The sequence below is a fragment of the Eschrichtius robustus genome, chromosome 2, assembly GCF_028021215.1.
Source record: "Eschrichtius robustus isolate mEscRob2 chromosome 2, mEscRob2.pri, whole genome shotgun sequence".
NCBI lineage: Eukaryota > Metazoa > Chordata > Mammalia > Artiodactyla > Eschrichtiidae > Eschrichtius > Eschrichtius robustus.
The window spans coordinates 176,502,502-176,613,781 of NC_090825.1; the positions used below are offsets into that span (position 1 = coordinate 176,502,502).

General features: G+C 53.2%; 3 protein-coding genes across 4 annotated transcripts; 1 reads left to right on the forward strand and 2 right to left on the reverse strand.

Moving 5' to 3' along the window:
* Window positions 1-2,457: 2,457 nt before the first annotated feature.
* Window positions 2,458-7,218, reverse strand: NMRK2 (nicotinamide riboside kinase 2). Of its 2 annotated transcripts, XM_068535034.1 has the most exons (7): window positions 7,155-7,218; window positions 4,770-4,860; window positions 4,150-4,198; window positions 3,909-4,065; window positions 3,483-3,554; window positions 3,000-3,106; window positions 2,458-2,727 (listed from the first exon to the last, which is right to left on the reverse strand). In XM_068535034.1, the coding sequence occupies exons 2-7, from the start codon at window positions 4,857-4,859 to the stop codon at window positions 2,642-2,644; spliced, it is 561 nt and encodes a 186-aa protein (XP_068391135.1). In that variant the 5' UTR covers window position 4,860; window positions 7,155-7,218; the 3' UTR covers window positions 2,458-2,641. The 2 variants fall into 2 exon arrangements, with proteins under 2 accessions (XP_068391135.1, XP_068391136.1); XM_068535035.1 differs by lacking the exon at window positions 3,483-3,554.
* Window positions 7,219-15,941: 8,723 nt separating this feature from the next.
* ATCAY (ATCAY kinesin light chain interacting caytaxin) lies at window positions 15,942-47,492 on the reverse strand. The gene is made up of 12 exons (XM_068535000.1): window positions 47,416-47,492; window positions 34,437-34,495; window positions 31,021-31,242; window positions 29,485-29,670; window positions 28,958-29,060; window positions 27,154-27,285; window positions 26,403-26,489; window positions 22,747-22,845; window positions 21,966-22,001; window positions 19,487-19,558; window positions 18,445-18,477; window positions 15,942-16,119 (listed from the first exon to the last, which is right to left on the reverse strand). Exons 1-12 carry the CDS (start codon window positions 47,490-47,492, stop codon window positions 15,942-15,944), a joined length of 1,284 nt encoding a protein of 427 aa, XP_068391101.1.
* A 2,393-nt stretch (window positions 47,493-49,885) lies between these two features.
* ZFR2 (zinc finger RNA binding protein 2) lies at window positions 49,886-99,264 on the forward strand. The gene is made up of 20 exons (XM_068535001.1): window positions 49,886-50,086; window positions 56,255-56,331; window positions 75,590-75,821; window positions 76,777-76,897; window positions 77,367-77,570; window positions 77,699-77,973; window positions 80,637-80,819; window positions 82,625-82,835; window positions 83,988-84,148; window positions 84,937-85,056; window positions 86,401-86,540; window positions 86,695-86,830; window positions 87,313-87,503; window positions 90,423-90,594; window positions 93,712-93,850; window positions 95,335-95,432; window positions 95,847-95,942; window positions 97,362-97,473; window positions 98,223-98,320; window positions 99,052-99,264. Exons 1-20 carry the CDS (start codon window positions 49,886-49,888, stop codon window positions 99,262-99,264), a joined length of 3,180 nt encoding a protein of 1,059 aa, XP_068391102.1.
* Window positions 99,265-111,280: the final 12,016 nt, after the last annotated feature.

Below are 111,280 nucleotides of genomic sequence, written 5' to 3' on the forward strand. Positions count from 1 at the left end.
GTTTTGTTTGTTTGAAGCAAGGAGAGTCTTAACAGATTCAAATCCTGCTCAAACATACCAGGACATGGTGTTCTGAGCCATTAGGTACACAGCTTGTCAATGGCCTGGCAGGGACGGGAACCCAGCCCCTCCTGACTCTCGGCCTGTGGGCCCTTTCACCTCTGTTCTGCAGCCCCCAGCAGACTAGCAGATACGGTGACCAACCATCTCGGTTGGTTGGTTCTGAGGGATTTCTGGGGAAGCAGGACTTTCCATGCTAAAGTAAAGGGATGGGATTTCCCTGGCAGTCCAGTGGTTAGAACTCCGCGCTTTCCCTGCCGAGGGCGCAGGTTCAAATTCCTGGTCGGGGAACTAAGATACCGCAAGGCACGCAACATATTTTAAAAAAAAAAAAAGTAAAGGGAAAGTATTTGGAAAATAGGGACAGTTGGTCACCCTACTAGTGATCTGCACTGGGTCTTCAGGTTGGTGGGGAAAGGGCTGCATGAGGCCTTAGCTGAAGCTAGTGCCAGGGATGAGCCCCAGGCCCAGCGGGGCTTCCCGGCTCTGCTGCCGTCCATCTGTCCATCTGCTTACCACTCTCTCCTTTGTGTTTTGCACTGTGCTGGGTTGTGAGGCCACAGGGGCAAAGGGCAGTGGTGATTGCACCGCTAGGTGATTTCTGTTGGCAGGAAGGCTGTGTTTAGAAGGGGCAGCAGCCGAGTGGGAGGCTCCCCCCAGCTGGGGCACAGGAAGTGAGCGGTTTCCCAGGAGCCTGGGACCCTGAATCCAGGGCAGGACAGGACTTGTAGGGCCGACCTGCTGCCCAGCCCATTCTGTGGTGAAGGGCAGGGAGCCTTGGGGGACATGGAGACCCCACTCCATGGATGCCCCTGCAGGAAGCTCAGAGGACAGTGGGAGTGTTGTGTGGCAAGTGAGGGGCAGGGCTCTGGACACCCACACTCCTCGCCCCACAGCCTTCTTGCCACCGACTGCAAGTACAGCATGAAAGCACACGGAACCCTCACTGCCCCTGTGCCCTGATCCTCCCTCCCTGCATCCCTTCCTTTTCTTTTTATTGAGGTGAAATTTCCATAACATACAATTAATCGTTTTAAGTGAACAATTCAGTGACAGTTGGTGCATTCACAATGTTGTGCAACCATCCATCACCTCTAATTCCAGAACATTCCATCACCCCAAAAAGAAACCTTGTCCCTATCATCCGTCACTCCCGCACCCCCCCCTTCCCCCCCAAGCCCAGCCCCTGGCAACCATGAGTCTACTTTCTATCTCTGTGGATTTGCTGGTTCTGGACATTTCATATACGTGGAATCATACAGTGTTTGTCCTTCTGTGTCTGGCTTATTTCACTGAGCATCATGTCCTCAAGGTTCATCCATGTTGTACTGAGTGTCAGACTTTCCTTCTTCCTAAGGCTGTGTGTGGATGGACCATGTTTTGTTTATCCATCCATCATTTGATGGACTTTTTAGGTTGCTCTCACCTTTTGGCTACTGTGAATAGTGCTACTTTGAATCATTCATGTACAAGTTTTTGTTTGAACACCTGTTTTCAATCCTTTTGGTTAATCTTCTCTAGGAGTGGAATTGCTAGGTCATATGGTAATTGGTTTTTTTTTTTTCCCCATAATTTCCAAATGTTCAATGGCTTTGTCCAAAACTGTCTACACTTCAGGTTTTTCCTGCCCTTCTGGACTGAGTGGGGTGGGTTGCTACAGTTCCACGGCTGGCCCTGGGGTATCACCCTCAGGTCACGGGGTACCCTGTCCTCCTCCTGTCTACCCCTGCTCCGTCCACCCTCCCCCTCCCCACCCTGTCTTCAGTCTCCACGGGAGCCTTCCAACCTCCCTTGGGCAAAAAGAACAGGGTCTGAGGAGACCTGAGTTCAAATCTCAGCTCCCAAGCCACTGACCATCTCTGAGCCTCAGTCTTCCCATCTGTGAAATGGGTGTATACGATAAACTGCCTCACCAACATTCTAGGGAAGGTTCAGGGAGATGTGGTTCCTGGGACAGAGAGTGTGTCCTTACGAGCATCCTGGGTCATGAGAAGTAGGTGTCAGCTCCAGTCACGGAGGAGGCGCCGGGGTGCAGTGACAGCAGGGCTCAGCTAAGAGCCACGGGCACCCTCAGGTTTGGCTGACCTCCCAGCCCCTGCTCTGGGCCGTGCTGTGCTGTTTTTTGAAAGCTGGCAGGAAATTTCCCTTTTGAGGAAGCTAGGCCCAAAGACCCTCAAGCAGCCACCCAGGGTCACATTGCCATGGGTCCAACAGGTGGAGACTGTAACTGCCCAGAGCCCTTGGTGTCGCCCCCCCGATGCCACCAATGCACCAAGGAGACGGGGCAGGAGGGTCCCTCTCAGCACCTCGAACACAACAGGCTGGACCCCAACGATTAAAAAACAGGATCAGGTTTAATATGTAAGCCGCCATCGAGGTTACAGAAGCATCTCGGGACAGAATGCCCGGGCCCTGAGATGCTGGGCTGTGAGTGGGGCCTCCACTCTCATATGTACAGACTTCCCCAAAGGGAAATGGTCACGCAGTGTCTGGCTGGGATGCCGCCAGCCTGGCCGTACGGTGGCCAGAATTGTGTCTGGGTCCCTGCATTGGGGGCTGGGCCCCTCCTCTCCAGCCACACCTAGGAGCGGTTCAGAAGCGAGTTCTGAATGTCTTCCAGGACTTGGTGGAAGAGCTCCTCGCGGGACTTCGTGCCGTCCAGGTACACTGAAATCAGAAAGGCCACAGTCAGGGGCCCTGGGAGCCCAACCGCGGCCCGGGTTACTGGGGCTGCCGCCAGGAGGCGGGCGGCCAGTGCACAGAGGACTGGAGGACTGCTGGTCAGGAGGAAGCTGGCCTGCAGAGTCAGCCTGCGGGAACAGACCAGCCTCTGGGGCCCAAAGCGAGAGAGACTGGTGGTGAGACTCGAGGAGGGACTTTCAGGTTTCCCAAATGGTCCCAATGGGGAGGAGCTGGCCTCATCTTACTCAGGGACTTACCCACTTCCACGCCATTGGCCTCCATCTCCCGCTTATACTTCTGGTACATAGGCCACACGTGGCCGTCGAAGAGGCCGGGGGGGTCGGGGACCATGTAGTGTCGAGTACTAGGGAGGGAGATGGGCGAGAATGAGCAACACCCATGTCACCCAAGGGTGGTGCCATGAGCAGAGCCTGGGGTGCGGGAACTAGGTCGGGGCGGCACCACTGAGAACGGGGACCCCACTGATTCAGGGGCCCCATGGTGGGGCCTGGGTGCCCCAACTTCCAGCATTTTCCCCGGTGGGCCTGGAAGATGCCCAGGGTAGGGCATGGGTGGGCCACACTCTCCAGGCCCCAGGCTATGGGCCTCTGGAACCCAGCACTGGCCACCCAGGTGCCTGCTGCCCGTCAGCCTGCAGCTTCAGGGTGGCCGTGTGTCCAGCAGGCATTACCCAGTTTCCTGGTCCCACCTGGGAATGCAGACAGGGCCCCCAGGCTCACCTTCTCCTCCACTTGCACTCTTCGTACGGGACGGTCAGGAAGTACCGTCGGCTATACAAGTCCACCAGGGGCCTGGCAGGGGTAGGGGACCCGGTCAGCACCCGTGGGTCAAAGTACACAACCCCCCATGGCCTTGGCCTCCAGGGACATTCCTGGGTGATGAGGGCTGGTTGGGGGAGGTGTGGCGGTTTGTCTGGGCTGATTAGGTTAGGGATGAGTGAGGGGACCAGCATCGGCCAGCCTCCTACTATGCCCACATTAGCCCCCCACCCTGAGGATGGAATCCTCCCTCTCTCCCAATTTGGATGGGCCCAGAGAGGTATGATGTCCTGCCCAGGGTCACCCAGCAAGGTTGTCTGTCAAAATAGAGACTTGGTGACCTAGGAGGGCCCGGATTGTCCGGGGCCCAGACCTGGAGATGCTCACTTGTAGCTGTAGAGAAGGAAGCCTTCCAGGATGAGGATGTGGGTGTCTGAGGCGTCCAGCTGGACACTGACCCCGTGGGCACGGGCGAACTTCCGGGGGCTGCTCATCCAGGCCTGCACGGTGCTCAGCATGGCCTCCATGTCCAGGGACTCCAGCACTGGGGGCGGGAAAGCGAGTGTTGGTGGGGTGGGGGCCATGGGGCAGCGAGGGCGGGGGGCGCGGGGCTGCCGTCCGTCCTTACCGTCCCACTGTTTGAAGCCGTCCTCCCCAACTGCTATTTGGTCTTGGGGCTGAAACAGAGGAGCCCAAGCCGCGGGCTCAGTGCCCGCCTTCCCACCTTACCCCACCCTGGGGTGACAGCGCCTGGAGAGCCCCCAGTGAGGGTCTGGGTGCCCCTGCCTGCCTCGGCCCCCTGCAGCTGATAGTCATAGGCTCCGAGGTCCCAGGCGGGGGTGGGGGTGGGGCTCCAGGCTGGCATTCAGAACCCCTCCCCAACCTTGTGACTGTTGGGACCAGGAGCGGGGGGATTTTGCATCTATGATCTAGTTACTCCCTCACCCTCCACAAAGCATCAAGGGCGGGCTCAGAGCCCATTTTGCAGATGGGAAAGTGGAGTTGCAGAGGATAAAGGGTACCACCCAGGTGGCACGCCCCCTCTGGGAACCGCAGTTTCCCCATCTGTCCCATGGGGAACCGGTGTGCTGTGAGAACGTGCCAGGCACGCAGTAGGTGCTCAGTAACCGAGATCGCCGGTCCCTCGATCTCCCGACTCGGGTTAGCCCAGGGTGCCCCGGGAGGGGTCTGCTCCCCTGAGTCTCCTTCTCGGGGCTGCCACCCCCCGCCCCCGGCCAGGGCAGCCACCTTGAAGAAGTCATCCTGGTGGATCACACAGCAGTTGGGCAGTGACTTAAGGAGGCTGTTGGTCAGTGTGGTCTTGCCGCCGTTGGTCATGCTGTGGGGAGAGCATACACGTGAGGATGCCTGGGTCCCCTCTCTGGACCTGTCCGGGTCTGAGGGGCCCCCAGGATCAGACTCAAATCTAAAACACAGGCCTGTAGGGACTTTCCTTGTGGTCCAGTGGTTAGGACGCTGCGCTTCCACTGCAGGGGGCGCGATTCGATCCCTGGTTGGGAACTAAGATCCCGCAAGCCAAGCTGCGTGGCCAAAAACAAAACAAAGCAAAACAAACACAGGCCTGTAAAACAGTAGAGCTAAGAGGGTATTTCTATTCATGTTAGGTCAGAGGAGGCTTTCTAATCAGCCGATCTGGGCTGCCTGGCCCACTACTGCCCACTGCCCACTAGGGCCAGGCAAGGGCCTGTGCTCACCTGCCTGATGAAACAGAGAAAGGGGGCAGAGGGTATGAAAACAGACAAAAAAGCGAACACAGTCTTGGCTGGGGTCACGGAAGCACTGCTTTCTGTGTTCAGACTCGTCCAGTGTTACTGCAAACCCAGGAGGTGGTGCCCGGAGCTCGAGGAAACTGAGGCCCACGTGTGACTTAGCCTCAGCAGGGCTTTAAAAAAAGCCAAATTGTTAAAGCAAGTGCAAACTGGGGGAGAAAAAAATATTTGTGATAGGAAAACCAGCAATTCACTGCAAAACCGGGAAGAGATAATCACCTTATGACAAAGGGAAAGGATTATTAAAAAAAGGAATGGGCAAAGCCGGGTGACCACCTCATCCTGGTGTGCCCGGGACGTCTCTGGTTTTAGTGCTCAAAGTCCCAAATCCTGGGGACCCTTCAGTCCCAGGAAAAGCAGGACAGATGGTCACCCTAAGGACTCTGGACTGGGGCCGCTGAAGGACAGAGAAGGCTAACTGTCAGGCCTTTCTGGAAATAAGTGTCCCCTTGACCTGGTTGTCCCTCGCCTAGGAATCAGGGGTGGAAAGCTGGGTGTGGAAGGGGGGGGGACCTGCAGCCGTTTAAAAGGGCCAATGGGAAAGGTGACCCCCATACATTAAGGAGAGCAGGTTAGAACATACCTGATGTTAATTTGACTTGTTGCTGAAAGATACACCGTGCCCTCAGGGCCGGCTACAGAACGTGCAGAAATGGAGGGCCCTGGTCTCACTCTCTTAGGAATTTCAAGAGGGTGAGGGAGCATCAAACCAAGAGGGGGAGGACCCAGGGCGACCTCCTAGGTGGGAGCGCCAAGCCAGCCCTGCTTATGCGAAATGCTTCCAAGGCATCATCTTAAAAAGGCCTGGTTACTGGTAATAAATCTCCAGGAAGGCAAGGCCCCTGCCTGGAGTCAGCAGAAGTGGCTGCAAAGGCAGGTGCCACACAGTCAGGGGAGTGCCATTCTGGGGACCCCGCAGCACCTGCCCACGTGCCTCCCTGGGGTCGGAGTTTCACCCCCCTTCCCCGCCCACGCGCCTTAAGGAAGGTCGGCCTGGGCTTTATAAAGTCTTTTCTATTCCCCCCACCCCCTGAATCTAGTCAGGGGTGCGGCATGGGGAAGTGACTTCCATTTGGAAATTTTAAATTGGGCCCCGCGCCCGGCCCTGCGCCGAACAGAGGGCAGAGACACCTCCCCGCACTCCGACCTTGGGCATCGGGTCCCTGCGACACCAGTCGCCAGGCAGCCCTCCATTCATTCCCCGGCCTCCTGCCCAGGCCACCGCGGCCCGCACAGGAGAGCACCCGGCCGGCCTCTCCCGCGAGCTCCGCGCCTCTTCCCCCGCGGGGCGGTCCGCCTGGGGCCCTGGACGCTCACCCTCCGATGCCCACAATGTACTTCATCTCCGCGCGGAGGAGCGGCGGGGACCGCGGTTGGCAGGCCAACTCCCGACTCCCTGGTACCTGGCTGGGCCCGACTCCTTAGTGCGTCCCGGCTTCATTGAGAAAACCCTGCGCCTTTATAGGTTGGGGCAGCCCGGAGGCCGCCTCCAGGGAGGCGGCCCACGGCCTATGGGGAGCGCGGGCGGCGCGGTGAAGCGGGGTGGGGGTGGGGGGTAGAGCGCTGGGGGCGCCGCACCTGTTCCCACTGGATGGAAATAGCTCCACGCTGTCTTTTGCCTAAATTAGTCACGGGTCGGCCGGGCAGGGGGGTGAGGGTGGAAGTCACCCCGCTGCCTCTTCCCCCCTCCTCCTCCTCCCCGCCTGCCCCCTCCTAGCCAGACTGCCCACGGGGCAGATAACCAGCCACACCTCTTCCCTCCCTAAAAATATCCAGCCCGGTGTGTCCCCTCGCCTGACCCTGACATTAAGGCCGGTTCTGGGGGCTGAGAAAAGGAACTCACCCCCCTCCCCCGTCTCCAGCGACAGCAGCGGGCCAGCCCCAGAGGTTCCACACGGCAGGGGACTTCCTTTTCCAAGGGGGTTGATGCCAAGATGAGCTTAAGCTTCGTTCTGGTGACCCTGGCCGCCAGGAAATCTCAGCGTGACACCATGGGCTGTTCAGCGGGCGCCCATGTGAGGGCTGGCGTCACTGCGTTTGGCCTCAGGCCTCTCAGCAGCTAGGGGGTGGGGTAGGCAGGGCCCTGCTGATCCCCGCCCCCTTACTGACCAGATGGGACCACATGCCCCACCCCGCCTCCCCACCAGAGGAGACCTTTTGGTTTCACGACCCCTTTTCCACTCTTGAAAAGGACTGAGGCCCCGGGGAGCTTTTGTTTAAATGGATTATCATCATGGATAATATTTACTACGTTATACATTAAAACTGAGAAAAATTAAAGGTTTGTTAACTTTAAAAAATGGCAACCAGGGTCTTCCCTTGTGGTCCAGTGGGTAAGACTCCACATTCCCAATGCAGGGGGCCTGGGTTCGATCCCTGGTGGGGGAACTAGATCCCGCATGCCGCAACTAAGAGTCCACATGCTGCAACTAAAAAAAAAAAAAAAAGACAACTGATCACTACATGGTCACATAAACATAATACATATATTTTAAATTTATTTATTTATTTATGTTCGGCTGTGTTGGGTCTTCGTTGCTGCACGCGGGCTTTCTCTACTTGCGTGTAGCGGGAGCTACTCTTCGTTGCGGTGCGCGTGCTTCTTATTGCGGTGGCTTCTCTTGTTGCAGAGCATGGGCTGTAGGCGCGCAGACTTCAGTAGTTGTGGCATGAGGGCTCAGTAGTTGTGGCGCATGGGCTTAGTTGCTCCACGGCATGTGGGATCTTCCCGGACCAGGGACCGAACCTGTGTCCCCTGCATTGGCAGGCGGATTCTTAGCCACTGCGCCACCAGGGAAGTCCCAAATATAATATTTTTAATGAAAAATAATAACATTTTTTAAAAATAAAAAATTAAGGGAGTGGGTTTGATCAAATTAAAAATTTCTTGTGCATTGAACGACATTATTAAGAAAGTGAAAAGACAAAGCAGGGTGTGGGAGAAAATTTTTACAAGTCATATATTGATATATGGTAAGGGATTACTAGCCAGAATATATAAAGAACTCTTACAAGTCAACAACAAAAAGACAAAGGACCCAATTTAAAAATGGGCAAAGAATCTGAATCGACGTTTCTTCAAAGAAGATATACTCATGGCCAACAAACACGTGAAAAGATGCTCAGCATCGCTGATTATCAGGGAAATGCAAATCAAAGCCACAATGAGACACAACTCACGCCTACTAGGATGGCCATAGTCAAAGAGATGGACGATAAAGAGTGTTGGTGAGAATGGGGAGAAACGGCGACCCTGTGTGTTGCTGGTGGGGATGGAAAATGGGACAGTCGCTGTGGAAAACAGTTGGCGGTTTTATGACCCAATTTCACTTCAAAGTGTCTACCCAAGAGAAATGAAAACATATGTCCCCACAGAAGCTTCTACATGAATGTTTATAGCAGCATAATTCACAGGAGCCAAAAGGTGGAAACAACTCAAGTGTCCATCCACAGATGATGGATACACAAACTGTGTTCCATCCACACATGGAATATTATTCAGCCATGAAAAGGGGTGAAACACTGACACTCGCTACAACATGGATGGACCTTGAGAACACAGTGCTCAGAGAGAGAAGCCAGACACAGAAGGACACACAGTGTGTGGTTCCATTGACGGGAAACGTTCAGAACAGGCAGAGCCACAGACACAGAGAGTGGGTTCCTGGTTGTCAGGGGCTGGGAGAGGGAAAATAGGGAGTGATTACTTATATGGTGTTCTTCTGGGGTGATGAGAATGTTCTGGAATTAGAGGTGATGGTTGCACAGCATTGTGAACGCACTAAATGTCACTGAATCGTATACTTTACAATAATGGCTAGTTGTATATTATGTGAATTTCACCTCAATTAACAACAAAAAAAACTGAGAACCTTTCCAGCTACAATCACAGGGAAGGGACATGTAGCTACAGCAGAAGGTTCAGAAAGATACCCCGCTGCTGCCTGTGAGGATGGAGGACGGGGCTGTGAGCCAAGGATGCGGCACCTCTAGAAGCTAGAAAAGGCGGGAACTGATGCTCCCGTGCAGCCTCCGGAAGGAACCAGCCCCGCCCACATCTTGATCTTAGCCCCGTGAGACCCGTGTCAGTCTCCTCACCTCCAGAACTGTCAGAGAATAAATTCATCTTGTTGAAATTAAAAAAAATTTTTTTAGGTAAAAGAGTGATATTCTACATTTTTGCAAATCTCTTTAATATCTGGTTTAGGAGGATTCTCACATCTGCTTGTCGTTCAGCCCATTTCTGTAGTTGTCTCGGTTGATGTATAGGAAGAAAACCCAGCTTCACACAGAGAGAGGAGGATTTTTCGCCTTTTTAGGTCATCGTGGGTAGTCTTCTTTGTCCTACACCTGAACTGGGCAGGTAGAGGTTTATGAAGGTGGCCTGTTCTCTTTCATTCTCTGCTCCATTAAAGGCCATTGGTCTATCTTTGCACTTTGTTTTATTTTTCATTTTATTTTAATTTTTAATTTTTATTTTTGGCCACACTGTGCGGCATGTGGGATCTTAGGGGAGCACAGAGTCTTAACCACTGGTCCGCCAGGGAAGTCCCTGTCTTTGCACTTTGAATGGATCTTTTGCTCATGTGTGATTTTGACCTTGAAGACCCCCTGAAAGGGTCTCAGCAACCACCACCCTCACCCACACTGGACACACTTTTAAGAACCCCTGGTTAAGAATCCTGCATTTGAATCTTGGTTCTGCCACTTGCCACCTGGGGGAGCTCAGGCCCCACCCTTGCCTCTCTGTGCCTCACCTGTTCTCATCTTTATAAAGGGAGGCTGCTGGCCCCAACCAAGGGAGGGAGGCTCTCTTTGGCCTTGGGCTTCCACCTCCAGGAGGCTTTATGAAGGGAGGATGCCCTGCCCTACCCATCACTTACCTGTCCCTCAGCACTCAGAGCTGCTGCCACAGGGCCTTCGTACATGCTGTTCTCTCTTCCAGGAACCCCTCTCCTCTTACCCAATCCTCCTCCCCTGGGCTAACTTTGACTAAGCCATCCTGTGTCAGCTTGGACGTCCGTCCCCTCCTCCAGGAAGCCTTTCTGGATCCCCATTCCCTCCTGGGCAGGCAGGGCCAGATGTGTCTTGTTCTCTGATGTGTTCCGGGTGCCTAACAAGGGTGGGTCCACAAAAGGCAGAGGCTCCCTAAATGGTAGCAGAGGGAATGAATGAAACAGGGAGGGGCAGGAGATCTTTGAATCCAGCCACCGGCACGAGGGGATTTCAGCAAGAATCTGCTAAGTCAATGTAGCCAGAATCCCCCCCTTACCCCTCACGTCTCCTCCTAGTGATTCTCTGTCCACTGACCCCACCAGCTCCTTGGCTGTGAACCTTCTTGCCTGTGCTGCGTTAGGAGTGGAGCCATTGCAATGGCTCCTGAGTACAATCCGGTTTTACAGCTTGAACTGTCTGGCACTGGTTTTTCTTTAAACCAACTACCTCTGTATGACGGCCAGAGGGAGGAGCTTTGTAAAAACCCAGACCAGGGGCTGTCTTTCCTCTGTTTCAACTCTCCTTTGCCACAAGCCTCCCCATTCTTATTTGCATTTAAAAGAAGCACAGGGACTTCCCTGGTGGTCCAGTGGTTAAGACTCCACGCTCCCAATGCAGGGGGCCCGGGTTCAATCCCTGGTCAGGGAACTAGATCCTGCATGCCGCAACTAAAGACAAAGATCCTGCATGCCACAACTAAAAATAAATAAAGAAAAGAAAAGAAAAGAAGCCCACTGTCCTCACGCCCAGGCCCTGCCCTGTCTGGACCCCCATGACCTCCCTCACCCCCCCGATTCCACCGGCAGGACCCGCTGTGGCCAAGACAGCTGCTGAGGGCCAACCAGTGGTGGAGACAGAAAGTGATGGATCTTGTTGGTGACTGGTTAATGGACTCTCACCTAGTGGCCTCAGGCAGGACTCGCCTGGCACAGAGGTCAGGAGAGGTCACTGGGAGCAGTGACCTTCACTTCAAAGGTGGCCACCAGGGGCAGAGTGAGCAAATGGCCAAGACAGGGTTCTTGTCTACTGGCTCCCACCCCCTTCTCCCCCGTCCAGCCCCTTCTGGGTCTCAGTTGCCTCTCTTGGCAGCTCAGCGTGGCCGGACCTGTGACACTGAGCTCCATCAGCTGCCCCGTAGGCAGGGGGAAAGCCAGCTCTGGGTGTGACCTCTGGCTCAGTTTCAGTGGCAAGAATTTCCTGGGAGCCTCCTTGTGGGGCATGTGGCCCAAGCCACATGGTGACATGCCCAGATAGAGGCCCTGGCAGGGCACTGCTGGGAGGCCTCATGGTCGGCTCACCCTGGCACATGGGCTCCCAGGGCAGACCTGCCGATCCTCAAACAGCCCACTGGTCCAAGGTTATTAAAAGTGACCATCCTGTCCCATAGTGTGAAACGTCCAGAACAGGCAAATCCACAGAGACTGGATTCCTGGTTGTCAGGGGCTAGGGGAGGGGTGGTGGGGGGTGATTGCTAATGGGGACGGGGTCTCCTTTTGGGGGGATGGAAAAGCTCTGGACCGGAGGTAATGGCTGCACAACATTGTGAATGTGCTGAATGCCGCTAATAGTAAAAATCTCCCCCCAGCACCCCCCTGCACTCCAGCCGCCCTTCATTTTCCTGCTCCTGGTTCACCCAGCTCTGTCTGGCCTCCAGGACTTTGCCCTTGCTGAGCCCTCCGCCGGGGACACCTCTCCGCCCACCCATTGGCCTAGCTAACTGCTACTTCTCTCTCTGGTCTCCAGTCACCGAGGACCCTCCCTCTAGGGACCCTTCCTGGACTTTCCTCCTGGTCCCCAGTGAGGCTCTGGTTCCCTGTGTCAAGCTCCCCCACTGGGCTGGGAGCAACATAAGGGGTGCTTGGGCCCTGCGGGATCCCCAGTGCTCAGCAAATGGATGAACGAATGGATGAATGAGGTTCGCAAGAACCCCCTTAGGATAATCAGAGACTCGGTGGGGTGGGAAAAAGGGGCGGGTCCATCCCCTCCAAAGAGGGCACCCCCTGATCCCAGCACCAGCTCTGCCATCTTCAACACCTCTTCCTCGCCGCCTCCATGCCAGCTCGCCCCCTCTACTTGAGGCCCCCTCCCAGCCCCCGTGAAGCGACCTTCTCGCTGGGTGAAGGGCACCTCACTGGACATCAGAGGAGCAGGAGGGCAGAGGCAGGTGGGCTGGCACCTGCCAGCTCCCGCCATCAACCTGATGGTGACTTTGTGTGGACCTCACACCTGTCCTGGCATCCCTGCCACCAGCAGGTCCCAAAATCCTGGGCGGGGACAACGGGAGGACTCCTCTTGTACCTGACATGGGAGGGTCCACTCTGACCCTTTGAGGGGCACAGCCCCCTATGTCCTGCAGCTGGCAGAGGGTCGTGGGTCTCCAGCCAAGCGATGGGGTGGCCAGGGGTGGCCCAGAATCAGACCTCAGACCAATCACTCAGGGTCCGGGTGACCCCAGCTGAGCCACATACCCTCTCTCTGCCTCAGACCCCCCTCTCAGTAACATGGGGCCTGTGCTAGGTTGGACTCAGACTATTATTATTACTGCTACTGTTATTATTATTGTGATATTATGATTTATAATAAGAAACATAGTTGGACTTAGTTCCCAGTTCCCGGCACACAGCCCTTAAAACCCTTGTAATTTCCTACGTCAGAAGAGGGAACATCTTTTGATATATACTTTTTTTTTTTTGGAAATTTTTTTTTCTTGGTCACACTGCACAGCATGTGGAACTTCCCCGACCAGGGATCTAACCCGTGTCCCCTGCCGTGGAAGCGTGGAGTTCTAACCACTGGCCCACCAGGGAAGTCCCTTTTATGATAATATTTGGTCTTATGTCCTCTGTGCCTGAAATGGCTCCAGATAATAAAGATGAAGGAAGCATCCTTTGCTTTCATAACAAGCCCTTTCAACCACACCTGAGTTTATGCTACGAGGTGACTTTTGGAAACGCCCTATAACCACAGGATCGGGGCTGGTGGCCAGGGGACCCCACTGACCCTGGGATTAGAGGGACGGAACTTTCGTCAACGGCCAGTGGTGTAATCCATCATGCCTCCATGAAAATCCCCAAACAATTTTTGTAGAGCTTCCGGTGGGTGGACACAGGGAGGTGCTGGGAGGGTGGTGCCCAGAGGGGGCATGGAAGCTCCGCCCCCTTCCCCACACATCACCTTTTGCATCTCTTCCATCTGACTATTGCTGAATTGTACCCTATTCTAGGACCTGAGATTGACTGGTGTCTGAAGTCAGGGCCGTCTTGTGGGGCTGAACCCTTAGCCTGTAAGGTCTGCCCAAACCGGTAGTGTCAGGATTGAGATAAATTTGTAGGACATCCAGCTGGTGTCTGCCCGGGATTGGAGAATTGCTTAATACTAGTAATTAATATTATTAACTGTTGACTAAGTTTGATTCCAGAGAAGACTGGGGACAGGAAAGGAACCTGAATCACAGACAGGCAGAGCCAAAAGGGGCCTCGGGAAGAACCCAGCCGGGGCTCCCATTCTGCAGATGGGAGATAGAAGCAAGAGGAGATATAGGCCATGGCCCAAAGTCACCCAAGGTTGCCTGAGGTCGCTTGGCATTGAGCTGTGCCCCCTCCCATCCCGTGAAAGCTCCTCCCTCCGCACCGCGACCAAGACCAGTGCCACATCCCTTGGACGTGGACAAAAGTCACAAACCTCCCTTCTCAGTGATAGTTTATTCATTTCACATAAAAATCCTCCAAAGCTCATGGAAATGATGCCTTCATATCACGACAGTAATCAGAATGAATTGTTTTTGTTTTTAAAAACCACAAAACTCGCCGTCGGAAGGATGGGTGTGTGAACTACGACTTGGGGAGGGACTTATGATGCATCCCGTGTCTCACAAGAGGAAAACGCAATGTTCCTTTACAAGGAGGGCTCGACATCCGTTGCATCTCAGCCAAAAACTGCCCCGCAGATACAAATCTTTCACAAAGCCGATTTCAGAGGGTGTGGGTAGCAGCCCTAGGTGCTACCGAGGACACAGTGGCCCCGTATGGACGGAGCTGTGCCTCAGAACTTCACACACTTGTGGACAGGTGGCCGACCTAGAGACAGCTACCCCGGGGGTCTCTCTCTATTCTGGAGGGGCTGTGAAGTTGGGTTGGGGTCCTTGGTTCCACTTGCCCGTTGTCTATGGCTGCTGGTGGTCCGGAGGGGTGGTCGGTGGGCCACGGTGAACCAGGGGGTCCGTGCTGGAATTTCTTGTTATGCTGCAGGCTCCTTGAGGGCGGGATGGGTCTGCCTCTTTCGTCCTTCTGTCGCCTCTGCAGCCGCTCAGTAATTGTCGGGTTAGGTGGAATGCATCTGTTCCTATCCCGGGCTCCTTTTTCTCCTCCAGTGGAGCACCGGCTTTCCAGCAGTTATTGCATTTACTGTGGACTTGCGGGTCTCGCGGGTCACGTGTCCCTCTCAGCTGAGCAGAGCCAGCCACCTGAACCTGGAGTTCGGGGTGACCTGGCAGGTGCCCAGGCACCTTTTAGAAAAGGAGGCGCTCTGGGCAGGGGTGGGGGACAAGCGGGCCCAGGATGGAGCGGCCTTTCGGAGGGCAGCCTGCAGAGGCCCATCCACCAGCCTCTCCTGCCTCAGGCTCCATGTAACTCATCTGCGCCTGGAACACGGTCCCTGTCCTTTACTTGACATTTGGGAAACAGAGCAGAAACACAAATTAAAAAACCCCACCAGACGCCCAAATGCCCTGGCCTCACAGGAGCAGTGCTGGGTTCCAGAAGATGCAGGCCCGAGGCTGCTTAGAAACCCCGAATTTTCCAAGGCGGGAGCCACTGGCATTTGGGGTGGGACAATTCCTTGACATGCAGGAAGCACTGCTGTCCCTTTCGCTCAGCACTGAACGCCACTGGCTCCCTCCTGCCATTGGGATAACCCCAAACACACCCCCTTGATGTCCCAGGTGGAGAAGCATTCAACATCTCCTTTGAGGCCAAGAATCTCCTACTGGGAAATTATTGGGGGAGGGAGGGTCAACCAAACCTGGATGACACCCGCTAAGAAGCCAGCTACAGAGCCAAGAGGGGCCGGACAATGCACCTGCTCGACTTTTGCTCAGATTCATAGAAACAGAGACTCTCAGGGTTGGAGGGGACCGCAGAGGACCACTTTGTGCAAGTACCGTCCAGCCTTTTCTTGAATGCCTCTAGAGATGGGGAACTCACTCCCTTTAGCGCCCACCTGACTGGCGTTTCGACCACATTAGAAAAATGTTTTTTTTTGTCCTAAGGATATCTGCTTCCTTTGAATGCAGGTGGTCGTAGCATCCAGGCCGCTGGTTTTTATTCTCCCCAGTGACCTTTGTAATACTCGAACGTTCAGTACCCTGTATCTTCCTTTTTCTCGATCTGCGTTTCTGGGATGAGCTTATTTCAGCACTGGTTTCTCGGCCTCTGTTCCTGGTGGGAGCCCAAGGGGCGCATCCCAACCCCGTGTTGTCGGGGGGATTAGGGAAGTGGGGAGGCTCATTCCCTCGGTAGGAGGTATTGATTGGGATTGCCCTGTGGCGTGGCCTCCGCGTTCAAGGGGCTTGAGAATGTTCTAGATTGAGGGGGATGTGGTTTCGCAACCGTAGAACAAGGATGATTATCAGCGGCCCTCACTGGTGCTGTGGGCTCTGATGCTCCCTAAGAAGGTGGAAGTTATAGGAGGCAAGGGGAGGGCTGTTCAAAGGAAAAGCTGTGAGTTCAAAGGCTGGGCAGTGCCCGGGGGGCACGGTGCTGCTGGGGGTGGGGGCTGAGTTTCCAGGCCAGATGCCCAGGGCTGCGGGGGCTGTTCTGGCAGGAAAGGCACAAGAAGGAATCCAGACCCGGCCAGGGAGTCGATGGGCATCTGTGGCTCCAACCTGAACCAGGTGACAAGCAAGAGAAGGGTCCTGACCAGGATTCTGTGCAGTGGTGTGGTGGTGGTGGTGGGGGGGTCTCTGAGGCCACCAAGGACACACAGGCCATGCTCAACGCTTCTTGTTCTTCTAGGCCATGAGCTCATGAGTGTGGGAGGGTGGAGAACTGAGTCCTTTTCCAGAACGCACTAATACTGCATCATTTAAAAAAAAAGTTTTCAAGCAGCTGGAAAGGATGTTGGGTTTCAGACATGGATGGAGGAGACGGACACCCCCGGAGACTGTGACTCAGGATGAGGTGGGGACAAGATCCAGGGTCAGAGGGCGTCCGACAGAGGTTTCCTGGCATCTGGGATCTTCTTTCGTGTCCTCCTCTATGCTCACGTCACCTCAGGACATGCTGGAGAGGCAGAAACACAGTCAAGTTATTATTATTGTATTTAAAGAAAGTGGAAAATGTTTCATGCGTGGGGAATCCAAAAGAATGATCTAATCGGCTTTGGTGTGCCCTCAGCAGCAAGAGTGGCACCTGCCTTTCAAGGTCTGCCACCTGTCACCCACCTTCTAGGTGTGGTCCTGAAGGGGACTTCTCTCTTGGTGCCCCAGCCAAAGAACAAGGCCCCAGGGCTGGTGCCCTCGATCAGACTGGAGGGAGGCTTCATCTCACCCATCTACTCACCAGCCCATCTGTCCATCCATCCACCCACCCACCCATCCACCCATCCATCCACCATCCATCCGTCCATCCACCCATCGATCCATCCATCCGTCCATCCACCTATCCATCCATCCATTATTCATTCACTTATCCATCACCCATCCACCTATCTATCTATCCGTTTATCCACCCATCCACCCATATACCTGTCCATCTACCTATCCATCCATCCATCCATCTATCCACCCTCCCACCTACCCACCTGTCCACCTGTCTGTCCATCTGTCCATCCATCCATTGCTCCCAACCATTCCTTCTTTTATGTATTTAATCATTTTAAACATGGTTGTTTTTATCATCTCTACCTGAGGATTTCCAGGAGGAGGTCTAATGCTGCTATTTGTTGTACCCGCCGACTTTTTCTCATGGTGAATGATTTCCTTGCGTGTTTTGTGTCTGTGGATGGGAACTCAGCTCCAGAAGGACTGAGATGGTCTTGTCAGAAATGCATTGAGAACTTGCTTCTATTCAGTGTCCCCAGGGCAGTACTGGTCTAAGATGATTTTTGATGTTTATTTCTCACCTTGGGGCTCCTTGGGTCACATGGGTAGTATTAAGGCATGTGACCGGGCCATGTAACATATTTGTAGCAGAGTGTGTGGTCAAGGATTAACCCTGCAGGTTCCAAAGAAAGGTCTGGCCCTTGCCTGGCTTCTGGGAGGTCACCCCTAAGCCCTTGGAACGTCCTTCCTGATAAGAGTATCTTTGTTTGCCTGGGACCTGGGGTCACCCTGGATAGTCTCTGCTGACAATGTGATTTAAGGCAGGAGCCATGGACCATGTGGTATCAGCTCAACCTCTGGAGGGGCTAGAGACTAAGGTCAGCCACGTGGGTGGTCCACCATGCATATGCCTGACCCCCAGTAAATACCCTGGACACCAGGGCTCAAATGAGCACACCTGGTTGGTGACACTTGGTGTGCATCACCACACCTGGCTGCTGGGAGAATAAAGGGCTGTCCCAAAACAACTCCCCTGGGAGACAACAATTGGGAGCGTGCACCTGTCTCCCCTCACCCCACCCCACGCTCTTTTTCCTATTGCTGACTTTGAGCTGTACCCACACTTCCACTTTAATAAACCATGACTGTGAGCAGATCAGCTTTGCTGAGTCCTGTGAGTCCTTCTAGCAAACCACTGCCCCCGAGGGTGCTGTCCAGGACCCGTGACACACAGGGAGGCTTTTCCTGGCATGCAGAGCCAGGCAGACACACTGAGATAGGTTGTGGGCAGACAGTGCCCCCTCTAGCTGAGTAAAATCCTGGGCTTCAGGGGGCCTGGCTCTGGGTGGACATCTCAGTCAGGGCCGCCGTGTGGCTCAGCTCTGGGGCCTCCCGTTAATGACGCCCCGCTGGAGTGGAGCAGGGACTGGCTGCCTGGCCCCAGAGGAGGCCCTGTTGTCATGGTAACCACGGTTTCCCTGCCTCCCTGGTGCAGCATCCTCCCCCCATCAACAATAAGTCATGAGGCACTCATCCCAGGGTAGGTTCCACTTAGAATGTTTCCAAAAAAGGTGCCAAGATCGCCCCGCTTCCCACCCACCTTGTTTCCTGATCTTCTGTGGCCAGAGCAGACCTGTGGGAAAAGGAAGGCGTCTCAGCATTAGTTGCCTGTTTGGGGAGCCTTGGCGTTTGGCCATGAGCCCCATGAGGGCCAATATGGCTTCACCCTGATCTGGCACAAAGCAAGTGTCAGCACGTGTCAGCTGTGTAACAAATGAGCCAGGACAGGCAGTCATGAGAATGGCCGAGCCCCTTTGCTGCCACAAAATGAAATCACTATTGCTGCTCCAGGTCCACCCATTGGGAAGGCTGAACCCATCCACCGGGACCTGCACAAAGGTCACCAGCTGGAACCTTCATCTGAGAGCAGATCTTGGTCTCTCGGCCACATCAGCTGCCCCTGGTCCCCGTGCTTGGCCTGTGCTGGATGCAGGGTGGGAGGAGGAGGGGGCAGTGGTCCCAAGATGCAACCGCTGCCCTCAAGGAGCTCAAGGACAGGAGAAGGAGGGTACGACAAGGGAGGCAGACCTGAAGAAAGAGACAGGAAAGGTGGGAGAGGCCTCTAGAGGCCAGGGAGGGGGTCGTGCCGTCTGTCTACACATCCCAGGGTGAGGCACTAAAGGACTTTCAGTAGAGAGTTGCTGGATTTAAAAAAAAAGGAGGGATTCCCTGGCGGTCCAGTTGTTAGGGCTCCATGCTTCCACTGCAGGGGGTACAGGTTCTATCCCTGGTTGGGGAACTAAGATCTCGCATGCCGCGGCCCAGCCGGGGGGGAAAAAAAAAAAAGGAGAAAAAGAAGGAGGAGGATAGGAATGGGAACAACTGCTTAACAGGGTACAGGGTCTCCCTCTGGGCTGTGGAATGTTCTGGAACTGGAAAAGGTGCTGGTTGCCCAAAACTACGGATGCACTAAATTTACATTAAAATGGCTCGATGGAATGGGTCTCATGCTGGCCGATTCACAGTGGTGGTCTTACTTCAGCACCATGGTAATGTCAGATCACCTTCATCTGAGGTTCCCTGGGCTCAGCAGCCCCCCGCGGGTGTGGGCTCTGGCCCTGTGGCCACCTGCACACACTTACCTGTCCTCCGCCAGCCCCGCCTCCGCCTTCTCTTCAGACCTGGGCAGGACGCACTCTGGCTGCGGCCTTGTGCTGGGGACAGAAAGAGGTGACGAGGGATGACCAGACAGCCAAGTGGGCCCAGGGGCTCTCGGCTCCCACTGGCCCCTCTGTCTGGACCCACCATGTCCCGACAGCGATCAGGAGAGGGTTTGGCTGCCCCCGGGGAAACGCGGGGGCCCAGAGGGTGGACTGCATGATGGGATGGCCAGGGGTTCATGAAGGTGGATGCAGATGGTTGGCGGGGGGGGGGGGGGGGGGAGGGGGAGGGGCTGTGGGCCATTCCTTGGGTGCGCTTATCTCAGCTTATCGCCGCCGCAGGGGCCTCATGCACTTGCTCCCTGGACGCTGCTGCCCATGTGCTGTGATTCTGGAAGGTGGGCGCCCTGCTTGTCCTGTCATCTCTCTACTCCCATCCATAGCTAAGGCTCAGGAGACAGGAGGAGCGTAACTCAGACAGAGAGACAGAGGAGAGGGGGCCCTGGGGGTGGGGAGAAAGGGAGGAAAAGAAAGAAGCCAGACCAACAGACATGACTACCTCACACCCATCAGGATGGCTACTACCTTTAAAATTAAAAAAAGAATTTTTTTTGGCCACACCATGTGGTGTGCGGGATCTCCTTTCCCCAACCAGGGATCGAACACACAGCCCCTGCAGTGGAAGCGCAGAGTCTTAACCACTGGACCGCCAGGGAAGTTCGCAGGATGGCCGCTACCTTAAACGTAGAACATTTGTTACTATGTTGGCGAGGTTGTGGAGAAATTGGAACTGCGCATGGCTGGTGGGGTGAGGATGTCAAATGGGGCAGCCGCCGTGGCAAAGATTCTAGCTGCTCCTCGAAAGATGAAACATCGAGTTACCATAAGATCCAGCAACTCCACTCCTGGGTCTATATACACCCCAAAGAAGTGAAAGCAAGCACTTGAATAGATAACTGTACACCCGTGTTCACAGCAGCACAATTCACAAGAGCCAAGAGGTGGAAACCACCCCGGTGTCCATCGAGAGGTGATGGATGAACAAAATGTGGTCTATCCGCACACTGGAATATTACTCAGCCTTAAAAAGGAACGAGATTCTGACACTTGCTACAATGTGGATGAACCTTGGGAACATGATGCTCAGTGAGATAAACCAGACACAGAAGGACAAATACTGTCTGATTGCACGTACACGAGGTCCTAGAGAGTCAGATCCACAGAGACAGGAAGTAGATGGTGGGGGCCAGGGGCTGGGGGAGGGGCTGGGGAGTCAGTGTCTCATGGGGACAGAGTTTCAGTTTGGGAAGATGAGAAAGTTCTGGAGGTGTCTGATGGGGATGGTTGCCCAACAATGTGAATGTGCTTAATGCCACTGGGCTGTGCACTTAAAAATGGTTAAGATGGTGAATTTTATGTCCTGTGTATTTTACCGCAACTAAAGATATAAAAACAAAAAACAAAAAAACGACAGGAAGGAAGGAAAGAGGAAGGGGAGGGAGGGAGGGAGTAGAGAAGAGAGAGGAGGGGAAGGAGGAAAACTCCCTGGAAGGCGTGGGATGGCGGGTCCTGCTGCCCTCCACGCCCCCTTCCACTCCACTCACACTCATCACTATTAAACGACGCTGTGTGAAGCCGCCGTAATTTTTCTCATTATGTGTCTCATCTGCCGACATCACCTGTCCTGCCCCAGGATCTGCTTTCCTCACTCGGTGAGGCAACCCTCCCCTTTGCCCTTTGAGGAAACTTCTGGACCAGGACTCAGTCTTAATCGCCTCAGTCTCCCCCAGGCTGGCACAGGGCCTGGCATGCTTTCAACTCACTGAAAGCCCCAACTCTTTCTCAGACTTGCTGTGTGGCCTTGAGCAGGTGCCTTGCCCTCTCTGAGCCTCGGATTCCCGGTCTATCAGACGCTTTTAGGAATCCTGGCCCTGCCCTCCTCTTGGGGCGGAGGGGTGGGGATGGGGGGGATGAGAAAGGATACAGGAATGGTATAGGGGCTCCATAACTGGGTGGGACCGAAATAGTCCTGAAGTTCTGTGAGCACTGCCACTCTCGAAAATTAGCCAATAAGTCAGTGAAGGGGCGATTCTGGGCTAAGTCTGGCAGGGGCGAGCATGGAGCGGGTTGTGTTCCCCCCACTGTAATCAGGATTACTAGGAGAACTCTCTATGGAGTCCACTATTTTTGTCCGGTGGGTTACATTGGTCCTGATTTCTCACAATAACCCTCAGGGTGGCTGTGAACTTTTCACTTGCCTAATGTCACTGTGACGAAGTGAGGGAGCCTGGATTTGAGCCTGGACCTGACTCCAAGCCCTTGAGAGAAGGACAGGGCCTTGAGCTACGTGCGTGCATGACATGGGTCCCCACTGAGCAGAAACCACCAATTTCCCCCCAGCTGTGGGCCCGGCTCAGCGCCAGCCCTAACCTGGCCCGGGCACAGGCCACTCCGCACAGACCTTTCTCTCCTGGCCTTGAGCCTTTCCTCTTCGTACCTGGAAGAGAGAGAAAGGAAAGCACATGAGTTGCAGCCTGGGAATCCCCTTCCCTCTGGGAACAGGGAAGCAATCTCACTGTCACATCAGAATACACACCAGGTCTTAGAGCAGAAAGGACAGCCGGAGTTGATGGGTCTACTGGTCTTTTTTATGTTTCCTGCAGTTGCTTTACGAGCCTGCCCACGCCCACCCTACCCCAGGGCAGGGGATATCTGTTTGGTTGGTATATTCCAGCATCTGGAGTAGATGCGGCTCAGCGGACATTTTTTGCATCAGCCCCGAACACAGCCAGTATAAAGCAACCCCCTCATTGACGTGGGTTTGGTCTACAGGCCCCTCCATCAGGGCAAAGTTTTTCTGTAAAGGGCCAGAGAATCAGTATTTTTGGCTTTGCAGGCCAGTCTCTGTGGCAACCTCTCGATTCTGTTGTAGCTCGACAGCAGCCGTGGATGGTTTGTAAATGGATGGGTGTAGCCGTGTGCCAATAAAACTTTATTTATAAAGACAAGCCAGGGGGCCAGGGCTCACTGGCCCCCGGCCTGCACTAGATAGCCAGGCCCGCTGTGTTCTGTAATTTCACAGGAGCTTGTTTCACTGTATTTCCTTCTTTTCTGCTTTCCCAGCCAGGTCTGGTTCCCTGGCAGCTCGGTTGGGCTGAGCAGAGGGAGCTGAGAGGCGAGCAGCCCGGGGGCAATGGGGATGGAGGTGGCGGGGGGCGTTCCCATGGCCCAGGGACACTCACTGTAGCACGCATTCTGGGATCTGCACGTGCTCCATGGGGATGAGCTGCTCCAGATCTTCCAAGCTGTGCACATACTGGATCTTGTTGATGAACTTGACGCTGGTGGGAGAAGAAGCAGGGAGACATCTGAAAGCCAGCCCTCAGAGTGGCTCCTCAGGGCCAGAAGGAGCGATGGCAGGCAGGGATGCACACGCAACACTATTCCGGGATGCCCCAAGCACCTTCACCCAAGCTTCCCTCCCCACCCGTGCCAGCCTCCACCCCTGGCCCCTAGTGGGGGAACAGAGCAGAACCCGGGGTCTCCCCTTGCAAGAAGAGAAGTGTCCTGGACCATGTGTTGGACACCAGTCCTTGCTGAGCTGAGGAAATTCTCTGAAGGAAGCAGAGAGGAAAGAGACGCTGCTAGACTCCAGGCTCCATCCTCCCCAGGAGTTGCTCCTCTGTGTGAATCTTCCCAAGAATGCTTTTCTGGAACAATCGCCACTGCCCGGATGGCACCAGTAGTCATTTGGTCACGAGACAGGTGCACATGGGGACTGCCGATTCATTCCACATTCTTTCGGGATGAATGGTTTGTTCCGGTCCAAACCCCAGCTCTGGCCGTCTGCTACCCACTGAGGTGCTTTGTCACCAGCGCGTTGCTTTGAACTCATGATTATTTTTTTAAAAAATTACCTTAAACCTAATTTTGGTAAAATGTCCAATAAACTTTTTTAAAGGTCAAATCAGTTTTTTTTTTCCTTTTTAAAAAAATTATTTATTTAGTTGCGCCGGGTGTTAGTTGCGGCAGGTGGGCCCCTTAGTTGCAGCACACAAGCTCCTTAGTTGTGGCATGCAAACTCTTAGTTGTGGCATGCATGTGGGATCTAGTTCCCTGACCAGGGATGGAACCCGGGCCCCCTGTGCTGGGAGTGCAGAGTCTTATCCTCTGCACCACCAGGGAAGTCCCTCACATCGGTTTTTCTAAGGATGAGAAATATAAGGCCAAGAGAACGTAACAGGACACTAAGTCATAAAATAATCAAATAACAATAAAGAAAAGAAAAAAAGTAAGATAGAGTTACATAGTTACAAAACTGTGTCAAGAAGTTTTACATCTGTTTTTAGAGATTAGATAAGAATTCGGCTCAAACTTTCCGGCACCCGGCGACAATGGAGACCCATGAGGAATGTTACAGTTTGCAGTGTCCATAAGAGAAAAATACACAGGTTAATCAGCAGAGGCCACTGGTAACCGATCAGAGAATGATAGATGGTTTTCCCACAGAAAGTCACAAAGCGGCCATGTGTACTGGAATAAATAAACCCCACCGCTTTCGCGCAGTTGAAATTTCTTTTCTTTCTTTCTTTCTTTCTTTCTTTCTTTCTTTCTTTCTTTGGCTGAGCTACAAAGCTTTCAGGATCTTATTTCCCCGACCAGGGATTGAAGCCGCACCCTCAGCAGTGAAAGCGCAGAGTCCTAATCGTTGGACCGCCAGGGAAGCCCCTGAAATTTATTTCCTTAATTAAAAAAAAATTATTCTTGGAACATGAGTTCTTCCTCCAGTTGGTGTGACATAAAAGTAAAGGGCCCAGGGACAGGGAGTGAGTCTCCGACCGACTCTACCTGAATACCCCGGGTCTGGGGGGCTCTGAGGGTGGATGATCTGATGGGTTGCAAAGGTGTTTTTAGGGGGCACAGAGGCGACACCTGTGGTCTGAGCAGTGGGCTATAAATACAGGCGAGATCACATTGTGAGGACGCCATGGTAAAGCTGCCATGTCTGTTGTTGGAAACGGGTACCCGGGATACTGTCTGCCTGTGAGCTGAGCTCTGTCTTGGGAAGCAGGGCTCTCGGGAGGGAGAATTCCAGTCCAGGGCGAGGCACGTGCCCATGTTTAGATCATCGTGGAATAAACAGGAGTTCTTTTTGAGATACAATCACAGAACCTCAGGGCTACGGCCGGGTGGCAGCTCAGAATCTGTCTCCACTTCCCTCGGCTTTTAAACAGGGAAGCTTACTTTACCCCACTCTCCCCTCCTATTTCTCTGAAAGCTCAAAATGAGACCTTTGAAATTCACCACAGGAAAAGCAACCCAGGGAATTCCCAGGGGGTCCTGTGGTTAGGACTCCACGCTTTCACTGCCGAGGGCGCGGGTTTTGATCCCCGCTCGGGGAACTAAGATCCCACAAGCTGTGCAGCATGGCCAAAAAAATAATAAAATAAAATAAAAGTAGGAAAAGCAACCCAAAGTGAGAGAATTATCTGCATTCAAGGCAAATATGGGTTCCCGAATTACGGGATGTCGAGGACAGAAGGCAATTCTGTTAGGCTGAAGTGTGTGTCTACCGTTTTGCCCGGTAATTGTCGTCATTAGCACAAATGACCCATAATTAGTGTATTAAAGGCCTGATTTCACTAATGTGCAAATGTCTGAGGGTGCTTGGGAGTCACTGAACAGAGCGTCTGAAGTTGCCTCCTTGCCTCAGCGCTGTGACGCTCTCAAGGCAAAGTTTGACCCCGTCTATTAAACTCATCACAGATTCTTCACTGGGAACGTGGAAATGAAGGGCCTTCATTTAATTCAATGTTTTGAATTACATTACATTAAATGTACGTTTAGTTTTATGTGATGGACGAGGGCGTTTAACATGACTAATTTTGTTTCACTTGCTCTGTGTGTCCAGGTGCTTCTATCTCGTGCACATTCCAAAGAAAGAACCAGCTTCTGAGACTCACAGGAGGTCACCTGTAAGCCCTAGGAATGTCCCATCTGGTAAGCGTCTTCATTTACCCGGGGCCCATAGTCTGTGCTAAAGATGTGCTTCCTGGTGGGGTCTTGGGCCATCATATCAGTTACTGAGGAACTAAGGGGGCTGCGTGGGCACTCCATCCCCGTGTGGCCAAGCCTTGGTGGAAACCCTGGACACCAAGGTCAGCTTCTCCGTTGGCAGTACTTCCTACACGTGGTCACACGTCATTGCAGGGAGAACGAAGGGCTTTGGGTACAACTCCACTGGGACAGGGCAATCAGAAGCTCCCTTCTGGCTTCTCCTGGAATCCCATACACACCTTTTTCCTTTGCTGATTTCAGTCTTCATCCTTTCTCTGTAATCAACTGTAACCCTGAGCACAACAGCTTTTCTGGGTTCTGTGAGTCCTCTTGGTAAATCATCAAACCTGAGGGTAGTCTCAGGCACCCCCAAAACACACATGTATCAGTTCACCACATCATTGTCCAGGAGTGGGTCAGACCCTCCTGGCATCCTAATGTCCCTCCCTCACAGATTCCAGAGTGGATGGAGCCGGGCTTCCTTCTGAGGGCGTGTGGTGGGCTGGTGACCTTGCTGTGTGACTCTGGGTGATTCCCTGGAATAGTCTGAGCCTCAGTTTCCTCATCCATGAAATGGGCGTGGCCAAGTCAACCTTTCAGGGCTGTGGCTTGTAAACTTTAAAAGGTATCCAACATTCAATATGGGAGAGCTGGTTGTTACTATTCCCACCCCCCCCCCCCACCCCGTGATGTGATGTTTGTCACTACATAACAATACATATGATTTTAAACTGTTTAACACAACAATATAGATTCATCAGAGAGGAGCTGGAAAATGCAGATTAAAAAATAAGACACACAAAAACCCAGGTGGCTATCTGGGCACAGGTCATGATCTTACCTGATGAAAGGGCGGGAGATGGCCAGCACGGTGCGGATGAACCAGGATGGGTGGACGATAATTAAGGACTTCAGGTTTTTCCGCAGTCTGCGTGGGGAGACAGAGGAAGCAAGAGGGGCTCCTTGGGAAAGCCCCGGGGAGGGAGCAGCTAACCGGTGTTACCTTCTCTCTGTGCCCAAGAGGTGCTATGATTATCTCCATTGGCAGGGAAGAGGTGGAATCTCGCTAAAGCTAAGCCCCCTCGCAGAGTTTACAGGTGGCAGAGCTGATGTCTGGTCTCCAATCTCTCTTAATTTAGAGTCTGAGCATTTGACTTCGTGGCCACAGTGTCTCCCATTTCTGAAAGATTTTCTGGGGCCCCCTGGTTCTGAGCACCTATTATGGGCATGTTGAATTGCAGCCCCCTTATTTGGGAAGAGGGTCATTGTAGGAGAAATTAGTTAAAGTGAGGTCATATAGGAGTAGGGTGGGCCCCTAATCCACTATGACTGGTGTCCTTCTAAAAAGGGGACATTTGCACACAGGTGTCCACAGGGGAGATTCTCCCTCACGGCCCCAGAAAGAACCAACCCTGCAGACACCTTGATCTCGGACTTCTAGCCCCCAGAACTAGGAGACGATACATATCGACTGTTTAAGCCACCCAGTCTGGTGCTTTGTTATGGCCGCCCCAGCTGACCACTACACACCTTTCAGAGGGACCTCAGGGCCCCTTGCACCCCGAGGAGGTCCCTCAGCCCCACCCACTCACCTCCTATCAATCATCTGGTAACACTTCTTCAGCCAGCCGATGCCGGGCATCCTTCGCCGAGGCGTGGCACCATTCAGGTACACGATCATGTAATCCTCGGCTACAAGGAGTTCCAGACTGCTGATGACGTACCTGGTCACGGGACACAGACGATAGGGGACCCGACGGAGGGACTCAGAGTCAGGAAGCCCAGTTCCCGGGACTGAACCCCTGGGGCACCTGCCCTTTCTGCCTCTGCCTGTCCTGGCTCTGCCAGCCACACCTGTTCAGGTGTTGTTGGCTGTCCTGGCATACTCGGCTTGGGGCGGGGGGTGGGGGATGACCCCAGCCCACCCCACCCCAAATTTTTGTCAGTGGGCACAGTGATTGTAGTAGTTACTATTTTATTGAGCACTTACTAGATGCCAAGTGATTTATATGCATGGTCTCCATTAATCCTGGGAGGTGGGCTTCAACAGCTCCAGATACACCTGGGGAACAGGCACCCACAGCCAACAGTCCACTGCACCGGACATTAGGGACCTGGGGTCTGTCCCAGCCCTGTCTCCCCCTAAGTGATTTCAGAAGAATCCTTTCTTTCTTTTTTTTTCAAACAACATTTTTTTAAAAATTTATTTATTTATTTATTTTTGGCTGCGTTGGGTCTTCGTTGCTGTGCACGGGCTTTCTCTAGCTGTGGCGAGTCGGGGCTATTCTTCGTTGCGGTGCGCGGGCTTCTCATTGCAGTGATTTCTCTTGTTGCAGAGCACGGGCTCTAGGTGTGTGGGCTTCAGTAGTTGTGGCGCGTGGGCTCAGTAGTTGTGGCTCGTGGGCTCTAGAGTGCAGGCTCAGTAGTTGTGGCGCACGGGCTTAGCTGCTCCGCGGCACGTGGGATCTTCTTGGACCAGGGCTCGAACCCGTGTCCCCTCAATTGGCAGGTGGATTCTTAACCCTGTGCCACCAGGGAAGTCCCTTTTTCTTTTTTTTTAATATTTAGTTATTTATTTGGTTGCACCAGGTCTTAGCTGCGGCAGGCGGGCTCCTTAGTTGCAGCTCGCCGGCTCCTTAGTTGTGGCATGCAAACTCTTAGTTGCAGCATGCATGTGGGATGTAGTTCCCTGACCAGGGATCGAACCCAGGCCCCCTGCATTGGGAGCATGGAGTCTTACCCGCTGCACCACCAAGGAAGTCCCAGAAGAATCCTTTCCTCTCTTTCAGCCTCTACTTCCCCATCTGTAGATTGGGGAGACTGGGCTCCCTGGTATCTCAGACCACTTTCCGATCTGACCTTCCATGACTACCTCCTTATCCTCTGGCCCACCTGGCATCCAAGCCCCGCTGTGTAAGAAGGAAATCTTCATAATAATGATAATAGGAGTGATAACGATTTGCTGAGTTCCTACTGTCATCTGCCAGGCGCTTTATCCATATTATCTGTCTCCATCATAATAAAACTGTACCTGTGTGTCCTTGGGCAAGTGACTTAACCTCTCTGTGCCTCAGGCTCTGCAGCCACAGAATGGGAGGCAACAGTAACTAACCCACAGGGTCCTGTCGAGGGTGGAATGCGTTATCACATACCAAGCCCTTCACTTCGTGGCTGCCACATAGTAAATGCTCCACAATTGCTAGGGATGATGACAGTTGCACCCGTGAGGCCCAGCGGGTGAGCAGGGGACTCAGATGCAGGTCTGCTGGCGGCCCAGCCCTTCCCTGGTGCCGGGCAGAGCCCCCCACCCAATGGGGTTCTTGCAGCATGGTCCCGCCCACTGGGCGGGACCCTCAGACCTGTGGGCCGCTGGGACGGAGGGGGTGGGCCACTTACAGGAAGAGGTTCTCCATGATGTAGTGGTAGTCGGGGGAGCTGCTGTCTGGGAGGAAGCAGGCCGCAAAGACGATGATGGCGTTGAGACCTTCCCCGTAGTACCCTGGGGAGAGGCGGCCAGTGAGTGAGCAGCCCCAGGCAGAGAGGGGTAGAGCTGCCTCCCAGCTCTGAGCCGCGCCCTGCTCTGCCCCATGCAGCGGCCTCATCGCTGGCCAGCCCCTTCCCACCCACTGCGCACACCCAGAGGGTACAGCTCTGAGTCACAGCAGCCTGGCTGGAGAAGCCAGCCAACGCTTGACCTGTCTCCGCCTTTGGCGGGGGACGCCAGCCACCTTCGTAGACACCTCCAGTGTGCATCCGGCACGTCTACACCTTGCCCCCCTGCGAGTTTCACCCCTGCACACCCGGACACTAGGGCTTAATTTAACATCCCCTTGGCTCAGAAGAAGAGACTGAGGTCCAGAGAGGGCCACTGATGGGCCTCCAGTTGCTGGAGCCGGGAGGAGGCCCGAGGGGTGTGGCCTCACCTCCGTGGGTCACCACCCTCATGTAGGGCCGGATCATGTGCAGGTCAATCCGGTGTTCCTGCTCCCCAATGATAACTGTCCTCCACAGACGCCCGTTGGCGGCACTGCCGTCCTCTGCCGAGCCATCCCCGAACAGGTCCGCACTATCCCCAGGCATATTCTTGGCGGCGGCCACGGGGGTGTCATCTGGAAGAGGGGGGCGGGGGGGGGAAGGTGAGCGGAAGGGACACCCGAGTCCGGATACCTCATCCCAGCTTCCCTCTCTGGGCTACCTTCGCCGCCTGTGGCCCCGGAGCCCTCTCCTCTCTCCCCAGGCCAGAGGCGAAACCGCTCATCCTACCCCTTGCTGACAGGCGGTGTTAGATTGGGGCTGCTGGGCGAGATGGAGGACCTGGGAGTCCAAAAGTCACGCCTAAATAATAATTTTTCTTTCCCCAAGCCGTGGAACACAGGAAAGTGCTCAGTCAGGCGGTTGGCCTGGGTAGAGCCCGTTTCTTGCTGTGTGACCTTGCACACATTCTTGCCCTCTCTGGGCTTCTCAGGATTCTTAACCACGCTTGAAATATCTGCCTCTTTCCCACCCGTCATCCTGCAATCTTCCTGCCTCAGAAAATAGCCTGGCCGTTTTCCCAGCTGCTCAGACCCCACACCCAGGTGTCACCTTCAACCCCCTCTTCCCCTTCGTACTCCACATCCACAGCAAGTGCTGTGGCTCTGCTTCCATTCCCATGGCCACTGCCATCGCCACCTTTCTGACCTGTGCTCTTGCCTCGGCATGTCAGCTCAAATAACACCCATCCAGGGAGGCCTGTCCCAGCAACCCTGCAAAGAGTCCTCCCCACCCGCACGTAGCCTGGTTCAAGGAGTCTCAGCCTGGGCGCTTTTGACATTTGGGGGCCGGTCATTCTCTGTGGAGCCCCCTCCTCCATCCCAGGCACTGTGGGGTGTGGAGCCACCTCCCTGACCCCACCTACTTGATGCCAGGATTCCCCCAGTCATGACAACCACAGATGTCCCCAAACATGGCCCAGTGTCCCCTGGGGGCGGGGGGCTGAATTGCCCCAGTGAGACCCCCCCTTCCCTCTCCCATCACCTCATTTCCCTCACAGCACCGACGACCAGGTGCAATTATCTTGTGTACATTTTTACCGTTACCCAGAGCCTGGCTTTCCGATGGCCACGCGAGCAGGCAGGCGATGTCTATTCCTGACATGCCCCCGCCTGATCTACCTGCCGCCCCCTACACAGCAATCAAGACCTGCTCCACAAACACCTGTGGAATCAGGGGGAGGCCCTTCCTCTGGTCTCGGTCCCCTTTGAGAATCGGGTGAAAGACACATCTCCCAGCAAGTCCACAAGTCCATGAGAAAATGTGCATGGAGTCCCAGGAGCTGTCCTGGGAGCCGCGGGTTGGAAGACCTGTCCCCCTTGAGCCTACAGGGGTGGAGGAGGGGGGCTCCAGTCAGGTGGTCCCCAAGCCAAAGGGAGTGCTGGGGTCCGATTTGGGGGTTGGGCAGGTGCGACGAGCGACCTCACCTTCCCACTCCAATTCATTGCCGTTCCCCAGGAATTCCAGCGAGTCGGTCTCATCTGGGGTCTCGATGTCATCCACATTGATATCCAGGTCATCGGGGGTGTCCAGGAAGTCATCGGACAGCAGGGAGCCCTCGCTCTGGTCCAGGGAAATGTTGATCTCGGGGGCTACCAGCGTCTTCCGCTTACGATGAGCCGCGTTGAAGTTCAGAGTGTTGGGAGGGGCTGTGGGGGAACAGGAAAACAGAAAAAAACAAAAGCAAAACAAGATCAGTCACTTTTGCTGTTTTCTTTCTTCTTCCCCCTCTCCTGTTCCCAACCCGGTGGAGATCCACTCCGCCCCATTAAGGGGAGTGGTTAGAAGTCAGAGGACCTCCTTTCATGGCAGCGGTTAATGTAACCATCTAGCGCGGAGGTCAAGGGTGGACACTTGGACGTAGGGCAGACCTGGGTTCAGAGCCTGACCTCGCTACTCACCAGCTCCGTGACCCTGCAGTGCCATGTTGCTCTGAGCTTGACTCACTTTTACCATCTGCAAAATGGGACTCACAGGTGAGTCGAGTCAAGGTTGAACAATGATGTGGGGATTAGACCCCGGGCAGCCTGCGCTCCAGATGGTGTGCTCTGGACCTACCAATATCTGCGAGTCTTGTTCCTTCTGGCTAAGGCTGGCAGAGAATGTCCACGTTCTGCTTTTGGCCTCTCTGTGATGCTCAACTCTAACAACTAACTTTTAGCGATCGTGTAACATAAGCCAGACACTCTGCAAAGCTCTCCCCTGCGTTTTCACGTTCCAACTTTGCTATCGCCCCCTTTAACGGATGAGCAAACTGAGGCACAGAAGGGCAGGATCCTCCCATTTCACTCTGAAGCCTGTCAGGATGGATATTCCCCATGGTTTGGACCGCTTCCTCCTAAAGACTCTTAGCCTGGACTCTGGTCTCCTTGTAAAAGGTGGTTTCTCCTCCTGGGCTGCCTCCCATCTGACAGCCCCCGGAGCAGAGCCAGCCCCTCAGGTTTACCCTGTTTCATTACACAGCCTTTGAGGACAAAATAAGTAAACTAGTAGGAGACTCCTACCCCTCTTTTATTGGATGAAGACATTCATTGATCCATAATTTTTAAAAATTAATTAATTAATTAATTTATATTTTTGGCTGCGTTGGGTCTTTGTTGCTGCGCATGGGCTTTCTCTAGTTGTGGCGAGCGGGGGCTACTCTTCGTTGCGGTGTGTGGGCTTCTCATTGTGGTGGCTTCTCTTGTTGCAGAGCATGGGCTGTAGGCACACGGGCTTCAGTAGTTGTGGCATGTGGGCTCAGTAGTTGTGGCTTGCAGGCTCTAGAGCGCAGGCTCAGTAGTTGTGGCACTCGGGCTTAGTTGCTCCTGCGTGGCATGTGGGATCTTCCTGGAATAGGGCTCGAACCCGTGTCCCCTCCACTGGCAGGCAGATTCTTAACCACTGCGCCACCAGGGAAGCCCCCACTGATCCATAATTAAATGGACCACATTTTTTTTTTTCACTTTGAATCTCACTTTTTTTTTCACTTTGAATCTCTTGGTCCCTAAGCAGGAGGTCAGAGGTAACTGCTTCAGGAGACACTGGGATAGAAGCATTCGCTTTGGCAGAAAATGATAAAAACACAGCATTCACATTTATCAAGTGCCTGCTGTGTGTGGGGCACTGGCATGATTTCCAGCTCTCACCATGACCTTGTGTGGTGGGAAATATCACCCATTTTACAGATGCGGACATTGAGGCGGGGACTTGCCCAAGGATCCGACCCCAGACTTCTCAACTCACTCTGCCTTTTTCATGGGAAGTGTGTTAGGAGCAGTGAATCAGGAGTGCTTGATTTAAAATACTGTTACTCTTCCTGATGGGGTCAAGCTGTGGGTCACAGCATGGTGGCAGTAAGACTAAAGGTGCAAGGAAGCACAGCGGCAGTATGCCACCACATGGACCTGGAGGATAGGGCAATGAGCCAAACAAGATGATTCTCCAGGCCTAAAACCTAATGGAATTTGCCCTGCCAAGTTTCAGACTTGCTGGGTCCCGTGACCCCTTTCTTCCTTCCAATTTCTCCCATTTGGAATGAGAATATCTATTCTATGTCCATCCCGCCATCGTGTTTTGGAAGCAGAGACATTGCCTGATTTCATAGGTCCACAGCTGGAGAGGAATTTTGCCCTGGGATGAATTACACCTGAGTTTTTTTTCCTCCCTCCTCTTGAGCCCTTCGACTGATTAGACACGGCCCACCCACACAATGGAAGGCAATATGCCTTACTCAAAGTCCATGAATTTAAATGTAAATCACATCTAAAAAAACACCCTCAACAGAAACATCTAGAATTATGTTTGACCACATAGCTGGGTACCATGGGCCAGGCAAGTGAATACATAAAATTAATGATCACATCTCCCCATCTCAAGTTCCTTAACTTAATCCTATCTGCAAAATCCCTTTTGCCATGTGAGGGAACATTCAGGGGTTCCTGGAATTAGAATCTGGATATCTTTGGGGGTCATCGTTCAGCCAGTCACACCTAGGAAGTGGGGTACTGTTACTACACACTCCTCGTTTTACAGAAGTAGGAAATGGAGGCCCAGAGGGGTGAAAGGATTTGCCCAAGGTCACCCTGTGGGGATGTGACAGCACTGGGCAGAGCCCATGTGCTCAGGCAGGAAGAAGGGCTGGTACTCCAGGGTGACCAACCATCCAGATCGGCCCCAGAAACCTGGAACAAATTGGTCCCCCTACCTGGCTCATGGGCATAGTGTGGTACAGGGGTAGGCAGAGCTGGCTCTCACTGCTGTGTGACCTCAGGGATGTGGCTGTCTCTCTCTGGGCAGTCTTTCCCCTGTAGGGTGGGCTCTGTGATGGGTTGCATGGGGGAAATGCAGGCAGAGCGGGGACCCTCAGCAGGACTCTGCCAGGAGATGTCATTGAAGAGAACACACGTTTGAGGCAGCTTCTCTGGCTGCCCCAGACCCCCTGTCCTCAAAGTCTGGGGCTTTGGATCCTTAGAGCCATGAGCCCTCTTGAGTGCTCAGGGCAGCAAAGCCCTCCCAGGGCTGACTTTGTGCCTGGCATCCCCTGGGCACTTTACACAAATCATCTCATTTAATCCTTGCATGCCCCTTCTGTGGGAGGCTCACTACCTGTATTTAGTAGATGAGGCATTGGAGGCACAGAGAGGCTAAGCAACTAGTTCAAGGACACACAGCAACTGACTTCATGATGGCTCCCACACACGTCTCTGGCCCACAACCACACTGCTTTCCCTGCAGGACTTGGAGCAGAGCAACCCCCTTCCCTGACATTCCACCCAGGAGGCATGACCTCTGACATTTCTACAGTTACAGTGCTGGGCACAGCCCAGACCGTGTGCCCATTTCTGCATGCATGGAAACTTACAGGATGTGTCTTCTGTGGCACTGCCAAGCAAGTCCATCCCCGTCTCTTCCGAGAGTGGCCTGCAGACCCAGCCGGGAGCGGACATCAGCCACCAGGCCCCACAAGTCCAGCCACAGGAGCGTGGAGTTCAGACAAAATGACACCAACAAAATCTGTTTAGCTTTGAGAAATCGTTGGGACAAAATACATCTGCTCGCGAGCACAGAAAATCATAGACAATCAGTGCTGGAGGGCTCCCATTGGATCATCTAATAAATATTAAGCCTTTTTTTTGGGGGGGTGGGGACGGGGAAAGCTGAGGCCCAGTGAGAAGAAGGGTCTCATCTATATTATATTTGGAATATAAGCAGCATTCTTCATGGGCTGACCCGGCAGGGTTTGGTCTCCGATGAATTGCTGCTATTAATGCAGCCAGAAGTTGTCCAATGGACATAGCAGACAACTGAAAGAGCTCTCTGTGGCCAATGCTGGACTGGTCTGACCAACAAAATATATCATGAAGTATTGGATTGTGAGCCAGTGTTTAAAATAAAATGTCCGTGAGTCCATACAGATATAAATAAATGATTGAATAAATAAATACAGGGAGAAGAGACAAATTTTTCCTGCAGAGAAGAATTTCATATAATGTCTGTAGATATTCTGCCCTCAAGGAGATGGAAAGTAACCCCCTTCTCTGTAAGTGTGGGCTGGGCACAGTGACTTCCTTCCAAGAGGGACAGTACGGAAAGGGGGGAGGTGTGACCTTCCAGTGGAGACACCTGAGCAGCACGACCTCAGCCAGGGGACCGAGGCCAACACCAGCAGTGATGAGTCATGTTGACGGCAGGCACCCCGAGATGAAGGATGAGACGGCCCTTCACAGGTGGTCCTCCTCCCAGCACCCAGCGCCCCAGTGTAACCGTGAGAAAAACACCCGACAAGTTCCCACTGAGGGAGATTCTACAAAATCTCTGGCCACAGTCCTCAAACCCGTCAAGGGCATCGAGAACAAGGAAAGTCTGAGAAACTGTCACAGCCCAGAGGAGCCTGAGGAGACATGATGCCTGAATGTTACGTGGGAACTTGGGTGGGATCCTAGGAAAGAAAAAGGATATCAGGAGAAAAGGACTATGGAAATCTGAATAAATTCTGGACTTCAGTTAATAACAGTGTATCAATATCAGTCTATTAATTGTAACAAATGTATCAGCCTAATGTAAGATGTTAATTTAGGAGAAGCTGAGTGTGTGGGGGAGGGTATGGAAATTTTCTGTAATATTCTTGCAACTTTTCTGTAAGCCTAAATCTTCTAAAAAGTAAATTTTTTTTAAAAAAGAAAGGCAGCCAGCTATACATTTGTGCCCCTTTAATGCTTGGTGGAGCACGAATTTGCAAAATAAGACCTGTTTCTCTGGCAATGCCCAGACTGTTTTTTTTTTTTTTGGACCACAGCTCATGCCGCCTGACTTTGACCCACGTGCTCTGGCTCCTTTGCTCCCTAGGGAAATAGTTCCAGGCAGAGGGTTTTGCAGAGTGCATGGGGCTGTCAGAGGCTCTAGCTGCAGGGTGTGCTGGCTCAGGGAAGCACTGCAGCGTTAATTCATCTCTGCAACTCAGCAGTCCCAGCTCAGCTGGAATGGGAGCTGGTTAGATGGGGAAGGACAGTAGAATGCTTTTTCTTTTCCTTTAACAAAACCATTTATTCCATCACCTCTGTTCCTTGTAGGGCATGAGCTGGCACCCTCTGTCGGGTGGGATCTATCCATGCTTCTTCCTCCGCACCTGCCACCCCGCCCACCTTTCTCCCATTCACCATGCTTTGAATGTTCTTTGAGTAACCACTACCCTTCCAGGTGCATTGGAGGTCTTGGAGGATCTTGGAGGTAAAGGATGAATCAGATGTCGCCCTGCTCTCATAGGGGTCAAAAGTCAAAATAGAGCAGAGGTCCAAAGGAAATGAAGGGCTTCCCTGGTGGTGCAGTGGTTAAGAATCCTCCTGCCAATGTAGGGGACACAGGTTCGAGCCCTGGTCCGGGAAGATCCTACATGCCACGGAGCAACTAAGCCCGTGTGCCACAACTACTGAAGCCTGGGCGCCTAGAGCCTGTGCTCTGCGACAAGAGAAGCCACCACAATGAGAAGCCCACACACCACAACGAAGAGTAGCCCCCGCTCGCCGCAACTAGAAAAAGCCCGCACGTAGCAACGAAGACCCAACGCAGGCATAAATAAATAAATAAATTTATTTAAAAAAAAATGACAAAGGAAATGAGGACACATATCCATGCAAAAACTCATACCTGAATGCTCACTGCAGCGTGATCACATTGGAAACAACCCAAATGTCTACCAAGTGATGAACGGATAAACAAAACATGGTCCATCCATACAATGGAATATTATTCAGCCATGAAAAGGAGTGAAGTGCTGACACCTGCTACAATGTGGATGGACCTTGAGAACATGATGCTCAGTGAGAGAAGCCAGACACAAAAGGCCACATAATGTGTGATTCCATTTATATGAAACGTCCAAAACAGGCAAATCCACAGAGACAGGTGGTGCATTTGTGGTTGCCAGGGGGATAGGGTTTCATTTTGGGGTGATGGAACGTTTTACAACTAGATAGAGGTGATGGCTGTACAACATGTGAGTTGTTCATTTAAAATGGTTATTTTGGGACTTCCCTGGTGGTCCAGTGGCTAAGACTCCACGTTCCCGATGCAGGGGGCCTGGGTTCGATCCTTGGTCAGGGAACTAGATCCCACATGCCGCAACTAAAAATCCCACATGCCACAACTAAGACCCGGTGCAGCCAAATAAATAAATAAGTAAATATTTTTAAAAATTAGGGCCCACCCTAAAATGGTTATTTTGGGGACTTCCCTGGCTGTCCAGTGGTTAAGACTCCGCGCTTCCAATGCAGGGGGCACAGGTTCAATCTCTGGTTGGGGAACTAAGATCTCACATGCCCATGGCACGGCCAAAAATAAAATAAAATAAAATGAAATAAAATAGTTATTTTTATGTTATGTAAGTTTCACCTCCATTTAAAAAAGAAAAAAAGCAAGCTTCAGATTAAGTCAGAAGGTTTTAAAGAGGGATCTTTTTTTCAGATTGAGACTGAAGACAACTCACACGCCCATTTCGTGTACACGTTGCTCTGGTCCCTCTGTCTGTAGCTGACACCCCTGCTCTCAACACGGGGAGGGCAGCTGGTAACTCACCAATAAGTCCGGGATCCGGGAGTACAGGAGGCACACCACCTACTTGCAAGGTTACCCAAAATCATGCTCTGAAATTGCAGGCTGACAGCTGATGCACCACCCCTAGTTTTATCCTGCCCACACAGCATTTCACAACATTTTAAATTTGCTGTCAAATCAGAGATACGACACAAAAAGTCTAGATATCAGTCTTTTCTTGAATCAGATCTGCCCTCCGTGCATGGTAACCGCCGCCAGGAGCTGACTGTCCGCCACCCCTGCTCACCTGGGTGTCGGGATTTCCTTCCGGCTCCTTCCCCTCATTTACTCTGCCTTCCCTGTTTCCATCAGTCTGAGGCTGTAATCCCTGTTGTTCTAGAATCAGCTAGAACCGTAATTTACCCCCACGGACAGGGCACTCACTCTGTCGGAATGTTGACGGCATCATCATCTTGTTTGCTCCTCACAGTATCCCTGTGAGGCAGGTAGCAGCCCATTTCACAGAGGAGGAAACGGAGGCTTAACCAGAAGATGCCCAAGGGCAGAACGAACCACTCACAGAGGTAGAGCTGAATCCGGTCATTGCCCTCTACTGTCCCCTTGTGTCCAGTCTGCTCATGTGAACAAACCCCACAGGTCCACAGGGCTGCAGCTTTCAAGGTCAGGTGAGACCTGGTTATTTCCACAAGCCCCAGGAAGACCTCAGCTAATGCAGAGCTGAAGCCCCTTCACGAACTCAAAGTGGATCCAGAGGGCTCCCTGCAGCACTTGCTTTCAGTCTGTGCTGGGAAACCCATGTAAAAAGTGGGGTTCCCCCTAATCCACCAGGTGTACAGTGTGGCTTTATTCTTCTGGTGTGGGCTGACTTGCATCCCTCCCAAAACATAATTCAGGTCTTAACTCCCAGAACCTGGGAATGTGACCTGTTTGGAAATAGGGTTGTTGCAGACAGCATTAAGTTGAGATGACATCATACTGGAGCAAGGTGGGCCCTACAGCCAATCAGTGGTATGCTTGTAAGAAGAGGCAAGTTTGGACACAGAGACACAGAGGAGAAGGCTGTGTGAAGATGGAGGCAGATTCAGATCAAAACTACAACGAGGGGCTTCCCTGGGGCGCAGTGGTTAAGAATCCGCCTGCCAATGCAGGGCACATGGGTTCGCGTCCTGGCCCGGGAAGATCCCACATGCCGCGGGGCAACTAAGCCCGTGCGCCACAACTACTGAGCCTGCACTCTAGAGCCCACGTGCCACAATTACTGAAGCCCACATGCCTAGAGCCCGTGTTCTGCAACAAGAGAAGCCACCACAATAAGAAGCCCGTGCACCGCAATGAAGAGTAGCCCTGGCTCGCTGCAACTAGAGAAAGCCCACACACGGCAACGAAGACCCAACTCAGCCAAAAATAAAAACAAACAAATAAATAAATTTATTAAAAAAAAAACAAACTACAATGAGGTATCACCTCATATCGGGCAGAATGGCCATCATCAAAAAATCTACAAACAATAAATGCTGGAGAGAGTGTGGAGAAAAGGGAACCCTCCTACACTGTTGGTGGGAATGTAAATTGGTGCAGCCACTGTGGAGAACAGTAAGGAGGTTCCTTAAACAACTAAAAATAGAGCTACCATATGATCCAGCAATCCCACTCCTGGGCGTATATCTGGAGAAAACCGTAATTCGAAAAGATACATGCACCCCAGTGTTCACTGCAGCACTATTTACAATAGCCAGGACATGGAAGCAACCTAAATGTCCATCAACAGAGGAATGGATAAATAAGTAAATAAATAAATATATATATATATATATATGTATATATCTCATATATATAATGGAATACTATACTACTCAGCAATAAAAAAGAATGAAATAATGCCATTAGCAGCAACATGGATGGACCTAGAGATTGTCATACTGAGGGAAGTAAGTCAGGCAGAGAAAGACAAACACATGATATCGCTTATACGTGGAATCCACAAAAAGTGTACAAATGAACTTATCTACAAAACAGAAATAGAGTTACAGATGTAGAAAATAAACTTATGGTTACCAGGGGGTCGGGGGGAGGGATAAACTGGGAGATTGGGATTGACATATATACACTACCATATACAAAAGAGATAGCTAATAAGGACCTACTATACAGCACAGGGAACTCTACTCAATACCCTTTAATGGCCTATATGGGAAAAGAACCTAAAAACGAATGCAGGACCTCCCTGGTGGCGCAGAGGTTAAGAATCCGCCTGCCAATGCAGGGGACACGGGCTCGAGCTCTGGTCTGGGAAGCCCACATGCCACGGAGCAACTAAGCCCGTGCGCCACAACTACTGAGCCTGCACTCTAGAGCCCGCGAGCCACAACTACTGAGCTCATGCACCACAACTACTGAGCCTGCATGCTGCAACTACTGAAGCCCGCATGCCTAGAGCCCGTGTTCCACAACACGAGAAGCCACCGCAATGAGAAGCCCGCACACCGCAACGGAGAGTAGCCCCCACTTGCTGCAACTAGAGAAAGCCCGTGTGCAGCAATGAAGACCCAACGCAGCCAAAAAAAAAAAAAAGAGTGGATATATGTATATGTATAACAGATTCACTCTGCTGTACACCTGAAACTAACACACATTGTAAATCAACTGTGCTCCAATAAAAATTTTAAAAAGTAAAAATAAAAAATAAAACACAAGCTTAAAAAAAAAAGGTGGAGGAAGGCAGAGATTGGAGTGATGCATCTACAAGCCAAGGCAGGCAGAGTATTGCCGGCCACCACCCGAAGCTGAAAGAGGCTGGAAGCATCCATCCTTCCCTAGAACCTTCAGAGGGAGTATGGCCCTGCTGACACCTTGATTTTGGATTTTTAGCCTCCAGAACTGTGAGAGAAAACATTTCTTCTGTTTTAAGCAAGTTCCTGGTACTTTGTTATGGCAGCTCTGGGAAACTCACCCGCCCTCTCAGCGTGAAATCCAAATCTCTCTCCTACTGCATCCCCTACCATGCCAAGGTCCTCTCTGCCCCAGTGCGTTTGCACATCCCACCCCCTCTGCCTAGAGGGCCACTTCCTGCTTTCTTTGACTGGTGAACTTGCTCAGCCTTTCAGGCTAGGTCAGCGTCCTCCAGGAGGCCCCATCTGAATCTGACTTCCACCCCGCCCCTGCATTCTGCCTCAGAAGACTTCTTTAGCACAGAATCTGTGGTACTGTGTGCTAATTGCTTGTTTCCTGGGCAGACTGTGAGCCCTTGAAGGGGAGGAAGTGCCTCTTCCTCTCTTGCTTTGGTGAGTCACGGGCCTGGACCTGGGAGAAACAGCCCTCAGCAAGGGTTTTGAAGGAAGGAGCGAGTGAGGGTACATTATGTAAGTGGTGGGGAAAGGCCAAAAATCTAGAAACACCTGTCACCCGGAATCAGCTGTTATTGCAATAGTTCTGGCTTCAGAGGTGGCTCCTGGACCGAGTTCTACTCTCAGATCCTAGCCTCTCGCTTAATGTTACTCACTGTGTGAAAGAAGGGAATTGGGAATAAACTGTGGGCCTCAGGACCTTTGAACATGCCTCCTGCTTCCCAACTGGTGCCCCAGGGCTTCGACGGCATTAAGATCGGCTGTGCTGCCTCGGTCTTCCCTCCAGGGTTTTCCAGCCTCTGTTTCTGTTTGACGGCGGCCACCTCTGGTGCAGGGTAACAGCAAAAACTCTTTCTGGGCATAAGTAGGCTTTTCCAAGGCTCAATGACGGGCCAGCAACACTGGGGCTTATCACAGGACTCCTGCAGAGCTACGTTGGGAGAACCAGAGAGGGAACTGCTGAAAGGCATTCAAGAATTATCCATTGGCAACTTTGGTGGTTTCAGATACTCAGCTAAATCTGCCCTTTTTCCTTCTCTGCAATTTCCAACACCTCTGTCCATTCATCTTGCTCTGGTCTCCCCAAGCTCCATCACCTCTTGGTTGGGGAACTAAGATCCCACATGCTCATGGCACAGAATAAAATAAAATAAAATGGTTATTTTTATGTTATGTAAATTTCACCTCCATTTAAAAAAGGAAAAAAGCAAGCTTCAGATTAAGTCAGAAGGTTTTAAAGAGGCATCTTTTTTTCAGATTGAGACTGAAGACAATTTACATGCCCGTTTTGTGTACACGCGCGGCATGGCCAAAAAAAACAACAAAAAAGCGCGGGGCCCTGATCCCCTAGGACTGTGACCTTACAAGAAGAGGGAGAGCCACGAGAAAGCTCCCCCTGCACAAGCAAGCGCAGAGGAAAGACCACATGAGGATGCAGTGAGAAGGCCAGGAAGAGAGCCCTCACCAGAAGCCAACCCTGCTGGCACCTTGATCTCAGACATCCAGCCTCTGGAGCTGTGAGAGAATAAATGTCTGCTGTTGAAGCTGCCTGGGGTGTGGTATCCTGCTATGATAGCCCAGCATCGCTGGAGCACAGGAACGAGAACGGCGGAGTTGAGGAGGGCAGAAGGTGCTGAGGCTGCTCAGAGCCTGCCATCACTTCCTGGCCCAAACCCACGGCTCCTGCATGAGGGACTGCTGAGCTGGGCAACAGGAAATCACCTCTGTGCGTGTGTTGGGCTGGGGGAGGGACGTTGCCTGGCCTGCCCTGTGCAGGGGCGGGCAGATACAAACAGAGACTGAGCATAGGTAGATAGAGAGACAGACAGCAGACAGACAGACACAGGGAGAGACAGGGGCAGAAGAGAGAGACGGGGGTTGGGGGAGAGAATGATAAAGCAAAGGAAGTAAAATCTTAACAATCAGCAAATCTGGGTAAGAGTTTACAGATATTCCTTATACCATTCTTATAGTTTTTTTTCTAAGCTTGGGACCATGTCAGAATAAAAAGTTACAGGGGGAGAGATAAATTGAGAGATTGGGATGGACACATACACACTACTATATATAAAATAGAGAAATAATAAGAACCTACTGTATAGCATAGGGAACTCTATTCAATACTCTATAATGATCTATATGGGAACAGAATCTAAAAAAGAGTGGAAGGGATTTCCCTGGTGGCACAGTGGTTAAGAATCCTCCTGCCAATGTAGGGGACACGGGTTCCATCCCTGGTCCAGGAAGATCCCACATGCCGCGGAGCAACTAAGCCCATGTGCCACGACTACTGAGCCCGCGTGCTGCAACTACTGAAGCCCGTGCGCCTAGAGCCCGTGCTCCGCAACGAGAGAAGCCACCGCAATGAGAAGCCCATGCACCGCAACGAAGACCCAATGCAGCCAAAAATAAAATAAATAAAAGAGTGGATATATGCATCTGTATAACTGATTCACTTTGCTGTACAGTAGAAACTAACATAACATTCTAAATCACCTACACTCCAATTTAAAAAAAAAAGGAAAAAAAAAAGTTACAAGCAAAACCCACGACCACTCGGTTCTAGAAGGCAGAGCAGGCTGAGACACCATTCAGACATTTAACCCTGTACCTGCCTCTCCTTAGCTGTGAGACCCGGGCCAAGCCCTTTCACACCCTGGTCCTCAGTTTCCCCACCCAACCTTTCTTCAGTCCCTCAATCTGCTTCCGCTGGCTTCAGGGCCTTTGCACGTGCTGCTCTCTCTGCTTGGAATGCTTGACCCCTACCCCCAGCCTCTTTCCCCTGTTCATACCTCTTCATCCTTCAGAGCTCAGGGTCAGCGCCTCCCACAATGTCCCCAACCCAGTCAGACCCCACCTGGCGCTCTCCAGGTGCCAAGAACCCAGCTGCAATTTTTCATTGGTCTGTGAGGTTATAAGGGACCGCCTGTCTCTGCGCCAGACTGTAAACACCCCACAAGGGCGGCTCTCCTGTTCTCCACGTGTCCCCAGCGTCTCACCCAGGGCCTGGCATACAGTCGGTGCATATCACTAGAATGAATGAATGTGGAAGCAAGGCAGGTAGATGGATTGTCTTCAGGCTGCCCTCTCTCAGCTAGGGTCCACAGGTACCTGCAGAAGAGCAGGAGGTGCAGGAAGACACCGCAAGGCAATGGCAGCAGGAGGGGGCTGTGGGCACAGGGGGAGCACCCGGACACACCCAGGGCAGCTCGAGGATCCCACCCAGGAAGGGATCACTGAGCTCGAAGGAATAGAATTGGGGGTTGTCTGGCATCAGACAGAGGTGCTTATGTTGAGCTGCAGCTGGACGCTGTATAAGGAGCTGTACTCATTTCTCCCAGAACGAGGAGGACGGAGCCTTGATGAAGGCATGTTCCCGACCCCAGGGCTGCACAGCCGAGCCACTATCCTGCAAACACTGAACTACTGAAAAGGGAGAGGAGCCCTCTGCAGCTGGGGAAACTCACTTGAAATTCACATTGGCAGCTGCAGTCAGCTCCACTTTGTCTCAACAAGGCTTGGGAGAGGAGGGTCTCTTTTATGGGGGGATGGGAAAAAGAAACCAGAGTGAACAAGGCACAAGCTGATAAGAATGATGCTGAGGGCAGCAAGTCCCGTGGGCAGCCCTCCGCATCTAGACAGCCCGGCTCAGCTGCCTCGCAACTCATACCTCATCGAATTCTTTTTTTTTTTTAATTCTTTTTATAAAATTAATTAATTAATTTATTTTTGGTTGTGTCGGGTCTTCGTTTCTGTGCGAGGGCTTTCTCCAGTTGCGGCAAGCGGGGGCCACTCTTCATCGCGGTGCGCGGGCCTCTCACTATCGCGGCCTCTCTTGTGGAGCACAGGCTCCAGACGCGCAGGCTCAGCAGCCGTGGCTCACGGGCCCAGTTGCTCCGCGGCATGTGGGATCCTCCCAGACCAGGGCTCGAACCCATGTCCCCTGCATTGGCAGGCAGACTCTCAACCACTGCACCACCAGGGAAGCCCCCTCATCGAATTCTTGTGACAACTTCGGGAGCCAGGAATGACTGTCCCTATTTTACAGATAGGAAAACTGAGGCACAAAGATGCTCGAAGAGCTGCCCAAGGTGGGCAAGCGAGCCCACTGGAGAATTGGAATCTGAACCCACGGCTGTCCGGTTCCACAGCTCGTGCCCTCTTTGTTCCGCTGTGTTGCTTGAAATAAAATTAGAGTGAGCAAGGTGAGTCCTGTGCTGTCATCAGAGAATTTTTTTATGTCCAGGAAGGGTTGGGGTTTGCCACCCGGGCAGACAGGGTTGAATCGAAGGTTCTCAATGTCCAGACCGAGGGACGCTTTGGTCTCAGACAGGGGCCAGAGTTCACGGGACCACAGGGTAAGTGATGCTGACACTGGTTGGAGACGCCCCCAAACCCCAGGTGTTTGGTGCTGGAAGGAACCCACAGAGATCATCCCATCTGTTTCCACCCTTTCCATGGGAGGAAACATATCTCCCATGCCGGGAACGAGGGACAGCTCCCCAAGGCGGCTCTTGCCCATTCTGGAGCATTCCTAGCCACATCAGGAGCCCCTGACAAAAACAGTCCTTAATTTGCCCAAACTGCCAGGTCCGGGTGTCATGAGACCCCTTTCTACAAATCCAGGCATCAGCACGCCTTGTATTGAGTTAAAGAGAAAGACTTACAAGAGGGAGTGTAGAACGAAGAACATTTTAACAGTGAGAGAACAGGAGGTCGGCTCCAATGAAGTCGCCGTCTCTTTCCCGAAATACTTGCCTTCCTGAAGACAACGGTACTGCGCAGACAAGAGAGTCTCGTCTACTCTGAGGCGGGGCATCTATTGCTTTATTTATTTATTTTTAATTTTGTTTATTTTTGGCTGCGTTGCTGCGTGCGGGCTTTCTCTAGTTGTGGTGAGCGGGGGCTACTCTTCGTTGCGGTGCACGGGCTTCTCATTGAGGTGGCTTCTCTTGCTGTGGAGCATGGGCTCTAGGCACATGGGCTTCAGTAGTTGCAGTATGCGGGCTCAGTAGTTGTGGCACGTGGGCTCTAGAGCACAGGCTCAGTAGTTGTGGTGCACAGGCTCAGTAGTTGGGGCTCGTGGGCTCTAGAGCACTGGCTCAGTAGTTGTGGCGCATGGGTTTAGTTGCTCCATGGCATGTGGGATCTTCCCGGACCAGGCATCGAACCTGTGTCCCTGGCATTGGTAGGCGATTCTTAACCACTGCACCACCAGGGAAGTCCCCATCTATCGCTTTAAGAATCATAAGGATGTGTGTGAAACATCGACACTGAAAATGACTAGACTGGAGAGAGGGCTAAAGATTCTCAAATGAGGGGGTGATGCCCTTGACATCACAGCTTCTCCTGGGACAGGTCGACAGGAAGCTCCAGATCTCCCCCCATCAGCCCATTTTGTTTTTGAATGGGCCGGCTGGCCGTACAAAGCATGCACAGATTGGACCATTTGAGTCCAAAGAGTCTACTTTAGACTCAAACCTGCATCCCTTTCATGCCTGTCCATCATCCTTGTTCTGCCCTGGGCACCCTCACCGACTGAGATTATCTGGAGCTGGAGATCCTTTCCAAATTCTCTTTTCCAGGGTGAATATGCCCAGTCCCTTTGACTCTTCCTTCCTAGATGGTTATGCAACTAACTCTTGGACATCATCTCCTGTGGCTAAACTCCTTGCATTAAAGTGGGAGGGAGAGGGAATTCCCTGGTGATCCAGTGGTTAGGACTCCACACTTTCACTGCCATGGGCACGGATTCGATCCCCAGTTGGGGAACTAAGATCCTAAGATCCTGCAAGCTGGCCAAAAAAAAAAAGTGGGAGGGAGATGAGCAGTTGCATCCAGCCAACGAATTAAGGGGAGCCTGTGCTGACTATATTTTCTCTTACCCAACGCCTCGCCAGAGGAGAATACAGAGAGACAAGTATCTCAGCAGTGGGCACGCACAGCTTGCTTCCTACAATTTTGAATTCGTACCAATGACCGTCATCCATTCACCCAATATCCACTGAGCATCAGCTGTATGCCTGTGATCAAATCAAAGGCCCCTGCTCTCGTGGGTTCCATGGCGGGGAACAGACTGTAAACAAGTATGTGAAATACTCAGCATATTCGATCGTATGAAGCCCGGGCGCCTAGAGCCCCTGCTCCGCAACAAGAGAAGCCACTGCAATGAGAAGCCCGCGCACCGCAACGAAGAGTAGCCCCCGCTCGCCGCAACTAGAGAAAGCCTGCGCGCAGCAATGAAGACCCAATGCAGCCAAAAATAAATAAATTAATTAAAAATAAAAACAACAACAACACAACACATATGTATTTTCTTACGAATCTAGACAAAGAAGTAAGTCTGAAATCAGTTTCACCGGCAGGGCTGGTTCCTCCTGGAGACTCTGGGGGAGAATCTGTTTCCGTGCCTTTTGTTTTGTTTTGTTTTCTTTTGTTTTGTTTTGGCTGCGCCGGGTCTTAGTTGCGGCACGCGGGATCTTCATTGCCACGTGCGGGATCTTTAGCTGTGGCATGAGGGATCTAGCTCCCTGAACAGGGATCGAACCCGGGCCCCCTGCATTAGGAGCACAGAGTCTTAACCACTGAACCGCCAGAGAAGTCCCTGCCCCAGGGCTTTTAAGGGGTATGACAGGGTCCCTCTGGCTGCTGCAGGTAAAAACACGCTGTTACCTGAATTCATGGGAACCCAGGTAAGAATATTGTAACAGCCCATGAGATGGTTTTAGAAGAATGTTTAGAATTCTTGTGATAGTGTGGGAATGGGAGCTATTTAGGCACTTTGGGCAGGGATGGGCGGGGGAGGGAGGTGGGAAATCAATCTTAAATAATTCAGCAAATATCAATTATGCGCTTGGCCCGGTCAACTGGGGTGTCTCTGCCTCACACCTGGGAGCAGCGTCTGGGCCACCCCTTCCATGTCTGACACGCACACCTAGGGAGCTGTACCTGGGCAGAGTTTCGTCCTGCCATTCTTCCTTCACATCCACATTTTCCATCCGGAGCGTGGCTTCAGTGGTCCCCATGGGAGCTGGGAAGAGGCACCGACTTGAAGCAAGTCCTGAATCCTGAAGGAGGGCAGTGGATGGAGGTTTTACTGGACAATCATCATAACGACAATTCCCCACTCACACACAGAACTTCAGAGATGGATCTGCAAAGAGCTCTTGTGTCCATTGTCTTATTGAATCATCTTCCAGCCCCATGAGGCTTCTCCGTTTCACCAGTGAGAAAACAGAGGCATAGAAAGCTGAACACCCATGTGGGTCTGGAGTTTGAAACCAAAGGAGGGGTTGAGCCTCCAGCTAAAAGCACCGCCCCCCCTTTGAAGCTCTGAAATCCATCCTCTGCATGGTTCACCATCCTTCCCTTACCTTGGACTTCAACTAGGAAGCAATAAATCCAGTTAAAGTCATTTACACTAAATGACTGATATAATTAAGCTTCCTTGCTGGGACTGACATTCAGACAAGACCTGGTTAACGCCAACCCACCTCTATCTGCTCCAGCCCACCTGTCCTGTCCCCTCCCCTCCCCTCCCCCAGTGAAGAAGCAAGTCCTGACAACCTGACCCTAGGACTGAAAAAGGAAGTGCAGAAAGTGCCTGGGGCTGGAAATCAGGATCATCATTTTCACCAACCACAAAATGCCAGTTTTGTTTTTATAGTTGCGAGGAACCAGCTGGGGGCAAGGATTGGGTGGGAGGCAGCACTCTAGGTGGGGCTTAAGTGCTGGGCTGTCTGCGAGTGTGGTGAGAACTGCCGAGTGGGACTGAATTTGGGTCTACCCTGGGGCATGGCAGACTTCCCCTGTCTCAGTTTCCCTGCCTGTAAATGAAAGAATTGGTCTAGAAAGGGTCTCTATGATCCCTTTGGGCATAAACCCCAGGATCTTATGACTCAACTAATAGTACAGGTTCTGAGCTTTTAAGCCAGTGGTTCTCAACTGGCGGTGATTCTGCCTTCCCCCACCAGATATTTGGCAATGTTTGGAGGCATTTTTGGCTGTCACAAGTGCGGGGGTGGGGGGGGGGAGGAGGGCGGTGTGCTACTGACATCAAGTGGGTGGAGACCAGGGATGTTGCTCAGTGCTTTCCAGTGCCCCAGATGGTACCCCATGACCAAGAATGATCCGGCCCCAAATGTTCATAGATCCGAGATTGAGAAGTTGTCATCCTCACTTGCCAGCACCTAAGGTCCCGCCTCCAGCCCCTCCCCCCTCCCCACTCGATGCGGCTGCCCCTCTAGAGCTGGTGGGTGGCTCTTAGTTTGGGTGTGTCTTCCAGAGCCCCTCGCTGGACCTAAGCCCCTGTGGATGGAGGGTCTGCATTTGGGATTGGGGCTCAGAGGGAGCCGGAGACAGGTGAGGGCTAGGCAGGGGGGACGGGATGTCTGAAATTCGACCCTCCCCCACTTCAGTGAGAGTTTCTCACTCCATTCTTGTCACTGCCCTGAATGTCGTCATTCATTCATGGAGGAGGGACAGTAAGACGCAGTACGGAAAACAGAGAGAGAGAGAGAGATGTCTTCCTGATGCCGTGGGCAACAACTGCCCAGGAACTTACTGCAAGGGAAAGTTCCCATCGATGGAAATTCATTTCCTTTCTGAAGGGAGTGGCCTTTGCGTCTGTTTTCCTTATCCTGAGCTGGGTGTGACCTCAGCCCCCAGAAAGGACCACCCACCTCCACCCCACCCACAGCTGAGACTGGGGCCACACATGTTGGCCCAACGATCCTCTAAATGAGGGGTGTGTGTGGGTGACCGCAGGGCCCTGGACGCTCCCGCCCTCTGATCCCGACTTCACGCTCGAGGACGGCAAATAAGGCAGCGACGGGAAGCTGAGAAGCGTTCCTTCCCGCTATGGTGCTGAATTATCAGCACATACAAGTTCAGACAGAGGAGGAGGAATCTCTGTCTTCAACCGTTTCCCTTCCTCCCCACCCCATAGGCAAGCTTTTACGTACACATCTATCAAATCCTATTCCAAATCCGCTCACGGTGTTATAAATAGGAAATGCACAGAGGTGGGACGTGTACATTTCGGTCTCTCAGGAAGCGTCCCAGAGAGGGGCTGAGGGTTTGAGCCGCCTCATCTCTAAGCACGTCCCGGAAATGGTGCAATCCTCTGCCATCCAGGTGAACGGTGGGCATGGGAGGTGAACTGTGGGTGTGTGTGTGGGGCGGATGCTTTTCTCAGCGTGGGGTAAAATGTAAGTGGTAGCATCCCAAGAATCACAAGACCCTGGTTCTCTGCTCCCACCCGCCCCATCTGCCAGAAGGGGGTTTGTAGCAGCAGATACCTGCGGACAGTCTTCCTCGGCAGGGCGGAGAGAAAGAAAGTGGATTCAGCTCCGCGTGAGTCCCGGCTACCTCCGCGGCCTCTCCCGGTTACGCGCAAACAAAGAAGAGCCTTGGGCGGATGCAGCCGGGCATCCCTCGCCTTCGGAGCGTCCGAGGAAGATGCGCTCAGGCGCGGACTCCGCATCCAAGGAAGGTCACCCAGGGCAACGCGACGGGCGCGGATGGGCGCTTTTGTCCACGGGTGGGAAACAGCTTGCAGTCAGCAGTCGGCTCCCCCTCGCTCGGCTGCGGCTGCGTCCCTGGTCCTCGTGCCTCCGAGGTATTTTCTTCTTGCCAGCTTGCAGCTGGCGGAGGCTCGGCTTCCTTAAGACAGTTAATTATGCTGCTTTTGTGTGCAGGGTGGGTGGATGGGGGCAGGGCTGACCAAAAAGCACAGCCCCCTGCCAGAATCGGTGCTCTCCATTGGCTGAGAGGGGAGCATTTCCAAGAGCCTCGCCAGGGGCAGAAGCGGAAATGATTTCCTGATGGCGCATCACAGATTTAAAAACAAAACAAGGAACAAATAAATAAGTGGCAGCGATGGCCTCATTCCTTAGATTAAGAGGGAGGGAGGAAATAATATCCTCATGGACCCGTTTCATGGGTCCCTCAGCCGACCACTTACGATGAGCCATGTGCCGAAGACCGGCCTGGGTGCTGGGGAGACAGAACCTTCTCAGACACATTCGCTCGGGGCCTCCGAGGGAAAGGCGCCCCCTGCAGGTGTGCGTGCGTTAACCCCGCCCTGGAAGACCATAGAATGGTATAGAGTTAAGAATGCACCCTCTGAAATCAAACCATAAGTGGATTGGGACACTGGCTCAGCCACTAGCTGGGGACTTGGTTGGGTAAGTGATCATACTTCCTGGACCTCAGTTTCCTCATCTGTGAAATGGAAACATCAGGGTACTGGCCTTTCGGCATTTAATGAGGTGATGCAGGGAGGGTGCTTGGCACAGTGCCGCAGCATGAGAAAAGTTCTATGCGTGTTTCTTGCTGTTGCTGTTTTTATTTTTAGACTGGTAGCAGGTTGAATGGTGCCCCCCCACCCCACACCAAAGATATGTCCATGTCCTAACCCCTGGAACTTGTGAATGTGACCTTATTTGGAAAAAAGGGTCTTTGCAGATGGAATTAAGTTAAGGATCTCCAGATGAGATCATCCTGGATTTAAGATGTGCCCTAAATCCCATGATAAGTGACTTCATAAGAGAAGAGAAGGGGGGGGGCACATCATGTGAGATCAGGATGATGCATCGACAAGCCAAGGAATATGGAAGGTTGCCAGTGACCACCGGAAGCTGGAGAGGCACCAAATGGATTCTCCCTCACAGCCCCCAGAAGGAGCCAACCCTGCCAATACCTTGATTTCAGACTTCTGGCCTCCAAAACTGTGAGAGAGAGAGAAAAAAAAAAGCTATCATTTTGAGCCACCTAGTTCATGGTACTTTGTTATGGCAGCCACAGGAAACTAATATCAATACATGATCCTAAGTAGGAATGGATGCCTGTTGTTACCTCCTGTCCCTCTTAATCACTGTGATGGTTTTCACCTGTTCTGTGAACACATCAGGCTCATTCCCACCACAGGGCCTTTGCACAAGCTGCTCCCTCTGCCAGGTATGCTCTTCCCCCAGATGTTTGCATTATTCAGGTGTCAGCTCACAAGTAATCTCCTCAGAGAGGCCTTTCCTAATCTCACCGCCTACCTTGCCTCTCACTCCGTCATTTTCCATCCCGTTATCTAGTCTGACTTGTTTTTCAGTGTTATTTTTTTTTCTTTTTTACAGTGGTAAAATACACATAATGTAAAATTTACCATTTTAAACATTTGAAAGTGTATAGTTCAGTGACATTAAGTACATTCAGTGTTGTGCCACCATCACCACTGTCTAGTTCCTGAACTTTTTCATCACCCCAAATGGAAACCCCGACCCATTAAGCAGTCTCTTACTTCTCCCTTCCCAGCCCCTGGCAACCACTAATCCAGTTTCTGTCTCTGTGGATTTGCCTGTTCTGGATATTTCATATAAATGGAATAATCTACTATGCCATCTTTTGTGTCTGGCTTCTCTCACTGAGCATCATTTTTCAAGGATCATCCACATTGTGGTGTGTGTCAGTGCTTCATTCATTTTTATGGCTGAATCATATATTTCATTGTATGCGTGTGCCACTTTTTGTTTATTCATTCACCAGTGGATAAACAAAAAGTGTTTCTACATTTTGGCTGTTGTGAATAGTGCTGCTATGAACATGGGTGTACATGGATTTATTTGAATCCCTGTTTTCAGTTCTTTGGGGTATATACCTGGGAGTGGCGATGCTGGGTCATACACTAATTCTATGTTTATGGTATTGAGGAGGCTGATGAGTCTTTTTTCATAACACTTACCACTATTTGAGATTATTTACTTGTTTCTTTGTTTATTCTAGGACCCCCCCCCATTGGAATAGAAATTTCAAAAGAGACTTGGTTGGTTTTGTACACTGTAATGTGCCAGGGCAGTAGCACGCAGCACAAAGGAGATGTTCGGGAAATGCAGGTAGATTGCACAGACGATGGCTCCCCGTGCGGGTCTCAGACAACAATCTATTCACGTGGCTACCCCACTCACTGCATCAGGGTCGGTGCCCCTGCAAGCCAAAGGCATAAAGGCAACCTCCCCACAGCAGGGAAGGAGAGCCCAGAGACTCCAGCACAAGATCTGGACTTTGCACCTCTTGGCTGGAGGACGTGGAGCTCTGGGAAGAGACACTGAGCGGGAAATCCAGGTTCGTTCTAGTACTGGGCACTGGGGTCCGAAACGTGAGTAAGACTTTGCTTTCGTAGAACTCCCACTCGGAGAAGCAGATATGGGCAAGGGAGTCTGCGCTGACGTCTTTGGAGCAGAGTGGCTTGGGGGGCACATGGGGAGATTTCTCAGAGTGGGGCAGGGGTGGTGACCGAGTGGGTTGGGCGCTGAGGAGTGAGTTGGAGTTGGATGGATGAAGAAGGGGGAGAAAAGCATTTGGAACCGAAGGACATTTGTAAAGCAGCAGCTCTTCCTCCCTGAGAGCGCGCTGGGAGCTGTCCGTGGTGCTGCAGCCCGCCACCGAGCCGCTGCATGAACCAAGATTGGCTCTCGTCTGGTTTATCGTTAATGGTGGTTATATATATTAATATATACGCATAACATAAAGTTTGCCATTCTAATCATTTTTAAATGTGAAGTTCAGTGGCATTAATTCCATTCACAATGTGTAACCATCCCCACCATCCATCTCCAGAACTTTCTCATCTTCCCAAATCGAAACTCTGTCCCCATGAAACACTAACTCCCCATCTCCATTCCCCCAGAATGTAAGTTTCTTGAGATCAGAGATGTTTCCTTTTGTCATTGCTATATCTTTAATCCCTAGACCAGTGGTTCTCACCTGTGGGCGATTTTACCCCCCATGGGACATTTGGTAATGTCTGGGGACATTTTTGGTTATCATGACTTGGGGGATGGAGGTGATTCTGGCATCGAGTGGGTAAAGACCAGAGATACTGCTCAACACCCTACAATGCACAGGACAGCCCCTTCCCCAAGAGAATTATCTGGTCTGAAATATCAACGGTGCGGGCGTTCAGAAACCCTGCCCTAGAAGAATACCTGAAACGAAGTTAGTCCTCAGTGAAGTTTGTTGAGGCAATGAAATTACTAAACCTCCTTGAATCTCCTTTTCCTGATTTGCAAAGGGGATTCATACAAATACATTTGATCCTCATTATTCACGGTATTTGTAAATTTGCCTACTGGCTGAAATTTATTTGTAACCCCCAAGATCAATACTCATGGTGCTTCCAGGGTCATTTGTAGACAACACAGAGAAGTGAAAAAATCTGAGTGCTGGTTGTGCATGTGCTGTCAGCTGAGGTTGAACCAGATGATGTTTATTCCAGCCTAGGCTGTAAACAACTGTCCTTTTTTGGGTCTATTTAGTGCCGTGCTTTAAACATTTTTGTGCATTTTTTGGTGACTTGGCTATTTACAATGGCCCCCACACATGGTGCTGGAGTGCTGTCTAGTGTTTGTTAGCACAAGAAGGCTGTGTTGTGCCCTTATGGAGAAAATAAGCATGTTAGATAAGCTTCATTGAGGTGTGAGTTATAGTGCTCTGGAATGTGAGTTCAATATTAAGGAATCTACAATGTATATTAAATAAGAAGCCTTTAAACAAAACAACACACATAACACAAGGTTATGTATTGATCAGTTGATGAAAATGTTGTGACCAGAGGCTCGCAGGAACCTAACCCTGTATTTCCCCTAGGAGTAATGGGTCAGTATTTTGCTATTTCAGTGTTTGCAGCAACTTTACAGAACAGAGCTGCTGCCAATAACGAGAATCAACTATACCTACTTCTGAGGGCTATTGTGAGGACTAGATAAGATTATGCATGTGAAGCATTTAGCACAATGCTTATAGCAAATAACAGGAAAAAAAGATATTATGCAATCCAGAGAAAACATCAAAACAGACCTGCTTTTGTAAAAGGCATGCAGCCTGGGTTATCTAGTTAGAGCTTCAGGGAATTGGAGGGAGGCCATGTGTAATTACCATGCTGGACTTCAGCCAGGGCATGGCAGGAGAGCTGCGTTTGCCAGACGCACTAGATTGTTCCTTGTGGCCACACATGGTCATTAAGACACAAATGGAAGAATGCCATCCACTAAATCACCCATACGGCTTTCCTTGGCACCCTGGGCTTGCCATGGTTTCCATCCAAGAATTAACTAGCCCTGTGCCTGCTTAAAAGGGTGGCAAAAGAACAGCACCCCACCACGGTTGGTAAATGTACTCTTTTTTTTTGCCTTTAAAAAATTAATTTAAAAAATTGAAATAATTGTAGATTCACATGGGGTTGTAAAAAATCACACAGAGAGATCCCATGTACCCTTTTCCACCATGTTACCCAATGGTAACATCTTGCAAAATTATAGTATAATGCAATAGCACTATTGCTTTTGATACAGTCAAGATATGGAACATTTCAGTCACCACAGGATCTCTCATGTTGCCCTTTTATAGCTACTCCCACTACCCATTACCCCCTCCCCATGTCCTTAACCCCTGGAAATCACAAATATGTTCTCCATTTCTATGATTTTTGACCTTTCAAGAATTTTATGTAAATGGAACTTTTCCCACTCAGCATAATTCTCTAGAGCTTTATTCAAGTTGTGGTATGTATCAAGAGTTTATGCCTTTTTATTGCTGAGTAATATTCCATTTATAGGAAATGCCCAGAACTGGCAAATCCATAGAGACAGAAAGCAAACTAATGGTGGCCAGGGGCTGGGGTGGGGGTGGGGAAGTGACTGTTAAGGAGTTCATGGTTTATTCTTGGGTGATGAAAGTGTTCTGGAATTAGTCGTGATGGTTGCACAACTTTGTGAATATACTAAAAACCATTGAATTGCACATCTTAGTTGGGCGAATTGTATGGGACGTGAATCATATCTCAATAAATCTGTTCTTAACCAAAGACTACCTTAATTGTAATAGTTTGGTTATGATCTGCTTCCCTGAATCTAAGTTCTTGAGGACTGGTGCCATGCAGCTTACTGTTGCACCCCCCAAGATGGCCCTGCCTATAGTAAGTGGGTCAAGAAATAGCCCTCAAAATGAATTACCCTTAGAATAGGGTTTCTCCACCTTGGCACTGCTGACGTTGGTGCCAGGTCATTCTCTGTCGTGGGGGCCCTCCTGGGAACTGTGGGGCATTGAGCAGCATCCCTGGTCCCCATCCACTTGATGCCAGGAGCACCCCCAGTCGTGACAACCACAGATGTCCCCAGACACTGCCCACTGTCCTCTGGGGGCAAAACACTCCAGTTGAGAACCACTAATTTAGAGTCACTGAATTTTAGGTACTGGAGCCTTAGAAAGCTCCTCGAAAAGACTGGCACCCAGGGGTCTGCTGAAGGGACAAGCAGGACTTGGCCGTTATCAGTAGGGCCACGTTCACCCAGCCAGAAACGGTCAGCGGGGCAACCAAATCCACCCAAGGGCACAAAAAGGAAAATCACTTCCAGCCTCGAAACCCCCAAGCTGAGAGGTTAAAGGGAAGGAGGGGAATCCGGTAAGGGGCGGGGCTTGCGGCGAGGGGCGGAGCTTGAACTGAAACAGAGAGGGTCGGATCTGGGGCTCGGCGGGAAGGAGGGGGTCGAGCCAAAGACCCCGGATACTGAGCGCTCAGAGGGAAGGTGGGGGCTCCGAGCAAGGGGCGGGGCTTGCGGCGGGGAGGGATCGAGGCAAAGACACGCCCCCAGGCGCAGACTAGGAAGGGAGAAGGCGCGAGCTTCGCACGGGGGGCGGGGCCTGGGGCGCGTGGCGGGGCGCGAGCGGCACGAGGCCTGGGCGCGGGCCGGATGACGTCACGCGCCGGCGACCCCGCCCCTTCGCGCCCCCGGGTCAGCGGGCGCGCTGTGGAGGAGCCAAGATGGCGGCGAGTAACTATTACGGCTTCGCTCAGGGCGCCGGCTCGCAGTACAGGTAATGGCCCCCGCGCCGCCCGCGCTGCCCCGGCCCCGGCCTCGGCCCCGGGGAGGCCGCGGCCCCGAGTTGTAACTGTCGGGGAGAGCAGAGGGGCTCCTGACGTGGGAGAGGGCTCTGGGCTTGTCGCGGGGATGGACCTGAGGGGGCGCCGAGATCTGACGAGGGGTGGGGCTGCCTGGGAGTGTACCTGGCCGGACTGGGGGAGGGGCAAGGGCCAAGGACGGAGGGCGGGGAGGTCAAGCCTCCGGACTTGGGGTGGAGGTGGGGAGAAGATGGAGATCTGGGAGTGCACCTGGCGGGGCAGAGGGTGGAGCAGAGACCTCGGCGAGGGAGAGCGGAGTGGAGGTGGGAGGGAAGACAGCCCTGGAGGGGTTCCTGGCCAGGCAGGGGGATGTGGGGTTTGGAGGTATGAACCCTGATGCGGGGAGGGGGTGTGAGAGAACACGGAGACCTGGGAGGGTGACGGGGGGGGGGGGGTGGGGGGGAGAGGCAGAGGCATGGGGGAGGGGGATAGAGTCCTGACTGGGGGAGCGGGCAGAGACTTGAGAGGGTAGCGGTCTTGACCTGAGCGAAGTCCTGAGACCCAATAGGAGAGTGGGCACCTGGGGCTTCCGGGGGAGGGAGAACAGTAAGGAAGGGTAGAGGGACCTGGAAACTCAGTGGAGGAGGCGACTGGATATTTTAAGACCTCCTGGCAGACAGGGGCCGAGGGAAGAGCCGGGGGTGGGGGTGGGCAGGGATGGGAAGCAGCCAGGGGAAGGAGGGCTCTGTGGGTAGAGACACATGGGGTGTGTCTGTACCCCAGATGTACACACGCACATCATTCTCCAGGGCTTCTCCTTGGAGCCTGTCTGCGGTCTCAGTCCTTCAGCCTGGCACTCCAGACCAGGTCCCAGGCGGGGATGCAGGCAGAGCGGGCATCCCTGGGGGAAGGTGCCCCGCTACCCACTTTCCTTTGTCGCCCTGGTGTCACTTGCCAGCTGGTAGCCTGGCAGAACCTCCTGGGCCAGTTTCTCACAGACTGGATTCAAACTGCCCCTTAGATAACTGAGCGACAGGTGCCTGCGGCACCACGGGCCTGTTAGGGTTGTTTCATGCTCTCTTTCAGCACGTTGAAAATAGGTAAGGCTAGTGGAAAGTTAGTGCCCATCTCTCCCTCAACCCAGTTGTTGTGATGCTGCTGTGTTCTTTCCTGTGGGATCAGGAGGAATTAGGTCAGGCCTTGGAACCAGGGGTTGTGGAAACTGGGAGCGCTCTTCCTGCTTTCTGTATCCAGAGTGGTCTGAAAGGTGTAGTGTTGGCTGGTCATGGAGTTTCTGTCAGGGAAAGAATGGCTACAGAGTGTTACATACAGCGTGTTACATTTTTATGTTATCCTTCCCTGTTTCCGTCATCCTTGGTGGTACAGCATTCTTATTGCCCGTGCTTCGTTACAGCAGCAGGAGTAGGCTAGGCTGCCAGAGACCGTGCCCTTTTGGAAATGTTCTGCCCCTCTGCCTGCTTGCTGCCACTTCTTTCTTTCCTTTCTCTCTCCTTTCTGTTTCTCTTTTTTTCTCTCTTCCTCCGGTGCATTATTTAGTGAGATGCGGAAAATCACTTGAATGTTACGCTTTCTATTAAGATTACCTTCCAGAGGAGAAGTATGAGCACTTACACTGGTAAAACAGGTAATTGCGGGCCTTCAGCAGATGTTTTTGTCATTTACCTGAATTCAGGTATTTAAACACTTTGGCACAGCTCTTGTCTGGATTCTGATGACTTAGGTGATACAGTAAACACACATGTAACTAAGGATGTTAAACTACCACGAACTGAATGTCAGATTAGTCTGTGTCTTTAGAATTGTCCCCAAGGATGTGTGTTATTCCTTGAGAAAAGAGTAGATATAACTAAATCAAAAACATAGGAATCATAGCAAAATCAATTTTAGTCTCAGAAAACCTTGAAACAAGATAATCTGCGTTGTCTGAATAGTTTTAAGTTAACTAGACATTCTCTTGGGGGAAACGACTTTTGCTTGAAACCTTCAGCTGCTTTTAAAGTATATATTTCTTACATAATGTGCCATGGAAAAACTGATCAGGTAACAGATTTTGTGAGTACCAACTTTATGGACAAATACTGGACAACAGTATTTACAAAGCCCATTTCATGGATTGCCAAAGCAAAGACGACAGTTTATTTCTTAGAGGAATTTTGCATAGGTTTTTTTGGCTTTTAAAGTTGGTAACCATAGCCTTGGATAGTAATATTCCTTACATTGTCATCCATAAATAGGGTTGGAATCGGAACTGTTCTTAAATTGTTGTTCAGTAAGAATCGGATGCACACTTACTCTTGAAGTTATAAGAAAAGTTTGTAATTACTTGTAAATAATGATGATTTTCATTTATTTTACTTTAGGTGGTCTTTCAAATCTCATAAAGCTTTTTTAGACTTAGAGTTAGTGCTGCACGTGTTTAGAATTAAGGATTAATCCCATGTGGAAAATTGAATCTTACAGTGTGTTTAATTAGCACTGAATGCAGTTTTCAGTTGTGAGGCTGAGAGCTGCTCAGGAAATCCAGCAGAATTCTGTGTGAGTTAAGTCGAGTTGGTAATGAAAGCATTGAGAGCTCAGAGCTGTACGGTGGATGTCCACAGGGGTGGAACGTGACAGGCGGGCCAGATCTACTGTGATATTTCCCTTTTCTAGCAGTTTTGTCAAAATACCACCCATCTAGTGTAGCTGGCTACCTCTACCTTTGCGTTCTTGTTAAACCTAAATAAGACAGCTACTGGATTTTGGTGTAATACTTGATTTCCCATCAGGAGAAGTTCTATTTTAATAAGCTTTTGGCATAAATGTTAATAGCTGAATTCCTTCATCTGGAGAATGTTAGGAAGTTGGAAACCTGATTGGAACCCCATTGAACTCTGTTAGTGGTGGGTAACAATACAAAGTGCTGGTTACTGATCCTCTGTATTGAATAAGTCCCAAGCACTTGGTATCTCGTCCAGTCCTCCCAGTAATCCTGTGAGCTAGGTATTAATGATACCCATTTTGCTGATAAGGAAACGAAGCTCGGGGTGCAGTAACTGGTGTAGGATCCCCAGGGTGGTGAGTGGTGGTGTCTGGCTAGGAATGAGGGCTGCCTGGCTCCCAGGCTGTGCCTTTGCCCCATGGTAGGGCATGCCCGAGCCTGGGGAGGTGCTCGTGGTGACAGACCTAGCCTGATGCAGCCGCTTAGCAGTGGGGTCTGCTGGAGGAGACTGGGTTCCGCCATTCTTTACGCTGTCACCTGGATCCTGCCCCTTTAGTTTGGGTCCTAGCCAGATTGTGGTTTAGGGCTACATTCTTCAGACCTTGCAGAATTCCTTGCCCTCGAGTGGGGAAGCCGAGGAAGTATCTGGTCCAGTGTCATGGGGATGGTAATGATAACCCAACCCATGTCTCTCAATAATCTCTTCCAGAGGCAACAGATAGCTTAGGAAAGGCACCAGAGCCCACGTCAGCCATGGGGGGCAGCATAGGCAGCCCCAGTGCTGCCAGACGGAAAATCACCCGTTAACAGCCCCCAGGTAGGAGCCCCCTGCCCTGTCAGGTACGGCTACGACCAGATTCAGAATGGTCCTGGTCATACCCAGGCCAGCCTCTGTTGCCTGCACCCCATCTCTGCCCCCCTGGTTTCCAGGCCCTTCCAGAGTGAACCTTACCCTCCAAGGCCTGTCTATCCCCTGAGCTTAGGTCCCAGAAACACAAGCTGCCAGAGAGAATCTGGTGTCATTGCCTCAGGGACTGGGGTGCACCTGCCACCACACCCAAAAGCAGGAGAGTGGGGCTTGTGGGAAACTGCAGTCGAGTTTGACGCAGTCCTGACAGTGATTGCACCTCAGCAGCACTTCCCGTGTACTCCCCATGGGATTGACTGGAGGCGGACCCTGGGAAAGCAAGGCACAGGAGTTCTCCTTTTTCAGTGTGCCTGCTGTTGTTTTCTAAAGACCCATCTCAGAAAGGCTTGCAACTGCAGGCGAGACCTGATTTCAGTATATTTTAAGGAAAACCTTTCAAATGACAGAACTATACTATCTGTGTTCCTACCACAAGTACATTAGGTACATTTAAAATTTTTGAAGTGTGGATTTTGAATTTTCATTTTATCCATTTTAGAACCAAAAGTCAACTCACCAACATCAGAGCATAAGTTAATTCCTAATAGAGATTTTTTTCCTCAACATATTCTGTTTCTGAATTTTTTAGTTTTATTTTATATTTTGTCTTTTGTCTAGATCTACCAATGTGTGTATTTAGAATGATCAGAACAAATACATCAAATTTAAAAGCATTTTCAAATGATCCTTTAAAATTCTTTTTTCACGTGAGTGTAATTGATGTTCTCTTATGTGGTTATGGAGATAAGGAGACAAAGACCATTGATCTGGATGAATAACTGAGCAGTCCTAAAAAGTAAGGGAAACGTGTAGAAAGGGTATTTATAAACCTCGTATTCATTCTTTATTTTATATTAGTAGATCAAAAGTTTGTGAACCTTCAGATCAGGGATTGCAGATGGTCTTGTAAGGGGCAGACACATACATGTGTGAATACCATCTAAGATAGAGGATAGAGGGTCTGTCAGGGGAGGATCAAAACAGCCTGCGCACCCCACCCTCCCACCTGTCATTGACACGTGGCACTGAACCCAGAGTGGCAAGTCTTCCCCGTTTCCCAGAGAACCCACAATTCCCCGTCCTATGTGAAATCCCCCAAGTTTTAAATACCAGAACCAAAGTCAGACTGTGTGAGACAAATGACATCTGCTTCCACTTTATGACCTTGCTTTCTGTTCTTAAAAGTTTAATCACAGAAGGATAACGTAGAAGACATGATAGATACATTTGATAATTAAAAGGAATAGTACGTATTCCAGCTAGGAGGAGGAGCCATCCTTTTCGACTGGTTTTAGTCGATTAAGAAGGTTGTGGGGTTTTGTATGTATGTTAAGATGATACCAGTTTTTGTCTTCATCACGGCTCTGAGCTGTTCAGATAGCTTATTCATCTAAGGTGAGAAATGCTGTCTAGTTCAAAACAAAATTACGAAGCTTTGACAAAGCGCAGAGATTTTTTTGCTTGTTTCATTTGTTTTTTTGTATGTCTGTGACACCTTAAATCTGAAGTGTGCTCTTTACTCATTGGGTATTCTAGAATCTTGGTAGGAAAAGCTTTTGGTACCACCCAAGGTCTAACTGGTTGGTAATTGTTCCCTTGTTCTGTCCCTTGTACTGAGGTATCCGCCACCAGCTGGGAACTGACATTCTCTGCCTGTCCTTTTCTCTTATACTTGCGTTAGAGGGTAATTCTAAGCTTGCCAGACTTTTTTAGCTAGAAACTTCATTTGTAAGTATTTGGGGGAACGGGACTTCTTTTTTTGGTATGTATTTTGCTTTGGGCAGTTTTGTTTCCCCCCCAGAGGTAAGTTGCATTTGCGGCGCATCACTGTCCTCTTGCATGTTTAAATTAACAGTTGACTAAGAATTGAGAATTGCTTCACTTTGGTTCTGTAGCACTTTGTAGTTTGGAAAGTCAGTTTTGTTGACTGAGGTTAACTCCTTGTGAGTTTTGCTCTCTGGGAACAGAATGAACTGTAATGCCTAAGACTCTTGGAATGAATGTTTTTAAAAAGCCAGTGGCTTCTTTTAAATTTTGAATGTCATTGGTTGAATCAGGGTTGGTGGTTCGATGTCTCTTGTACTTGCTCATGAGAAACTCAGATTGGCTGTCCAGTCCCACCTCCCTCTGTTGACACGAGAGGCCCATGTGCTAGACCAGCATAGATGTTGCTCTGGAGGTTTTTCTGCCCCTTAAAGCAGCAGGAGAGGGCTGGAACCACGGATGAGCCTTCGCTGTGCCCAGAACAGCATTTCACCTATTTCGTTCATGGCAGCAAAAAGGCACGTCCGTACTGATCCTGGTTGGGCGTCCTCTCACTTGCACTTCTTCTGGGGAGGGCGGGTGTACATAATGCTTTCTCTTTAGCTTAACCAGCATGTATCAGCAAGATGGCATTCTTAAGCATCTGACCAGCAGGGCTAACTATGCAGCCACCTTCCGTATGAGCACCACGTTCCTTTTCAGAAGGATGGAAGAGAATTCCGGGAGTTCCACTGCCAAAGAGAACATGGCTCACCCTCAACGCTCAGGAAACTCCCGTCACCAGTCTCTGGAATCCCTGCCTCGGGAACACCAAGCAGCCCAGTGGCTCTGTCTTGAGGAGCTATGCTGGCCCTGACTGGGAGCTGGAGACGCCTGACTACATTTTAAAGAAGGTTGAAGATGGGCGTAGGGGAATGAAATTCTCCATCATCTTCCCAAGAGCCCAAGGATTTAGTTCATCAGATCCCTTTCCAGGATGTCTTCCGGGAGTACCTGGGTCTGAAATGGGCCTTTAACATGGAGAGTGCATATAAGGCTTCTGTGGAAAAAAAAAAACTTCTGTTAGAAAAATCAGAATTGTTACGGGAATGAATGTATGGTATGTTATATGTTTTGAATGTAAAACCCTTGTGAACTGAAGTGCCAAATGAAGTCATCTCTCTGGGTGTATATGTATGCGTGTACACACAAAATAACAAATGTGATCTGATTGCCAATAAAACAGGTTTGAAAATATCCTCCCTGATGAATGTCTTGAGTGCTCATGTTAGCCTTGGGTATTGCCCTTCACAGTGCACTGTCTGAGCTCCGAATGTTCCTCAACCCTGTGAGTAGTCGCAGACGCACCTGGGAAACTGAGCTAGGTCAGGATGCCAGAGCCGAGGTTTTCTCCCCATAGCACTGCAAAGTAGGTGATCGTTGAGGTTGTGATTTCCAAGTGCTAGACACTCAGGTTTAACCCCTCATTCTGGTTTAGTTTCTGCCATTGGGGTGGGGGTGGGGGTCCTTAGGAGGAGGGATGATAGGTAAGTGGGTGAAGAGCTATGCCCTGGAAGGAAGAGTCCATGATTTAAAAAGAAAGCACTATGTAAGGTTTCTCAGCACTGTGATTCCACAAAAATCTTTCTTCCACTTGATTTTTTTTTCTCATACTCTAAATGTTTTGATTGTTTGTTTGCTCACTGAATGATTCTTTGAAAGCAGTCTGCGTCAGAGATCATTGTTACAGCAAACCCAGAGTGACCTGTCTTTCCTCCTGACCATCCCTGTGACATTTCATCACCTGCCTGTAGATTCCTAAGATGCGCCCTTCTGAAGTGAGGTCTACACTCAAGGTGCAATGTGTCCTTACGATTGGCCTTTTAGGAGCAAGCAGAGCGTGTACCGGAGAGTCCCTGGGTCGGGGAACGTGGCCTCCCCAGATGAGTCCCTTCCATCTCCAGGCCTCCGTGTCCCCATCAGTTAGGTGACTCACTGAACAAGCTCATATCCATGGGTCTTGCCAGCCTTGCATTCTCAAATCTTATCTAGACGATGCACCCAAAGAAGCCTGACTCCCCAAAACAAAATTCAGACCAAAAAGCCTGCGACCCAAAGACAAGGATGGCAGCCAGGACTTGTGAGTCTGCGTCACACAGACGTGCTTCAGTCCCGCTCTTCCTGAGCCAGCAGGTGCCGGTGCTTTCTCCCCAGCTTCCCGCCTCAGCTCTTCTCCCTGCCAGGCAGGCGGCACCCACCGGGCCCTTGTTGTCATGGGGACAGGGGCCCTGGGCCTTGTGGTGCAGCGGCACCCTCTCCCTGTGAGCAGCAGGCGACTTCAGACAGCAGCAGCCCAAGCTTAGGCCCCTTGCTTGAGGGGAGGCTTCACCGAGAGTAAATGTGTGACTCTCTGTTCTTCAACAACCACTCCCAACTCCTTGCTCTTGGTCGGGGTTGAGAATTGGTAGCCTGCAGACCATGTTGGATTCTCACACCAGCTCTCTTCGGCCCGCGCAGTGGGTTTTTTACTTGCTATATTTGAGTTAGGTGCCAGTATTTTAAAATTGGGAGACGTTCCAAAGATTTCTGGTATCGTTTAAAATGGGAAGATCTGGCCACTCTGGGCTGCGTTGTGGGCTCCTGTGCGAGGCACTGTAGCACATGAGTTCTTGTTTGTCACGCCATCCTGAGAGGTAGGTGTTCCCATTTTACAGGTGAGTAAACTGAGGCAAGGAAAGAAGAAGTGACTCGCTCAAGGCCCCGCGGTGAGCAGAGCCAGGATTGGAAGCCAGGTGGTGTGGCTCCCGTTCCCATGCCAGCCGCTGGACTGTGGCTCTCCTCCCAGTTCCTAAGCTTGAAACCCCTGTGAGCTCTTCCTTGATCTTGATCTTGGTCCTCGGTCCTCACGCAGAACCCTCGCGTCCTCAACCTGTTCTCTTCACCTTGCTCTAAGGCAGTGTCTCATTTGTGCCTGCAGGATTTTCATCCATGGAGGTGACTGACGACAGGGGCCCTCTTGCCATTGAATGAGGATTTATTACATTTTCCGAGAGAAGGGAACACGCCACACCACACAGGGGCACGTACACTTTGCCTTTAATCTCAGCAAATGCTTTTTGCTCTCCCATTCAAGGAGAGATTCTTAAGCTGGGGCCTGTGAAGCCCCAGGTGATTACCGGCAAAGCTGTGCCATTTCCAGGGAATCACAGAGGGCCGGAAGTCACAGCTTTCATTTCATTCGTAAAAGGACCCAGAAAAAGGCTATTAGAAATGGACCTCTCACCAAAGGGAGCCGGAGAAGAGGTGTGGGGACTCTCCCTTCAGACTTGGGGCAGGGAGCCCGGGCGGGAGTGACAGCCTCCGCTGCTGCCTCACCTTCCTGCCCCCGACCTTCACACGTTAGGCTCTAATCCCCGATCCCCAGCCCTGGGCACCCCGACCTTGCAGGTCTGAGTTTCTCAGATTGTTCTCTGTGAGGCCGTCCTGGGCGCTGTGGGGTGTGGAGCAGTATCCCTGGCCCCCACCTGCTCGAGGCCAGGAGCCCCCCAGAGCGACAACCACAGATGTCCTCAGTGTCACCCCGTTTCCCCTGGGGGCAGGATCACCCCAGGTGGGAACCCCTGCTCTAGATTACCTAGGTTTTGACAACCATATGGGCCATGCCCGAGTAGACTCTCCCATGAGCTGTTTTTTGGCTAGCTCAACTCCTAAAACCTCGATGTGGTAGATTGGTTGCCAAAACACCCCTGACCTTTATGTTGTTCCTTCTTATATCCACGCCCTTTCCACTGTGACCATGCAGCTCTTCCCATCTAGAAATTATCAATACATCGATTTCCCTGACCCACTTGAGCCTGGGCTTCCTTGTGCTCCTCCTTGGCCCGTAGATTGCAGCAGAAGTGATGCTGCCACAGACTGAAGGTTTATACACCCCCCGCCCCCCATTCATATGTTGAAGCGTAACCCCCAAGTTGGTGGCATTAGGAGGTGGGGCCTTTCGGAGGTGATTAGGTCATGAGGGTGGGGTCCCTAATGAATGGGATTAGTAACCTTTTTTTTTTTTTTTAACCATTGATATGAATTCCTATTACTTAGTTTCTTTTTTTCTTTTTTTTTTTTTTTAATCAGTCATCAATTTTATACACATCAGTGTATACATGTCAATCCCAATCGCCCAATTCAGCACACCACCATCCCCACCCCACCGCGGTTTTCCCCCCTTGGTGTCCATACGTTTGTTCTCTACATCTGTGTCTCAACTTCTGCCCTGCAAACCAGTTCATCTGTACCATTTTTCTAGGTTCCACATACATGCATTAATATACGATATTTGTTTTTCTCTTTCTGACTTATTTCACTCTGTATGACAGTCTCTAGATCCATCCACGTCTCAACAAATGACTCAATTTCGTTCCTTTTTATGGCTGAGTAGTATTCCATTGTATATATGTACCACAACTTCTTTATCCATTCGTCTGTCAATGGGCATTTAGGTTGCTTCCATGACCTGGCTATTGTAATTAGTGCTGCAGTGAACATTGGGGTGCATGTGTCTTTTTGAATTATGGTTTTCTCTGGGTATATGCCCAGTAGTGGGATTGCTGGATCATATGGTAATTCTATTTTTAGTTTTTTAAGGAACCTCCATATTCTCCGTAGTGGCTGTATCAATTTGCATTCCCACCAACAGTGCAAGAGGGTTCCCTTTACTCCACACCCTCTCCAGCATTTGTTGTTTGTAGATTTTCTGATGATGCCCGTTCTGACTGGTGTGAGGTGATACCTCATTGTAGTTTTGATTTGCATTTCTCTAATAATTAGTGATGTTGAGCATCTTTTCATGTGCTTCTTGGCCATCTGTATGTCTTCTTTGGAGAAATGTCTATTTAGGTCTTCTGCCCATTTTTGGATTGGAGGGATTTTGGATTTTAAAGGGACCTCAGAGCTCCCTCACCCCTTGTGCCATTTGAGGACACAGCGAGAAGATGGCTATCTATGAACCGGGACGTGGGCTCTCACCAGATACTTGTCTGCTGGTTCCTTCATCTTGGACTTCCCAGTCTCCAGAACTGAGAAATTTCTGTTGTTTATAAGCCACCCAATCTATGGTATTCTGGTGTAGCGTCTGTTCGAGCTGCCAATCCTGTTTGTTCATGCCTGTTCTAAGCCTAGACCTCCAGAGCCTTTGCCCACGTCCTCTCCATCTTGGGGGACCCTGCCACATGAAGGGCCCCTGGCTGGACCACTGGAGGAGAAGATACTACAGGGAGGAGGGCTTCAGTGCCCGTTGACAGCCAGCTGCCCTCCAGAAGTGGAGATGCCTGCTGCTGACCTCAGATGCAGCCCAGCCCAGCCTAGCCTACACAGTTAGGAACAAAAAAGATGGCTGTTTTAAGCTGGGGATCAGCAAGCCTTTTCCTAAAGGCTCAGAGAGTAAATATTTTCCACTCCATGGGTGTCTTAGTTCAGGCTGCTGTGAGAAAGTACCACAGACTGGGTGGCTTGTAAACAACAGGAGTTTATTCCTCGGAGTTCTGGAGGCTGGAGGTCTGCGATCAGGGTGCAGGCAGGGTTGGGTTCTGCTGAGAACCCTCTTTGGGTTGCAGATGCTGACTTCTAACTGTGTCCTCACCTGGAGGAGAGCGGAGGGGGAGGCAAGCTCTCCTGTGACTTTTATAAGGGTACTTATCCCATCACGGGGGCCCCACCCTCATGACCTCGTCTAATCCTAGTTACCTCCCAAAGGCCCCACCTCCTAACACCATCACATTGAGGGGTAGGGGTTCAACATAACAATTTTGGGGAGACACAAACATTCAGTCCACAACAGCGGGCTGCACCGGGTCTGTTGCAGCTACAGAGCTCGGCCGCTATAGGGCAAAAGTGGCTGAAAGCAATACATAAACAGGCGGGCATGGCTATGTGCCATCAAAACTTTATATTTTGACACTGAAATATGAGTTTTGTATAATTTTCACGTGTCATGAAATAGTACTCTCTTAACTTTCACCAACCACTTAAAAATGCAGAATTCATTTTTTGCTCATGGGCTGTGCAAAAAACAGGCAGTGGGCAGATGTGGCCATACTTGGCCTAACCCTCTTTTAAATCCCTTCCATTTCTCCCTTTATCCCTTCCGTCTGGGCTCCACCATGCCGAGGCCTTTCCTGAGAAGGGCACAGTCCCATGGCACGTGCACCCTCCCCAGCTTGAGGGCATCCGTGCTCCACTTCCGCAGAGCTTGCTTAGCTAAATAAAAGCCAGGCAACACGTCATCCTCCCAGACCACAAACAGCTTTGTGTTGCCCTGAGCAGTTACTCAGGTGGGCCTAGTGTCCCCTTTGGGGTCACAGCTACCACTTTGACCATAGTCACGAAACGTTTACTTGACTGCTTTGCAAGCCCCGTTTTGGGTGTCTGCAAAGCCCTCGACCACCGGGAGCTGGCCTGGCCGAAATTTGCATAGGTGACCTGAAGTGGCCTCTGTGTGTCTCCTATCAGCTTTGCCCTCAGCTTCTCCCCTCTACAGCCATCACCACCTGTCTAGTCTGCTTGAGCTGCCGTAACAAAACACCACAGACTGGCCTAAACAATGCATGTATTTGTCACAGTCTGGAAGCTGGACATTCAAGATCAAGGTGCCGGCAGGGTTGGTTTCTCCTGAGGCCTCTCTCCTTGGCCTGCAGATGGCTGCCTTCTTCCTGTGTCCCTGTGTGGTCTTCCCTCTGTGTGGGCGTCCCTGGTGTCTCTTCTCATAAGGATACCAGTCCTATAGGATTAGGACCCCACCCTTATGGCCTCATTTAATTCTTTAAAGGCTCTATCTCCAAACCCAGTCATATTGGGTTTAGGGCTTCATGTGAATTTGAGGGGGGGCGGGCACAACTCAGTCCACAGCACCACCTTAGCATCCTAAAACAGGACAGATCTTGTCCTGAGATACCGTGGTGACTCCGGATTGCTTACTGGATAAAACTCGGATTCTGCCTGGCATCCCAGAGCCCCGAGCCCACCACCCAGCCACCTGTCACCCACCCCTCCTCTGTCCTTCAGCACACAGGGCCATTTCCCTGTCAGCCCCTGTGCTCTTCTCCCTTTCCCACGTGCGTGCCAGGCCCTTCTCTCAGCCCAGGGGGCTGCATCTGAGCCCGTCTCTGGAATCCCAGTATTCTTCATAGGTGAGGCCTTTTCAGGCTCTGGGTTGGAGGGGGAGGCTCCTGCTGCCTGCTGGGCTGTCAGCACATCCATACTTCCTCCAGACGGTGTGTCTCTGTCTCCCCTGCCCCTCCCCCAGCGTCTCAGCTGTTTGCACAGGAGAGGTGCTTCATCCTGTCATCTGAGGAGATGGGGGCGGGGGTGACCTCCGGTGAGATCAAGGGCATTTCACCATCCCACATAAAACTCAAAGCTGATATCTACCCTGCCCCTGTACGCCTCACAGCCAATCAGTCTGCTCACAGCTGTGACGTTCGCAGGCCCTCCTAATAAAACTGATGGGAGTCACCCTGCAGGGCACGGGAACACCTGAGACCTCCCACCACTGAGTTACGTCAAGACCAAACGGCTTGGACGCCCAGCCATCTGTGGGCAGACTCTCCTTTTGTCCTTGACTTTGGTCTAGCTCAGTGGTCTTCAAACCTCAGGGTGCATAAGCATCACTACTCAGGGTTGTATACAACCAAAACATGTCCTGAATTCTTAGTTTACACCCGCAAACGTGCTGCCTTGAGCCTGATCCTGAGTCACAGGGCGGGCCGCAGTGTCCCGGTGATCCTTCTGGAGTAGGGTCTGGACCAGCCGTAAACCAACGCATGACGCTGCCCATCTGCAGCTGGGGTCTCAAAGCTGGTGCCCTGGGATTGGGCTTGTCCTAGACCAGCGGTTCTCACCCGGACAGTGGGGACATCTGTGGTTGTTCGAGCTGGGAGCACCTCTGGCATTGACTGGGTGGAGACCAGGGATGCTGGTCCACAGCCCAGAGTGCCCAGGACGGCCCCCTACAGAGAGTGATGGGGCTGCAATGTCAGCATTGCCTGGATCGCAAAACCCTGCCCTAGACAGAACAGGCTGTTTGATCTCCTGGCCTGGAACAAGGTCAGCAACCGCCCGCCTCACTGGTTCCCTAGGTGGGGCCCCCACCAGATGGAGACACAGCTTTTGACCTGAGCTGGGTCGCTGCGGGAGCAGGTGAAGAAAGCCCCAAGCTTGTCTCTACTCCCTCGGGCCCTCGGCTAAAGGACAAGACTTGCCCTCCACCGCGGGAGACACTTTGCCTCTGCACCCTCAGTTGGCACCACTTGGTGTGCTGGGTCTTCAGGACTGGGGGCGGAGACCCTTCTGGAGGTGGAGGCCATTGGCACGCTGGGAAGCCAGGCAAGAAGGAAAGCATCACGGCAGTGCTGCTAGCCTCTTACCCAGCAGAGGCAGCAGGGCTCAGTCCAGAGAGCTCCAGGTCTGCGCTCACACTTGGACTCCAGCACTCCCGCCCTTGCAGCTTGGGCAGCTCAGACGCCTTTGTCGAGCCTTCTGAGTGGCTTCAACGGCATGGCTTTTAATCGTCCTCCCAAAACCCATCCCATCCGTTTTCCTTGCCGGTTTGGGTTGGTCCACACCTCTCCCATGTGACTCAGGAGAATGTGGCCCCAGCTCCAGGTTAAATCCTGATGGATCTGAGGCAGCCATCCTCGCCCCATTCTCCTCAGCTGTGCCCTGTTTGGAGCAGGTCGTGTGGGACCCAGGCTGGAAAAGAAGCCATGAGGGGAAGCTGGCACAAGAAAGCATATACAGAACATACGTAGAACATGTGTAACAGTAGAAAATGGGAAATAGCATGTGGTGGTTTAAAAATATTGCCATAAATTCTCATATTCAGTATTCATTAAGAGAATTCATGTTCCATATTCCCATAAATAAATTCACTCCTCCCTTCAAAAGATGGCGCTTAATCCTCTCCCCTTGAGGGTGGGGTGTATTTAGTGGTTCACTTCTAACGCTGAATGTGGCAGAAGTTATGCCATGTGATGTCTGTGGCTCATAACAAGGATAGCTTCCACCTGGTCCTTCCTGTCTCTCTCTGTCATCTCTCATTCTGGGGGAAGCTGGTCGCCATGTTGTAAGAACACTCAAGCAGCATTGGGAAAGCACCAACCATGTTAAGGAGCCACCCTGGAAGCAGATCTCACTACCCCAGTCGAGCCTTCAGATGATGCTGTCCTAGCCGACTTCTTTTTTTTTTTTTTCTGGCCGTGCTGTGCGGCATGGGGAATCTTAGTTCCCCAACCAGGGACCGAATTTGTGCCCCTGCATTGGGAGTGCGGAGTCTTAACCACTGGACTGCCAGGGAATTCCCCCAGCCGACTTCTTATTGGCAACGTCTTAAAGACTCTGAGTCAGGGCTTCCCTGGTGGTGCAGTGGTTGAGAGTCCGCCTGCCAGTGCAGGGGACACGGGTTCGAGCCCTGGTCTGGGAAGATCCCACATGCCGTGGAGCAACTGGGCCCGTGTGCCACAACTACTGAGCCTGCGCGTCTGGAGCCTGTGCTCCGCAATGGGAGAGGCCGCGACAGTGAGAGGCCTGCGCACCGCGATGAAGAGTGGCCCCCGCTTGCCACAACTAGAGAAAGCCCTCGCACAGAAACGAAGACCCAATGCAGCCAATAATAAATAAATAAATAAGTAAATTTATATACATTAAAAAAAGACTCTATGAGTCAGAGCCCATCCACACCACTCTCAAATTCTGACCGACAGAATCTGTGAAGATGATAAATATTTATTATTGTTTGCAGCCACATCGTTGGGGGTAATTTTTTAAATTGAAGTATAATCACAATATTCTATTAGTTTCAGGTATGTAACGTAGTGACTTGATATTTTTATACATTACAAAATGATCACCACGATAAGTCCAGTTATCTGCTACCATGCAAATTTATTGCAATATTATTGACTATATTCCCCATGCTGTATATCACATTCCTCAGACTTACTTATTTAAGGACTGGAAGTTTGTACCTCTTAATCTCCCTCACCTATTTAACTCATCCTCCCAACCCCCTCCCTTCTGGCTACCACCAGTTTATTCTCTGCATCTATGAGTCTGTTTCTGTTTTGTTATGTTTATTCATTTGTTTTATTTTTTAGATTCTTCACATAAGTGGGATCATGTGGTATTTGTCTTTCTCTGTCTGACTTATTTCACTCAGCATAATACCCTGTAGGTCTATCCATGTCACAAATGGCAGGATATCATTCTTTTTTTACAGCTGAGTAATATTCTATCATGCACGAGTACACATGCGTGCACACATATGTGTGTGTGTATACCTAAGTATCCGTCGTTAGACGAATGGATAAAGATATATATGTCCTTTATCCATCTATCTATCAAGGGACACTTAGGTTGATTCCATATCTTGGCTCTTGTAAATAATGCTGCAATGAACATAGGGGTGCATAATCTTTTTGAATTAGTGTTTTTGTTTTCTTCAGAAGAATCCCCAGAAGTGGAATTGCTGGATCATATGGTAGTTCTATTTTTAATTCTTTGAGGAAGCTTCATACTGTTTTCCGTAGTGGCTGTACCAACTGACATTTATTAGGGGTAATTTTTAACTCTGCAATAGAAACTGATACATAATATAAATACTTACCAATAGTAAAATAGGCAAATGAAATATAGTCAAACAAATGAATAGCCTTCACAGTTTGAGAGGCCCAGGGCAAGAGTACAAATGGAAGCCAGCATGCCATGTCTAAATATTTCAACATTATAGACCAAGCTGGCAAAAGTTAAATACAGTATGTTCTGTCCCACCTACCTTAACAAATATACCTTTCTAATGACCAAGAAGAAAAAAAAAGAGTGATGCTAGGTTTACAGTTGTCAGAACATCAAAGGTTATCATTACTGTGCATGTCCGGGCATTCTGGTGATGGGCTGATGATGTTTGGGTGTCTTAAATAAAATAAAAACATACTAATTCATGAATGATTATATATGCTGTAAAATGTGTTTTAGGTGCTTTCATTTCAGCATGAATGATGTTTGTGTAATCAAGATTTTCATGTCATTTGAGTTTTGTTACAATAATGACCCTGTCATGGGCTGACTTGTGTCCTCCTAAAATTCATATTTGGGTGTTAGGTATTGGGGGTTAGGACTTCATTGCTAACTAAAGAATGTGACTGTAGGAGATGGGGTCTTTAAAGAGATAATTTAGGTAAAATGAGGTATTAGGTGGCCCTGATTCAATATGACTGGTGTCCTTAAAAGAAGAAGAGATTAGGACATAGACACACATAGAGGGAGACCACGTGAAGATGTGGGGAAAAGATCCCTGGGACCCCGGCGGGCCAGGACCCCACCTGCGATTGGGCTGCTCCCACCCACCATTTCCCAAACGCCTGACTGTAGGCCATACTAATATTTCCTGAGCACCTGCTATGTGCCAAGCGCCACTGTCTTGCCGGCAAATAGCTTGGGACCCACCGCAGTTCCTGTGGCTTCATGTTGGTGGAAGGATTGCATCAGGCGGTGCTGGGAGGGAAAATCAAGCAGGGTGAGGGGGCAGGATGATGGGTTACAGGGCCCTGCTGCTCTCCAACAGGGGCTCAGGAAGGGCTGGAGAAGGAGGTGAGGAAGGGAGCGAGCAGGTGTGGGAGGGGATGGGAGTGGAGGGCCTTGGGAGGGTTCTGAGCAGGAGGGTGACGTGGTCAGGTCTGTGCTTTGAGAGGACCCCTCTGGCTGCCAGGAGGACGAAGAGATGCTGGCTAGGAGATGGGCAGGGGTGATGCAGCGGGCTCCGCTTGACCCTCAGCACCGCGCTTCCCTCTCCCTGGCAGGTCCCTCAGCCCCCAGGACGGCCTGGATAACACCCCCCCCCCATGTTGTCCCCATTTCTCCATGGCCCTCCCCACTGGGCAGTGAGCCACTTTGGGGGGCAGGAGTGACACTGCAAGCATCACATGTGAGTCTAGCATCGGCCCAGAATGTGTGCGAAGGTGCCAGTGGACAAGTGCTGCCAGCCGTCGTCCCTCTATACTCAGGTCTGCCTGCCTCTGAGCTGTGCACACGCCTTGCCTCATCCCCTACGGCAGCGGTCCCCAACCTTTTTGGCACCAGGGATCGGTTTCGTGGAAGACAAACTTTCCATGGCCAGGGGGAAGGGGATGGTTCAGGCAATAATGCAAGCGATGGGGAGCGGCAGATGAAGCTTCACTCGCTCTCCTGCCCTCTGTGCACCCCCTGCCATGCGGCCCAGTTCCTAACAGGCCACGGACCAGTACCGGGCTGTGGCCCGGGGGTTGGGGACCCCTGCCCTACAGGGTTTGCGGGAACTTCCTTCTTTTAAAAATTGAAGTAGAGTTGATTTACAATATTGTATTCGTTTCAGGTGTACAGCAAAGTGATTCAGTATTTTCTTTAAAGATCTTTTCTGTTATAGGTTATTATAAGATACTAAATATAATTCCCTATGCTATACAGTAGGTCCTTGTTGTTCATCTATTTTCCATATAGTAGTGTGTATCTGTTAATCCCATATTCCTAATTTATTACTCCCTCCCCTCCCCTTTGGTAACCGTAAGATTGTTTTCTATGTCTGTGTGTCTGTTTCTGTTTTGTAAATAAGTTCATTTGTATTATTTTCAGATTTGACATATAAGTGATATCATATAATATTTGTCTTTAACTTACTTCACTTAGTATGAGAATCTCTAGGTCCATCCATGTTGCTGCAAGTGGCAATATTTCATTCTTTTTTACGGCTGAGTAATATTCCATTGTATATGTGTACCACCTCTTCTTTATCCATTCCTCTGTCGATGGACGCTTAGGTTGCTTCCATGTCTTGGCTATTGTAAATAGCGTTGCAGTGAACATTGGGGTGCATATATCTTTCTGAATTAGAGTTTTCGTCTTTTCTGGATATGTATCCAGGATTGGGATTGCTGGATCATACGGTTGCTCTATTTTTATTTATTTATTTATTTATTTTAATTTTTAAAGTTTTTGGCTGTTGCATGCAGCTTGTGGGATCTTAGTTCCCCAACCAGGGATTGAACCCCGGCCCTCAGCAGTGAAAGTGCTGAGTCCTAACCACTGGACCACCAGGGAATTCCCATCTACCACTGGACCACCAGGGAATTCCCATCTATTTTTATTTTTTTAGGAACTTCCATACTGTTTTCCATAGCGGCTACACCAATGTACATTCCCACCAACAGTGTAGGAGGGTTGTAGGAACTTTCTTATATGATTCTTATTGGTATTGGGCTAAAATCTTTGCCGATACCCTTCCCCGACAAAGGGGCTTTTACATTTGAGGACTGTCTACTGGTGACTGATACTCAGCATGGTGAGGAGCATGGGGATCAGAAAGATCTGAGTCTGAATCAGGCACTTGTCACCTATCCTCAGAGTTTCGTCTTCCAGACACTGGGGACAGACCAACAGATGGACATACAGACAGCTGGCAGTGCCTTCTCTAAGGGCAGGAAGGTAGGGATGAGATGAGGCAGACAAAAGGCCTCAGCTCTGGGCTTCCTGCAGAACGAACCACAAGCAAGAGCTGGTTCTTATAGGTAAAGAGTTCTTAGTTTAGCGTTAATCAGCCTTCCATGATTTTTCTCAACTGTGAAAATGGGGACCAGGCTGGCTCCGAGCACTCAGGGTTGCTGTGAGATTGTGTTAATTCATGAAAAGCGCTTCCAATGGCGCCTGCGCTCACAGAAGAAAGGTCTTGGACTGGAGGCATCCAAGTGGCTGACGTCTAGTGTCAGATGGCATTTTTGTGCTCAATGCAGGTTCTCGAATGCCAGGATCTAACGCTGCCGGGTTCTGTGTTTATCCGTGGTTCTAGCGCCCAGCCTCCGATGGCTTTTCCCCTCCCAGCTGCTGGAACCAGCTTGGCCATGCAGCCCGCTCCTGGACTGGGCCCTGCCCTGATCCCGTTTCCCGAGGCCGCCCAGCCACCCAGGCCCATCACTCCAGCGGGGTACGGCGGGTACCAGCCCCACCCCAGCCAGGACCTTGGTTACGGCGGCCAGCCCCAGGAGCCTGTGCCGGCAGCCACCACGGCTCCCTCCTACCAGGTATCAGCCCGACTTTTCTCTGCCCAGCACCAGTTCTTCCTTGAAAACACAATCCAGACGGGCCATCACCCTCCTCCTGATGCTCCCATCCCTGCCCTTAGAGGGGATGGGGGCGGGGCTTGTCCTTCCCGGGCCTTTCCGGTGCTGACGATGCCCCCTTCCTGACCCCGAGCTCTAGGGCCGCAGATCTGGCAGTTGTGTTTCCACGTGGAATCGCCAAGGCGTCCCACACTCCATGTGGCCCAGCCCCCCGAGCCTCTGTCACCCACAGCTTGTTCCTGATTTGCTCGGCCAAGCGCGTACCCACTTGGCTCCGTCCCCTCCCTCCTTTACTCCCCTTTGCTTCCCCAGGACCTCTGGGACTTCTCCCAACCTGCCATCCTGAGCTCCTGCCCTGCTCCCAGGGCCTCCTCCCGGCTTCTTGGATCCGTCCTCACCTCCATGCAGTTAGTCCCTGGTCCACTCAACAGCTCCTATCTCCCTGTGAACCAGCCGTGCTTCCTGCTGCCCCAGGCCCTTCCGGCACCCCGGCCCCGCCTGCCCACCCAGCCCCTCTCCTGGCGCTCACAGTCCTCTGCTCTGACCGGCTTCCGGGTCTCCTGCCAGCCCACCGGCCGACCCCCACCAGGGCCTCCGCTCCCTGCCAACCCGGCCAGGAGCCCTGTCCCCGGTCTCCGCACGCCTGCCTCCTCCTATGAGCCATGCCCGGCAGCCCTTGTTGCGTTGCATGTTCCTCAGAGCACTTTTGCTCTCAGACATTAGCATCAGTTCTGAGGGAGCAGGCCACACCCCTCTCCCTGCTCGCTGCGTCCCCAGGTCCCAGAACAGAGGCTGGTACAGAGCAGGAGCTCGGGAACCACGTGGATGCAGGCCTTGCAGGGGGCGAGGAGGGGGCCTTGCCCCACCCTGAGCACCTTTCTCCTGCTCTGTGTTCCCCATGGAAACCCTCTCGCAGGACAGTTACAGCTATGGACCATCGACGGCCGCTGGTGGCTACGAGAACAAACGGGACCCGCCACGTGCTGCTGGCCTGCCTCAGCTCCCAGCCATGGCCACGGCCACGCTCTGCCCACCAGGTGGGTGGGTCTCTGCAGGGTCAGGACGGGGGCAAGGGGGCCTCGCTTACACGGGAGGGACCCCAGGAAAGTCAGGTTTCAAGCGCTTCAGGTTCACAGGAAGTGCAGCAGTAGTGTGGGTCTCAGGGCTGTCTCCTCAAATACGCCCCAAAGTCTGCACTAGTCAGTGGGCCCGTGTGTGCGAGAGAGAGGGGCGGGGAAACCCAGACAGAGAGATGGGGGAGAGACGAAGGTGGGGCTGGAAGTGTTTTCCAAGGAGGTGGGTCCTGCTGAGGACTTGGAATCCGAGATGGAAGAGCCCGGGGCTCCGGCCTCCAGCGCGGCTCAGACACCCAGCCTTCACAGCCAGTTGTGCCCAGGCCGTGCCAGCTCCTGGCAGCCGGGGGGCAGTTGTGTTGGTCACACTTTCTCTGCTCCCTGGGCCCGGTGTCACAGGGGTGGTCCTGCAGAGGCTGTGCTTGCTCTCCAGGGCCCCAAGGAGCCTACGGTGGCATTGGGTACAACCAAGCGCAGCCCCTGCCTCAGGTGCCCACCACCGAGGCGGGGCAGCCGGCCAGCGCTTCGCCCTCCACCTCCACCTACCCCCCGGCGAGCAGCGGTCAGCCCGCGGCCTCCTCCCTCTCCACCCTGCCTTCCTCATCCTCGTTCGGCCCAGCCTCCGCCCCGTACACCGGTAAGATGGTGGTTTCCCCCGCAGGCGTGCAAGTGCAGGCTGTTCCTTTTATTTGCTGCCGAAATAAATGTGGTCCTTTCCTCAAAACCAACCCATCTCCCCCTCTCATTTTTATCTCCGCTTCATAGGACCAAGCTACCCGAGCTATGACGCATCCCCGTACTCAGCGGTCAGTCCTTACTATCCCCCGCTGCTCCTCCCACAGATGTGGCCGCCCCCGCTCCCAAAGCCCGCGGACTCGTCCCTGTGGGGCGGCTCGGGAAGCAATCCCAGTGCCCGTTGCGCCGACAGCTTCGCCAAGAAGCTACCAGTTGCCACCAAGCTGCCAAAACCCAGGGGTGGCCCCAAGCAGCTCCCGCTTCACTATTGTGACATCTGCAAGATCAGCTGTGCTGGTCCCCAGGTCAGCCGCCCCGCCCCACGCTGGGCAGGACCCGGACCTTCCTGCCCCCGCGGGTGGGAGAGCCCTCCCTTGCCCCCTGCGACCGGCCAGAGGTCAGGGTCGTTGCCTGCTCAAAAGAGATCTGTTATTAATTTGCAACGCCAAGTGCCCATCAGCATAACCTTAAAACTGCCTGGTGTTTTTGTGAAAGACGCGAGAGCGGGCCCAGCGCTGGTCGTTGGCCGCAGAAGCATGGTCTTGCACCCTGAGGCCATCTGCAGCAGGGAGGCCCTCAGCGCACCGTCCTGGACGCGAGGGCCGGCAGGCGCGGCTGGTCACAGTGCGCCTTTGCTGCAGGGCCGTGCAGGCAGGGCCGTGCAGGCAGGGCCATACAGACAGGGCCATGCAGGCAGAGCCGTGTAGGCAAGGCCGCAGGTGGGTAAAAGCAGCATGTTCGTGCGCTTGTGCGGGCGAGTGCACTGCTGTCTAAGCAAAGGACCTCCCCAACCACGCTCGCAGGTGGTGACCCACCTCGCTCCCTGCAAAGATCATCAGACGCTAGGGCTGGTCCTCACAAAACACCCCGTGTGGATTTTGTCTTGTTCTTAGTACTCTGAGAGAAAGCTGGCACCGTGGAGGCATGCAGAGACTCCAAATCGCAGGCTATAGAGGTGTGGGAGGAGCCCAGAACCCCTCATCCCGCCCCGACTTCCCTGGCAAAGGGATGAGGGCCAGGCAGCCTGCACTCAGGGCTGCATCGTGAGGATTCTTGGTTCCTCTCACCAATCAAATACAAGGTCTGCTCCTGTGATTCCAGACCCTTCACGGCATCACGTTGAGCAAGGGTGTGACGCTCCCCACGGCCGTGGGGTGGGACGGAGCGTGGGCACGTGAGCATCCCCCAAGTGGGTTTCGAGGCCTCTCTGAGCCTCGTCTCCCCGTGGGACCGGGTTTGCCCAAGCGCGTCACCACTCGGCATAGCATCTGGCACGCAGACATGTCAGCTCCAGTTGTTCCCAGCTTTTCGTTAATGTTAACAGTGCCTGTTCGTTGGACTTTTCATTGAGATAGTGGTGGTTTCACAGGTGGTTGTAAGAAACACCGCGGAGAGGCCCACGTGCCCTCACCCAGTGCCCCGAGTGCTGACGTTTTGCCAAACTACAGTCACTATCACAGCTGGGATGTTGGCCTTGAACCCGTCCGCTGAGTCAGAGGCCCCAGGTTTTACCGGTCTCACTTGCACCTGCGTATGCCTGTGCGCACGTGCGCGTGCATGCGTGTGGTCTGCTCCGTGCGAGCTCATCACCTGCCCAGGCTCGCGCATCCGCCTCCACCACCGAGATGCCGGGTGCTTCTGCAGAGTCCCCGTGCAGCCCTTTCCTGCTCGCCCCTCCCGCGCCCACCCAGCGCCGCTTGAGACACGGTTAACGTGGAAGCAGCCGCGCACGGCCTCCGTCTGCATCGGAAGGACTTGGTCGGCGTGGCCTCCCCACAGCGGGGGCAGCACTTCTGCCTCTTTTCCAGGCACCTGTCTCTGAGTCCAGGACAGCACAGTTGGCTGTGCGGTCTCCGTCCCAGCCGAGCGAGGGGCCAGGCAGGCCTCTTTCTAATGCTCCTCTGGGTTTTTTCTCATTCCACATCTGATCCGTGTCTGTGATAGAGAGTCAGGCATCAGGATGGCATAAACTGCGAACATTTGTTCTTTCTACGGGCTCAGACTCTGCGAAGCGTGTTCTGAAGTAGTTTACTGTTGGCGCCTTGGTGTATATCCTTCCAGGCTTGTCTCCATCCCACAGGCTTTTACGTCATGTCTGTGTGCGTGTGTGTGTGTGTGTGTGTGTGTGTGTGTGTTCTGTGGCTTAGGTAAAAACACAGGTTCCTGGGACTTCCCTGGCGGTCCAGTGGTTAAGACTCTGCGCTTCCATTGCAGAGGGCGCGGGTTCAATCCCTGGTCAGGGAACTAAGATCCCACATGCCACGAGGCACAGCCAAAAAAAAAACCCCACTGATTTCTACATTCCGAGAGCACCCTTCCCACTCCTGTCCCTGCCCCCAGAGCCAGCCGACGTCACCAGTGCCTTTGGTATTTTCCAGAGGCATTTCTATTCCGCGGAATGTTGACTCTTGGCGTGGTTAGAGGGCATTGGATTAGCAGGCCCACTTTGCCTCGTCTTAAGGCTTCCCAGAGGCAAGTCAGGGCTGCCCCGTGAGAGCTCAGTCGTGTGCCAGACGCTGTCAGACACCTCGGGCACGCGGTGCGGGAAGCGTGTGGGTCTGTGCCTCGCGGCCACCTCCCCCAGGTGGACCCCGCAGTCTGGGAGCAGTGTTCTAACAGTGAAGTGTGTCCCGCGTCGTTCCGGTAGCACGCATCCTTGCTTGGCTTCTGAGGTCAGATTCTGAAAAGCCGGAATATTCTTTCAATCAGCCCCTGAAACTAAATGTGTGCTCCTTTGAGGATGCTTGCTTAAGAAACTCATTGATTTTTAGAAAAAACAAAAGAGAAGGAAACCTTATGTCTTTCAGTCCAAGCTTCTGAGTCTTCTATCTGTTGACGGGGCTTTAAAAGGAGGCCCGTGAACAGAGGGGTGGGGACATCAGGCCTCCCGTGAACTGCGGCGACGGGGAAGGCGCGGTGCCAGGTGGGCACACAGCCCCCTCAGGCCGCCCTCGCTCTCTGCCGGCAGACCTACCGCGAGCACCTGGAAGGGCAGAAGCACAAAAAGAAAGAGGCGGCTCAGAATATGGGCATCCAGCCCAACGGCAGCCCACGAGGGGTGCAGGCGCAGCTGCACTGCGACCTGTGTGCCGTGTCCTGCACCGGGGCGGAGGCCTATGCCGCCCACATCCGGGGCTCCAAGCACCAGAAGGTAGGAGCCCCTCACAGGCCCCGGCCCACTCGGGACCCAGAGGGGCGTCCGATGACACGGGGGGTGGGCAGCCACCCACGAGAAGTAGCTTTCCCTGCAGGCCCACGCGTCCTCCTTCCTCAGAAGCCAAACCCCTTCTCCCGGTTATAAAGGTCACACCTGCCCCTGGACAGAAGCATGGAGCAGGGCAGCTCATACCCGGACCCCAGAGGAAACTGTTCTTGGCCTTGGGTGTGTCTGCATGTATATATGAACCAGAGTTTGTATGTTGATGAGATCAAACGGTATATTCCATTCGGGGTCCTTATTTATTAAAAATCAAAGTAGTAAGGTTTAATATTTTAATATCAAAGTTTTCATTGATACTAAATTATTTAATATCAGCATTTGTCATATTTATTACTATTTTAATATCAGCGTTTTCCTGTGGGCTTAAAAATGCCTGTAGTATGTCATCTTGTGAGGAAATGAATGGGCTCCTCCACCCGAGAGAAGGTAGGGCCCCTCTCCCTGTGCCCTCTTTCTATGGTCCAGAGGTGCTTTTTGGAAATCAGCAAACCTTCCCCAAATGGCATCACGAACCTGCAAGGTGCTGCTCACCTTTCGGGTGTGCGCTGAGGACAGGAGGAGGGGGAATTCCTGGCTGGACGCCTGCTTTGAGCTGCACCGCGCGGTTTAGAGCGAGAGGGTTAGGAAGGCCCCTGTCCCATGGCTGCCTCTCTCTGCCCCGTCCACAGAACCCCTCCAGCTGCCCCAGCTCACCGGCCATGCTCCCTCCTGCCCCCGGGCCTGTGCTCACACCCTGCCCTTGGCAGCCCCCTTCCAGCCCCCGCTGCAGGCTGGGCCGCCCCGAGCCCCTGCCTGAGGATCTGTCTTCTCCCCCTGCTCGTCAAGGGCCTTGTTCCCCAGCCCAGCTGGGACAGGCTCTCGAATGCCTGCGTGAACCCACAAAACCCACCAAGGAAGGAGCAGTGAGGCATGGAGAAGGGGATGCGCCGGCCTGGTGGTAGCAGGGGTGCAGACGGGAGAGCTGGGCCCAGGCGGGGTGGGCTGCGGGTGTCACAGCTCGCAGGCTGGGACTCGTTCTGGGGTCAGGAGGCCCTGCAGCCAGCCCCGGGGTGGGGGGAAGGTTTGAGCTGTGAGTGTCAGAGACTTAGAGCCAAGAATGTGTCTGAGACGGTCGTCAGTGCAGACTCTGGGGGTGGTGGAACAGTCCTTTCCAACTGGAACTTTTGCAACTAAGTGCCTTTGTGGGGGGGGGGGCATGCCGAGGACAGGGGGGTGACTGTATCCTAGGTGGATCTGTGTCCCTGGACGTGTATATGAGTTCCTGCAGAATGTGGAGGTGTGTCTATGGACGTGTACACCCATGTATACCGAACATGGATCTGTGTCGTGGACATGTACACGTGTACATCTTAGCAGGCGGTCTACACACACTGTGTCTCTACCTGGGGCTGGCACCGGGCTGGTGCTTGGCATGCAGAAAACAGCCGTGCTTCTCAGCACAGTCGGTGGAGTTTGGAGGAATGGGGTCTGTGTAAGCCAGCAGGGGTGTCAGAGTATTATAGGTCCCCCATGTGCAGGAGTAGTGGGGGCCTAGAAGCAGGAGACAGCTCAGGAAGGCCCTTCCCAAGGCATTTAAGTGGGAGCAGGGGAAGGGGCAGTGTCCCCGGGGACGGGATGGACCACCGCCCTCACTTCCACAGGCTGCCAGCTCCCCCATGCCCGGTGAGGTGCTCTTCCTACCCCTGAGGAAGGTTGGTCAGGCCTGAGCGGCCCTGACGGGGCTGGGTCTGTTCCAGGTCTTCAAGCTGCACACCAAATTGGGGAAGCCCATTCCCAGCATGGACCCGGCGCCAGCAAACTCGGCCCAGGCCACCAGCACCAGCCAGCCGGCCTCCACCCCCCTCACCGCAGAGAGCCCCCCCGCGGCCCCTGCCAGCCCCAGCATGTGTGCCCCAAGCAGGCCAGCGCCAGCCAGGAGACCGGCCGCCTCGAAGGCCTCGCACGTGGGTACGTGTCTCTGCGCTTCACAGCCCCTGCCCTGCCTCAATGAGCTCGAGCCTCAGAGACGGGATGGTCCGGTCAACGGTGTGCGTGCAGCCATCACTTCTGGGGAGGCAGGACCTATGAAGGGGGTGGTTCTCTCCCGGATCCCCGCCGGCAGGGTGCCTTCTGCCGCATTTGGCCCACCCTGGGGAAGCGTGGGCAGAACCAGTGCAGCTTCCATTTCTTCCCGTGGAGCTTGGGACTGAGCCGCGTGCTGACCACACTCGGGAAGCCGGCCCTAGGCCTGGAGAATCCCCTGGGCTGCCGCCTTCCCCGTGCTGGAAGCAGCCCCCTTCACACTGGGCGCTCTGATAAGTGAGGTGGGCCCCGGGAAATCCAGGCAGGTTCCTCGCAGCCCCACCTCCAGCCCTGCCTTCCCTCGAGCGTGTGTCACCTGCACCTGCTATGACTCCTGGGCAGTCACGGCTGCTGAGGGACATGCCTTTCAAGGGTAAATAGGCTTACATGTCAGGCACTCACTCCAGGTGCCTGATTCACCCTCCACGGCTCTAGGTTTGTCATTAGTCCCACTTTACAGATGGAAGAACTGAGGGGAGGGGAGGAAAAGCACCTGGCTCTGGACCACCCGGTGAGCGGTGGGGGTGGGATTCCAACCCAGTCTCTGCTCTCCACCACCACGCTTCGTGTGGGAGGCGGGGCCTATTTTATTTTGAGCCTCAGCAGGCCTGAGATTTGAACCGTCACATGATGTTGAAGATCAAATCATAAAGCGGTTTTGGTGACAAAGAAATGTCTCCCTTCTGAGGCTCAGTAAACCCTGGTCTGCCTGATGTTCCACTGTCAGTTAACTAAGGGCTGCAGACTTTGTGCAGTAGTGGCAGTTGTCCTCAGAGAGGGGCCTACGACCTGGGCCTCCCTGTGGACCCGTCCACCTTGGCACCAAACGCCATGAGGGCCTCGCTCTCCCAGTCGTGACCCAGGCTGGTGGGAAGGGGTCTCGCGGGACTGTGGATCCCACTGGCTGACGTCACAGAAGGGGGAGGGGGCAGCGGGAGACCCGGTGGCATCGAGTTGTACACTTCATGCTGGCGGACCAGAAGCCGACCCTGGTCGCTGGCTGGAGCAGATTATAAGTCACGCGGTTCTTCCTTCCAGGGCCTCCTGCGCTGCCGGCAGCAGACAGCAGAGACCCCCAGGGGAAACCGGCACACCCCAGATCAGAGCGGCCCGGAGAACCGCCCGCCCAAGGAGGCTCTGCGGAAGCTTCTGGAAGGTGCTGTGACGCACAGCCAGTGGGCCCAGGCTACGTGGAGGAGGTAAGTGCTGGGCGTCCGGCCATCGGCTCACCCTGCTCCGCCCCGGGCTCCTGTGGAGAAGGACCTTGCGGGGCCAGGCCTCGAGGCCTCGTCCCACTTCTCCCCCTGAGACTTGCACACCCACCCCGGGCAGACCTCAGTGAGCCAGCATCCCTTGGATCTCACTGGAAGGCCCGGGTGCTGGGCTTCAGATCTTAGAAGGAAGGCCTGAGACAGGCGGAGGCGTTTCCTGCCGCCAGGCAGCCCCTCTTCCTGCGGCAAGCAAGGTGGCAGGAGGGATCTGTGTCCTGGAAACCCACGGGCACGTGATCCTCGGGCACAGGAGCCAGCGTGCGCCCCACACAGCACCACCTGCATGCCCGGGGCTTTGTGGAGCTCAGGTTCTGAGCCCCTTGCCCCGGGCCCACAGTCCTAGCCTCCCGGGTGCCTCCCGGGCCGTGTATGTGGGCATTTCTTCCGTGCTCATGTTCGTGCCTTTGTTCACCCAACTCAGCACCTTCTGTTTTGTCCCCTGCAAAATAGCCACACCAGGCAGGCTTCCTGCCAGGCTGGTGGCAGCCCCGGGATTGGGGGACAGGGGAAGGGAGGACGGGACGGTGGTGGCAGAGGGGAGCCGGGCCTGGGAGGGCGCGCTGGTGAAGAGCCACTCCTCTGAAAGCACAAACCACTGCGCAGACAGGGAGCCAGTGCCCGGCCTGGACGGCCCTGGGGGATGGAGGTGCCCTGCTGGAGCCCAGACCCGCCGCGTGGGGGCCGTGGGCGGCGCTCAGCCGTGCCTTGTGTCTCAGGTGTGCAACGAGGAGGGCAGAGTGATCCGGTTCCACTGCAAGCTGTGCGAGTGCAGCTTCAATGACCCCAACGCCCGGGACATGCACGTGAGGGGGCGGCGGCACCGGCTGCAGTATAAGGTGTGCCTGCAGGGGGCGTCTGGTGGGCCTGGCTGGGGGTGAGCATCTGTGCTCTTGACACCTTGGCTCTCGTCTCAAAACACACCTTTTGCCCTCATGAGTCGGAGCCCGTGGGCCCTTCAGCACCCCGGGCTCAGCCAGAGGGACCCTCGGCTGCTTTCACGAGGCCTCCTTGTCACGGGTTTGCCGGGGCATGCGTGCACACGTGTGTTTAGACACACTTGACTGTCGGGCCCCGTGTACACTTGTGCACAGCACACACTGTGACTCTCCTTGTGACAAACAATGGCTTCTGGATATTTCCTCTCTTTTCAGCAGCCTTGTTGAGATATCATTCACACACCACGCAGCTCACCCATGTAAAGTGGCTTTTACTACATTCACAGAGTGTGCAACCAGCAGCTCCATCTAGTTCCAGAACAGTCCGTCAGGAGCCCCGTTCCCATTGGCAGCCACTCCCTACCCCTACCCCAGGCCCTGACAACCAGGAACCCACTCTCCGTCTCTGTGGACTTGCCTGTTCTGGACGTTTCCCATCAACGGAATCACACACCGCGTGTCCTTCTGCATCTGGCTTCTCTCACTGAGCATCGCGTTCTCAGGGTCCATCCACGTTGTAGCGAGTGTCAGGGCTTCGCCCCTTTTCCTGGCTGAGAGATGCTCCTGTGTGTGGAGGGACACGTTGTGTGTGTTTCACCCGCTGAAGCACACTTGTGTTGTTTCCACCAGTGACCAATCCTTAGACAACACTACACTCTTTGAGTGATGAAATTAAGTACTAAGGACAAAGCCCAGTGAGCGAATTAGCAATGCTATTTAGAATATATAGAGCTGGATCCCACACAGACGGAGTTTCCCTGAGTTGCTCTGATCGGGACGAGCATTTCCGTTCAGTCCTCCGTCAACATGCGTGACCACTGACCGCGGTTGCTCCTCCGTGTTGCGGCGCCTTCTCCCTCTGGCTCCTCTGTCAGATGTGCGGATGGTTGGCTTGCGCAGTGGCGGACGTCACGTCTGCCGCTCTGCAAGTCAGTCATAGTTTTGTTCCCCGCTGTGGTTCCCTTTCCTGCCATGGCCTTTGGGGACAAGGAGTGTTGACACTTTGGGGATTGAAACTCACTGTTGTCTAAACCTGGCAGGAGGGACTTCCCTGGCGGTCCAGCGGGTAAGACTCCGTGCTTCCACTGCAGGGGGCGCGGGTTCGATCCCTGGTCGGGGAACTAAGATCCCGCATGCCGTGGGGCGTGGCCAAACAATAAAAAAAATTAAAAAATAAAAAATAAACCTGTCAGGAGGTGGCACCCCCAGCATTCTCGTCTGACCGAAGGTCCCCGATCTTCCCAGAAAAAAGTGAACCCCGATCTTCCGATTGCGGACAAGCCCAGCACGAGGGTTCGGAAGCTCCTGGAGGAGAGGCTGAGGAAGCAGCGGCAGCTGAGCAAGCAGCGTCTGGGGGAGCTGCGGCGCCGGCACGACGAGATGAGGTGCGGGGCCTCAGGGCCCTCCGCCCGCCAGCCGCGCTCAGCCCGGGCCGGACCAGGCGGCACGAGGAGCCGCTTCTGGGGCTCCCCACGGTCTCCCGCGTGACCGGCCCAGGGTCCCGCCGCTGCTCATGGCTCCTCGTCCCTGCCACCCCAGCAGGCGCTACGGCTTGTGCAAGAGGCGGCTGGAAGAGGAGCCACAGGCGCCGGAGGCGCGCTCGGGACGCTCGCCGGCCGACCAGCATCCACCTCCCCTCGGGAGCAGGCCGGGGCTGTCCACAGCCAAGCCTCTGGTGGGTGGTGGTCTCGTCTTGATGTCCGAATGCCCCAGGGGCTGGGAACTGGAGGGGGCTGAGGGCCTCACCTCCAGCCACAGTGATCCCTTAAAGCTTCCTGAGGCCCCAGTGGTCACATCCCTCGGGAGCCTTTGGGTGTCTGTCCGTCCGAGGGGGCCGGGCTGCGTCAGATGGGAACTGTGGATTGCACCCTGCTGACGGAGGGGGTCACCAGCTGCCTCGGGGCCTCTGGCTCAGAAGTTCGAGAACGTTGCCCAGGGAGCCCACTGGACCCCCAGTCGGCCCAAGCTCCCCACAGCCATCAGGGCCCTGGGGTCCTCACTGGTCCACCTCCCCTGTGGACCCTGTCATTCCTCTGCCTGGCTCTCCGGCCACCGCTTGCCTGTCAAAGCCAGCCTGACTCCGGGCCCCCCGCGTCCCCCGGGTCACCGCGGCCTCTCAGCCTGCCCGTGACGTGACACGTGTGCCTTTCCCCGAAGCCCATGAGGCGGCCGGAGTCCAGCGACGACCGGCATGTCATGTGCAAGCACGCCGCCATCTACCCGACAGAGGAGGAGCTCCTGGCCGTCCAGAAGGCCGTCTCCCACTCGGAGCGCGCCCTCAAGCTGGTGTCCGACACAATGGCCGAGGAGGATTCCGCGCGCCCAGAGCCAGAGGGCGGGGAGTGCAGGTAATGGGCATCGCCCTCCTGTCCGGGGGCCCGGGGTGACAGAGGCGGCTCCATTGCCGGGTGGCTTCGAGCCCTTGGACGCCCAGGGCTTTCCAGAAAACTCCCCAAGAGAGGCTCAGAGCCGGAGCCCCGAGGCTCAAAGGGAGTGGTAGTCCCAACCGGTGAGAACCGTTGTTTTAACACCAGAAGTTACTTTTCCTGTCGAAGGTGCGTGTAGAAATGTAGTTCACAGAGGATTAGCCCCTCTGTTTCCTCACCCGTAACGCGGAGGTAAGTGTGATTCTCCTGGAGCAGGAGGTGCCGCTGAGCGTCCGCATGAATCATCTTTCCCGCTGCCGGGAGTGTCGCAAGATGGAAAGTCCCGATGCCTTGTAGTGAATCATGAGAGGGAGTTAGCTTTTCCAAGTCCCTTCTCTCTGGGGGACTTCTTTTCCATTTACTTTTTTTTGGGGGGGGCACCACACAGCTTGTGGGATCTTAGTCCCCCGACCAGGGATTGAACCCGGGCCCTCAGCAGTGAGAGCACGGAGTCCTAACCACTGGACCACCAGGGAACGCCATCATTTACTCTTTTAAGGTTTTCTTTTTTTTTTTGGTGGTAAAATACTCATAACACGAAATTTGCCATCGTGACCATTTTTACGTGTACAATACGGCAGCACTAAGTACATTCACAACGTTGTGCAACCATCACCGCTGTCCATTTCCAGAACTTTTTCATGCTCCAAAACAGAAATCCGTCCCGTGAAATTCCCCAGGCCGCTCGCTGCCCCCGCCCCTGGCACCCACCTTTCCACTCCCTGTCTCCACGGCTTGGCCTGTTCTGGACATTTCACGCCAGTGAAATCATGCAGCACCTGTCCTTCTGTGTCTGGCTGATTCCAATCAGTAGCTTCTTCCTGCCACAGTGTTTGCTCCCCGACAAGAACGTGAGAGCCACTCGTGGGTCACCAGGTGTCATAACGAAATGCACTCGCCCCTCAGCGTGAACGCAGCTGCCTCCCCGGGACAGTGGGCCTTCCTCACCGCCTGGAAGGGGAAGCAGGCGCGGCCCCTCGGGCAGAAAGGGGGGCCCTCCCTTAACCTCCACCCCGATGTCTTCTGAAGGAAAAGGCCCCTCACTTAGTGCTTTGCAGTTTTGCTCCTGTTTTCTCCCCGTGCTCGTGTTTTGTTTTTTTTGCTGTTGTTTGTTTGTTTGAAAATATTTTGTTTGTTTGTTTATTTATTTATTTATTTATTTATGGCTGCGTCGGGTCTTAGTTGAGGTATATGGGGTCTTGGTGGCGGCATGCGGGATCTTTTGTTGCGGCGTGTGGGCTCTTCGTTGCTGTGCGCGGGCTTCTCTCTAGTCGTGGTGTGCAGGCTCATTAGTTGTGGCGCGAGGACTCTCTAGTTGTGGTGCGTGGGCTCAGTAGCCCTGTGGCATGTGGGATATTAGTTCCCCGACCAGAGATTGAACCGGCGCTCCCTGCAGTGGAAGCGCAAAGTCTTAACCACTGGACCGCCAGGGAAGTCGTGGATGTTCCATTATTTACTTAACTATCACAAAGAGTGTGTTAGTGTTTGGGTTTTGTTTTTTTTTTCTATTTTATTATGGAAATTCTCTAACACACACAAAAGGTGACGAGGCCCAAGTGACCATCCCTAAACCAGGGATGACTCACTTGCTCTCTACCCGTCCCCCTCCTCGACAGACCACTTCGGTTAAAGGAAACCCTATCAGACACGATGTCAGGCATCAGCCCAAGGGTGGAGTACGTGTCTCTAAACAAGACTCTTTCATTTAACAAAACCAGAACACCATTATCGTACTTGAGAAAAATGAACAATTATTCTTCAACCCCATCAAATATCCAGTCAGTGCTGAAATTTCCAGTTGTCTTTTTGGATAGCATAACGTGGTCTTTTTGTTTAGGGGTTTTTTTTGTTTTGCAGTTGTTGTTGAATCAGGGTCCAAATTGATTGACAACCTGTCAGTCTCTTTATCTGCAGGTTCCCCGCCTCTCTGCTTTGTCTTCCCCTGAAGGATCTGGTCCTGGTCCTGTAGACATCCCAGGTGCGGCCAGGTCCCCTCGGACCATCCCGGGCTCCAGCACTTGTGGTCCCGAGACAGACCACAGAGAGATACACAAATGCATTACAGAATTAGGTTATCTCGTATCCTGAGTAGTGTCACAAAGAAAACAACAAAGTGGGGATCAGGGAGTGGCGGGAGCAGGCGGCAGCTTCGAGAGCCAAGGGGCGGACATTTGTGTTGTGACAGCCGTGGGGAGGGCCGCCACGTGAGGGCACCCCAGGCAGCGGTCCGGGTGGGATGAGCCTCGTGGGGAGGGAGTGGAAGGAGAGGGCGGTGGCGAGGCGACCCAGGGGTCAGGCTGGGGGCCTCGGGCCCTGGGAAGAAGCTCGGGTGTCCCCAGCCTGCAGAGGGGCGGCACTGGGAGGGTGGCTGCCGGGCGGACGCGGTGGTGGCAGTCACCTGCGGAAAGTGACCAGGCCGGTGCGGTGCAGGTGGGGACACGACTCGGGGGGAGGCAGGGAGCACCTGGCCGGCGACCTCGGGGGAGTCCAGCCGGGGGCGAAGTGGCCGCAGAGGCGGCTCAGCAGCACGAAGCCAAGGACCGACGAGGGGCCCCTGCTGGCTGAGGACCAGGGCGCCGCTGGGGGTGGCCGCGGGTGGCCTCTTCCAGAATGCAGTTTATTGGGAAACGGTGACGGCCGCCAGCCCTGCTGAGCAGCACGGCTTCCTAGCGGCGGTTCCAAGCGCTTCTCCCAGATCTGTCTCCTCGTGGCTCTTTGATCAGGTGCCCCCTGGCAAGGGCTGTGCTCCCGTTTTACAGATGAGGAAGCGGCCCCGCGTGCAGGAGTGGGGACCCTTCCTCCCCACCCTCTGCCCACACGTTTGCGGGTTTGTCTCGGCAGCCGCCCAGGCCCCTCCGCTCGGATCCTGAAAGGCGTGATGCGGGTCGGCCTCCTGGCGAAGGGCCTCCTCCTGCGGGGAGACAGGGCCGTGCAGCTGATCCTGCTCTGCTCCCAGAAGCCCACCCGCGCCCTGCTGCGCAGAGTCACAGAGCAGCTGCCCCTCCAGCTCCCGGTGAGGCGCCCGGCCGCGCATCGCGTGGCTTCTACGCGGCTTCGACACAAACCGGTTTGTTTTTAGAAACAGGCGCAAGGAGAGAGTGGTGGAACCTGAGGGTTCCTTTACAAAGGGGGTTCAGGGTAGAGCTTGGAAACAGTCTAAACGTCCGGCCACTGAGGACGGTTACTTCCGTCACATCCACAGCAGAGCCCAGCCAGTTGGCACGGAGCACAGATGGGACGAAATCCACAGGGCAAACACTCAGGCTCATGAGACTAGAGAGGCGCAGGGCTGGGGGTCGGCCGGACTCTCTCCTCCGGAGCAGTTCCTGTTGTTGTCATAGAGCTTTTTTTTTTTTTTAATTAATCTATTTATTTATTTATTTATTTTTGGCTGAGTTGGGTCTTCGTTGCTGCGCATGGGCTTTCTCTAGTTGCGGCGAGCGGGGGCTACTCTTCGTTGCGGTGCATGGGCTTCTCACTGCGCTGGCTTCTCTTGTTGCGGAGCACGGGCTCTAGGCGCGCGGGCTTCAGTAGTTGTGGCTCACGGGCTCTAGAGCGCAGGCTCAGTAGTTGTGGCGCACGGGCTTAGTTGCTCCGCGGCATGTGGGATCTTCCCCGACCAGGGCTCGAACCCGTGTCCCCTGCACTGGCAGGCAGATTCTTAACCACTGCGCCACCAGGGAAATCCCTGTCATAGAGCTTTTCTCAAGAAAGATGGTAACCGGGAGAAGAGTGAAATCATGTCATGATTTAAATTGATCATCTTCCATTAAAATACTCAATTCCCAGGGCGGTTTCTTCTTCCTGATGTGTCTGCTGCCCTTCCCGAGACAATTCAGCATCGTTCCTCCGACTCGTGTAGTGAGCACTGTGGGCCGGGTAGACCCAGGCTCGCCTCTGGGGCTCCCAGTCTGGTCAGGAGACACAATAAACAAACACAGAGCAAGCTAACTTCCAGTTTATCTTCTGTAGATAAATTAAAACCTGATGTCAAGTAGCGAGCACCTGGGGAGAGCGGGGGCCACTTCAGACAGGACCGTGGGAGGTGTGTGTCCTGACAGAAGATGGAACAGGTGAGGTGAGAGCTGAGAGATGAGGAGAGGCCTTGAAAGATGTGGGGGTGGGCAGTATTCCACATGGAAGGACCTGCACCTGCAGAGGCCAAGAGGCAGGAGGCCCAGGGAGATGTGTGCCCGAATGCACAAGGGCCTAGATCGAGCTGGGCCTGAAGGCCATGTGGGGAGGTAAGATTGCCTCCTCAGGGAAATGGGGAGACTGGAGGGTTTTAAGCAGGGGAGTGACATGCTCCGACTTCACCAATTTAATCACTCGTTTCCTGAACACCCATGACATGACAGTTTTCTGCTCAATACCGTAGGGGTTGCAAAGATGGCTCAGATGCAAGCCCTGTCCTCTGGAACCTTGCAGCCCAGTGGCTAAGACAAATCCCTAAGCCCCATGAAGATGGGTGAGGCCATGGGGAAGATGGTGAAGGCCACGGGAGAGCTGGCAGTGCCCCCCACTCCCAGCCATGTAGACAGAACTTCCTAGCCGTTACCTGGCCGAGTGTCTCGGGGGACCCCAAAGCAAGATGAGGGACACAGTAAAGCTTTTCTATGCAGGCACCGGGTCACTGCACCAAGCCCGCCTTCGTTTTGCAGTCTCCCCGGGAGGCTGGTAATCGGGGACGGCAGTTGGAGTTCTGATGAATGTGTGCAAGGGGTCCCTTCTCCCTGTGCCCCTGAGAGAGCCGGAGAGGGTGTAAATGGAGGGGAGGGAGATCCGCCGAGAGGGCGGGGCTTGTCTGGAGGCTCTGCTTGCAGGGGGGCTGACCCTCAGGGTATCCCCCAGTGATGCAGCCGGGGCAGGCGGGGTCCTAAGAACGTGTGTGCTGGGGCAGGGCTGAACCCTGGGCAGGCATGGGGTGGGTCACGGAGCCGAGGGGCCTCAGATCTTGCCTGGAGGCAGCCCCTGTCCAGTGTCCTGAGAAACCATCGTTCTGCCCTCATTACCCAAACAGTAGCCTGCTGGACCAACTGAAGGATTTTGCGTTTTTCACTGAATAGCATCTCTTGGGTCACATTCCATATTCGTATTTAGGGAGCTTCATTCTTTTTTGTGGCCGAAGAGTATCCTGTTGCCACTTGTCCATAACTAGCTGGGTCCTTCCATGTAGTTGGACGTTTAGGTTGTGTCCCGTGTTCTGTGTTACCAGTGAGGCTGCAGCAGATGAAGAACCTTGTACACACACTGCTCCACACACGTGGGAGCGCGTCCCGGGGCAGAGTCGCTGGGTCAGAGGCATGAGCCTGGAGGCTTCTGCTGAGTGTGACTAGGTCAGCCTCCACCAGCAGTTTAGAGACGCATGGATTTGCCAGCCCAGCGCCTCCTCAGACTCTTTGAGTTTTGTCCTTCCTACAGCTGGCGATGGCACCCCATTCTAGTTTTAATGTGATTCTCTCTTGCCACGGGAGTCTTTTTTTGTCATTGTGTAGAAAGGGTCACTTTGGTTTCTCTTTCTGCAAACTATCTATCACTTGCCAGTTTTTTTTTTTAAGATTTATTATTTATTTATTTATTTATTTGTATTATTTATTTTTTTTGGCTGCATTGCATCTTAGTTGCAGCACACGGTATCTTCATTGAGGCATGTGGGATCTTTGTTGCAGCACACGGGCTTCTCTCTAGTTGTGGCATGCGGGTTTTCTCTTCACTAGTTGTGGCAGGCAGGCTCCAGGGCACGTGCGCTCTCCAGTTGAGGCGCACAAGCTCAGTAGTTGTGGCATGCGGCATGTGAGATCTTAGTTCCCCGACCAGGGATTGAACCTGAGTCCCCTGCACTGGAAGGCAGATTCTTTACCACTGCACCACCAGGGAAGTCCCCACTTGCCGGTTTTGCTGTTGGGTTGCTGATCTTGCTGTTATTGAGCTTTGGGTGTTTTTACATATGAAGGCACCTTGATGCTGGGTCTGCTGTCTATATGCATTTCTACGTGTGCACTTCCGGAGGCTGGGGCTGTGTCTGTGTCCCTAGGAGGTTCCAGAACACCCGGCATGGGGCCTGGTACACGACCACATCCTGCCTGTCAGCTGGAGTAATGAGGCCTTGTGTTGTATTTGCACCTCGTAGATGGTGACAGAGGACAAGTACGAGGTCTCCTCCGACCCTGAAGCCAACATCATCATCTCCTCCTGCGAGGAGCCCAGGATACAGGTCACTGTGTCCATCACCTCGCCCCTGATGCGGGAGGACCCCTCTGCAGACCGAGGTGCGGCAGGGCCCTTCCGTCTAGCCCTCCTCTCCACACACCCGGTGGCCTAGGGCAGCATCCGCCTCTGCTCTGGGCAGGAGGTGGTGGGGGGGGGGCGGTTGCCACGGCCAGTTTCCGGCACTTCCGTCAGCCCGGATGTCCCGGTGAGATAAGAGCTGGGCCTTGGGGCTGCAGAGGAAGGGAGGTAGAGAGCTGGGGCGGAGTGTCAAGTGGCTCAGTACCCAGCTGTGGGGCACGTGCGTGGGGAGCACTTCCTCCCATCCCTCCTGGCCGTGCGGGCACCTGCTCCCTGCCCAGAGGAGACCAGCTGTGCTGCGTCCCCCAGCAAGGCAGGGGCCCGGGGACCTGAGACAGATGCGCATTGCCTGAGCCAGTGGGCGGGGCTGCGGGGCGAGGCCAGAGGGCAGCCAACAGGGAGGGTGCAGGCCAAGCCGATGGGGATGCACCCGAGTCTCATCCAGCCACGGAACCTCCTGGAACAGCCCTGGAGACTGTTTCCCAAACTCCAGTCTTTCTTGGACCCCCTTCATTATTGTCAGGTCTGAGGGCCACGAACCACTGATGCTTTCCTCTGAATCAATTCCTTTTTGACTCTTAAATTTTTAAAGAGGAGAGCCTTTGAACCGTAAGTGGAAAGCCGTTACCAGTTGTCATAAAGAGTGTCATCTGAAAATAAATACAGTGGGAAGAAAAAGTGATGCCCTTCAGTTCCAGGTGGAGGCCCTGCTCGGGCTTGCTCCGAGGTGGGGATTGGGAATGTCGGAAAGGGTTCAAGGTCCGAGGCCTCGGAAAGAGGTGGACTGGAGGGGGCTAGAGAACCGGAAACTCCTCCGAGGGAGCCCCAGGCCCCCAAGAGCTGCGATGTCCCCGCCCTGCTGGCTGCTGCGGGGAGGGGAGCTTTCAGCTTCCTCTGTTGCTTGCTCTCAGCCCCAGAGGAGCAGACCCAGGCCTGGGGGTTGGGGGGTTTATGGGCGAAAGAGAAACCTCTGCTCCCTCCTGTGACCTAAAACACCAGAACCTCACAGAATAAGGGGAGAAGAATTTTCCTGAAGCAAGAAGAAGAAGGAATCAAAAACAGGCCGGAATTTCCCCCAGACACAGAGCCCTGGTCACCTGTGATGGCGTGTGCTCAAACCTGACCCGCTGTCTCCCTCTTAATTATGCATGCGGAAGTTTCTGGAAATCCAGCTTCATAGTTTTCCATCTGAACCGTGATTTGCTAACCAAGGGAGTCAGCGCTGATGGCACCGAGTGACAAGCGTGGAGCTCTTTCCTCGTGAGAGCACAGAACCCGGAGGAGATGGGATCTTCGTGGAGAGGATGTCTGTGGTCCTTGCAGCGTCCCAGAGAATGGGCCAGTGAGCGGAACCATGTCTTCTGGATAAATGCAAAGAGGCCTAGGGACCTGAGGGCCCGGCCACGTGGCCCGGGCAGCGGGAGCAGGGAGAGGGGTGCCTGGCCCATGTGCCCTTCTCTTCTAGAAGGAACAGAGGCGCCTCCGCCTGACCCGGGAGATGTCCTGAGCTCAGAGAAGTGCCTCCAGTCGCTGGCTGCCCTCCGCCACGCCAAGTGGTTCCAGGTCAGGGGTCGGGCTCAGAGCGGGCTCCCAGTACAAATGAGGGACAGACGTGGGTGGGGCGGCTCCTTGGCCGGCTGCTCGACCCATGTGTCCACGCCCAGCGCTAACCTGATGGAGGTTACATCCTGGCTGATTGGGTCGGGAACTTGAAAGGAGTGACCACCACTCTGGGGGTGGGGGGCCGTGACAGCCGGCACTAGGGCTCAGCCCTGGGCCGTTTGGGAGTGGAGTCTGCTTCCGGTCGCCAGCCATGAGGCCAGCTGGCCCATGCCTCCCTCACTGCCAGGACAGGACCCCCGGCTGGGCTCGCTGCCCCTGGATCAGCACTTGTTCCCTCGGCCTGGTGCACGTCCCCCCCCCTTGGCCACATGCTTACAGCTCCCTGGAGCTAACCATGTGCTGCTTTCCCCGAAGGCGAGAGCCAGCGGCCTGCAGCCCTGTGTGATCGTCATCAGGGTCCTTCGGGACCTCTGCCAGCGCGTGCCCACCTGGGGGGCCCTGCCAGACTGGGTAAGGCAGTGCCAGGGGGCTGGCCCTGCTTTAGGAAGCCCCCAACCCCTGACAGACCACAGCCCTGGGAGGCCGAGCCTCATTTCCTGGTTCAGCGCTCAGCTTTCCAACAAAGGGCTGGTGTCCGTCAGAGCGCCAGGAGAGGTGGATCGCGGTGGGGCATATCGGGTTCCCTTGGCCCCAGGGTGAGGCTTGCTACAGACACAGTCTCATTTGACTGCATTATCTGAAACCTACAACCTTGCACGCAGAATCAGGAAGCATGCAAATACAAGGGCGCCCCAGCAAGAGGTGGGGTGTTTGCCTAGACCTGCAGGTGTCAGTGCAGAGGCCCCCGTGAGGGCAGGCAGCCTGGTGCAGACCCACCTCCTCTGAAGGGGAGGTCCCCTGCGGCCCTGACACCCCCGGTCAGCAGGCCCCGAGCCCTTCTTGGGGGAGAGGATGCGAAGGCCCCCTGTCCCCCAAATCCCCAAGCTGCCATGTTGTGAGACCCCTAGCTCCTGCCTTCCGTGGGGCCCCCTGCCCCGTCTTTCAGGATCTCATCTCGTCTGTGCGCCCCTCGGCAGGTCTGTCTCTGAGTGTCCCTCTCCCGTCACACACCCACTGATCCCCCAGCGAGCGCAGATGTGTAGGTTTTTAAGCCTTTCACCTTCGACATTATCCTTGGGAAGGCGGCCGAGTGCCCTGAACTTGGGGGGACGCGTGCATCTTACGTGCAGCCTTCTGCTGCCAGTTTGTCGGCTCCCACGCCCACAGGCAGGTTCTTGGACCCTTCCCACCTGAGCCCAGGCTACCCTTGGCCTTGCTCATGAGGGCTCTGGTGCCCACCCGGACCTCGGCTTCCTGCCCGTGGACCGGGGAGACGCCCACTCTCGGCACCACCCCTGGTGGATGGCACAGCGGTGGCCCCGTGCTGAGTCACGAGAGGGGTTCACTCAGACGCTGGGAGGGCCCCGCATTCCCCGGAGCCCGTTTCCCTGTAAGTATAGACGCAACCCCCATGATGGTCACAGCTCCGGCCCTGCCCTGGAACCTGGGCAGGTGGCTCCTTGGAGGTGGGGACACGCCTGCGTGAGTCCCCAAGTCCTTGTGACCCTCATGGCCCTCACTGTCTGAACCTCGGGTCATGGAGAATGAGTTTCTTTTAACCCTCATGACACTGGTTTGCAATGTTACCGTCTATGGGATTTTACTGATGTCGAAACTAGGCGAGAGAGGGAAGAAACCTGCCCATGGCCACGCCAGGGTGGCAAGGCCCCGGTGACCCCCTCCTTGTAGAAGTTCAGGGGTGGGTGGGCGTGAGGGGAAGAGCTGGGAGGGGAGCCTCACGTCCCCGGGCCCCTGGAGACCTGGCCGAGGCTGCACAGCTGCGCCGTCCTCAAAGGCCCGGGTCTCCTTCTGTGTCCCCACCCGGCCCAGGCCATGGAGCTGCTGGTGGAGAAGGCTCTCAGCAGCACGAAGGGGCCCCTGAGCCCCGGGGACGCCGTGAGACGAGTCCTGGAGTGCGTGGCCTCAGGGACACTCCTGACAGGTCAGTCCCCGTCGGCCGGGAGCCCAGACCCTGGAGCACATGGCAGAGACCAAGGGCCATGGCGGGGGTGGGGGGACGGGGGAGCGCAGAGGAGCCTCTAAAGAACACTTGAGAACCACGTCCAGCACAGGCAGGACAGCGGACACAGACGTGCACACACATGTCACCACTCAAGGGAGCCGCGCGGAGGTGTTTACCAGCCGGAAGGAGAGGCGGGGTGGAGGCTGGAGGGGAGGGGTCCGTGCCTTCTCTCACACTCCTCTGATGGCACACCCACCCTCTCTGGGGAGCCAGGGACAGCCCGGGGGACATTTCCGAAGGAAACAACAGGGATTCCATGATGGGCTGTGTACAAAGATGTTCACCACGATGCCCTTCACGGTAGCAGAAGGAGGAGAGCACGCGTGCGGCCTGCGTGACATGTTAGATGCAAAACGGTGTTTTCCAGTCATTTCAGTGACACGGGGCGATAGCGTTTTAGGTGGAAGAAGAGGATGATACACTGACCCGTGGTGTGAGCCTTTTCTGTAACTACACGCTCGCCCACGTGTGCACACACACACATGCAGGCGGTGAGGAGGTCTGCTGAACGCGTGTGGGGCTGGAGGGAGGACTGGCAGGAGAGAGGCCCGGTGTGGCCCGTGGGCACGAGGGGGCCAGGTGCAGACCCCCCAGCACTGCAGAGCCGCAGTGGCAGCCTTCATAGGGTGCACTCTCCTTCTCTGCCACTCCCACCTCCCCTCTCAAAGATGGGCCAGGGCTCCAGGATCCCTGCGAGAGAGACCAGATGGACGCCCTCGGGTCCATGACCCTCCAGGAGCGGGAGGACATCACGGCCAGTGCCCAGGTAGGAGGCCAGCCCACGGGGCTCCCCGACTCGGGCCAGCTCGACCTGGCTGCGGGCGGCCCAGTTCCCAGCCCCCATTCACATCTGCGCTGCATCCCAGGAAGGGACTCCCCTTCCCACCCCCTCCCTTACAGAGACAGGTGGCTTGTGGGTGACAGGACTGCTTCCGGGGGCAGGGCCAGCCTGGCCCAGAACCAAAGCTACTCCCGTGATGAGGCGCAGACTTGGGGCCTCCTTGGCCGGTACTGTCCTCCCCAACCCTGCCCTGTGGTCTGCAAACACCCAGCCAAGGCCTCCAGCTGGGCCTAAACAGCTTCAGGCCCCAAAGCAGAGAGCCCGTCTGTGGCTTCCCTTTTGTTTGCAAATTTTTATTTATAAGCAAGTCTCCCAGCAGTACAGAAATCGCACTGGGCCTGACATTTATGAATGGCCTTCCGTGGAAAGAGTCAAATCGCTCTTGATCAGAGCCGAACCCGGAGAGGCAGGATCTAAGGTCCCTGTAGTGAGGAGAGAAAGAACTGAAATTCTGAGGGGCTTTCTGGCACAGTACTCACCACCAGCTGGCACAAGCAACTCCCAGTACAGTTCTTCACGCCCAAGGGTGACGTGAGCTCTGCAGTTGCTAGAAGGGTGTTGAGGATGCCCAGCAAGCCCCCGAGTCCGCACGGGGCCATGAGAGGCGGGCCGGCAGGCCGCGGGCAGGAGAGTCCTGATGGGTCGTCTGCCCCCAGCACGCCCTGCGCGTGTTGGCATTCCGGCAGATCCACAAGATCCTGGGCATCGACCCTCTGCCGCCCCCCAAAAGCAGGCCTGGGGCGCGCTTCCGGAAAAGGCCACAGGAGGTGAGCGAGGCCGAGGCCGAGGAGGGCGCCGGCCAGAGGAAGCGGGCTGGTGGGGCGGAGAGGGGCCCGTGTGAGCGGCCTCGCCTCCCCAACGGGACCTGATGCCCCACCGAATGGCTGCTTCGCCCCTGACGCTGGGCAGTCCTGTTTTCCTTTGCAGTAATGTTCCGTAGATTTCTTTAAAGACACTTGTGCTTAAATCATTAGCAAAATCTCTTCATCTGGCGATTTGAGCTGCGGTGGTTGGGGCACAGCGCCCCAAGGCCTGCCTTCACCCGGGCGAGAAGGTGCAGCACAATTTTAAACCCTGGCATTTCTTGCTAGCTTTAAACTCACCCTGTGGCCTACTAAGGGTGTGGGTTTTTAAATGGCTTCGTGAGGACACACCAGCCGTGCGTGGATTTGAAATCTCACGGGCAAGCTCACTGGGAGTCCCACATCAGGAAGCCTGGCCCCAGGAGGCAGGTCGGGAGGATCTGGGGTGGTGGCCAAGCCTGAGAGTGTGCCCAGGCCGGGGTCCTCAGTCCCCAAGCCCAGTCTGCTCCAAACACGCTGCCCCCTCCAGCTCCCCAGCCTGGAGACGGCCCCACGGCCAGAGGTCTGCAGAGCCTGAGCTGGGCTCGTCCCCCAGCCCGCCATGGGAGGGCCACAGAGCCGAAGGGTGGTGAGGATGCAGGCTGGGCACGCTGCTGACCCCCGGAACATCTGTAACCCCCACGGCACTGCACCCCATGCCACTCCGTGCCTTCTGCACTACGAGGAGCAGCTCTGTACGCCTCGTTCGGGGCCGGGTTTGCCTTGTCTTTCTCCCGTCCTCCTCGCATAGGTGCAGCCAATGTGGGTCCAGGGCCCGCCCCTTGAAAGCGGAGTCTGGGGGCTCTGCCTGGTGCGGGGCACAGAATCAGGCGCCTCCTGGCACTGGTGGACATGAGGGCACCCTTGCCCAGCTCCCGCCCCGATCCGTCCAAACTTCCCTCTTTGCGACAACCTCTCTTGCCTGGCTGCCCCGTGGCGCTGAAGGAGATAAGTCCATCTTTGGGCTGACACGATCTTTTCTGGTCACTTGATTGTTTCCAGCTCATTTCTGTGTTTAAGGGACAGCCTGTGTGTGGCTTCACATCTAATGTCTTCATAGAACTACCTGGAAGTTTGGGGGGTGGGGAATAAATGAGATATGCCTGTCTCTTGGTGTGGACCGTGCAGTCCTTCCTCGGGGTGCAGTGACCCTGCTGGGCTCCCTAGCCTCTCAGGGCCCCAGGCAGGGGCCCTGACCAGCCAGAACTTCTCCCCAAGGCTCTGAGGCTGGGAGTGTGGATGGGGAGGAGGTCCAAGGGGCTGGTGCTGCCCAGGTGTGGGCCTCTCAGGCCATCTCCACACTGAGGTCCCCTGGGAATGCAGAGGAGCCAGGCTCTGCAGACCCCACCCCCAATCCCGGGGATCCAGCCCAAGAAGCACTCATCTCACACACATCCCACAGCCACTCAAGGAACCCACCCTGGCCTGGTCCAGGAGATAACAGCGGGACCATCAGCGGGAGGGTCAGGGACCCGGAAGGCTTCCTGGAGGAGGGGGCAGCCAAGCTGAGTTGGGAGGGGTGGCTCTCCGCCTGCAGGCCCCCTACCAAGAGTTCCCCCGCAGTTTCCCCAAATCCTCATTGCAAACCTCAGGGGCCAGCGGGGGTCCAGACAGGGAGAGGGCAGGTTGGAGGGCAGAGAGGGGAGGAGGCGGGTGAGGTTGCAGTGGCCCGTGGCGGAAGTGGCACATGCCTATGGGCACAGACCAGGGCAGGGAGATGGCCAGGACCCCCTTCTCAGAGCTGGGCCAAGGGAGTGTCGGCCCGCCGTGCAGGCAAAGCTTAGCCTGGTTCTACCAGGCACGTTATCTACCGGAAACAGGAAGCAGCCAGCTGGTGCCTGACCACTCCGACCTCCCCGGAAGGGCAGGCCGCTCTCCTCTGCTTTTGGGCCCTTCCTGAGGGAGCAGCGCCCCAACAGCACAAGTGAGGGCAGAGCAGCCCTTCAGCTACAGCCGCAGACCGGGCACGGGGGACATTCTCCACCTCACGCCGGGGAGCTTCACCCGCACACACCCTCTCCCTCTGCATCTCTGTCGACAGCTCTGCTATTCACCCAGCTGCCCAGGCTGACCACCACCACCACCGAGGAGTCCTTCTGGGTTCCTTTGTGCTCTGGGCCGAGCCATCTGGAAGTCCTGTTGGTCCCACTTCCTTTGCTCTCCGTTCACAGCTTCTGGCACTCTGCAGCTTCAACCCTCCAGCAGCTGGGGCCTCAGGATAAAACTCAGGATTACACTCAAGATAAAACCCCAAATCCCGACAAAGCCACCGCCAAGGAACCCAACTGCCACCCTCTGCCTCAGTAACTCCACTTCAGACCTACTAGTCTCTGCTGGTCCTCAGGGAACCAGCCAAACTTCTTCCTGCCCCAGGGCTTTTGCACATGCTTTTCCCACTGCCTGTTAAGCTCTTCCCCTGGCCTGTATGGCCAGCTGCTCCTCTCCTCCTTTGGGTCTCAGAGAGGCCTCCTTGACCACCTCAACCTGTCACATAACCCTATTCATTTCCTTTATGCCACACGCCACTGATTAAAATCATTTGTTATCTGCCTTGCTCCCACGCTGTGAACTGTCTGCGGGCAGCAAGTGTATCTGCCTTACTCACCATGGCACCCCAGGTCTAGAATAGACCAAGTTCAGTAAATATGTTAATGCTTGAAACCATGCTCTGACCCTCAAGGATGGGTGTCTTGTGTTGGAGGGATTCACCTCCTAGCAGATAAGAAGACACCGTTTGTTTCGGTGTCATCCCAGGAGATTGCTGTACTGATCAGGATGAGAGCCTTTGGCTAAGGCGGTGGCGAGAGGATGAAGGGAAGGGAGAACGGGTTGGCATTCAGGGGTGGCCATCACCGCTGCACTTTTGTGGAAAGCCCCTGTCCCGCTACCATGAGCCTTCCTCACATCCTCACATCCTGGCAGTAGCAGCTCCGGGAAATCTCACGACCCACTGCACACCATCCCATCCCTGCCTCCTAGGGAAGACGGATGTGATCTCCCTTAGGTGGTGTAAGACCAATCCAGTTGACAGAGAGTTAAATCTGCACCCCCCCCCCACCCACCCACCAGCAACTCCAGAACACCAAGTTTAGGCAATGCAGCCACAAAATCAGACAGCTGGTTAGCGATGTACTCGGTCCAGATGGATGGGACACCTGGGCTATGGTGCTCGCTGCAGGCCTGAAGAGCGGTTGCTTCTCATCTTTCCAGCCCTCTCCCCACCGGGCAGAGGACCCCAGAGCAGGCTGGCAGCTGGCGGGGAGACGCGGGACCAGGCACTTGAGAATTCGGACCGCTGAGCGGGGACAAGCAGCCCAAGACAGCGACGCAGGACCTCAGGCTTTGGGATGCCGGTGGGCCAGCCTGGTTGCTAGGAGACGGTGGTGAGTGTAGGAGGGATGACGCGGGGCCGTGTGGGCAGGGCTGGAGACAGACCTGGCAGGCAGTCCAGGAGAGACACACATGAAAGTGCAGATCTGCCAACCCCACCTGCAAAGTCACCAATAACACAGAAAGAGAGCCACGAAAATGCACTGCGTCTCCTGGTCCAAATAAGTTGCACTCGGTGGCAGAGGGAGCATCTCCAAGGCTCAGCCAGTCCGAGGCTTGTTTGGGGAAATGTTGGCTCCACCTTCTCCCTGGTCACCCGTTAGTTTGGCTTCCGGAATGAGAAGATGTTTCAGGTAAGCGGATTAAGGCTCTGCTGAGTGGACAAGCCAGAGGACCCATGTTTCTCCTTAAGGTGGAGAGGGCCGCCCGGGGTAAGGGGTGTGTGTGGGTGGGTATCACCCTGTTTATATATCTGCCCAAGTTCTGAAAAATAAGTGTACTGGGAAACAGATATTTGCACACCCATGTTCACCGCAGCATGATTCACAGCAGCCAAAATGTGGGAAAAAGCCAAAAGCCAAGTATCCATTAACGGATGATAAACAAATGTAGTCCATCCATACAGTGGAATATTACTCAGCCTTAAAAAGGAAAGAGATCCTGACACCTGCTACAAATAACGTAGATGAACCTTGAGGACATGATGCTCAGTGAGAGCAACCAGACACAAAAGGACAAATACTGTCTGATTCCACTCACAGGAGGTCCCTAGAGGAGTCAAATCCACAGAGACAGGAAGTAGATGGTGGGGGCCAGGGGCTGGGGGAGGGGGAGGGGGAGTCAGTGTTTCATGGGGACAGAGTTTCAGTTTGGGGAGATGGGAAAGTTCTGGAGATGATGGTAGGGATGGTTGCCCAACCATGTGAAGGTACTTAATGCCACTGAACTGTGCACTTAAAAATGGTTACAATGGTGAATTTTATGTCTATTTTAACACAATAAAAATTTTCTTTAATGCATTGGGTTTTTCCAATTACAAAAATCTTGGAAGTTTCAGAAGAATGGAAGAAGGGAAACAAAGTCAACTACTGTTAATACTCTGTGTTTCCTTCCAGTTTTCTCATTTTCTGCACTCTTGGTTACAGATGGGCTGTTTATACGACTTTGATTCCTCCTTTTCTTCAGTTGACATTATAACAACTTTGATTTCTCAACTGTGTTTTCAAGGTGCTTAGATATACTTTTCTAACTTAATTCTTCTGGAGACCTTTGGAGACAAATCTTTTTCATTATTATTATGGTGCTAATATACACATAATATAAAATCCACCACTCTACTTCAAAGTGTATGACTAAGTGGTTTTTGGTATTTTCACAGCGTTGTGTAACCATCACCAATATTTAATTCCAGAACATTCCATCATCCCCCAAAGAAGCCCCATCCCCATTAGCAGTCACTCCCCATCCCCCTCCCCGGCCCCTGGCAATCATGAATCCACTTTCTGTCTCTGTGGATTTGCCTGTTCTGGACATTTCCCGTCAATGGAATCACACACTGTGTGTCCTTCTGTGTCTGGCTTCTCTCACTGAGCATCGTGTTCTCGAGGTCCATCCACGTTGCAGTGTATGTCAGTGTTTCACTCTTTTTTTATGGATGATAATATTCCAGTGTGTGGATGGACCACATTTTATCCATTCACCAGTTGATGGACATGTGGGTCGTTTCCACTTTTTGGCTACTATGAAGAGATGTAATTTTTTTAAAAAAATTTTTTTAATTTATTTATTTATTTTTGGCTGTGTTGGGTCTTCGTTTCTGTGCGAGGGCTTTCTCTAGCTGCAGCGACTGGGGGCCACTCTTCATCGCGGTGCGCGGGCCTCTCACTGTCGCGGCCTCTCCCGTTGCGGAGCACAGGCTCCAGACGCGCAGGCTCAGTAGTTGTGGCTCACGGGCTTTGTTGCTCCGCGGCATGTGGGATCTTCCCAGACCAGGGCTCGAACCCGTGTCCCCTGCATTGGCAGGCAGATTCTTAACCACTGCACCACCAAGGAAGCCCAAGAGATGTAATTTTTAATAGCTGCATAACATTCCACCAAATGAACATACCCTAATTTGCTTAACTGTTCCCCTACTGTTGGACATTTAGATTGTTTTCAAATTATAAATTATACCTCTGCAAACACGTTCCTGAACATTTGGGATTCTCTCCCTTCCACAGATGCCCAAGATCGAAAGGCATGAACATTTTAAGACATTTGAAACTTCCATGTGGAAGACCGCATTCCACCAGAGGTTTGCGAGTTCCCCCTCACACCTCCCCCCACACTGTAGACAAAGGAGCCTCATTCACCGTCCCCAGGTCAGGACTGTGCCCTCTTATTTTCCAAAATTCTTTTCTGCACATACGTTTAACAGTTAGGTTTCATTCTGCCACGTCTTATATCCTCATTATGCTGTTCTTTCATTATCTCATTCATTCAACACATGTTGATTGAACACCTATTATGTGCCATGGGCCATCACTCATAGGGCCTCCCTGTGTCTCCCATTGAGAATGTTGAAAGTTATTCAGTTTCAATCAGCAAACACCACTTTCTTGGGAGAACCCAAAGATGAACCAGAGTTGTCACTTCCTGCAGTGAGGGTGACTCCGTGGCCCTTTATCATATTAGCCATGGGGTGTCAGGTGCTCACTTCACCTCCTGAGCCTCTTATAAAATCGGATTAAAACTCATAGCAGCAAACTTGTAGAGCTGTGGGGAGAACTCAGTAATAAAATGCATTTTTTTAAACACTTGCTGCCCAGAAAGGTTTAGCCTCAGGGACACGGGCATGATGGAGGGCAGGGGTGAGAGTGAAAACCGGTGATTAAAATGGAAGTCATGCCATGTTCCATGTGTGAGAAAAGCCCTAAAGGTGCTGCTGATGTTCGGGGACTCCCCAACAGTGGCCAGTCCCCCCACAATCACCCCCAGAGTGAAGCCACTCCCATGGCGAGGGGCTTCCTGTCAGCTCTGTAGCCCTCCCCTCATGTTAGCCAGCGAAGAGGCCAAAACCCAAGGAGAGGGGGGAAAAGTAACTTGGAGGAAAGAGAGAATGAGAACAGAAGAAAGCAATTCTAGAAAAAAACCTTATGCATATGTATTATCCTCGGAGAGTGAATAGAAAGTTCACTAGCCAGGAAACAAATTTAAATTTGCCTTTTGAAAAGGAACATTCAAAGAACCAGAAAAAGCTCTTGGAGATGAAAAACCTGAGGATCAAAATTCAAATGGCAACAGAAGCGTTGGAAGAAAAAAAAAAAACAGAATGAGAAGATAAAAAGAAAAAAATGTAGACAAGAAAATTAGATCAATCCAGGAAGCCCAATATATGACAAAGAAGAGTTCCACAGAGAGAGACCAGAGAAATTAAAAGTGGAAAAATCACCAGTGACATCATCCAAGAAAGTTTGCCAGGAATGGAAGATATGATAGAGCCCACTGAATGTACAGCACCACAGGTGAAAAATAGACCCACACCAAACCCACACTGTGAACATGCAGGATGTCGAGAATAAAGAGAAGATGGAGCAGATTCTACAAGCTTCCAGAGAGAAAGGGAGTGACAAGCAGAAAATGAGGAAGCAGAACAGTTCAGATTGTTCAACTGCCCAAGACTGGAAGCTGGAAGACCTAAGGCAAGGGAATATATCCACTACTCAGAACACTTGTCCTCAGCCAAACCACCAATCACACAGGAGAGCTGAAGGAAAACACTTTCTCTGGAAATGCCCAGGGAGCATACCTTCCCCCAAACAAGGGCACAAACCAAGAAACAGGAGACCTTACCCCAAGAAACTGGAGCTACATCCCAGGAATCCCAGGCGCTGAAGAAGAGGAGCCAGAAGCACAGCCGGGCAACAACTGCCCCTGTGTGGAGAAGTTAGTTCCACCTGAGGGGCTTGGGGAGAGAGTCACAGACACACAAAAAACAAAGGCAATCACTAACTCCAGGAAAATCAAAAAACAAGTCCTAGAAAATAAAAGTGTTCCTTAGTGCACACTGTTGCACTGTGAACAATATTTTCATATAATAACATAAGCACTGAATATTCATTTAAACAAAAGTTGTGATATAACTTTTGGGAGAGCAATATGCCTAATAGAGCTTAATCTATACTTTCAGGAGTAGGAAATCAATGGACAGTGTTCAACTGGTAAATCCAGAGATGTGTAAACCATTATTCGGGAAGATGGAAGCAAATGCCAGAGAAACAGCCAATAGAAACTGCAGTGGCAGCCCTTGGGGAGTGAGACACACAGTGCTTTGTTTAAAACAGTTTTTTTTAAGCTTCGCACAGTCTTCAGCACACAGCCAAACACTCTACAAGTATTGCTACTATTAATTTTGACAAGAAGAAAACATCCATACCTTCGAGGGGCTCATCGCTGAGTCGGGGAGCTTTATGTAGTTTGGAGAGCACTTGAGAGCTTACTATGTGCCATGAATAGCGACACATTTAATTTAATAGATGAGAAGTGCACTTACAGGATCAAATAGATTAGAAAATGTGCCTACTTATAAGAAAATAAAGACAGAGAGAGAGACCAGAGGTCAGCAAACTACAGCCCACTTACCCACCATCTAGCGCACACCATCTGATTTTGTGCATCCAGTGAGCTAAAAATGGTTCTTTACATTTTTTAAAAAATATTTTTAAAATTTAATTAATTAATTTATTTATTTTTCGCTGTGTTGGGTCTTCGTTGCTGCGTGTGGGCTTTCTGTAGCTGCGGCGAGCGGGGGCTAATCTTTGTTGAGGTGCGCAGGCTTCTCATTGCGGTGGCTTCTCTTGTCGCGGAGCATGGGCTCTTGGCCTGTGGGCTTCAGTAGTTGTGGCACTCGGGCTCAGTAGTTGTGGCTCGAGGGCTCTAGAGCACAGGCTTAGTAGTTGTGGCGCACGGGCTTAGTTGCTCCACGGCATGTCGGATCTTCCCAGAACAGGGCTCGAACCTGTGTCCCCTGCATTGGCAGGCGGATTCTTAACCACTGCGCCACCAGGGAAGCCCGGTTCTTTACATTTTTAAACGGCGGGGAAAAAAGAGTCACAATATTGCATGACATGTGAACAGTATATGAAGTTGAAATTTCAGCATCCATAAGTAACGTTTTATTGGAATGCAGCCATACCTGTTCTCTTTCCCTTGTGTTCTCTCTCTATGGTGGCTTTCGAGCTACAACTGCAGAGCTGAGTAGTCAAGACATGTGGCCCTTGACAGAGAGTTTGCTGACTCCTACGTTAGAGGATGAGGGTGTCGGGGACAGGATGGGGAGGATCAAGGTGGGATCCTGGAGCAGGGGCACAGGGGCAAGTCTTCCGGTACCTTGTGGATTGCCTGCTGTCCCTCTAACTTTACCCTCTCACACAACTCTGCGTTCATTTGTTCTGGGAGGGCCTACCACGTGCCAGGCTCCAGAGATAAATGCTTGCCCAGGCCACAGCCAGTCCCTAGCCTCGCTCACGGAGCCTACACTCTGTCAAGGGGAGCAAGGCGAGTCAAAGGCAATCAACAGGAGCGAGTAAGACAAGGTAACCAGCAGTGATTTAGGCTTTGATGGTGGGTGGCCCCTCTGAGTGGTCAGGCACGGTCTCTTGGAGGAGTTGGAAATGATAAGAAGGAGCCTGCCTTGGGAAGAGCTGAGAGGAGCACACACTAGGAGGCAAAAACAGCACGTGCAAAGGCCCTGAGACTGGACGGTGCCTGGAGCATTTGAGGAATAGGAGAGACCTGGGAGCAGAGAGGTGACAGCGGCCGGCCAAGCCACAGCGGGGAGCTGGGTTTCACGAGCACAGCAGGCACCAGGGGAAAGTTCCAAGCCAGGAGGTGACACAGGCCCAGGTTACATATACTGAACCCTTGAGCATGCCTGGGAAGTGAGGTGCCCAGCTCCACTTTTGGTACAAGGAAGACGGGACCAAGGGACATGGGGGAAGAGCAGGCACCCTCTCCCATCAAAGGCAGATCTGCCTGAAGCTCACCCTTGGCACCCAAAGCGGGTCGTCCAAGAGGCCCTTCCTTGGACAAGTCAAGAATGGCCCAGCAGACCGCACTCTGGTTGCAAAGCATTTTTCCTCGAAAGAGGGGAGTATTCCTGCGCTGAATCCCCTGCGTCCCCTGGCAGGGAGAGAAAGCTAAATTTAAAGGTGTGTTAACTGGGGCAGTCTGATCCGGCGTGCTCCAGCCGAGGATCCACTGGGTCCCCACAGCTCAGCTGTCCCCACACCTGGCAGCAGCTGCCCTGCCTCACCTGCCCCTCCACATCCAGAAAGCTGTTACTGGCGCATTCTCTTTGGGAGGTCTCCCTTGTGCCCCACACCTTGCTGGGCAGCCGGTATGTGGGCCCTGGAGCCAGATGGGCCTGAGCTTAAAGCCCAGCCCACCACTTCCCATGTCCTGGAGCATGGCACCCTCTGAGCCTCAGCTTTCTCATCTGCAAAATGGGTCCAATGAGAGCGCTCACCTCACAAGTGACAGGCACTGCTCATTACCTCTTCTCTCCCCAACATTCACTGGCTTAAAAAGTATGTTCTGAGCACCTGCTGTGTGCCAGGTACTGAGGCCACAGCAGTGAATGACACCGTCCAAAATTCCTGCCTTCAGGGAGCTGACGTTCTAGAGAAGACGCAGCCCGTAAACAAGATAAAGTAAAATATATGTTCTCTCTGAACGTGGTAGTTCTACAGAGCTTCAAAGGCAGGGGGTGTGAAGTGTCAGCGGGTTGAAATATTCTGTGGGGTTTCTGGAATGTTGGGTATGTCTGGGGAAGTGTCCCAGGCAGGAGGAACAGGAATGCAAAGGCCCTGAGGTGGGAGTGAGCCTGGGAGCTTCGAGGAAGAGGAGGCCAATGCTCCCTCCTCCCCCTCTTCCTTGGCCCCTAGTGTAAAGTCCATATTTCCCAGCTTCCCCTGCTCCTGGGTTTGGCCTTATAGCTAAGTTCTACCCAATGGGAAGAAGAGAAGGTGTCATGTGCATCTTGCAGGAAAAGTCCTTAAAGGGAAGAGGTGCACCATTGTTCTCTGAAACTTCCTGCTTCCTGTTGGCTGGAATGCAGATGGGATGGATGGAGCTTGAGCAGTCATCTTGGATCAAGAGGTGGAAATTCAAGGGCTGAGAAAGGCAGAGCCAGAAGACGGCAGGAGCCTGGGTCCCTGTCACAGCCCTGGATTGCCTCCCTCAGAGAGGACTAATTCCTATCTAATTCAAACCTCTAGCACCGGGGGTCTTTCACCCCGTGTAGCCAATCCTAATTCCAACTGATGCATTACGTAAAAGGCCTGTCACATGATGCCCTTCGTTCATGCCTACTACGATTTTCCCCTGTATTAGTAAAGGAGAATAAGAAATGTGCCCCGCCCTTGAGAAGTTTAGAACCCCAGTGGGGGAGTCCGCGGGCCTGACTCTCAGCCCCAGCCAGCTGTGTGACCAAGGGCAAGCAGCCTCGCCTCTCTGTCTCAGCTGCTCCAATTCCAAAGAGAGAGGATTGGCCCCAATAATCTCCAGGAGTTTGGAGAAGGGAGGGTTGGGCAAACTGCAACAGTGAAAACAGGAGAAAGATGAGAAAGGTGAGGAACAGTGAGATTTGGACGAGCAAAAGAAAGGCCTTTGGGAGGGGGATGGGGTAGGTCCATCAGGGCTCCTCTGTTGCCAGTGCCACCTGACCCGGTGGGTGGACGGCGGATTTATCAGCTTGTGGAAGGGGACACCCAGGAGTTCCCTCTTCCTAGCTAGGTTTAGGGCAACCTAATCTGACTCACCAGTTCCACATCATAGAGTCCGTTCATTTCTTTTCTTTTCTTTTCTTTTTTTGGCCACTCGGCATGTGGGATCTTAGTTCCCCTACCAGGAATCGAACCCACACCTCCTGCATTGGAATCGCGGAGTCTTAACCACTGGACCGCCAGGGAAGCCCCGATTCCGTTCATTTCAACACCCAACTTCTGGTCCCATTTTCAGTATCAGGAATCCCTTTGGTTGCAAGTGGCAGAAACCCCCTCCCGAAGCCACCAAAAAGCAAAGACCAGCTTCCAACACTAGGCAGAGCATGAACTCCAGGCATGGCTGGATCCAAGCATTTGAATTCTCCCCGAGGGGTTCAGTCTCTCTGCTTCCCCTGGGCTGGTTCCTTCTCAGGCAGGCTGATGGGCTTAGTCACCAAGGCCAGGTCCACGCCCGTCACACAGCAAGATGAGAGGGCTAGTGTTGTGTCCTTTCAGGGCATAGAAGTGAGGTCTTACTCTGAGAAGGGTGGGGGCATGGGAGAAGGCTTGATAAAGATGGCGAGAGCTGGGGATGCCCGCTGGACAAGGGGGTAGGGCATCCCAGGCAGAGGGGACAGCCAGGCAAACTCCTGCAGTTCAGCGCTGCCAGACTGGGAGATACTTGGTAGGAGCAGGAGAAGAGGCCCGGGGGGTCAGCTGGAGGCTTAACACAAAGAGCCCTGAGTGCCGGACTGAGCATTTGAGGCTCTGTCCTCGGGCAGTGGGGAGCTATGCAAGGGTATAGAGTGTGGGGTGGGGGGGCACAACCACGTTTTCATCCCTTGTTGGTGCAGTGGAAGGTGTATGATAGCAAGGCGGAAAACTGGAGGCAACTGGGAGAGCAGGGAGGGGGCTTCTGTGTCACCAGCCTGCACCACATGGCTTGCCTGGGGCGGGGTGGGGTCAGAGAA

Coding starts and splice junctions, on each gene's coding strand:
- ATCAY (XM_068535000.1), bottom strand. CDS start 47,492: ATGGGGACCACTGAAGCCACGCTCCGGATGGAAAATGTGGATGTGAAG. Junction 29,671..31,020: donor CAATGAATTGGAGTGGGAAG/GTGAGGTCGCTC, acceptor CCCCTCTTCCAG/ATGACACCCCCGTGGCCGCC. Junction 19,559..21,965: donor CTCAAGGCCAGGAGAGAAAG/GTCTGTGCGGAG, acceptor TTCTGTCCCCAG/CACAAGGCCGCAGCCAGAGT.
- ZFR2 (XM_068535001.1), top strand. CDS start 49,886: ATGCAGCCGGGCATCCCTCGCCTTCGGAGCGTCCGAGGAAGATGCGCT. Junction 56,332..75,589: donor GGCGCCGGCTCGCAGTACAG/GTAATGGCCCCC, acceptor CCGTGGTTCTAG/CGCCCAGCCTCCGATGGCTT. Junction 80,820..82,624: donor GGGGCTCCAAGCACCAGAAG/GTAGGAGCCCCT, acceptor GGTCTGTTCCAG/GTCTTCAAGCTGCACACCAA.
- NMRK2 (XM_068535034.1), bottom strand. CDS start 4,859: ATGACCAACGGCGGCAAGACCACACTGACCAACAGCCTCCTTAAGTCA. Junction 3,107..3,482: donor GAGTGCAAGTGGAGGAGAAG/GTGAGCCTGGGG, acceptor CTCCCTCCCTAG/TACTCGACACTACATGGTCC. Junction 2,728..2,999: donor GGCCAATGGCGTGGAAGTGG/GTAAGTCCCTGA, acceptor TTCTGATTTCAG/TGTACCTGGACGGCACGAAG.